Source organism: Myxine glutinosa, chromosome 10 (genome assembly GCF_964187855.1).
Source record: "Myxine glutinosa chromosome 10, kmMyxGlut1.1, whole genome shotgun sequence".
Lineage (NCBI taxonomy): Eukaryota > Metazoa > Chordata > Myxini > Myxiniformes > Myxinidae > Myxine > Myxine glutinosa.
Window position 1 is genome coordinate 44463493 of NC_136270.1, and position 144179 is coordinate 44607671.

Consider the following 144179-nt stretch of genomic DNA (forward strand, 5'->3'; position numbering starts at 1 on the left):
AATTCATGCGTGCGCATTAGGATCGCCTACATACGTGCACCAATCAATGCCTCCCTAGCTTCTTTTTTTTTACGCACGAAAAATAAAGGTCGGATACTTTTTGAACACACCTCGTATAATGTTGAATTTCATTGACATGTAATTACGTTATAGGTATGGACATATACGAGGGGTAGCTCACATGTTTTACAGATGGATACAAGTGGGACAAAGGGAAAGATCTTATCAAGACAAGCCGAGCAATCAGGAGAAACCGGAGGCTTCTACTTCGGATACTCCGTGAAAATGGTGATATTTATCCTGGGAATAAGCTCTCTAGTAGTGGGGGCTTTGTGTTGTATGGATTATTTTGGGATAATGAGAGAACAAAATGCAACACTAGTGGCCGACACAAAGACATATGATTATTTGACAGGACATAAGCAAAAAAGAAGTTTGATGGAACATAGGGAGACACGTTTGGAACCCGATGGATTACACGTGATTAACACTTTTTTACATTTAGCCCACACGAGAGCTGATATAGCAAATGAAAGTAATTGTTGGATATGTACACAAATGCCACATTCTAGTGAGAACGGAGTACCATTGGAGGTAGTTCCTTTTGGGTGGGAGGAATTATGTAGCCGTTTCCCAGACACCCTGATAGCAGCAGATTTTGAAGGCTCAATGTCAGGGAGAATAGGATGGCAAAGAGGAGGATATAATTGTTACCAATTTGAGGACAGTTATAGGCCTACATATGATAAGGAGAAAATGCCCTCTTACATGACTATTCAACAACAAATGAAAGGATTAATGTGTATCACCAGACCCCAAACGCCTACGAATAACAGGTCTATGGGAACCTCCGAATGTCACAATTATGGTCGCGAAGAAGGCTGGATGAGATTGCCTGTCCCATTATGAATAAATGGTTCGGAGGGTTTAACTCTGTATTGGGAAGGTACTTGGGGAATGACAACACATGGACGTATAATAATACTGTTATGAATTTGGTAATGCAACATCTAGAGCTAGGTAGATCTGAATAGGTAGGTATTCGGCTGTCGTGACAGGGACTCTACATGTAATAAGTTCTTGATGTTTAGGCGTTTGTCGGGGTAAGATGTATGATTGTGGATCTACCTGGAGGTCCGAGTGTTAAATAGTGAGGGATTAAAGGTAACGCCCCTGTGAGTATCACCTAGTAATCAAACCTTTGTCCTTTATGGCACTGCAAACCACATAAACATTAGTTAGGTCCTTAGCGCAACATTAAATAATCCCCTTTCCCTGACAAGGACTTCGTATTAAATTGACAGGAAACCAGGTCAAAAACACCGCCACGATTGGCCGCCACCGTGTACACCTCCAAAGGCCTACAAACCTGGCCGGCACGTGTTATGCCAGGACCGCAGGGTCGCGTAACGGGGGAGATGTCAGGAGTCGCGGGAGGCTATGATTGGCTGAGGAGTGCGCGAATGTGACGTCATCGGCCACCAATATAGGCGACGGTCGGACGCCATTTCAGGAGTTCACCAGTTCACCAGTTCGCGAGTTGAGTCGCAAGTCACACGAAGTGAGTTCGCGGAGTTGAGTTGAGTCGCAAGTCACACGAAGTGAGTTCGCGGAGTTGAGTTGAGTCGCAAGTCACACAGAGTTGAGTTGAGTTGAGTTCGTGGCAGGCACTGCAGACGCAGGCAGGCACCAGAGAGTTGAGCGGTGGTGGAGAGTTGGAGAGGACACGCCATTCCAGTCGCAGTTCGAGTGCAGTTCGGGTTGTAGGGAGTCGCAGGAGACACACGAGAGCACACCCAGTTGGCACTGAGCAGTTCGTTGGCACTTGGCTGCCAGCACTCCCACGTCGAGTCGAGTGGAGTTGAAAGGAGTCCTTCCTGTCCCTGGTCAAGTGGAGCCGCTGGCCTGCGTCGGACGCGTGGTGCTTGGAGCGAGGGGCCTCGTGGTGTGCGATCGGGCCGGAAGGAGCGGTGCTGGACACCAACAATACAAGACGACAAAGACAGATAAGCCCGATCTCCGCGTATATTTTGAACGACGGGACGTGTTATTTTCGTGATTAATCTCCCTCGTTTGTGTTTGCTGTCAGTCGTGTGGGGACGTCCCGATTTAGGTTTATTAGAATTATTAGATTTACCGGCGGGCTTTTTCACTGGCTTTACTTTTCCTAATAAACCCTTATATTACTTTTTGTACATAATATCTGAACGCAGTTTTCCTGGGTGTTTGATTTCAATCGATAAGGTTGCGGAGCCTTCGCTGCGTCTGGCCTTCCGCGCGTTGGTGTTGAACTTGAGTCCGCCATTGAGTTTTCGCCTCGGGAGTGTAAAGTCTCGCAATCGGTCATCCGTGTTACCCTACGGTGTTCACCAAGGGTAGTCACGCGACAAGTGGTGTCAGGAGTGGGATTTGAACCCGTCGGACAAATTTTTTGTCCGCGGCGAGACATCGACACGGTCGGACAAATTTTTTTGTCCGCGGGGAGACATCGACACGGTCGGGCGTACATTGCGTCCGACGTTCGAACGCAAAATTTGTATAGGCGAGGCGGAGAAATTTAATAATCAATTGGGCATACGGAGCGCGATATCGCGTCTCCGTCAAATTTAAATTGTGTTTTTGGTATTAAAATAAATACGCGCGCGGGAAACAACCTTCCGAAAGGCGGATGTCGGAGGTCGACGAAATGGAGGTGCGCAGCGAGGCCTCCGTCAGCGTCGGGAGTGAGCCGGAAATAGGGGAATTAGATGCAGAGGTGAGCCTTGGAACCTCCCTCGTCCCGAGCACCAACTTATCCCCCTCCCCCACCGGGGAGTCGGGAGTAGTAGGAACGGCCCCGACAACCGACCAGATGTTGGGTCAATTGCTTCGAAAAATGGAAGGGATGGAAAAGAACAGTGAGCGATTGGGAAAGCAGATGGGAGACATGAACGCACAGAGTGAGCGAGCCAGTCGGGAATTGAATGAACAAATGAAGTCACAGGGGAAGGAATGGAGGGAAGGAATGAAGGAAATGAGTGATCGATTGAGTATTAAAATTGATGGGCTGGCAAACAAAATGGCAAAATTTGGAATTGCACAGGTGGATGGGGAATGTCCACAGGTGGATGGGGAATGTGTACAGGTAGATGGGGAATGCCTGCAGGTAAACGTGGAGTGTCCACAGGTGAGCGGGGAAGGAAATTTGGAATGTGAGAGTTGTAATGGGGAATGTTTCCCACATTCTGGCCTGGTTGTTTATCGGGACCGTGTGGATGTCACAACACCCCAACCGGGGGATGAATTTGGAATTGTGCAGCACCAGGGCGGTGGTGCGGAGCAAGAGGGGGTAGAGTTTTTGGGGGTCCATGCGATAGAGCCGGACCGGGTATTTATTGAGGATGATTTGATCCAGCGGCTGGAGACCTGTGACAGTCCCATGGAGGTAGAGCTTGTTCAGGCCCAAAGGAGCCTGGGTGATGAGGTGAGTTGGTCAGAGGAGGTGGTTGGAATGACCGAGGGGACGCTCACTGTACACTGCTATTTGGAAACAGAGGCTCCAAAATTGGACAACCAGTTGGGGGAGTGTGTTGGCTCCGGGCTGGATTTGGATCTTGGAGGATCGGGAGATAGAGCTTCTGGAGATTTGGTCCCTGTAGGGAATTTGGATCAACTGCAGGGAGGGGCAGAACAACCGGTGGTAGAGGTTGTTCCCTGCAGCTGCGGTTTGGCAGTGGGAATGAAAATTTGTAAAAGAAAATTTAAAATAAAATTACAATGGGAAATTGATTTGGAGCAGCCATGGTGGGGATTGGTCCCCGGGCTGCGGGATCTGGACATGGCGAGGTCATGGGTGATGGCCTCGGGCCAAAGTTGCCCCTTTCAAAATTTGGGTATGCCAGCCAGCTGGGGGGCTGTGATGGCGAGATTTGGACGTGGGGTCCAGCCTTGGGTGTCGAGGTACGACCTGGGTCCCACGGGGGGTCTGGTGGAGTGTGGCGTCCCTTGTCCGTCGGGGCGCCGTCCGAGCTGGTGGCTCGGGCCGGCAGGGTCACCGGACCCTGGTGGGGGTTAAGACCTCCAGGGAGGTCCGAGGTGGTTTCTCAAGCCTGGGATGGCAAATATTGAGGACCACTGGGGGGAGGTGTTGTGGGTCGCGCTTTGGTGGTGGCACCGCAGATGGCCAGCTTGGGACTGATGTGGTGACCACCCGGGCATGCGGCCTGGCACTCTCCTCCAGGGACTCTGGGACAACCAGCATGTGGTGACCTGGCATGGTGGTTGGTCTATGGACGCGGGTCAAACCGAATGGACAGGGATGGAGATAGCCTGCCGGACAACCATTGGGGCATCTGTGGAACGTGATGGTGTGAGTGACCTTCCACAGATGCTCCGTTATGATTTATGGACTCTCGGGTTGGGAAGAGAGCCATGGGGATGTGAATCGGGAGATGTGTAACGCGCCGAGCATATGGGCCATGCTCGGCTGGCATGTGTATGGCAAAGCATCCTTCTTTGGTGAGGTGAGTGAAATGTGACAAATGGTTGGCATGGGTAATCTGTGGGTTAGATGGAAATTTAAGGGTGGATTTTGAAATGCCATGGTGGACACTGTACAGTGACGCCATTATTGATCCAGGTGTGTAGACCAAAGTGTTGGAGGCTGTGATGAAATTAATAGGGTAGCAAGACACAGCTTTCAACTGGTTGCGGGGGCAACTGTGCTGATATTTGGGACGCGGGATGATGGGGATGTAGTTGTGTAGCCTGAGGGTCAACGTGGTGCTGTGCGTGTCCGAGGTGTGTGGACCATGTCTTCTGGGTGGGTCTCCTGGTGGAGCATGGCTGTTGACTGGACCTTGGTGTGGTCAAGTGTGGGTGAGCACTGGGGGGCTGCAGTTTTGTAGTCGGACTGGGGGATGATGGGGAGGTGCAGGGGACGTGGCTGTAGGGATGCCACGCACTGCGACCGTGCCCCCCAGGGCCGAGGTTGTGTGTGCGGTAGTGTGTGTTGTGGCAGCAAGTGCTCACCACATTGGCCAGCTGGGGCTGCTGCAGCTGTGTTCCTCGCAGGGGGGCCGAAGGATGGATGGTGGGTCGCGCCCTTATGGACACTCATGGGCCATGTTGGCGTTTTGACTGCTCACCTTGTCCCGGTGACCCTTGCACGGTAGAGGTGCAGAGCTGTCGTGGCCACAGGTAGTTGTGTAGTGATGATCACCGTTGGATGCGGATCCACATACCTGCCAGTGTAGTGGGGACAAAAGAGAAATTTGGAAGGATTTGGTAGGCCCAATGTGAAATTTGGGGAATTGTATGGGTGGATTGCACTTTGAACCTGACCAACCTGCAACTACCTGCACTTAAGGTGAGTGCTTTGAGGAGTACTGTCCCAGGCTTCAGGATTTGTTTGGGAAATTGGGGACATGTAATTTGGAGTTGGGAGGTGAGAGCGAGTGATGACATGGCCGGTGAGGGGATGGAATGGGAGCCACAGTGTCTTGTGGGTGGCGTATGTTTTTGTGTTGTGGTTAGGTGTTTTGATGTGGTCGTGAGAGTGGAACCTGGAGAGTGAGTGATGATTATTGGAGATAATGAGGGGTGATAATTGTGCTTGTGGAAATGTGCTTTTGGGAAGATGTAATGATTCGAACTGTGAAGGGGGAATTTCACATGTAGCAGGCCATGGCAAGCCTTGTAACACCTTTTACACCATCTATGGAATATTACTGAATTGTGCTGAGTTGTGTGGAGAATTGAATGGCAGTGGGGGAGGAAGTGTGTTTTGGGGTCTTGTGGGTGGGGAAGGTGTGTGTGTCCGCAGGTACAGAGCAAGCTCTGAGGAGCGATGCCTGCGGGCCCCCCTCTGCGGCAATTACCCCTGGCAGCCGGTGGTAACTGGAAATTGGAGCTCGTCGGTGGAGGGTCTGGTTGGGCGCCGCGGGGTGAGGAAGTCCCCCGGTGACCCGTGTTGCTGCGTGAAAGCAGGAGGCAAAGGAGCCTGGTGTGTGTGGAGACCCTCACCGGCGAGGTAACGGCGGAAAGGGGCTGTTGGGCTGTCATGGGGCCAAGAGGTAAAGGGGGGGGGGGGGCAATGAACTTGTAAGTCGGTTGACTTGTTTTTGGGACTGCGGGCACCACAGCCTGATGCGCCCCCACCATCTTTTTGTGCGGTACCTCCCCGCTGCCTAGTTGAGGAATGCACACACACGTGAATGACATCAATGCCATGGTCCTGCAGGGGGGTGTATTGAAGAAGAACCTTATTGATTTTTGAAATGCCTTGAAGACCTATGGAATGAGAATGAGTGGTTAAGGGGTCTGTGTAGCATGAATGTGGGCGAAATCCACCGAGCCGTGTCACTCACCTGTAACATCTGGACAGGGCCCGAGGAAATTTAGGGGGATGCATTGGGGATGGCCCCGCAGGTAAGGTTGAGTCTTGTGGCATCCACCGGGGGACGCGGTCTGTAGACCGGGGTATGTACAAAGGTTAGAGTTTTGAGTTTTGGAAAGATGGTTAAGTTTTGTGGTTAAGTTAGTGTTGTGTGTTGTTGTTTCCTCCCTCCACAGGAACAACGAAGAAGATGTACATACTTGCATGATGGTTAAGGGGTTCAGCATGTTAAGGAAGTGTAGGTAGGTAGTCCGACTCACTTCCCACAGCCCTTCCTGATTTATTTCATAGGTTAATTAAGTGTGTGACAGTAAGTGTTAAGGCTGGAATGGTAGCCCTGCGGTGAACCTTGCAGGAGCTACGGTTCCAGGGGGGGGGCTGTGTTATGAATTTGGTAATGCAACATCTAGAGCTAGGTAGATCTGAATAGGTAGGTATTCGGCTGTCGTGACAGGGACTCTACATGTAATAAGTTCTTGATGTTTAGGCGTTTGTCGGGGTAAGATGTATGATTGTGGATCTACCTGGAGGTCCGAGTGTTAAATAGTGAGGGATTAAAGGTAACGCCCCTGTGAGTATCACCTAGTAATCAAACCTTTGTCCTTTATGGCACTGCAAACCACATAAACATTAGTTAGGTCCTTAGCGCAACATTAAATAATCCCCTTTCCCTGACAAGGACTTCGTATTAAATTGACAGGAAACCAGGTCAAAAACACCGCCACGATTGGCCGCCACCGTGTACACCTCCAAAGGCCTACAAACCTGGCCGGCACGTGTTATGCCAGGACCGCAGGGTCGCGTAACGGGGGAGATGTCAGGAGTCGCGGGAGGCTATGATTGGCTGAGGAGTGCGCGAATGTGACGTCATCGGCCACCAATATAGGCGACGGTCGGACGCCATTTCAGGAGTTCACCAGTTCACCAGTTCGCGAGTTGAGTCGCAAGTCACACGAAGTGAGTTCGCGGAGTTGAGTTGAGTCGCAAGTCACACGAAGTGAGTTCGCGGAGTTGAGTTGAGTCGCAAGTCACACAGAGTTGAGTTGAGTTGAGTTCGTGGCAGGCACTGCAGACGCAGGCAGGCACCAGAGAGTTGAGCGGTGGTGGAGAGTTGGAGAGGACACGCCATTCCAGTCGCAGTTCGAGTGCAGTTCGGGTTGTAGGGAGTCGCAGGAGACACACGAGAGCACACCCAGTTGGCACTGAGCAGTTCGTTGGCACTTGGCTGCCAGCACTCCCGCGTCGAGTCGAGTGGAGTTGAAAGGAGTCCTTCCTGTCCCTGGTCAAGTGGAGCCGCTGGCCTGCGTCGGACGCGTGGTGCTTGGAGCGAGGGGCCTCGTGGTGTGCGATCGGGCCGGAAGGAGCGGTGCTGGACACCAACAATACAAGACGACAAAGACAGATAAGCCCGATCTCCGCGTATATTTTGAACGACGGGACGTGTTATTTTCGTGATTAATCTCCCTCGTTTGTGTTTGCTGTCAGTCGTGTGGGGACGTCCCGATTTAGGTTTATTAGAATTATTAGATTTACCGGCGGGCTTTTTCACTGGCTTTACTTTTCCTAATAAACCCTTATATTACTTTTTGTACATAATATCTGAACGCAGTTTTCCTGGGTGTTTGATTTCAATCGATAAGGTTGCGGAGCCTTCGCTGCGTCTGGCCTTCCGCGCGTTGGTGTTGAACTTGAGTCCGCCATTGAGTTTTCGCCTCGGGAGTGTAAAGTCTCGCAATCGGTCATCCGTGTTACCCTACGGTGTTCACCAAGGGTAGTCACGCGACAATACATATTTTATATGTGGACACAAGGCATATCCATATCTTCCACCGAGATGGTTCGGAACATGCTTTCTTGGGTTTGTACTTCCACACATGCGTTTGTTAACAGAATCACCAATGCATTTCCTGCATTATAGGCAGAAAAGGACTATTAATATGGGAGAATGGGTTGGAATGGTAGTATTTCCATTTTATGGAACCTGGAAGGCAGGAAGAGAACTTCGGCAAATGGCATTGGCTATGGAAACATTGGCAAATAGAATGGCTAGTGGATTGACAAAACTTACGAGAGAGCTGGCAGTAACAAGAACCATGGCATTACAAAATCGGATGGCATTAGATATGCTGTTAGCATAAAAAGGCGGTACATGTGCAGTGATTGGTACAGATTGTTGTACATACATACCTGATAAGTCGGAGGAAGTGTACAGTATAGCTGATAAAATAAGACAAGAAGGCGCAAGATACCATGATTATATAAAAGGGGGTGCCTTTGTATGGTTGGGAAATATATTTGGAGGAGTAGCAGCTAAGATACTCCAATACTTGTTTGTTGGATTGGTAGTTATAGTAACAATAGTTTTAGTGGTGGCTTGCTTGAAAGCCTTTGTGATGGTATGTTTGAATAAATTAGCAAACAATACCATGATAGTAAATGAAGAAACACATGAAGAAACACATGAGGAAACAAATGAAGAAACACATGAAGAAACACATGAAGAAACAAATGAGGAAATGAATGCGGAATCAAAACAGGAAGACCTTTATGATGATATGAATACAGAGATTAAAAGATTGAATCAAGTAATGTTGCAAATGAGTACAGTCGAGTTAAGATAATGGCATAATGAAAATGTTATGAATTGTGTCAGTTTCACAAGATCAATGAACTCATATCACCACAAGTTACACTGTTAAATGCAAAAAAAAAAAAAAAAAAAAAAAAAAAAGTGGTGGGAAGGACTATGATAATGATACATTATGCATAGTTTGTTTGTTAAGTATAATTTGTTTGGAATTAGACATTCCTGTTTGTGATTTTAATCATATACACTTATTATAATTCATTTAATTTCTTTGATAGTGTTAAAATAACTGCATGAGTTTAATTTTCAAACTATATTGATTTGAAAGCAATTTTAAATTCTATTCTTAGTTTAGTAGTAAAATATATACCTGATTTGAATATTATTTGTGTGACACATATAAATGAATATAACTTTTTAAAATGTTTTAAGGAAAACAACAAATTGGTGAATGTGAAACTGTTATAAGAAATATATGATTAGTTAAAATATGGTGATTTTATGATAAGATGTACCCTAACTGATTCAGTGTGTGTGGAAAGCAGCTTCAGATGGGGCTGAGTAAAAGGATAAGACCAGATCACATCTTGAAGGGAGTGCTAACGGAATTGGGAAGAAGTTCGAGAAAGAAAATTTGTGGTTAAAAATGAAGTTAATCTTGGCATACACCCTCCTTCTCAAAGAATGATGAAGATATTCTCCTTTGTAAAATTGAAAACGGATGCTTACCTTCATGAAAGAAAATTTATGTGACCATTTGCCTGGATCACACTGCAACATGTGGAAGAAAGGCAATCACTTATTTTTGTTCAAAGGCCTCAAACATTCATCGTCAGCAATTTCGGGCGGCGACATCTTGCCTGCGATTTCTACTGGATGTGGTGACATGTGTCATTACTCCACCAACATCTGGAGAGCCAGTGTGGAGCTGTAAGTGGATGGCTGTGCTTTTCTTTCACAACAGCTGTGCACGATTCTGTTGGAGGCTCCTGGTATGAACCATGTTCCTAACATCATTGTGGATGCATCTGGCATCTCTGTTCCACATCTTGCTGGTCAACCAACATCACATCAACACTTGCTCCATGCTCATGATGAGTGAGGAGGCAAGTCGACTACAACTGGACGAAGGCCTTGTTCAAATCTACTATGGCTCACAGCAAGAGTGGCAAGGATGCTACATGCAGAGCAGGGTCAGTTAATGACTCCACCCAGCTATCACAACAGCGGAAAATCCTACGCGAAATAGTGTAGGTGCTATGAAGACACCAGAAGAAAATGTTTCATACTTGAATTTCAAACACGAGTGATCGGCCTCTTCTCTTCTTTTCAAACACAAAGCCAATATTTGTTTGAAGCAAACTGTATTACCAAATCTTGCAGATGCCTTATTATTTTAAATGGTGAATTGAAATTATTGTGTTTTGGTAAAGGTAAAGTGTTGTATGCTTTATGCAAATGAAATGAATTGCATTATCAATATGGAAAGAGTCAATGAACAAAGAAATGTTTTGTGATCAGATTCTTCCAGGATGACGGTGTATGCCTTATGTAAAAAATTGGATTACCAAATTTAGGGTTAGAATGTTTAATAGGAAGTTGATTAAATTGTTAATTTAACCAAAAGAAAAAAAAAAAACCAGGGATTGTGGAATAATAAATATTCATATATATTTACAGTTGTTAATATTGCTAAATTACATCTCAATGTGATCTTGTGTAAAATATGCTTTACTGTGCAGTCTGGTAAAACTTTGGAGCCGAGATGATAAGGCAGCATCTGTTAAATAAACTTTGCCCCATAAATGGAGAACACCAGGCTCGAGTGTTTTACTTAAGCCAAAAGGTGGAGGCATTAGTCAGAGAGTGTAATTGTGTAGGACAGAGAAGGTTGACATAGGCGGAGATAAGTGACCTATGGTATGCCTTGAGTAACGGATAATGTAGAACAGATGCGTTCTGGTGCCAAAGTTCTGAGTTCGGTGTTGATCCCTGGATTCCACTGATATCACATCAAAGGAGCTTCTTGCTACTTAAGCACCAATGCTCCGAGAGAAGAGAGGAATTCATCTGAAGACGCAGGACGAGAAGGGAGAAGATATCAAGCAACGTGTTATATCTTAGTTCGATTTTGTGTAACACGTTTCCCTCCTAATTCGGAATAAACCTTGGTTCGAAGAGACGTACCAAGTTCTTTTGAATCTGAGTTTCGTCTCATATTGATAACCTTCAGGGTTCAGTAAAAAGTTCCCCGACAGGGTTCTCTAAAAATTCCCGAACAATACCCAGGAGCCCACGTCCATGGATGACTTCGACACAAAGGACGTCTCTCGCTTTTCCTTTGATTTATCATGCCATGTACTCTAAGCAAGAACATATGATACAGGAGATTGATGATCTCATGCATTCCCCAGAACAACAACATGTGCAGGCTCTGATAAAAATGGAACTCGATTAACCTCTAAGATCCGCAAGGATTGCGTCTGTGCGAGGTGAAGGGAGCCGGTTCTGCAGGGGAGTTGACACGCCCTCTAGCAGAGCACATCTTCATCGGACCAGACGTCTTCGTTGCAGATCTGAAATGTTAATAGAATTCCATAAAGGATGTTCTGTGATATTAAAGATTTTTTATTATTAAATATCTGAACAGGAGAAAGGAATTGTCGAAGTAATTTCATTTTACTTCCATTTTAAAATGGCCTTGTAGCCTTTGAGAACAGTCTGCAGGTCTGTGTTCTCTCAAATTTGTTATTGTTTCTCCTCTGCAAAGCCAGCTTGCTTTTTATCACCCTCCTCATTATTAACTGAACACAGGAATGCTTGTCTTTCCCTCCCCTTTTGAAGTAATGACCTCCACACACTGATAAGGAGTAAGCCTTGAGGGAATTGGTGTGGTGCTATGGGCATGTGACCAAACCCTCTGGGCAAGCTCTCAGCGGAGATGGGTATCTTTTATGCATGAACGTGTATATAAACGGAACGCGCTGATGATTTTTGAGAAAGAACCGGCCAGTTTTGTGCCCTCATGTTTTTCCGCATGTGTAACGGCTCCGTAATAAAACAGCTTATATTCTCAAGGTGTTTGTCCCAAGTGCTTCTTGGACAAGTGGACATTGAGCCACGATAGTAGCCATAGTAGCTTGAAAGCTGATAGTTTAAAAAAATCCCTTCTCTGAAATATCTTCACCAATCAACGTGAAACCTGTCCTGTCTGGTAAAAATGGGATACTTGAAAACAGCTGGAAGGATTTAAACACACTAATTTATTTTTAGGACGTTGAATGAGAACATCGACACATTGTCATGCTCAGGGACTACGAGGAGGCATATTGGCGACACAGTCGCATTGCTCTAGCTTTTGCATGATCCCCACATTACCCCCCTTGTATATAATTATAATAAATCTGTTGTTGACATTGCTTTCAATCTGTCTGTGTTCGTCTTTTCCTCCATTGATCCAGCAATGTTCGTAGATTAGGTTCGTCTGCAAAGTTACAATTACCCAACGGATTGGCTCGTTAGTCCGATATGCACCCTGCGGTTTAATGCTCGGCTGCATTACCATCGAGTTAAGATAAGGTTTGTGCATACCAAGGGTGTTTGCCCTGGCTAGAAGCCCGCATGACCTCAAGTTAAATGGTAATAGACGGCGCACACTGGAACACGTGGTTAACTGATTGGTGCTCGTGGTTGGTGCTAGCAACTGATTTTTAACTGATTGGTACCAGTAAGTCAGAGGTGTACCGAGGATAACCCCCTCTTCGTAGACCCGAAACCCAGGGCCGTAACAATATTATACTACACATTGTAAACATTACATTATTACCTTACCAGATATAATTGTGCACTGAAGAAAATCATTTCTGAGATATTTTGTTTCATTGCAAGGGGAAAGGCTATTTTGGAGGGGGGCAGGAGGTATATCTTTGGAGTGCCTTTTTTTTTTAGGGGAAGGGGGTAATGTGAAGCATGTGTCTGTGTCATGTGTCGAATATTTTTTGAATCCACATGTACAGGCAGACACACACCAACAGGCACACTGACATTGTTCTACTCAGTAAGGTTGTTACAAAGGAGAAATGTATTTTAATTGGATAATTTAGTGATTGATTTATAATTGGAGACTATTTTGTTCATGAATCCTGCTCTGAGAGTGTTGTGCCACAGCCGTGCTGTTGGTGAAATGGCAGGGTGGGGAGAAGGCCAGCCAACTCCCCACTTGGAGTGTTTGCAGGATATGTCTGGAGCTCAGGTTTGAATATGAACAGGTTTGAATTTATTTAAATGATTCCCAACCGATCCATAACTTACGTCTCCAACATATTCCCCACAACTGAAGTTAAACTAACAAGTCAATAGTTCCCCAATTACTCTTCAAGTCCTTTATTAAATAACGATGTTATGTTTGCTACTCACTAATCCTCTGGTACTTGTCCCGACTCCAATGATTTACGAAAGATATCCGCTAACATCTCGCTGATCTGCTCGTCCACTTACGTCAATACATTGGGATGCATATTGTTACGGTTTTTAGAACCTTCACATGTAAATTTAGTAGTAAATTCCCTTATAAATGACCCCTGTGGACATTTCCCCTTAATTGGCTGTTAATTAAAGATTGCACCTTAGTTAGTCCACGAGCAACATGTAGTGAACCATAGGACCTCTCAATAGTTATGTCATTAGTATGTGTTCCAGGTAAGGCTGTGTTTCCAATAGTCGACTCTACGTTGCGTCAACCAAATAAGATAGTTCCCCTTTCAATTTTCCCCAATCGTCTCCCGCTCTTCAAGTGCAGTAGCGGTAAGGCAGCGTTCGCTGCCAGTAACAGTTGGGCTGTTTCGTTGGCATTACACCGCCAAAACTCCATTGCCCATGTGTTTCATCTCGGAGAAGAAGGGGGCGGAGCCGCCAGATCACGGGCGGGACACGTTGACTCGTCATCAAAGGTGGAGCCAGAGAGCCCTTAACGACCAACCAAGGCTCGGTGGGCATGGCTTGATAGGGCGTGGCAAGAAACATCTGGAGGGTTACAAGGGCATGGCAAGAAACGTCTGGTAGGTTCGAGAGGGTTCCAAGGCATGGATATAAAACCCTTGGCGCAAGGCCCCCACCAGAGAGACGCGGGGGGAGGTTCATGAGAGTCGGTGAGGAGGCACGAGAAGCAGTTGAGTGATCCAGCCGAACCAGAGAAGAGAGAGAGAGATGAGACGGGGTGCTCGTATTGCGGCAATAGACCGAGACCCTCTAGGGCCCTATTGTCGCCGGCTGTTGAGACACGGAGCTGTGCAGGAAGCCCTGCTGGTGTAAAGCCGAATACGTGGAGCTGCCGGGTCCTCGCTTCCAGCCCGGAGCGGACCTGCTTGCTGTGCCCTGCCAAACCTTCCAGCCCTGTTGTCCTACCTGAACCATCTCCTCCAGCCATTCCTGCCTGCAATTCCCTATTCTTGTGAGTCTGTCTGTATTGTCCTGTGGGTATAAGTAAGAGTGTATAAGGATTTGCGCTGTGTCTTCTTCTTCTTCTTCTTCTGTACATTGCTTTCGTTTCTCCTTTGGTTTCTTTGGTTTTGTAAATAGTTAATAAATACCTGTTCCTCCTTATTCTTTGGTTGTCATTCTTGTCCGATCGTCTTCGTTTTTTCCCTATTGAATATCTGTGGCACGATTTTGGCAGAACCGCTTACAATCGGGTTTAGTCTTTTGTTAACGGCCCGTATCGCAGCTCGCTTTGCTCGGCGCAATCCATCAATTACGCTGCGGGAGTATTTCCTTGCGTACCGGAAGGCGCTGGTACTTAGGTCATAGGACGAATCGGCCTACTACCCTATTCAGCGCTGACCGGGCATGACGTCATACCCCCAGGACCGGTCGGACGGCCAGCTTAACAAGACAAGGGGATTAAACCCCCCTTGCTAACGGGAGTGCCGTCCCCCAGATCCATAACAATATTATCTGGGCCCGGAGATAGATCTTCTTTTTCTTCTGTGTGCATCATTGCTTGTATGATAACATTTCCACGAGGCAGCATTCATTTGAAAAACCCAATTTTTATTGAAATCATGTATGCCACAGTATTAAAATATACAGCTTCATAAATTATATTAAATCCCAAAACTGTTATTTCTTTCTTTTAAAAATAAAACTCCAACATTTTATATTGGATGTTCTTCTACCATGTATTTATTTGTAATCACATCCCTGGCACAGTTACACAACAGTTTGTAAACACATTTATGAAAAGCACAATGTCGCATCATTTTAACCTCCAACACATTCTGTACCAAGTTTGTTCCCTTCACCACGTGAACTTAACATTTTCCACTTCACCATATGCACTTGAAATTTACTTTAAAGGAGAAATGTATTTTAATTGTATAATTATAAATGTGATTGATTATTGGAGACTATTTTGTTAATGAATCATGCTCTGAGAGTGTTGGGTCACAGCCTTGCCACACTCGTGCTGTTGGTGAAATGGCAGGGTGGGGTGAAGGCCAGCCAATCCGCCACTTGGAGTGTTTGCAAGAGATGTCTGGAGCTCATCGTCAGTCAAGGTCAGTCCTTGATATCGATGTATTTGTTCTTTGTTATGTTTAAAATAGTCTTACAAGCATTTTCAATAAAGATAAATTGGAGTACCTCATTTAATATCTTATTAATATATCAAAGCAGCTTACACAGTGTAAAAGTTACACTTTGACCGGGTTATAAATTGAGGAAAAAAACCAGGTTGAAACCCCCCCAAAAACCCCCCAGCTCTATTTTGTGTTATGAAACCAATGAGGAATGTTTGCTGCTATCAGGACACATTGTTGTATAATTATATATATATATAATTTTGCAGCTAATGTACATTCTGATATATGTTCAGCTTCAGTAAACTTTTCTCAAATCCAAATGAGGAAAGTATGTCCCGTAGTCAGATCGCTGAGTCTTGAAGTTGGCCGTGCGGTGGCGGAAATATTTCATAGCGCACTGTGAAGAGAAAGAAAAGGACACGATTAGTCTGTTGTATCATTTGTTGCACGTCACGAGCCGGATGTGGTTTAAGAACATGGCGGATGGGTTGAAACTCACCACTACAGCAAGGAGAGCAAGCAGAGCTGCAAAAATTAAGCAGCAGAGGCCGATTACGAAAATCACCCAGAAGGGTAAAGGCTTTTCCCTTTTTACGATTTCTGTAAAAACATCAAAAAACGTCTCTGTTTGCATTTATTGGAAAGTTAGGTTGGACCAAAAACACCTGAAACCTACATCCTGAGTACCAGCACTGCAGGTGCTATTTGTATGTAATATTAATAGCAGCAATTGTTTTTGTTTTACATTGATCTCAGGCTAATGGAGGATTGTGGACATAAATCACAAGCACAACAAAGATGTTCGTACATATCAGTGTGCTTTTGATGTGAATTACAAGGACACTATAGACAATGGACAGATACATACAATTAGTTCATAAAGTCCTTGTGCAACTTTGAACCTTTAACGTTTGATGTACACATGATATAAACACATTATAAATGGCATAAGAAAGCATAATTCATTCAGTTTTGTTCATTTTACTATAATTCACCAAATGTCCGTCTGTCCATTCAAAGGTACCGCAAAATGGCTCAACCGATCGCAATGATATTTTGGGTGGGTATTCCTGGGACCCCTGGGAGTAAAATAGGCTATATTGTTTTTCCAATTTTTCCCCAAGTTTTCCAAATTTCCAGTTTTTCCAAACACGATGGAATAATATTTGCCGATATGAACAGTGATGTGGCTGTTTTTGAAATTCTACAAATACTGTTTAGATTTTGATGACAATTATGAACCTGCCGCGAATGCGGAAGTGGACAGACGACGGCAATGCGCAGGTTTGATAATATCCAAATGAAACCGTCATTCAATCGTAATGTTAAATCGTTAAACGTTAATCATGTTAATCGTTTTGTTAAAGTATCAATTGATGATTGGAATTGAGTGAATACAATTACGATTTTGAATTCGTAATTGTATTCACCCAACCGTATGGAACTTCACATCAGGATTTAAATATTTGTTTATGTCATGAATGTTGTTAAAAGTTTATTTTTTATATTAATGTTATTTCATTTGTGATTGGAGTTATGCTGTTTGGAATGAAAAAAGAGATATTGAGTTCAAGTGAATGACGAAATGCCGTGACGGTTTCTACTTTCAAAACGTAAATTCGCGGATCTCCATATGCAGATTCGCCATTGACTGGGTATGGAACAAGCGTTCCCGTTTGTTTCCGTCTGGATACGTTTTTCATGGAAGTCATTCACGAACTTGCTGTCCATGTCTGACGTGTGAGTGAAGGTGCTACAGGAATGTGGAATTTATTGGTTTCATGCTTTAGCATTCGCCGTTTCTGCATTGTCTGTTTGCTTCTGGCCTCCCACCCGTGCGTAGCAAAGGTACCTCACTAGTGTTATTAATGTCGTTTTGCTGTTGTTAAGTCTATTATTCCCCTGGGTTTATTGACGAGTTGACATTTTCTGATGAGGCAACTTCCACATGATCAGTGGTAAAGTCAACCACCCCATTTACCACATCTGGTTCCCAAACTAAGATAAAATCTTTCACATATCACCTTGTACAAGTACCAGCAAGACGAGACTCGCTGCGATTATGCTTCGAATGTGCGATGGTTCTGCAATGATGTCTTACCAGACAAGTGGATTGGTAGACTATGATCACAAATGCAATTCATGAAATTACTCAACAGCAACTGGAGAATGTTTTCAACAAGTTTGAAAACCTGATTGAAGGAAGTGTTACAAAATACTGTATTGCGGTTATGTTGAAGTTTAAAAATATGAGTATTTGAACTTTATCGAGTAAAGTCGTCATAAATGATACTTTCATGCACCATTTACAGTTTGTTTCTATCAAGTGTACAGTGAAAGTTATAAAAGTTCAAAGGTGCACAAGGACTTCATGGACACCCTGTATAATACCGTATGAGACTTTAACTTGGATCGTGAGTCATGGAGTCAGATGGGAATGCTAAACAGTTCAGTGAGATTGCAATAACACATTCAGGGTGTGGTTATGGAATGCATTTTTTGTGCTGCGAATAATATGTATTCAGAATAACATACAAGGACCGAAAGACAGGAAAAGCCCGCTTGCATTGTGCAGAATTATATTTCAAATGGAGTTCACCTGTTTAGCATTCCCATTTGAACCTGTTGTTCTGATATTGGGGACCCAGGTTCAACTTTCTATTCACTGTGAGTTAGATTGGTTTAACTGTCTATTGAGGTTCTTGTAATTCATGTAAAGGTATGCACCATTAGTTGTTGGCTTAACTGTTAAGGTGGCCAGCTTAAGATCTTAGGATCTACAGTTTCAGCCTGATCGTGCCGCTAAATAACACCAGGTGGGTTGACTCATCCTGACATCATTCTGAGGTGGCAAAATGAGTACCAGTTTGCTGGAAACAGGGGCACTGCATCAGCGGCACAGCTGTGCTTCCATAAATGATGCAACCAGTAGCCCAATCTGCAACAACCACCACTACTACTACTGCTACTACTACTACTACTACTGCTACTGCTACTGCTACTACTGCTACTACTACTACTGCTACTACTACCACTGCTACTACTACTACTGCTACTACTACTAATGCTACTACTACTACTACTGCTACTACTACTACTGCTACTACTTTGACTACTGTGATGGTGCTCTGACTGAAGGTAATTTTAGTGGCGTCTTTCGTGCTCCATGGCAAGGATAACACTGGGTGGATTGTATTTGCCTTACCAGCTTTAGCAAGATTTTTTCGTTTGTAATTTTTTCAAGGTGTCGGCAATAATTCGTTTCCTCTGTCCAGAAGACACCGTGGGATCTTTAGCCTCAACCCACTAATACAACAGGTGGATATCTGGTTTACCTTTGCGTGATGCAACACCCCACCTGCGAAGCACCAATCTGACGGTTTAGAGTCAAGTTGAGAATGGTAACCAGACTAGACTGCCCAGATGCATTGTAACACTTTTTAAAGTCAATGTAATGCTTTGGGAAAAACTAAACTAAATAAAACTAAATAAATGATTATAATTGATGTGATGCAATTTGCGCAATTTCACCTCTTTGGACGTTATATTACTGAGCCACTGATGTTGCAAATATTTTGTACCTTTACCTTATAGACCCTTATGAGTTAGGAAACAAATCGTTTTCACAATGTAACTATTTATGATTCGGCTCAGTGAACAAAAATTAGTCAATTTATAAGAAAAAGTTATTTTGAGATGCGTCATCATAAACTCGTAAACTGAGACTCTCCAAAGTGGAAACTGTAAAATATGATATAGTAAAGTAGATCAATAAACTAAGACTAAAAAAACTGAGCATTTAACAATGCAGATCGCCTCGCCCATGATATAAAGATTACAGTAGATCTGATATACAAGTCTATTAAGGTACACCTGCGTGCGGACTCACACACTGACACACTCACTCACACACAGACCAATTGCAACAGAAGAAACAATAAATAATTAATTACCTTTCACAGAGAGTGAAGTTGGCTCCAGCTGAAACTCATTCAGCCAAGATGTGGAATTCGTTTTGTTGGAAAATGTTGTGACCAAATCTGCTTCTACCGCACTGTCTTTTTCAAAGTAACAATAGCAGTCCGTTTTTACCGAACCAATTCTGAAAGGAAAGCACATCATCCCATTTAGGCCTCATTGTTACTTTTGCATGAAAGGGGACGGGGGGCATGGAGGGTTGATTCTCAATTAAAAAAAAAAAAATGAACATCAACTAACAAAATTTCCCCAGGTTTCTAAAGATACACAGTAGGAAACTAACCCTTTTATGCCATTTATTTCTTCCATTAATGTTGAATCCCTGTCTGTGAAAATAACCTTCCGACAACTTGCGTCTCAAACACACATGCATTGAAATGTCGTGAGCGATTCAGAATGCCCAATGGTGAACTAGGCTCATCAAATGCAAATGCATCATAATACATCAAATGTATTATGCAGACAACAATATTGCAGAAAAATATAACATCACCACATGTTTTTTCACATGATAATAAGGTGAACATGTGGTATCAAAAGTAATTTGTGATGTACCATAAACTGCATTGGCAGCACCAATGCTCTATGACTGATCATTCTTAGCAAGGGTTATACTGGGTGGTTTGCCATTGCCTTCCCAGCTTTAGTTAGGGTAAGAATTTGTCATTTGTTCAAGGTGCTGGTGATAGCTCGCTTCCTCTTCCCAAAGGACATTGTGGGATCTTTAACGTCCATCAACTAATGCCGACAGACGGGATGCCAAGTTTCACGTCTTGATAAACCAACCGCCCCCATGAAACATCAGATTGACAGTTTATCGTTGGGCCGAAATTTGAACCTCGGCTAGTGGCTTGTGTGTGTACCTCTAGTCTAGGCCGTCCTGCCAGTTCTAGAGTAAATACCGAGTCTACATATGGAACATGTATAATTCTGAGAATCTCCAGATGTGGTAATCTATGGTTACACCAAGTATGTAAAGATTAGTTGTTTCTCGCAGTTTGGGATTTGGTATCCAATTAAAGTTTTGTATCAGATGTAGGAAGAAACAAACACAAACTATAGTGTTTTATTTGAAAAGTACAAATTGTGTAATTTTACGCTTTTGTCCTTTTCAACTGTCACACTGAGGGGAACCATAGGTCAGACCGTTGATCAACACTATCACCAAAATGTCCTCCTAAGGTCATAGGATCCTTTGAATACTGTGGTCACTAATCAGAGACTGGTTTATTTTGCATTATAACTATTTACAACAAGCACACGCTGTTTCACAATTCTCTTTTGTGGGTGCATAATCAATCCATCATCATCTTTCATCTGCAGTGGAAGTGAGCACACCAATGAGGTACATCAGTCGTCGGTAAGACGTTCCAGTTGTGATGTAAGCAACAGACCCGAAGCTTCCAGGGAGCTGCTGCACATATCCTCCATCTCTCCATGCACAGGTTTTCAAGAGCTCTGCATGGTTGTTGTTGTTGTTGTGGTTCTTGTTGGGAGTCTATTTTTGAAATGTGCACCCAATGGTCGGACAGCTGCCGGATCCCACCCACAATTGTCGTTTGACTCTACGCACCATGGCACCCAGAAAAAATAATATGGCCACCATCTTGGTTTTCTGGTGGGTCTAAGACATTCAGGCCTGTAGGCCTCTGCTGATTATCCACTGCTCGGGTTTGTTGCGTCAGATTTCCATTGGCTTTGTTTGGGTCGATTGTTACTTACAATGAGAGACCCTGAAAAATCTCATCAATGTCGAACATAAATTACTCGTAAGGTTTAATCAAGCCCTTCAACATGCACAGTGCGTTCCTCCCTAAAAAAAATAGCATAAGGTAATATTTAAACGGCCCCATGTTGGGTTAAACAATCCGTGACCGTGTGATGAATCGGCTCGTTCTGGTGTAGCTGTGTTGGAGGGTGATATGGACAAGACGTGTGAAGTTATTCTTTTCAGAGTGCATTAAATGTGTGTTTCTCAATTGGCCTGTTACTGGATTTTGTTGCAGGTTGTGACCACAGTGCGGTCATTCTTGTTTCTTTCTTTGTCCTTGTCTAGGGATGGTTGAATCTTGCAAAACGTGTAATGTTCTACTCGGTGCGCCTGGATGGGTTTGTGGGTCGAGGGGTCAGAGCCGAAACCCGACACCTATCCAGGTTCCTCCTGATGATTCCATCGTTGTCTATTTGAGTTCCTTCTGATACACCAACGCTGTGTCGAGTCCATGGGTTCCCAATCAGTGGGCCACAGCACGTTTTCCAGGTGGGCCACAGAGATTGCCCAATATTTGCCCAAATAATATAATCTTTTCACGCACAAGGCCTAAAACAAGAGTTCAATTCTGTGTGTGTTGGTGGTGGCCAGTGGTAGCCACCCACTATTCCCTGTATATATTTTTAGTCTTGTTTTTATATATATATTTTTCCTTTTTTTTCTTTTCCAGAAACCCTTCTGAAATGACAAAACGAGAATATGATGAGCAATACCAACCTCATCTCCATCTCATCTGCTCCATCATTTGAACACCTGGCTTTTAAACTCTCTGGTCACACACAGTCAGTCATGGCTGTTGTCTACCGCCCTCCCAAACCACACCCATCATTCCTGTCTGACTTCTCCTACTTTCTGACCCAGCTATGTTCCATCTCCCCCTCAATCCTCCTCCTTGGTGATTTCAATATCCACATGGACTCCACTGACTCCACGCTAACCACTGACTTCACTGATTTACTCACCTGCTTTAACCTCACTCAACATGTCAACGTTCCTACCCATAACCGTGGTCACATTTTGGACCTTGTCTGCTCTACTGGACTAATTTTGCACCATCTCTCTGGCTCCGACCTCACTCTCTCTGACCACCTAGCCATCACTCTGACCATCAACATCCCCACCCCAGCACCAAGGCATTATCGCACTATCAACTTCCGTAAGCTAAACGCTCTTTCACCTACCTCATTCTCATCGACCCTCTCTGAAAAAATGTCCACTTCTCCCTTCGTTGACCTCCACACCCCTTCTGACCTCACTGACTACTACAACCACACTCTCTCCTCCTGCCTTGACCAACTTGCGCCTATAAAAACCAAAACAGTTTCTTTCACCCATTCTGCTCCCTGGTTTACCCCTGAACTCCGCCTGATGAAAACTCGTGCTCGCCAACTTGAAAGACTCCGCAATAAAACAGGTCTCACAGTTCACTCCCAGGCCTACAAGGACCACATACAACACTATAAAGATGCCCTCTCCCGTGCCCGCTCCGCCTACTACTCTCAAATTATCCACTCTGGCTCCGGAAACCCAAAAGCACTCTTCTCTACAATAAACAAACTCCTCAGCCCCCTGAACACCACCACCCAGTCATTCACAATAGACAACTGCATCTCCTTCCTTTCATTCTTCCAACGCAAAATTGAAAACATCTACAACAGCTTGACCACCGCCGCACCCGCTCCCCCTCAAACCACCTGCCCCCCCTTATCCTGCCATCCCCTGTCTCAATTCTCCCCAGTCTCCCCTACTGACCTCTCTGAACTCCTCATCGGAATGAAAACTGCAACCTGCACTCTTGACCCCATCCCCTCCAGCTTTGTCAAGGCCTCCCTTCCTGCTCTCTCTCCACTTATCATTGCAACAATAAACTCCTCCCTGTCTACAGGCATCGTCCCACCATCCCTCAAAATTGCTGCTGTTACCCCCATTCTGAAAAAACCTGGACTAAACCCTGACACCCTAAATAACTTCAGACCCATCTCCAACCTACCCTTTCTGTCAAAGGTTTTGGAACGCGCTGTAGCCACTCAACTCAAACATCACCTCTCTGCCAATAACCTGTATGAAACATTCCAATCCGGATTCCGCTCCAACCACAGTACTGAAACTGCTCTCCTCAAAATCACCAACGACCTTCTCCTCTCCTCTGACGCTGGCAACCTCAACATTCTCATCCTCCTCGACCTCAGCGCCGCCTTTGACACCATCGATCACACCATCCTCCTCACCCGACTTGAAACCACCTTTAACATTACCGGCACTGCCCTCTCTTGGATTAAATCATACCTCTCTGACAGACGTCAGTTCATCTCCATCAATAACTGCAAATCCCCTACTGCTCCCCTCCCCCAAGGTGTCCCCCAAGGTTCAGTTCTTGGCCCCCTCCTCTTCATCCTTTACCTGTCCCCCCTCGGTCACTTAATCCGCCGTCATGGTCTCCAATTCCACTGCTTCGCCGATGACATCCAGCTTTTCATCTCCACCAAGTCCATCTCCACCGCCACCCACTCTATCCTGACAAACTGCATCACTGAAATAAAATCCTGGCTTCAAATCAACTTCCTCAAACTTAACTGTGATAAATCTGAAATAATCATCATTGGCCCAAAAACGCTCACCAAGTCCACCCATAACTTTGCCCTCAACATCGACGGTTTCCCAGTATCCACCTCCCCTCACATCCGGAATCTTGGCATCATCTTTGACCAAACCCTCTCCTTCGACAAATACACTAAACAGATCACAAAGACAGCCTTCTTTCACCTGAAAAACATCACCCGTCTCCGTCCATCCCTCTCCTCCGTGGCTGCAGAAACCCTCATCCACGCCTTCATCACTTCCCGTCTGGACTACTGCAATAGCCTCCTTTATGGTTCACCCTCAACAATCACCAATAAACTCCAATACATTCAGAACTCCGCTGCCCGTCTACTCACCCATTCCCGGACCCGTGACCACATCACCCCCGTCCTTTACAAGCTTCACTGGCTCCCCATCTCCCAGAGAATCCAGTACAAAATCCTCCTCTTGACCTACAAAGCCCTCCATAACCTGGCCCCATCCTACCTGGCTGACCTCCTCTCCAGACACACTCCCACCCGCAACCTCCGCTCTGCTGGTACCAACCTCCTGACCCCCCCCATCCGGACCAAATTTAGATCCTGGGGGGACAGGGCCTTCTCCATCGCTGCTCCCACCCTCTGGAACTCGCTACCTCACACCATCAGAGACTCCTCCTCACTCACCACATTCAAAACATCACTCAAGACCCACCTGTTCAACACTGCATTCAACATTTAATCCACAGCATCTAACCCCTGACTATCTCCTCTCCTTCTCCCTCCTTTGTGCTTTGAATATTTCCCTATTGATTCTTCTTTTTTTGCAATTGTTTTTATGTTTTGCTATGCATTATGTTTTGCACTCTGTCAAAGCGTCTTTGGGCTTCCTGAAAAGCGCTATATAAAATAAATGCATTATTATTATTATTATTAATACATAAAGTTTGGATTCACATCCTAACATGATCGTGGAGAATTAAAGGGACAATGCGTCCTGTGCCAGAAAGTTCTCGGAAATCAATCTTTGCGGCAATCGAAGTTGAAGCTCCATTTGGAGAAGCTTCATCCACATCATCAACATCAGGATGTGGACTTCTTCAAGCGAATGGAAGAGAATGTGAAGCGCCAGCGCTTGGATCAAAGTGGAACATTATTTCAGCAAAACAAGCGTCTTACGGAGGCTTCTTATGCCGTCAGCCTCTTCATCGCACAATAGAAGAAACCTCACACAGTCGGAGAGACTCTGATCAAGCCACGTTCTCTGAAGATGGCTCGGATTCTGCTTGGAGAAGAAGATGAAAAAAAGTTCAACAAAACCTCTTTGTCAAATAATACGGTTCAAAGGAGGATTGCTGACTTGTCTAGCGACATAAAAGAACAGGTGGTTGCTGAAATCAAAGACGCTGCATTTGGATTGTTCTCAATTCAGTTGGATGAATCCACAGATGCTTCATCCTGTTTCCAGCTTCTTGCCTTCGTTCGGTATGTGAAGGGTGATTCGATCAAGGAAGAATTCTTATTCTGCCGTTCTCTCGAAAGAAATACCAGAGCTGTGGATGTGATGGAAAAAGTAACAGAGTTCTTTGACCATGAGGAACTGAACTGGAACAATCTCTGTGGAGTGTGCACCGATGGCGCCCCAGCTATGCTCGGAGCAAAAAGTGGCTTCCAAGCCCTTGTTCGAAATCTATCTCCAGGCATCATTTCTGTTCATTGTCTGATTCATCGGCAAGCCCTTGCTTCAAAAACCCTTCCATCTCATCTTCAGGATGTTCTTGAACAAGTCATCAAAATTGTGAACTACGTGAAAAGCAGTGCTTTGAATTCCCGACTGTTCAAGAAATTGTGCACAGAAATGGATTCAGAGCATAAGAACCTGCTTTACTACACCAAGGTGCGTTGGCTATCAAAAGGAAATGTTGTGGCACGAGTGTTTGAACTCCGAGAAGAGATGCAAGTAAAGCACAAACTTGAAGCTTCCTCCCATGAAAAGCTGTGGGTCTTTCGCCTCGCATACCTTGTGGATATTTTTGATCAACTGAGCAGACTGAATCTAAAGCAGCAAGGAAAGGGAACAACTATCATTCGGTTCATTGACACTCTCAGTGCATTTACACAGAAGCTTGAAAACTGGAAATGAAAGGCTGAGGAAGGGAACTTTACCATGTTCGAATCTCTTTCAGAAGTCACTATTAATGAGCTGTTGGATCCTGGCGTTGCAAAGGATGTTGTGGCACACCTCAGCTGTCTCAGAGAAGAATTTCTGCAGTACTTTCCAGAAATTGGGAGAGAAGGACTGGCGCTCATGAGGAATCCTTTTCTTGTTAAAGTCAGTGACATCCAGGATGACCTGCAAGATGAACTGATTTAATTTCAAAATGATTCTGGATGCAGAGATGTCTTTGAAGCTTCCTCTATCTCTGAGTTTTGGCCAAAAATGATGGGAAGCTACCCCAACATTGCAAAGGAATGCTTTCGGAAACTCCTGCCCTTTGCAACAACTTATCTTTGTGAATCAGGCTTCTCAATGTTGGTGCAGCTGAAGCCAAAGGCTCGGAACTGCCTTGAATGTGAGGCAGTTCTTAGATGTGTGCTTTCTACAACAGAACCTCGGATTTGGAAACTGGTGCAGAAAATTCAGGAGAACATCTCTCATTAAAGTAGCTTTAGGTTAAACTGGTTTGAGTTTTTTTTTTCAATTGGAAGATATTGCAATGTTTTGTGTTACAGCCCACAAGCAAAGCACCCTGGAGATGAGATTTCAAATATTTTTTATTTTCCTGGTTATTATTGCAATGTGTTAATAGAGTTTCATTTCTTAATTTAGAATAAATATTTGTTTTTTATGGAAAAGCCTTGAAGTCTGAAGTGTTCATTTGCCTTTTCAATTGATTTTCTTGATGTTCTGTTCTAAAAATTTCTCGCAAGACCCTTCGTCACAAATAAATTTGCTTTACTTCACTCGCATTAATTTATTTCACAAAGAAATTGTTCAAATGAGAAATATTGTTCCATTAAATACTCTAAAAAGTCTAAATTGAATTAAGTTGTGGTTTTTATTGACATTTCTTTGGTTTCAAAAAATTGCTATGATCCCCACTGAGCCATGACATGTCAGGTCAAAAGCCAGTTGGGCCACATAGCGAAAACAGTTGGGAAACACTGGTCTAGTCTGTTATTTGATATTGTTGGTAGTTTAGAAAGTGATGACCTCGGCACTCATTTTGTGCAGGAAAGTGTGGATGGCAGGAAATATATATTGGGCTCAGTCTGTGCCATGTGGAGAATGTGGCCATGAAAGGTGAGATGATGTCATTCGACTGTGGATATAAGAGGGCTTGCACTGGATCTGTCATAGACAGTTTTCTTTGTACTTGTTCAGAGAAAAATCACATGGTGCTGCTGAGGATAATTGATGATAGTCAAAATAAGCTGTAATTTGTTCTCGGCCTTGCATCACTTGAAATGTTTCAGGATAAGCTCACTGTTTCACAAGAGCTTACTTTAATTAGAAGAAGCATTATATTTTTTTGCACAAAATCTCGGCTTGTGGAAGAGTGTGGAGATAGAGGGTCAAAAGGCAATGTACTGATAATGGGGCAGCAGGTGGAAGAAACAAGTATAGGAATGAGGACATTTGATGGAATAAAATGTGGAAGAGGGTTCGGTTAATGTGGGTCAAAAAGGACTCTTTTTCCTCTGTGCGGCGGATCAATAATTACCTCTGCCACCGAAGCTGGACGGAGGTTATGTTTTCAAGTGTGTTTGTCTGCAAGCGGGGTATCTCAAAAAGTTGTGGACAGATTCGGACAAAGTTTGCGAACAGGTTGAGTGTGTGACAACGATAAAATGATTCGTTTTTGGCGAAGATCTGGATCCGGCTACTTTAATTTTAAGTGATTCTTAACCATTGAGAGATCGGGCCAAAAACGATCTAAAGCACAATATATCAAAAAGTTGAGGACGGATTTCGGACGAAACTTGGTGGACAGGTTGGGTGTGTGACAAGGACGAATTGATTAGATTTCAGTGAAGATCCGAATCCGGATCTGGCCTATCAGAGGGATAGAAAATGTACACTGTTCAGCTTGGCAGAGGTATGCGCTCTAACGAGTGTCGTTCTAGTTAGTTGTGTGATTGGCATGAACAATGAATGAAACACACCTCCACATTTTCAGGTACTACAAAGACTTACCTCAATCCAGTCACTTTGCAGTATTTGAACAACTTGGGATAGGTTCCTCTATACAGATTATTCAGCTGAAATGAGAGGGATGTACAACTGTGAGTGAAAATATGTTATTTCTACATTAAAACATTATTAGTATGTGATACGATTTGGTGAAAGAAAGCAAAACCTGAAACTCACCCTCGCTTCAATGTTCTTAACCAGTTTCTTGTAATATGCTGAGTTGGGATTGTTGAGGTCATCCGTAAAGTTGCGGTTGATAATAGTGAATTTAATTTCATACTTGTCTAGTTTGTCAGGAGAAAGTGTTGTTGTTGTTGTTGTTGTTGTTGTTGTTGTTGGTGGTGGTGGTGGTGGTTGAACAGTGGTTGGAGGCTGAGGTTCATAAGCTGCAAGGCATTAAATGAGTGAGACTTGTTGATAACAATAAAAAAACATTTAAAGCTGTTATGGGAACATTAAAGATGCTTAAAGAAATCGTGATGTCAGCACTATCTCTCCACCTGTGACTTGCGTGTCAGTCGGGTCACTTTTCAGTAGGTAAGGCCCAAGCGTGTGGTGGTCATTTGTGCCAACATCAAATGCCTTTTTCACTTTGGTTTCACTCAGCGAGCTCGTATTGAGAAAGTCACAACGTGCCACAACGACCAAGGGACCAGACCTGCAAAAACAGTGAGATATCATGATGACCATGATGGAATGAGCACCTGAGTCTCAATGCAAACCCAAACATCATTCTACTCAAACCGTGGTGTATGTATGACTTGTAATGTGCACTTTCTCAGAGAATGGCCAACTTTGTGTGACTATGTGGCACTGCAGCTGAAATGGCCAATTCCCAATGACAAGATGCTGCACCCAGCATACACTACATCAGTTAAAGCGGTAACTAAAGGTGAGTCACGTGATCATTAGTCAGTTGATGAAATAATAATCACATTTTCGAGCCTCAATTGTGACTGTTGGTTTAATTTAGCAAAATCATTACGATCCAAATTTAAAATATCTAAGTTAAGAGTGGAAAATGCTGACTTCCTGCTTTTCAAGAAATGAAATGAACAACTTCCTGCAATGGAAACAAATTCATTATCGTTCATCAGCAAGGTAAATGAATACATTCTGTGTTATTGCGGTCACGGATTCATCCTTTCTTTGGTTTCTAGCAATTTGTTTTGGGGAAAGCAACATGTTAATAGGGTCAGCAAGTAAAAAAAATAATCCGAATGAGAGCATATTTAAAAACAATTGATGAAACGAAAGAAACATTTGACATGAGGATCCTGATGAAGATGTGCAGAAATGTTAGTGCCACACAGGAGCATTTTCCGAAGGTGCTATATGATTCGCACCTTTTTCAGCTGACTCGTGGGACCTTGCATGTTGTCTTTAGAAAATGGTCGGGAACTTTTTATACAATCACAGATACATCTAAAAATGAATAATCTAATAAATGCAAAATGTGCATTTATTGAACAAAATATGCAAAATGGTTATGCAAAATGACATGCGGAAGTAGAACAAAATAGTGAGACATGTTTTTTCACATGAGACGTCTCTTAGCAGTAAAACATCATGTGACACCAATACCAGCTGCTTTATTTCACCACCTGAGAGTGAACAGCTCACATTGAAGACAAGTCTGAAGAAATTACCTGATCTTTGAGCGACTGAATGAACTTGGCATTTGATAAATTAATGCCCTTATATATTCATTGGACAGTGTGAGAGTTTTCCAGAGTTTCCTTTTGTAAAACATCACTATATTTTCAAACTCTATGCCTTTAAAAAGCTTTCACGTTCCCTTAAAAAGTCTTTTACAAACTCAAACAATACTTATTTAAAAGATTACATTCTTCATATTGGTAACAAAATGATATCACCAAAAGAGGAGATTGTTCATAGGTATTACCAAGTCGTGCTTACCAGTATCGTGCCACTGTGCAGTTTTGAGTTTCGTTTCCAAGCTCTTTCTTGAAAAGGTCCTCCAGCTGAAAATGATATTTGACGACAAATGAACGTTATTTGTGAATCGTTATAAATTATGAGATAAAAAGTATTGTCATTGTTCCGTTCTTACCTCTTTGGAGATGCTGGAGGTGTATTTCTTGTAGAGTGGAGAGCTTTTGTTGTCCAGGTCAGGAGAGAACGTGTGGTTGACCACAGTAAACTTGATAAATAAGGTCTGGATGGTTTGGACTGCTGTAGGGGTCGTACTCGGTACCATTGTTGGAGGTTGTGGTTCTGGAACTAAATGCAAGTTTGTTCCAAGTTAATATTATTCAAATACTTTTGGCCGAATCCGAATTGGTCTGACGAATCATAAAAATACAAGAATGTCCAATAAATCAATAAATGTTGTATTTACACAAATTACATACTTGAAACGGTGAGCGAGGTTTTGTCAAGGTCGCAGTAATCCAGTGTTCTGTATCGTCCTCCAAACAGTGATGACTCCATTTACATTTCGCTGTCTGACAACATGGACCAACTTCGATCAACTCATCCCAACTCTCTATTCCTCATATGTGGCGACTTCAACTGTCATCGTGCCAGCTGGCTGGGTGTGGGTGCCTCTCTCACCAGCCATGGCAACTCAGCAAAGGACTTCTGCGACTCATTGGGACTGAAACAATCTGTCAATTTCCCGACCCGGATCTCAGTCAATGGAGTATCTTCTCTTCCAGACTTGGTTATGACAAACTTCCCTGCAAATGTCTGCTATTCTTCTTCTGCTCCAATCGGTTCTTCTGATCATGTGCTTGTTAAAGTGGACATCTCTCTGGCCATTCTCAGAGAGCCTCCTCAGCGCCAACGAGTCTGGCATTTCACTAAGGCTGACTGGCACGGTCTGCAAGCAGCCATTAATCTTCTGGACTGGTCTCCCATCTCTACTGCCTCCGACATCAATTCTTCCTGGGAATTCTTCCAAAGCAAACTGCTCTCTCTCATGCACAGATTTATCCCATGTCATCTTGAGTTGTCTTACCCTTCCTCCCATCCATGGTACACTGAATCTTGTGGTGAGGCACTTGCCCTGAAACAACTTGCCTTTGCCTCTTGGAAGGCAAATCCAACTGAAGGCAATCTCAGTTCCTTCCACCAAGCTCGGAACAAGTGTGTGTCTTCCCTCAGGAATGCCAGGAATCACGATCTTCCCACACTCAAGAATGAACTCTCAAACCTGTCTCCTTCCTCCAAATACTGGTGGCATCTGGTCAAATCCGTTTCTGGTGTTTGTTCCCCCTCCATCCCCTCCCTTACCTCAAATGGCTACACAGTTGACACCGCACATGACAAAGCCGAATGCCTCAACTCTGTGTTTGCCTCAAAATCTTGTGTTCCAAACCCATCTCTCTCTGTTCCCACCTTACCCAGTCGAACCCAACTGCTCGTAGACTCTGTCTTTCTCTCCTGACAAGGTGGAGAAGTTTTTGTCAAACCTCGACTGATTCTGCAACTGGACCAGGCGTCATCAGCCACGGGTCCTCAAATCCTTCTCTGCCGCTCTATCTCACCCTCTCACTGTTCTTTCCACCCTCTCTTTTGCTCAAGGTCATCAGCCAGCATCTTGGAAATCAGCAAACATTACTGCTTTACACAAAAAGGTGCAAAAACAGATCCTTGCACCTACAGACCAATCAGCCTGCTCCAAATTATCAGCAAAGTCATGGAATCCATCATTGCTTCGGATATCAAATCCTTCCACTTCTCCAATGGCGTGATCTCTGATCATCAATTTGGATTCAGACCAGGTCATTCTACTCTGGACATGTTGCTTCTGCTGTCTCAACAATGGATGGAGGTCCTCAATGCCAAACAGGAAATCAGAGCTGTCTCCCTTGACATATCACGTGCCTTCGATATGGTCTGGCACCCAGCTCTGCTCACCAAACTCTCCTCCTCTGGTATCCATGGAAATCTCCATGCATGGCTTGCGGACTTCTTCTCTGGTCGTAGTCAACGTGTGGCCCTGAATGGATTTCTCTTATCTCCCCTGCCTGTTCTGGCTGGAGTTCCCCAAGGTAGTGTTCTGGTCACTGTGCTATTTCTGGTCTTCATCAATGATCTCTCCGACTCTCTGGAAAATCCTGTCTATCTCTTTTCTGATGACTCCACTCTCTGCCACTCCATTCCTCATCCATCAGATCAGCAGTCTGCAGCCTCCTCACTCTCTGCAGACCTGGTCAAAATCACAGACTGGTCAAAGAAGTGGAACATGTCTTTCAATCCTGACAAATCTCACACTCTTACTTTGTCTCTCCGAAAAGACTGACTGGAAAACGCTCCCATCTACTTTCTCAACAATCCTCTCCAAGAAGTTCTGTCGCTCAAGCTTTTGGGTCTCCCTATCTGCCATGATCTTTCTTGGGAAAACCACATTTCCAAGCTGGCCTCCAACGTCAGTGGCCGAATGGGCATCCTCCGTCGTGCGACGTCCTTCCTTGGCACACCTGAGCTCCTCACCACATACAAGGCTTTCATCCGCAGCTCAATGGAATACTGTTCCCCCCTCTGGGCCGGTGCTCCTGCCTCAAACCTAGCTCGGCTTCACGCTGTTGAAACCAAAGCTTTCAGCATCATTGGAATCTCCTGCGATGAAGCTAACTCCGAGGGCCTTTCACTCACTCACCACAGGCAGGTTGGTGGTCTTTCTGTCTTCTACTGACTCCTCTCCGGCCTTGCTCCCCCAGCTCTCTCTGTGCTCTGTCCCCCAAATATTCCTACAGGTCGCACAAGATCTGCCAGTAACCCTCTTATGGTTAAATTGCCAATATCTAGGCTCTCTGCTCACCTTCACTCTTTCATTCCCCTTTTCTCCCGCCTCTGGAACAAACTCCCCCACTCCCTCCAATCCAACTCTTCCCTCCAGGTCTTTAAAACAGCTGTTCACCACCATCTCTTATCTTTCCCCATCCAAAACCTTGATCTTTTCTACCCCCGCTAGTTCACCCCAGATACACTTTTTTGAAATTCCAATTTCTTTCCTGGAAGTCCTTGCAGTGTCCTTATGCTTTATACCTCTCCCACCTCCCCCAAGCCCTCTCCCTCCCACATTTCTTTTGATGTCCCTGCTCTCAAATGTTGTGTTTGTGTCCTTCCCCCCCTCTCCCAATCTTGTCTACCGCTCCCGTTAATTTTGTTTTATGTGTCGGTTTGACTTTTTGTGTGATTAATGTTCGCTCTTTCACGAGCCTCGATCTTGTATACAAAAAAAAAGAAAAAAAGAAAGAAGCTTTTGACCTGAACCTCATTGGTTTTACGAACAATAAACCAAAAAGAATGTTGAGTAAATCAATAAATCTTGCATTTACACAAATTACATACTTGAAACGGTGAGCGAGGTTTTGTCAAGCTCGTAGTAATCCAGGTTCTGCAGTTCATTCGTTCCCCTTTTGAAAGCTTCCTCCACCACTGATTCATTAACCTGGCTGGTGTTGTCAAAAGAGCAGCGTGCAACCACCACGAGTGGACCGGACCTGAGAAGAACACATGAGTTCAGAATCAAATATAAATGATACCAAAAAATAATCCAATAAAAGGATCACTGCAGACAAGACCAGCAATGCTCAAGGATTGTAGAATCGCAAATGGAATATATTTTTTGATGAAATGAATCAATTTAGATATAACATATTATTATCTTCTCTCCATCACCATCACTATTGTTTACTCTCATACTTCGACAATGCTGCACTAATTTTTTGGAATTGTCCACCACAAATTGTTGTTCATCAATTGTCCATCATTTTTTGAAATTGAGAAAGTCGGAGACGTCATTGAAATGAGCTCTGTCCGACCAACCGATCCTTTGTCAAAGTACTTTTGTGTACGTGATTTTTCAAACCTGTCAAACATTTTGACAAGTGTTCCTCATGACATTATCGCAACCTGATTAGATCACGGCTGTGATTGCAATGGCAACCATCTTAGAAGCTTGTCTTGTATGCACGATATTTCAAAAACCGTTCCCGGTTTACGTTCGTATTCTACAGATCAATTCCTCTTTTCACCCAAAGGCGGGGAACTTAGAGTATCAGCTCTTGATATCATCGTGCAGAAGAGGAGGGATCTGGTGCTCATGCACAGCAAAATAAAAATGAACATGGAACAAAAACTGAGCATTAAGATAGTTTACCTTCAGTGTTTGAATTTCCCGTAGACACTGGCAAACGATTATACGTGTTTATTGGAAATACAAATACATTGTTCATGTCCACTGACGTGCAGCAGGTGTACATTATGTCCGTGTTCCCAATGTTTAGTTTTACTTACCAGAAATTTGTAACTGAGCAGTTTTGTGCCGAATCCCCAAGCTGTTTCTTGAAAAGATCTTCGAGCTGAAATTAAAAGAATTTTCAACAATTATCATTGATTGAAGCATCTTCTGGTTGTGAATTTTCCTTCATTCTTGAATAAAATAAATTAAATTATTTTAAGGCGTGCATCATCGGTTCATCAATGTTTTACCGTAAAGTCTCACATGTCAACCTCAATCATTTTAATATGTTGGGTGAAAAATAATTTTAATACGATGGGTGAAATTTTTTTTTTAAACAATGGGGGAAAATAATTTTAATACGATGGATGAAAATCATTTAATATGATGGGTGAAAATAATTTTTATACGATGGATTAAAATAATTTTACAATGGGTGTAAAGTAACTTTAATACGATGGGTGAAAAATAATTTTAATACGATGGGTGAAAAAACATTTCAATACGATGGGTGAAAAATATTTTAATACAATGGGTGAAAAATAATAGGAATATGAAGGGTGAAAAATAATTTTAATATAATAGGTGAAAAATCATTGAATATGATAGGTGATATCTTTTTTATTATGACGGGCGAAAAAGAATTTCAATATGTTCACTGAATTTTTTTTGAATGCGATGTGTGAACAATCATTTCAAGATGATGGGTGAAAAATAATTTTAATATGAGAGGTGAAAAATAATTTTAGTGCGATGGGTGGAAAATAATTTTAATACGATGGGTGAAAAATAATTTTAATATGATGGGTGAAAAATAATTTTAACACCATTGGTGAAAATTAATTTTAATACGATTGGTGAAAAATAATTTTAATACGATGGTTAAAATTGTTTTTTTTTAAACGGGTGACATTTCAATACCATATGTGAAAAATAATTTCAATACCCTAGGTAAAAAATCATTTCAATATGATGGGTGAAAAATCATTCAAATACGATGGATGAAAATAATTACAAAACAATGGGTGAAAAGAATTTGAATACGATGGGTGTGAAATAATGTTAATATGATGGGTGTAAAATAATTTCAATACCATGGGTGAAAAATGATTTGAATACGATGGGTGTAAAATAATTTTAATACAATGGGTGAAAAAGAATTTTAATACGATGGGTTAAAAATAATTTTAATACGATGGGTGTAAAATAATTTTAATACAACGGGTAAAAAATAATTTTAGTACGATAGTAGATAATAAATGCTGATCCTGGAGCAGCCCCCCCCCACCCAAGAATAATTAATTAAATAAAATAAGTAATTAATTAAATAAAAAATTAATGAATTAGTTAAATAATTAAAATTTCCGATTTTCTAAAATTTTTAAAAACAAGTTCTAAAATTTCTAAAAAAAATTGCAAAAAAATTCAAAATTTTTTTTCAAAAAAATTTAAATTATTAAAATTTCAGATTTTCACGATTTTCTCGTTTTCCCGATTTTTCTATAAATTCCAAAATTTCCAAAATTTCTAAAATTTCCCAAAAAAATTATAATTTCAGAATTATGACAATAAAATATAAAAATTGAAATTTTAATTGAAAAAATGAAAAAAATTTTTTTCTCAAAACGGTAAATTTTAAACCATATGGTTGAAAAAATTTTTTAAACTAAAAGTGGTAAAAATATTTTTGTTACATAATGCTTAGATCGTAATCTTCCTGTTCTCATTAATTAGATGTTGTTGGTGTTAACCATTTGTTTATGTGTTTTTTCAAATATTTGTATTACAACAACATCATTAACTTTCAATCGAATGAATAACCCCTGCTCTCCAATTAGGATTTGAGAAACCTCGATTGCACAAATAACTTTACAGCTTACCCCCATCAAATCTTAAGGATTGATACAACAATCATCAATATTATCTCCAGAAACGTTAATCTTATAAAACGGCGTTGTAATCTCTATCGGAGAACCTTCATTTCTACCTTCTCCAGGTCTTTACTTTGGATGCATGGTGATCGAACGACTCCTGGTAGGTGCCCTCTCATCACACTTATGCCAAAATATATTTACTATCTTAAGAGAATCTTTAAATTTAGTTTATCTTCATAAATGTGACTTAACCGATGAAAGAATCGCTTCAAATATTTCAATAGTTCTCCATTCCTCGGTTGGTGTAGTTGTTTGTGAATTGAGCATAGAAATTGGAAAAGGAAAACACCTAATCATTTTATTATTAGCCGTACTAACATGCCAGTTTGTTTTAATACCCCAAGAAAATACCTCTGGTGTTTCAATATATAGTTTTGAAATGTTTTCATCCGAATATTTATATTTAATTGCGATACTGCAAGATTCAACTCCGTTGCGATTGTAATATTTAGGTGTTCCAAAAATTATATTTTTAATGTTAAAATTGACATAACTCAGTGCCATTTTATATATATCGGTTTAAAAAAAAAAAAAGTAAAAAAATATATAACAAAAAAAAATTGATTTTCTCTTAAAAAACTTTCTCCTGTATAAAATGGAGATTATGAATCCATATAAAAAGAATAATATGATCACAACATTTTGTAATGTTTGTGAACATGATTATAAAACCAATTATTAAGACACCACACCAACAAACACAAGGCCTAACTTTCACAAATGATGGCCCCACTGGAACGAGAAACAAAATATTGCGATGTTTGTGCTGAGGCCGTCTTGAAGAGGAGCTTTCCCACTCATCTTAAATCACGCAAACACACGACCAAACTTTTACAGATGATGGTCCCACTTGAACGAGAAACAATATATTGTAATGTTTGTGATAAGACCATCTTGAAAAGGAGCTTTCCTCGACACACTCGATTACAAAAACACAATAAGTTGATTGGGTACTCTATTAAGGACATTTAAGAATGGGGCATTTAAGAAGGACATAATGGGGCATTTAAGAATCATATTAAAATAAGAATTTTTAATTTTATACCCCCAGAACCAAAATCAATAGCCGAGGCGGTTGAAAAAGTCAAACCTGCCATTGAAACGTATGTAAAGAATACGTTGGTGAAGATTAATCCCACTAAATTTTATATGGGTGTAAAAATGGAATTGAAAAAAACAAATAGTGAAAGGAAATAGGAGGCTGATATGAAAGGAAATGAAACAAATAGTGAAAAAGAGGAGGCTGATATAATAACTTGCGATATGAGGACGCAAACTTACTTTATCGCATCACTCCAGGGTTTCTTATTAACGGACGTTTATGATGAACTTATAAAACAGGAACAAGATGTAGATAATGCGCTTGTAGGCAGTGGATTTGTTATTACTAAAGTACTTTTCATCGATATACACGTTCTAAAAGCAGATCCCCTCAAAGCCTCTTCTTACATTGATTTACCAAGAGAGATAAAACTTTAAAAGGCGGTTATTAACATTAAAAACCAAGATAATAAATGTTTTCTATGGTCTGTTCTTGCACACTTACACCCTCCTAAAATGGAGCGTTGAAAGGGTATCACAATATAAGAAATATGAAAATACGCTTTGTACTAATGATCTACAATTTCCAATGGCATTATCTGATATTCCTAAATTTGAGAAAATGAATAATCTATCTGTTAATGTTTATGGACTAACGGGTAAAAACAAAGTTCAGGTTTTGCAAATTTCTGAGAACTATAAAAATGATGAAACTCATATTGACCTTCTATATTATAATTCGGAAAAAAATTCACATTATGCTTCCATCAAAAATTTATCAAGATCAAGGCGTGAAAAAATACATCTGTAAGCGATGCCTTACCTTCTTTCATCGTCAAGAAAGATTAGACAAACACTTACAATAGTGTCAAACATAAACCCACCGTAATTAATATGCCGCCAGAAGGTTCAAACATATCATTCAAAGATTTCAATAAAACTATAAGACATCCATTCGTGATATATGCCGACTTTGAATGTATTCTTGAAAAGATAGATACCGCTTCTTCAAATCCAAACAAATCATCCACGAATAAATATCAAAAACATACTCCTTGTGGTTTCTGTTATTATATCAAATCATCCGTTGGCGATAAATACAACAAACTATAACTTTACAGGGGGGAAGATGCATCTTGTGAGTTTGTAAAACGATTAGAAAAGGACTGTGTTCGCTTAACAGAGATAATGAAAACAAAAAAATATACCAATGAACTTAACAAAAGAAGAGATGAGCAAGTTTAGGCGGGATAATATATGCCATATTTGTGAGGAGAAAATGGAGGGTATAAAGGTTAGAGATCATTGTCATCTCACTGGTAAATATAGAGGTCCGGCTCATGAGAGTTGTAATCTTAATTATAAATCTTCCACTTTCATTTCCATCTTTCTTCACAACAACACTCATTATGATACGCATCTATTTATTAAGGAACTTTCAAAGACACCTGGATACATTTCAGCAATTCCTACCATGGATCAGAAATACATTTCATTCACAAAAACAATTTCTTCAGATTCTATAACTCACATCAGGTTTCTTGACACATTTAAATTTATGGCAAGTCCATTATCTTGCTTGGTATCAACTATTAAAAACTTTCCATGTCTTTCAGAGCATGTATCAAATCAAAAAGAACTTGAACTCTTATCACAAAAGGGGATATATCCGTATGATTACATGGATTCATTTGAAAGGTTTAAGGAAACACAACTTCCCTCAAAATAACATTTCTATAACGAGTTAAATAAAAGTCATATAACTGATAAAGATTATGCTCAAGCACAAAATATTTGGAAAACGTTTAACATAAAGACCCTTGGAGAGTATCGTGATTTGTATCTTAAAACCGACATCCTACTACTGGTTGACGTCTTTGAAACCTCTAGAACAGTTTGCCATAATAAACAATCATATGAGTTAGATCCCGTCCACTACTACACCGCTCCTGGGTTGGCTTGGAGTGCTATGTTAAAAATGACGAAACAGAATTTGGATTTAATCACCAATGTAGATATGCTTTTGATGATAGAAAAGGCTAAAAGAGGAGGAATATCACAAGTATGTTCGAAGAGATATGCTAAAGCTAACAATAAGTATCTTTCTAATTATGATGATACGAAAGATAGTTCTTAGCTGATGTATTATGATGCTAATAATTTGTATGGATGGGCTATGTCTCATTGTCTCAAGCTCTACTTATGGTGAACTCAAATGGGTTGAAGAGAAAGATTATGAAAAGGTTTTACAAAACATTATTGCATCCTCACAAAAAGAATTGGATGATTCGAAAGTTGGATATTATTTTGAGGTTGATTTAAAATATCCTGAAGAACTCAACTCCGTAATAAACATAAAGACCTAGCATATGCCCCCATTAAGGAAACTCCAAGATATGAGTGGCTAAACGATTATCAAAAATCGTTTAATAATAAATATAACCCAACAGAAAAATTACTTACTACATTTTTTGATAAAGAAAATTATGTTTTACACCACAGGAACTTGAAACAAAGTTTATCAGCAGGATTGATACTAAAGAAGATTCATAGAGTTAAACAGTTTAACCAAAGTCATTGGTTGAAGGAATATATTGATTTTAACACGCAAAGGAGAACCGAAGCAAAAACTGATTTTGAGAAAGACTTTTATAAATTGATGAATAATTCTGTATTTGGAAAGACGATGGAAAATCTTAGAAATAGACAATACATAAAACTTACTACCTCTTGGAAACCAGCATCAAGATTAATTAATAAACCTAGTTTTCAAAGAGAAGTCGTGTTTTCAGAGAACGTTGTTGCTATTTATTTGCAAAAAGACAGTATTGAAATGGATAAACCTATTTATATAGGAACGGCAGTTCTTGATTTATCAAAGTTACTCGTGTATGATTTATTTTACGATAACTTGAAGAAGATTTATCAAGATAATGTTACTCTACTTTATATGGATACGGATAGTTTTATTTTGGAAATTAAGACGGAAGATGTTTATTCAGATATGCTTGAGGATATTGACTCGTATGACATGAGTAATTATACCCCAGACCATACATTGTTTTCTTCTAAGAATTAAAAGGTTATTGGAAAGTTTAAGAATGAATTAGGGCGAAAGGTAATGACTGAATATGTAGGATTGAGATCTAAGGCTTATGCTTATAAATATCTTGATAATAATATTGAAAGATGTGATAAGAAATTAAAAGGAATAAAGAAAAATGTTATTAATGAAGAAATAGACTTAGAAAATTATTATAATTGTTTAACTTTAAGGTAAGAGGAGTTTCAAAAAATAAATACAATAAGAAGTTGTAAACATCAATTACATACAGAGGAGGTGAACAAGAAAGCTCTTGGGGCTTTCGATGATAAAAGGTTTATTTTTGAAAATGGAATTGATTGTGTCCAATATACACCTGATAAAAAAAATAAAAAAAATAAATCTTATAATAAAATGAGCTATTGTATCAAGTGTAAAAAGAAAACTGAATCTAAAAATATCTCGTACATTAAAAATAAAAATGATAGAGTTTATGAAAAAGGAGAATGTGTTACGTGTGGCGCTAAAAAGTGCCAATTCATCTCATCTAAAAGTGGGAGCGATATACAAAAATTTCTATCAGGGAGTAAATTTACAACAATGGGGATTCCGGGGGAACTACATCTACCGGGGTATTCCTTCTGCGGACCAGGAACAAACTTGGATAAAAGATTAGATAAGGATAACAACCCTAAACCTTGGTCTAAACCTAAAAATAGGGTTGATGAAGTGTGTCTATAACATGATATTGCTTATGGTAATACCACTACATTAGCTGGAAAACACGAAGCTGATAGAGAACGTTGATAGGTTTATCGTGAAGAAGATGATAAGCACTAAATTGAAACTTGGGCTTGGGTAACAAAAAAACTACTAAACTCTAACGATGTGCCATCAACTGATATTAAGACCGGGGAGCTTTTGGCTAATGAATTACACAAACCTATAATCACAAAGTTTAAATGAAGGAAGGTTTATTCTAAAGGGGTTGATTACATCTGGTCTGCCGATTTAATTGAACTAAATAATGATAAGGGGTATAAGTATGCTTCAACCGTTATTGATTTGAGGACTAGATTTGCATGGGTTGTTCCTTTGAAAAATAAAAGGGGCAAATTAGCCTCTGATGTTAGCCTTCAAATTGATATTTAATAAAAGTAAAAGGAAACCAAAGAAGTTATGGACCGATGAAGGAACAGAGTTCTATTATAAATCATTTATGAATTTTTTTCAAGAGAATGGGATTACATTATACAGTACCTTTAATGAAGGAAAGGCAGTTGTTATTGAGCGGTTTAATCGTACTTTGAAAGGGAGACTATATAAAAAATTCACACAACTCGGTTCTCAACAGTGGGTATCTATAATTCAGGATATTGTAGATAATTACAATAATGCGGTACATTCATCGATAAAAGCAAAACCATCAGAAACATTTACAAAATTAGAATATGAAAAGGAGATTAAGTTGAGAAAACCCAAGTTCAATGTTGGTGATGTTGTAAGAATATACAGATGGAAAAGCCATTTTGAGAAAGGATATACAAAGAGATGGACTAATGAACTTTTAAAAATTGTTGATATAATGGATACAGTACCTTGGGCTTATACAGTAAGTTATATGATTTACATGGAGAAGAAATCTTGGGTTCATTTTATTCACAGGAATTACAAAAGACAAAACTCAGCGGATAAATAATTTTAATATAAAATTGACTAGTAAGTTACAAAAAAATTATAATTTTTGTATTCAGGGGTACTTACAAGAAAAGGGAGCTACATATTACATTCCTTATGAATTGGAACATAGACATGGGAATTTTGTAATTACGAAGTGGCCTTATACTGAAATTGCTAAACCTACAAATGAAGACTTGATTAAAAATATTGTTGTGGTTTTGAGAACCCTTCACTAGTAAATACTTAGACCCTGGTGTTGGGCTAGCGGCTAGGGTGCCAGCCCAGGATCCTAGGATCCTGGGTTTGAATCCCGGTCGATCGCTGAATTAACGCCACGGGGGTTAACTCAGCCTGCCATCCTTCCGAGGTCGGCTAATTGAGTACCAGTTCACTGGTAATTCCCTGCTTGTCGTAAAAGGCGACAAAAAGGGTTGGCGGCAGGAAGGGCATCCGGCCGTAAAACATTGCTTCAAAAAGGGGACAAAAAAAAACAACAACAAAAAACAAAACAACAACAACAACCACGGTCCCCGAGGCTAACCCCCGCTCTAGCAGGGAAAATGGCCTTAAAATGCATGTTGTTGTTGTGTGTTGTCACTAGTAAATACTTGTAAATAACAACTTGTAAATATTACCTTTGAAACGTTAAAAGATCGCACCCTAGTTAGGCCACGAGCAACACGTAGCAAACCATAGGCTTCTTCTTTAGTTATTTCATTAGTATGTGTTTCAGGTAAGGATCTGTTTCCAATAGTTGAATCTGCGTTGTATTAATCCAATAACCTAGGCCCCTTCTCAAATTCCCATTCCTATTCATTTTGCGGCTTTACCCTCTCCAAATTGTATAGCCGCCATTGCCAGCAGCGTTCGCTGCCTTTGAGCTAAAGCTGGCCCCAAGCCGCCATAAGCCACGTGGCAGAGTGGGAGAAAAAGGGAGGAGCGGTCAGCAACATAGGCATGGCCCCATCAATGCGTCACGAGGGGAGGTACCAATGAACCCTCGTGACCAATCCGGGCCGAGGCGTGTTCACCGGTAGGCGGAGTGAAGCGGACGCGGCTTGATATGCGAGGCTTGTGATAAAAGCGCGAGCGTGAAGCCCTTTCACGCAGATGCGGGGGAGATCGGCAGATGCAGGGGAGAGAGCAGATGATCAAGAGAGGAGAGAAGATCGGCAGATGATCGGCAAACTTGAGCGAACAGCGCAGAGGCGGGGGATGATAAGAACCTTGCGTGGAGGATCGCTTGGGACGATCGTGTGATACGAACTGCCGTGGTTTTGAGAGCGTTCGGCACGCTATACGTACGGAGATTCCAGCCCCTTGCATATGTAAGGTCCGGTCGCGCGCCAACGACACCAGCTGCCTGCCATTCTTTGCCGCGGACCCAGAGCCTGGAACCATCTGCTTGGACCCTTCTCTTCCTTCCCACCACCACCACCCCATTCGTGTAAGTGTGTTTGTATTGTCATGGGCGTGTTATATAAGAGTGTATAAGGTTGCCCTATGTCCTTTTATTTCCTTCTTCTTGTATATTCCCTTCTTTCGTTTCCTCTTGTAGTATAGTAAATAAACCATATTTGTTCTTCCTTCACCCTTCTTATTCTTTGGTTCCTCTCATCCGATCGCTTGCGTCCTGTCCCCAATTGAGTACCTGTGGCACGATTTGGCCAACCGCTTTAAATCGGGTTTAGTCCTTTTGCTAACGGCTCGGATCGTGGATTGCTAAACCGCTCGGCAATTACCATCACATCCGCGGTTCGAGCAGGGACTCATCTCCTTGCTTTGCGAAGAGATTGGTGAAGGTATTTGGGAAACCTTTGACCAATCACCCTGGCCAATCTTGCCCCGCAAAGGAGCGGGATAGTTCCAGGACCAGAGACGGCCAGCTTAACAAGACAAGGGGAATAACCTTGCTAACGGGAGTGCCGTACTTTGAGATCCGTAACAATATTAAATAAAAAACAACTTCTCAAAGTTAAGAAATACAAAATTCTTTTAGAGAATATCAATAAATCCTATTGGTATCCCATTATGAGAAAAATAATTATAGATACAAAACTAACCCAAGAGCCAGATTTATACATATATAATACTCTATGGAGCTCAAGGGAAGAGGAGGAGGAGAAAGCAGGAAAGTAAGGGTAATAAGGGAAATAGAAGCGAGGGAAGCAAGGGAAATAAGGGAAGCAAGGGAAATACAGGCAGCAACAGTAAAGGAAGCAATGGCAGAAAGATTAAGGACAGCAAGTGACAGGAGGATGTGGGAAGGAGGGGAAGCAAGGGAAGCACGAATGAATGAAATAAGGGAAGCAGCAGCAAGGAAAGTAAGGGAAGCAGCAGCAAGGGAAATAATAAAAAGAAGGAATGAGGTGTTAGCAAGGGGAGAGACGATGTGTGAATATATAGATGATTCCGTTTTATTAACTATACTAATGGATACGGATGAAGATGAGGCTGGTAGGGGTGTAGGTGTAGCAAAAGAGGGGGTAGTAGGAGTAGCGGGGGTAACAAAGGAAGGTGAGTAAAGGAAGGGGTAACAGGAGTAACAGGGGTATCAAAGGAAGGGGTAGTAGGAGTAGCAAGGGTAGCAAGGGTAGCAAGGGCAGTAAGGGTAGCAAAGGAAGGGGTAGTAGGAGTAGCAGGGGTAGCAAAGGAAGGTGCAACAGGAGTATCAGGGGTAGCAAAGGAAGGGGTAGTAGGAGTAGCAAGGCAGCAAGGGAAGGGGTAGTAGGAGTAGCAAAGGAAGAGGAGGAAGTAAGGGAAACAATAGAAGGGGTGATAAGGGCAGCAAGGGAAGAGGAGGAACGGAAACATCTTCAAGAGAACCCAGGAGTAACTACATGAAAATAAGAAACACATTATAGATGGTAATGATGATGGAATTGGTAAAAAATAATTTGAAACTAATTAATTTCAAATTAAACAAAAAATTATGTTTCTGAAATATACATGAGATTAATATGATAACAGATAATACCACCCCATCTTTCTGTTGTTAAATAGGTTTGTATTCCTTGACTTTCTATATTTATCCAATTTCCTTCCTTTATGTCATATGAACTAATGCTTTGCTATCATATATTTTTCTATTATTGATATCGTGTATTTGTTGTTTGCTAATTGCGCTTGCACATATCTCATTATCCACACCAAGAGGGTAAGATCCTTCTTTACTAGATTGATTTAATTCGTGAAGGTCTTGTAGGTTTATTGAAAAGGACCAATTATACCCGAGGTCAGGCATAGCATACTCCCATTTTTCTATTCTCATATTAACAATGCAGCCCTCTTTATAAAATTCAATTTGTAGTAGTTTCTTAAATTTAATAAGGAAAGGTGTATGATATACAGAAGTAGGCATTATATTTGTAAATTCTACTTGTTTGTAAAAAAGTGCTGTTTTCTCTATGAATATATATTGGGATGGATAAATCACCTAATCTCACCAAGTCATTGTCATCTGTGGGGCTTGGATAATATTTTTTTTTTTTTGTATACAGCATCGAGGCTCGTGAAAGAGCTAACATTTATCACACAAAAAAAAATCAAACAGACACACAAAACATATAATAAGGGTAGAGGGGAAGCAGAAGAAGGGGAAGCACACAAACACAACATTTGAGAGCAGGGACATCGGGAGATCTGTGGGAGGGCTTGGGGGGAGGAGGCATGGGAAGGGGGAGGGGTGTGAGAAGTATAAAACACAAGGACCCTGCAAGGACTTCCAGGAAGGAAGTTTGTATTTCAAAAAAGTGAATCTGGGGTGAAATTAGCAGGGGTGGAAAAGATCAAGGTTTTGGATGGGGGAAGAAAAGAGATGGTGGTGAACAATTGTTTTAAAGACCTGGATGGTGGAGTGGGATTGAAGAGAGTGAGAGAGTTTGTTCCAGAGGCGGGAGAAAAGAGGAACTAAGGAGTGAAGGTGAGCAGAGAGTCTTAATTTTGGCAGTTTAACCATAAGAGGGTTGCAGGCAGATATTGTCCGACCTGCAGGAATATTTGGGGACAGAGCCCAGACAGAGCTGGGGGAGCAAGGCCGGAGAGGAGTCGGTACAAGATAGAAAGCCCACCAACCTGCCTGCGGTGAGTAAGTGAAAGGCCCTCGGAGTTAGCCTCATCACAGGAGATTCCAATGATTCTGAAAGCTTTGGTTTCAACAGCGTGAAGCCGAGCTAGGTGTGAGGCAGGAGCACCGGCCAGAGGGGAGAACAGTATGCCATTGAGCTGTGGATGAAAGCCTTGTATGTGGTGAGGAGCTCAGGTGTGCCAAGGAAGGACTTCGTACGACGGAGGATGCCCAGTCGGCGACTGGCTTTGGTGGCAAGATTTGAAATGTGGTTTTCCCAGGAAAGATCATGGCAGATAGTGAGACCCAAAAGCTTGAGTGACAGAACTTCTTGGAGAGGATTATTCAGAAAGTGGATGGGAGGGTTGTCCAGTCAGTCTTTTTGTAGAGACAGAGTAAGAGTGTGAGATTTGTCAGGATTGAAAGACATGTTCCACTTGTTTGACCAGTCTGTGATTTTGTCCAGGTCTGCAGAGAGTGAGGAGGCTGCAGACTGCTGATATGAGGGATGAGGAATGGAGCGACAGAGAGTGGAGTCATCAGCAAAAAGATAGAGAGGATTTTCAAGAGAGTCAGAGAGATCATTGATGAAGACCAGAGAAAGCACAGGGCCCAGAACACTGCCTTGGGGAACTCCAGCCTGAACAGGAAGGGGAGATGATAGAAACCCATTCAGGGCCACACGTTGACTAAGACTGGAGAGGAAGTCCACAAGCCATGCGTGGAGATTTCCATGGATACCACAGGAGGAGAGTTTGGTGAGCAGAGCGGTGTGCCAGACCGTATCGAAGGCACGTGATATGTCAAGGGAGACAGCTCTAATTTCCTGTTTGGCATTGAGGACCTCCATCCATTGTTGAGACAGCAGAAGCAGCATGTCCAGAGTAGAGTGACCTGGTGTGAAACCAAATTGATGATCAGAGATCAACTCATTTGAGAAGAGGAAAGATTTGATATCCGAAGCAATGATGGATTCCATGACTTTGCTGATAAATTGGGAGAAGGCTGATTGGTCTGTAGTTGCAAGGATCTGTTTTTGCACCTTTTTTGTGTAAAACGGTGATGTTGGCTGATTTCCAAGGTGATGGCAGATGACCTTGAGCAAAAGAGTGGGTGAAGAGAACAGAGAGAGGGAGTGAAAGAGTGGCGGAGCAGGATTTTAGGACCGGTGGGCTGATGCCGTCAGGTCCAGTTGCAGAATCAGAGTCGAGGGTTGACAGGAACTTTTCCACCTTGTCAAGAGGAAAGGACACAGTGTCCAGGAACTGCTGGGTATGAGTGGGTATGGTGGGTACAGAGAGGGATGGGTTTGGGACACAAGATTTAGAGGCAAACACAGAGTTGAGGCATTCAGCTTTTTCACGTGCGGAGTCAGCTGTGTAGCCGTTTGAGGTAAGCGAGGGGACGGAGGGGGAACAAACATCAGAAATGGATTTGAACAGGCGCCACCAGCATTTGGAAGAGGGAGACAGGTTTGAGAGTTAGGTCTTGAGAGTGGAGAGATATTGTTTCCTGGCTCTCCTGAGGGTGGACACACACTTGTTTCGGGCTTTGTGAAAGGAAATGAGATTTCCTTCCGTTGGATTTGCTTTCAAGGAGGCGAAGGCAAGTTGTTTCTGGGCAACTGCCTCACCACAAGATTCCGTGTACCATGGACGGGAGGAAGGGTATGACAACTGAAGGCAAGATGGGATAAATCTGTGCATGAGAGAGAGCAATTTACTTTGGAAGAATTCCCATGATGAGTTGATGTCAGAGGTGGTAGAGATGGGAGACCAGTCCAGATGATTGATGCTGCTTGAAGACCGTGCCAGTTGGCCTGAGTGAAATGCCAGACTCCTCGGTGCTGAGGAGGCCAGAGAGATGAGAATGGCCAGAGAGATGTCCACTTTAACAAGCACATGATCAGAAGAACCGATTGGAGCAGAAGAAGAGCAGCAGACATTTGCAGGGAAGTTAGTCATAACCAAGTCTAGAAGAGAAGATGCTCCGTTACCTGAGATCCGGGCCGGAAAATTGTCAGATTGTGTCAGTCCCAATGAGTCGCAGAAGTCCTTTGCTGAGGAGCCATGGCTGGTGACAGAGGTACCCACACCCAGCCAACTGGCATGGTGACAATTGAAATCACAACATATGAGGAAGAGAGAGTTTGGATGAGTAGATAGAAGTTGGTCCATATTATCAGACAGCGAGATGTAGATAATGTCATCACTGTTTGATAGATGGTACAACACACATATGAACAAAAGGTGGGAGCGAAGGGGAAGCCGTAGGAAGCCGTAGAGGTACTCCTGGGGGTGAGGTGGAGAGAGGGCAGTGCAGGGCGAGTGAGGAAGAGAGTTTTTGATAAAGATAGCAACCCCGCCTCCAGGACGAGGCTCAGGTCTATCATACTGGAGGAGGGAGTAACCCGGGAGAGATATTAAGGAATCAGAGACATCATGAAGGAGGAAAGTTTCTGTTAAGCAGATCAAGTCTGGTTTGTCAGAAGCAACCTGTATGGAGAGATTAGTCAAATTTGAGCGAAGGTCCCGGATGTTTGAGGTCAATACCGTTAATGAAGGGGAAGGGGGAGCATCGGATACAGAACAGGGGGGGGTGGGGTGGGGGAGGGGTAAGGTAAGATGTGGAAGAGGAAGAAGAGGTAGGGAGAGCTGTTGAAAGTGTCAGAGATTTCAGAATAGCTCGGAGAAAGGGAAGGATGGGGTGGACAAAAGGTTTGATGGTGATTGGGTGAGGCACAGTGAGGTGTTATTTGAGGCGGGGGCAGAGCGAGGCAGAAGGTTGGGGGAGATGGAGGTGTGAGTTGGAATGGGGAAGAAGCTGGGAGGATGCTTTGAGGAGGAGGGGTGAGAGGGGGGAAATGGAGAAAAAATGAGTGTGGGGAGATTTGAAGAGGTGGGGTGAGGGGGGAGTTCATGAGGGTAGGGGTTAGGGGGTAGTTTAGGAGGGAAGGGGAAAGGGGGGGATTTGAAAGGGATTGGTAATGGGGGAGATTTGGAGGGGAGGGGTGAGGGGGGAGCTAGGGAGGGTGGGGGTGAGGGGGGAGCTTCAGAGGGTAGGGGTAAGGGGGGAGCTTAGGAGGGGAGGGGTGAAGGGGGAGATTTGAAAGGGATGGGTGATGGGGAAGATTTGGAGGGGAGGGGCAAGGGGGGAGATTTGAAAGGCCTGGGTAATGGGGAAGATTTGGAGGGAAGGGGAAAGGGGGGAGATTTGAAAAGGATGGGTGATGGGGAAGATTTGGAGGGGAGGGGCAAGGTGGGAGATTTGAAAGGGATGGGTGATGGGGAAGATTTGGAGGGGAGGGGTGAGATTGGATTTTAGAAAGTGTACGATTAATGGGAAACGAACATTTATTGAAAATTAGTTTATTGTGACCTTAGACTGAAAAATAAGTTTAAGGACGCTGGAGGAGGGATGGAGTGCAGGAGAATTTAGGGAATGTAGAAAAGAGGAACTGTAAGAGATGGAATTTTTTTTTGGAATGAATAGATTTGGTGAGCAAGTCGAAAGCACCCTTTTAAAGAAGAAGAAGAAAAATGTGTTATAATATACGACAGAATACAATACTTCAGGGGCAAGTTTAAACATTTTAAAATTGAGCAGTGTTGCAATTGAGCAATTGATTAATTTATAAGTATTTTTCATGTTAATATTTTTTGTTGTATCATGTTTTTGTCGTTCGGCTTGTGCCTTTGTATAATAATTTGATAAATCAATACCTGACTCTTGGGGTGCTTCAAAGATAGAGCCATCTTTTCCAACATAAGTCATTTTAAATAAGATTTAAAATAATATCAGAAAAATTTTCATTATTGTTGAGATGAAATAATATGTATAAACATAATTGCCCACAACATTTGGAATTTACTTCTTGGACATGAAATGTTTGATAAACACCATTCTGTAAGAAGTTAATTACTTCAAGAGGCGGTGGAAGTCCATAACTATCAAAATAATATTTATCCCGACGATTATGAATACAAGTCCAATGAGACCCATTCCCACTATTATCATCTAAATTCATAATAATATTATTTGTATTTTTAGGCAACTTTGGTAATTCATCTCTCATACAAATAATTACGTTATCGAGTTTTAGTTTTTTTACAACATTTATCGAGTTCTCTATTTGACGTTGTATTCTTTCCAAAATATTTAAACCACTCCTCCATTTTATTTATGAGAAAGATATAATCCATTACCCCTTTTAGTTAGTTTTACACCCGCCCGTGCGATAGAAGAAAGCATATCTCCAACTAACGATCTCGCTTTCGCAGGTAGGCTTTCAAGTTTTTCAGCAAAATCTACAATTACACCGTTTCCACTAATTTGTTTCTCCACCTCCTTATTATGTCTTTCCAATTCTTTTTGAGTTTTTTTTTTTTTTCTTTTCGTTAGCAGCTTTTACCACTGCTGAAATATCACCCGTAAAAGCTCCCGCTGCACTCCAATCTATCTCGCGGGTAAAATGTTCCATCTAGAGAAACTCGAAGTTGTTTTACCTTAGCATTATCACTCAAAGCATTATTCTTATTAGTACCTTCATCTCCATCTGGTTTCTTAAAAACGAGCCATAGGTACCGAGGCTTTCCTTCAAGAACACCCAAATTCCACGTGTAAGTGGTTTGGTTCAGTTTAACCTGTTGACATCTTCTTTCAAGGTATGATACATTTAGAGGGTTCTTTGAGTTACGTCTTCTATTCAACATCTCTTCCGTTTTAAGATTAGGAGTATATTCGCTGATATACCAACACAGATCATTAATAACAAATTTATTGTTATCACCGAAAGCATTCTCAGCCCCAAAAAGCAATCTATTTTCATTATCATTCCTTTGTAGTTGAAATCTAATTTTAAGCCCATACAAAACTTTATCATAATCACAAAATCCAAATATACCTTTAAGAGGTACTGCTACGGTAAAACTATTCTCTGCTTTTGTTTCATCATTATACATTGCCTTCCTTTGACTTCATTTGACTATAACCAGGGTCAGCATTTGTTCCCGTTGACATATCAGGGATAAAACCTTCAACAGCTCCCTTACCCATTCTATCACTAAACGAATATAGTGTAAATTTCATCATTTCAGCTGTAGCAGAGACATAATCAACCGCTTCCACTTCTTGCGTTCCAATATACAAACGAATACTGTCAAACATTTTCCAGAAGAAATCATTTACGAGTGTAGCGTTTGTGTTATTCACAGCCTTACTGAATTTAAATTTACACAACAAGAAACTATCGGCCAGATTCAAGTAAGCTTGTTGATTATTTATCTCAAAACTTTTTGTTCCATTCGTGTTCCAATCTGTTCCCGTTATAGCAGTTACCTGAAAATAACCTTCTTTTCTAGTAGAGTTTGAGATGATAATCGTATCATCCAAATCATAAATACTGTCAATTGCTTCCATACCTTTTTATATAGCAATATAAAATATTTAAAACTTTTGAAAACCCGACCCAAATGATTTAATCAATTTTTATTTTTCTTGCAGAGTTAGTGAAGTTTTATCTTTCTTAATTTCTTTGATTGCTTGTAACTTATGAGACTCCTTTTGAGCGTCTTTTATACTCTTTACAGCACCCGCTACATTTCCCATGGCAGAAGCGGTTGAACCAATTAGGTCTTTATGTTTAAGAATAGTTGAACCAATACCCATTAGAGTATCAATTATGCCATCTCCTTTATTTCTAAATTGATGTCCTATACCCATTTGTCTCTTAGGTTTATAGTATCCTCTCACAAGAAACATACCTTCACCCTGATAGTATGGTGAAAGGTACATACCTTCCCCAATCCCATTCCCATCCCCGTCTTTCGTAATTATTTTATATTTTCTCAACTCGTGTTTTCGCACAACAACCATCATGTTTTTATTCTAAATAGAATAAAAACTTTTTAATATTTTAACTTTTTAACATTTTAGTTTAAATTTTTTCAATTTTGTCGTTTTGATTTTTTGTTCTAATCGAGAATAATTAGTATCCGGCCAAAACAATTTTTCAAAATATAATTTATCCTCCATTGAAAATTTTAATGGAATAAAAAATTCTCCGCTCGACATTAACATAACCTCTTTTTTTCCCCGATTAAATATAAAACCTATTTTTCCAAACGTGAAATTCTGGAAAATTTTCTTTTTATGTTGATCACTCGTGTTAAAACTACATTCCAAAAAAAAACGGTTGGATGTTCATTTCATTAATAGTTTTATATTCTTTATCTAATTAACCGGTTTTTATTTATTGAAAAACTTCACTTAGGTGAATTCTGATGGATATATTTTCATCATTGAAAGAAATCATCCAATTATCTTGATCGGTTATCCTAAAATTTACTTTATAAATGGTTTTTCCTGACACGGGTAAATAGACAAGATTCTTTGGTTCCATATTGAATTTATAACCTATTGGGGTTGAGTAAGCGCTGAATGAAAATATTGTATTTGTTTTTACCCCGTCGTTGTAACGCCATCAATCAAATCACAGTTAATCAATACCGAATTTATACCTGCGATATTCGAATGACATTATCGCTGTAAAACATCTCATTAGCTTCAATCTTTTTTGCAGAGAAACCTCATAGCTCTCGGAATGAATTATTAATCGTGAAATCGATTTTATAATTATTTTTATGTCGAATAGTTGAATTTGATGTGTGTTTCTGAATATCTATAACAATCTTTTTTGGTTCATCTCCCTGTTCTTTCACAAGACGATAAATTTCAGAAGATATTTGAGAAATCTCGTAAGCTCCAGGTGTAACTTCTATAGTTTTATATCCACTCCCTGGATTATAACTAAACTTGTTATTTTTTCTGTGATATTAAACAAGGTATTATAGGTTTCCATAGACAATAACGCCGCTTCATATTCTTTTGTGGGATCAATTGTAGCGGGTATTGGAATGATTCTGTCGAATTACTCTTTCTAAAATTGAAAATAAGTACTGTGATTCTCATTTTATACAGTCACGTGAAAAAGTAAGTACACCCCACGTAAAGTTTTGACTTTTTCAACATATTTCAACATACAGCTATTTGATCTTCATTTCAACAATATTGATAGATAAAGGTGATATAATGCAACAAATATCATCAAACATTTACATTTTGTAGTCCATTGTATAATTTAAACAAACATAAATGCAAATTTCGCATGTGGAAAAAGTAAGTACACCCTTGACTCTAATAGGTGGTATTGCCCCCTTTGGCAAAACCAACCTCAAGTAGGCGTTTCTCATAACTGTCTACCAGTCTCTGACATCGACTGGGAGAAATTTTTGCCCACACCTCCATGCAGAATTCTTTCAGCTGTGCGATGTTTGAGGGGTTTCTTGCATGCACAGCTCATTTCAAATCCCCCCACAACATCTCGATGGGATTTAGATCCGGGCTTTGACTTGGCCATTCCAGAACCCTCCATTTCTTTCTTTTCAGCCATTCCTTGGTGGATTTACTGGTAAACATACCAGTACTGGTAAACAAGGTCCACCTTCGGTTGAGCTTCAACTTTCAGACAGATGGCTTCACATTATCCTCAAGCACCCTCTGGTACAATGAAGAATTCATAGAGGATTCTATGATGGTGAGCTGCCCAGGTCCTGATGCAGCAAAGCTGCCCCAAACCATAATATTTCCACCACCATGCTTTACAGTTGGTATCAGGTTCTTGTGGTCAAATGCTGTCTTTGGTTTTTGCCAAACATGTCTTCTGGTACTGTGGCCAAATAGCTCTACCTTTGACTCATATGTCCAGAGCACATTGTTCCAGAAGTGCTGGTCTTTGCCTCGGTGTTCATTGGCAAACTTTAGTCTTGCCCTGATGTTCTTTCTGGACAGCAAAGGTTTCCTCCTGGCACACCTACCATGCAGATCAAATTTGTGCAGCCTCTTTCTAATGGTAGACTCGTGCACTTTGTCACCAACAGTGGCAAGAGCTACGTGTAGGTCCCGTGATGACATTCTGGGGGCTCTTAGAGACTTCTTTCAGCATCTTGCGGTCTGCTCTCGGGCTGAACTTGCTGGGGCAGCCTGGCCTGAACAAGTTGGCAGTTGTTTGGAATCTTCTCCACTTGTAGATGATCTTCCGGACAGTCGAATGATTGATTTCAAATTGTTTGGAGATCTTTTTAAATCCCTTCCCAGACTCGTAGGCATCTATAACCTTCTTTCTGAAAGCCTCAGAGAGCTCTTTTGATCAAGGCATTGTGATGCCACACACTTCAACAACAAAGAGCAAACCAAACGAAATGTCTGAGGTTTAAATAAGACAGGTTCCTCCAAGATCCTCTCTAATGGTGTTCTAATCATTTGCACCTAAGATGGTGCACCTGATTCTAATTTTAGGTATTTGAAGTAGTGATAAATGTCGGGGTGTACTTACTTTTTCCACATGTGAAATTTGCATTTATGTTTATTTAAATTATACAATGGACAACAAAATGTAAATGTTTCATGATATTTGTTGCATTATATCACCTTTATCTATCAATATTGTTGAAATGAAGATGAAATAGCTGTATGTTGAAATATGTTGGAAAAGTCAAAACTTTTCGTGGGGTGTACTTACTTTTTCACGTGACTGTATATGTGATAAAATATCTTTGTATTGACATTTATTAATTATTTTCATATTCATCAACTGATCTAAAATGGCTGATGCTTCATTAAAACAATTGTTGTTTCCCACCTCCTTACTACCCAACAACAGTAACAGTCTATTAACTAATTGTGATGAGTCATTTGGAAGTCATTTGGAAGAAAACTAACACCCAAACCAAAGCTTATTTAAAGCATAAATAATATCTTTTTCCTTCTCATTCTTCTTACTTTTACCAGCAACAGAAACTCTATAATCAAGCGAGTTTAGTGCATCAATATATACCTTATCTTCCTCATTTTCCATATCAAGCGGTTCATCAAAATATTTTGAATTAGTATACCCATCTTTTGTGAGAAGAAACATTAATCTGAGGGTTAATTTAATGGGTGGTAGGTCAGAACTTAAGAATGCCAATTTATCATTAAATATAAATACCTTTTCATTAACAAGATAAAACTGTGCGGGTTCTTCTGTTGGAATGAGACCCGCTTTGGTTTTTGTCTCCGTTGAATATTCATTGTTTTGAAGAGCTTTCACAACATAATCAGGAGGTTGATTTATCTCCTTCAGGTGATGATTCTTCATCATCAGATTTTGATGCTCCTATATCTCCAAGCTTTTGCTCTGTCATTTGACTAAAATCTTTTATCATTTGAAGTTTTTTTGGAGTATATTCCATCGTAGGACTTTGAAATGAAACCGCTTTTTGTTCGGAAGATTTTAAAAGAGGTTTAAAAAACTTCTCTTGTTTTCTTTCAAATATTTCTTCACCCGATAGTTTCTGTCTCCGTTTCTTCTTTATCTCTTCCTGTTGTTTAACAACTTTTGAAACTAATTGATTATATTCCTTAAATTTTCTTGCTCGTTCTTCAGCGTCTATTTTATTTATACCAAAAAAAATATTATTGGTTATTATATCATCTTCTTTCAAGGAAATCATTGGGTGGAAATCATTCCATTTATGACGACAAAACGTCTGATGCCCGACGTGGAGATCGGTTTCTGAGGTTTGGGACATGGAATGTAGGGACAATGACAGGAAGATCAGGAGAAGTGGTGGAAGTATTGGTCAGAAGAAGAGTGGACATATGTTGTGTGCAGGAGACGAGATGGAAGGGAAGTGGTGTGAGAATGGTGAAAGGAAGGCAGGGACAAAAATACAAGTTTGTGTGGCAAGGGTGCCCGGAGGGCGTGAATGGTGTTGGTGTCCTGTTTTCTGAGGAGTTTGTAGACAGTGTGTGGTGTGGTGAGTGTGACTAGAGTGAGTGAAAGGTTGATGATGGTGAAAATGATGATTGGAAAGCTCTTGGTGAACGTCATCTCGGGATATGCTCCGCAGGTTGGTCGGAGCGATGAAGAGAAGGACAAGTTCTGGTGTGCGATAGAGAAGCTGATGGAAAACGTGAAAGATGAGGAAGTTGTTGTGGTAGGAGGAGACCTAAATGGACATGTGAGAAGGAGTATGGATGGTTTTGAAGGAGTTCATGGGGGTTACGGATATGGTGTGAGAAATGGAGAAGGTGAAAGGATTTTGGAGTTTGCTGATGGAGCTGATTTGTTGATTTGTAATACTCAGTTCCAGAAAGAAGATAATAAGCTTGTTACATACACGTCAGGTGGGTCGACGACAACCGTTGACTACCTGCTAGTGCGTAGGCGAGATAGGAGGCACCTCCGGGACACAAAGGTGATCCCGGGGGAGGAGGCTGTTTCACAGCACCACTTGGTTGTCTGCGACATAAGGGTGAAAGGTGCGAGGAGAGCTCGGCGGGTGAAGTACCATCCGAGAATGAAGGTGTGGAGGTTGAAAGAGGTGACAGTGAGGGTGGCATTAAAAGAGAGGCTGAGTATGGTGGAGGATGATGTGGTTGAGCTTGAAAGTGGTTGGATGTCAATGAAAGATAGTCTGTTGGGAGCCGTTGGTGAGGTATGTGGATGGACAAAAGGACCACCGAGGCACTCGGAAACATGGTGGTGGGATGATGAAGTTGGAAAGAAGATTCACGAGAAGAGGAAGAAGTTCAAGGAGTGGCAGAAGGCGATGGGTATGGGGGCAGAAAAGGCAGAGCATGAAAGTTATAAGGCAGCCAAGAAGGCTGCAAAGAAAGAGGTAGCAAAGGCACAGGAGGCATGTAGGAAAATGTTTGGAGAACGCTTGGATTCGGAAGAGGGTCAGAGAGCGGTATTCAGGATTGCAAAGCAGATAGCGAAAGAGAGGTGTGATGTGATGGGGGTGAGTTGCTTGAAGGATGAAGTGGGACAAATCGTTGTGGACCCAGATGGAATTAAAAGAAGATGGAAGAGATATATGGAAATACTGTTGAATGCAGAGAATGAATGGGATGGCAACATAGAGAGTAACCCAGTTTTAGGACCGGCAGAGAAGATAACCGAGAAGGAAGTTGAGGAAGCGATAAAAGCAATGAAGAGTAGAAAAGCGGGAGGGCCGACAGGAGTTGTGGGAGATATGTTGAAGACAGCGGGAAATTGGGGTGTGAAGAGAATGACAGAGATCTGCAATCTGGTGGTGAAAGAAGGCCGCATTCCAGTGGTTTGGGAACTGAGTACCCTCGTCCCTCTATACAAGGGGAAAGGTGACCCTCTGGACTGTGGCTCGTATCGAGCGATAAAGTTATTGGAGCACGGAATGAAGGTATTGGAAAGGGTGTTGGAGTGGAGGATAAGGAAGAAAGTGAAGATTGACGAAATGCAGTTTGGATTTATGCCAAGAAGAGGAACGACAGACGCACTTTTTATTGTGAGGCAGTTGCAGGAGAAGTATATGGAGAAGAGGAAGAAGTTGTCTCTTGGGTTTGTTGATCTGGAGAAAGCATTTGATAGGGTTCCACGTGAAGTAGTGACATGGGCATTGAGGAAGTTAGGAGTGGAGGAATGGTTGATCAGAGTAGTGATGGCAATGTACAAAAGAGCGTGCACAGCTGTAAGGATGAAGGACGGGAACAGTGGTGAGTTTGAGGTGAAGGTGGGAGTGCATCAGGGGTCGCTACTAAGTCCACTACTATTTGTAGCTGTGATGGAGGTGCTGGCTCAGAACGTAAAGGAGGGTTTACCGTGGGAGTTGTTGTATGTAGATGATCTGGTGTTGATTGCAGAAAGTATGGATGGACTGAAGGAGAAGATGAACAAGTAGAAGGAATGTATGGAGACAAAAGGTCTGAAGGTGAATATCGGAAAAAGGAAGGTGATGGCAAGTGGTAAAGCATGTGGTGAGGTGGAAAGAACAGGGAAGTGGCCGTGTGCTGTGTGCAGGAAGGGTGTCGGAGTGAATTCCATTCAATGTACAATGTGTGCTGAGTGGGTTCATCAAAAATGTAGTGGTTTGAGAGGGTCATTAACCAGTGTGGCAGCTACATTCAAGTGTAAGGTGTGCACAGAGGGAGCTGCAGATGGAGGAAATGTTGAGTTTGATCTTGGAGATGGCATGAAGCTGGAAGGTGTGAAAACATTTTGTTACCTTGGAGACATGCTGAATGGAGAAGGTGGATCAGACTCGGCAACGGTTGCTCGAGTGAGATGTGCATGGAAGAAGTTTCGGGAACTGAGTGGTGTGCTGACGAGGAGGGGAGTGTCATTGAAGCTGAAGGGAAAGGTGTATGCTGCATGTGTGAGAAGTGTTATGATTTATGGGAGTGAGACATGGGTAATGAACGTAGAGCAGCAACGAAGGTTGGAATGGGTGGAAATGCAAATGGTTCGGTGGATGTGTGGAGTATCGTTGAGAGAGAGGAAGACAAATGATGAATTGCGAAAGATGATGGGAATAGAGCCTGTGATGGATGCTGTAAAGAGAAACAGGGTGAGATGGTTTGGTCATGTGTTGAGGAAGGATGAAAGTGACTGGTTGAAAAGAGTGATGGAAATTAATGTAGAAGGAAGTAGAGGACGGGGAAGACCGAGAAAGACTTGGCTAAAGATGGTCGAAGAAGAAATGCGGGCAAGGGGGTTAACAAGGGGAAATGCAGAAAATAGGGCAAAATGGAGAACATTGTCATGGGGACCGCAAAGCTAACCCCCGCTCTTGCAGGGAAAATGGCCTTAAAATGCCTGTTGTTGTTGTTGTATATCATCTTTTTCACAACAATATAGTTATATTTTTCAACCGTATGTTTCATATACCCCTCAAATTCCTTTTTACTACATAATGTAGAACAATGATCTCTCCAAAAATGATTTATATCTATTGAATTTAGTTTGAATAAAATAAAAGTATTAGCATTATTTCTTATTGAGCGGCGATGGAGTTGAAAGTATTGTTATGAATTTGGTAATGCAACATCTAGAGCTAGGTAGATCTGAATAGGTAGGTATTCGGCTGTCGTGACAGGGACTCTACATGTAATAAGTTATTGATGTTCAGGCGGTTGTCGGGGTAAGATGTATGAGTGTGGATCTACCTGGAGATTCGAGTGTTAAATAGTGAGGGATTAAAGGTAACGCCCCTGTGAGTATCACCTAGTAATCAAACCTTTGTCCTTTATGGCACTGCAAACCACATAAACATTAGTTAGGTCCTTAGTGCAACATTAAATAATTCCCTTTCCCTGACATTGACTTCGTAATAAATGGGCACCACCAGGCCAAGAACACCGCCACAATACACCGCCACCGTTTACACCTCCAAGGCCTACAAACCTCGCCTGCGCACCTCAAAGGCCTACCAACCTCGCTGGCACGTGTTACACCAGGACCGCGGGGTCACGGACGGGAGATGTCAGGAGTCGCATGCCGCAGAGGGCGTGACCTGGGCGAGTTGGGAGGCTATGATTGGCTGAGGAGCGCGCCAATGTGACGTCATCGGCCACCAATATAGGCGACGGTCGGACGCCATTTCGGCAGTTCGAGTGGAGTCCAGAGTTGAGAGAGTTGAGTCGCAGAGTTCGTTGTTACAGTTCCGTACCAGAGTTCGTGGCAGTTGGCACAGGACACGGTTCGTTGCACAGTTCGTCGGAGTTGGCACAGGACACGGTTCGTTGAACATTCGTGACCACAGCTCGTTGCAGTTGGCAGTTGGCACTTGGTTTTGGTTGCTTCGTGCAGCCCTGCGGTGGACCGTTGGAGCAAAGGAGCTCGTGGTGTGTGTGGGCCGTTGGACCGACGAGGCCTGGTGGCGCTTGGAGGCGGACGCAGAGGGCCGTGGAACTTGGAGCGAGGTGTGCGATCGGGCCGAAAGGAGCGGTGTTGGACGGCAGCCACAAAGACGACGAAAGACCAGATAAGCCCGAATCCGCGTACATTTTGAACGACGTGACGTGTTCTTTTCGTAATTAATCTCCCTCGTTTTGTGTTTGATATCAGTCGTGTGGGGACGTCCCGATTTAGTTATTAGTATTACCGGCGCGTGTTTTTTTCACTGTTATTACTTTTCAATAATAAATCCTTATATTATTTTCTGTACATATTTGAACGCAGTTTCCTGGGTGTTTCATTTTAATAGATAAGGCTGTGGAGCTCGTTGCGTCTGGCCTCCCGCGCGTTTAACTTTGTGTTGAGCTTGAATCCGCCATTGAGTTTTCGCCTCGGGAGTGTAAAGTCTCGCAATCGGTCATCCGTGTTACCCTACGGTGTTCACCAAGGGTAGTCACGCGACAGTATGATTGACTGAGATAAATACAATTACAAGAAGAATGTCGCCCCCTTGTATAGTAGCTATCAATAACCGTTTGGTTTCTCTCATTAACACAATCGTCAAAGATAACGAGGTTCTTTTCTGTTTCATCTATATCTTGGGGTAAAGGTATATCATCCGTATTATCACTGAGAATGCAAGTTATAGCTGTAGGTGATGTAAGTTATGATTTCTTTTTTACTTTTTGTGAAGTATCACAAAATAGTTGTATTATATCTTTAATCTTGTACTCATTTAGTTTGTGTTGAAGTTTAAATAAACCGATTAAATTGTTGCGGTTTTTAGAACCCTCCATTTTGTAAATATTTGTAATAATCCCTTATAAATAATCCCCTGTAAATATTCCCATTTTTGTGTAAAGGTCAAAGGTCGCACCCTAGTTAGGTCATATTGCAACACGTAGAACACCATAGGATCTTCTTTAGTTATTTCATTAGTATGTGTTTCAGTTAAGGATCTGTTTCCAATAGTTGAATCTGCGTTGTATTAATTAAATAAGAGTAGGCCCCAAAGTTCCTTTCAACATCAGTGTGAGTGGTCTTCTATCCCGCAAGCCGCCATAAGCCACGTGGCAGAGTTGGAGAAGAAGGGAGGAGTGCCAGGAATGAGGCGTGGCCCACCAACGCACCATCAAGGGTCCTACCGGTGAGCCCTCACGACCAATCAGGGCCGAGGCAGCTCACCGATGGGCGTATCCAAAAAGGCAAGCGGCTTAATACGCGATCGGCCAATATAAGCGGCCGCGTGGGACTACTTAGGGAGATGAGTGATACGGGAGAGGACGGCAGACGCGGAAGACCCGAGAGTGGTGAAGGAGTCCCTGCTTGCCGTTGCCATGGACCATTGGAGGCGCACAAACTGGCCGAAGGCTAAGGGTCAATTTATTACGTACGCCGCATCCCAGTCTTCCCCCCCGCGATATAATTGTCCTCTCACGTTAAACGCCACGCGAAGCTGCCGGCCGCTCGTTGCCGCGGTACGAGTGAACACCCGGAGCGTGGACCGGAGCGCGAGGTCGGATCCGGACCTCACCGCCTACCATCGACGCCTACCTACACCACCTGCCCGGACCCTTCTCTTCCTTCCCACCAGCCCTGCCATTCCATCCTTTTGTGTAAGTCTGTTTGTACTGTCCTGGGAGTGATAATTAAGAGTGTATAAGGTTTGCCCTGTGTATCTGCTTCTTCTTCTTCTTCACTGTACATTCCCTTTCGTTTCTTCTTTGGTTTTGGTTTTGTATATGATTAAAAAATTACACCTGTTCCTTCTTATTCTTTGGGTTTTCCTCTCACCCGGTCGCTTTAGTCTTTTCCCTGATTGAATACTTGTGGCACGATTAGGAACCGCTATAATCGGGTCTAGTCTTTGTTAACGGCCTGAGTCGTGGCTCGCTTCGCTCTGCGTGTCCATTACAGCCGCGGCTCGGGCGGGGCTCATTTCCTCGCTTGCCAGAAGGCGCTGGTAATTAGGTAATAGGAGCAATTGGCCTACCACCCTATTCAGCGCTGACCGGAAGTGACGTCATAGCTCCAGGACTCGGACGGCCAGCTTAATAGACGAGGGGATTGACCCCCCTTGGTAAGGGGAGCGCCGTAACCCAAGATCCGCAACAATATCTTCTTTTTGAAGGCCCGCATTAAAACCCTGTGATAGTAGTTGATACTCTGGCTGAAAACTTGACTTTGTGAAAATTATTAAATTTTCATAATCTAAAAAGTTTGGTGTAAGGAGCATCTTTAAAAGCAAACATGTTTTCCTACATCTGCTTGAACCAACTATTAGACATCTTAATGAATTTGGGAGATTCCTATGATTATTATATTTTATCTTACTTTCCCAAACGGGTAAAAAATCATTCATTTTACATAGGTTTTGAAAAGATTTAGCATTTAATAATTCAGTCTGTGTGTTATCCCTATTATAATTATGTATACATATTAGAATTTTCTCAACCAAACATTTAATTGCGTTCAATATATATTGAAATATCCTGTCTTGTTGTTCATTCATTTTATATACTCCAACGAATATTTTTTTACCCATTTGAGAAAATTAGTTTTTTTATTTTTTCAATTAAAATTTCAATATTTTTATTTTATTGTCATAATTCTGAAATTATATATATTTTTGGAAATTTTACAAATTTGGGAATTTATAGAAAAATCGGGAAAACGAGAAAATCGGGAAAATCAGAAATTTTAATTATTAAATATTTTTTGAAAAAAACAAATTTTTTTTGAATTCTTTTTGAATTTTTTTTTTTACAAATTTTAGAAATTTTGTGAGAAATTTTCGAAAATCAGCCATTTTAATAATTTAATAATTTAATTAATTTTTTTTAAATTAATTAATTATTTTATTTAATTAATTATTTGGGGGCTCCAGGATCAGCAATGTCCTGCTCCAGGATCAGCATTTCTTATCTACTTACGATGGGTGAAAAATAATTTTAATACGATGGGTGACAAATCATTTTAATATGATGGGTGAGAAAATCATTTTCTAGGGAAAGAGTGTCATTGACGGAATGTTTCACCTTGCTGCTGATATCTGAATTGTAATTCTGGGACAAAGTAGAGCTGGCATTGTCCAAGTCATCTGAGAATGTCCGATTCAACACGGTGAACTCCAGGTAAAATGATTGCTTCTCCATTGGTTGTGCTGTTGTTGGCTGCAGTGTTGGTGGTTGTGGTGTTGGTGGCTGCGGTTCATAAGCTGCAATATGTATAAATTTATATCAAGAAAAGAGTTTCCTTTTTGTTGAACATTTCATGATGTTTCATGAAATGAAATCATTCATTCACATTCACACCAGGGTATTGACATTATTTTTATAATAATGAAATTATATTATAATTATATATTATATTATATTATATTATAATATATTATATATTATAATATCATTATATTATAATAATGAAATGAAATCATTCACACCGAGAAATAAAATCTTATTGATATAGAACTGTCTGCACCTGTGACTTGAGTGTCAGCAGAGTCATTTTTCAGAAGGTAAGGCCCAAGCCTGTGGTGGTTGTGTGTGCCGACATCAAATGCCTTTTTCACTTCAGACTCGGTCAGGGAAGATGTGTTGAGAAAATCACAACGTCCCACAACAACCAAGGGACCAGACCTGCAAAGGTATTTGTTTAATGCAATATTTGTGACCTGAAACGAAAATGCTACATGTGCCATGACACCACATTGCCTTTTTGCTTACTGCCGTGACACATTTTGTTCATTATACATGTTTCCTTTTCTGAATAAATGATTGATATTAATCACCGATCACAATCACCAAGTCGTGCTTACCAGTATCGTGTCACGGTGCAGTTTCGAGTTTCATTTCCAAGCTCTCTCTTGAAAAGGTCCTCCAGCTGAAAATGATATTTGATGAGAAATGCAGGTTATTTGTGCCTCGTTATAAATTATGAGATAAAAAGTATTGTCATTGTTTCATTCTTACCTCTTTGGCGATGCTGGAGGTGTATTCCTTGTGGAGTGGAGATCTTTTGTTGTCCAGGTCAGGAGAGAACGTGAGGTTGACCAGAGTGAACTTAATAAATAATGTGAAGATTTGGACTGCTGCAGGTGTCGTACTCGGTACCATTGTTGGAGGTTGTGGTTCTGGAACTAAATGCACGTTTTTTCTTCGTTAATGTTATTTAAATGCTTTTGACTTGAACCTCATTGGTTTTACGAAACATAAAAATACAAGAATGTTGGGTAAATCAATAAATCTTGCATTTACACAAATTACATACTTGAAACGGTGAGCGAGCTTTTGTCAAGCTCGTAGTAATCCAGGTTCTGCAGTTCATTCGTTCCCCTTTTGAAAGCTTCCTCCACCACTGATTCATTAACCTGGCTGGTGTTGTCAAAAGAGCAGCGTGCAACCACCACGAGTGGACCGGACCTGAGAAGAACACATGAGTTCAGAATTATATATAAATTATACCAAAAAATAATCCAATAAAAGGATCAGTGCAGACAAGACCAGCAATGCTCAAGGATTGTAGAATAGCAAACGGAATATATTCTCTGATTAAATGCATCAATTTTGAAAGCACATTGTGTTATCTTCTCTCCATCACCATCGCTATTGTTTACTCTCAAAATTCGACAATGCCGCACTCATTTTTTGTAATTGTCCACCACCAATTGTTGTCCATCATTAATTGTCAATCATTTTTCGAAATTGAGAAAGTCGGAGACGGCATTGAAATGAGCTCTGTTCAACCAACCGATCATCTGTCGATGTACTTTTGTGTGCGTGATTTTTCAAACCTGTTAAACATTTTGACATGTATTCCTCATGACATTATCGCAACCTGATTAGATCACGGCTGTGATTGCAATGGCAACCATCTTAGAAGCTTGACTTGTATGCATGATATTTCAAAAACCGTTCACGGTTTACGTTCGTATGCTACAGATCTATTCCTCTTATCACCCAAAGGCGGGGAACTTAGAGTATCAGCTCTTGATATCATCGTGCAGAAGAGGAGGGATCTGGTGCTCATCCACAGCAAAATAAAAATGAACATGGAACAAAAACTGAGCGTTAAGATAGTTCACTTACAGGGTTTGAATTTCCCGTAGACACTGACAAACGATTATCTGTGTTTATTGGAAATACAAATACATTGTTTTCATGTCCACTGACATGCAGCAGGTGTAGATTTTGCACGTGTTCCTCATGTTTAGTTTAACTTACCAGAAGTTTGTAACTGAGCAGTTTTGTGCCAAATCCCCAAGCTGTTTCTTGAAAAGATCTTCGAGCTGAAATTAAAAGAATTTTCAACAATCATCATTGATTGAAACATTTTCTTTTTTGTGGGTTTTCGTTCATTCTGGAATAAAAGAAATGAAGTTGTTTATTTAAGACGTGCATAATCCGTTCATCAAAGTTTTACCATAGAGTCTCACATGACAACCTCAATAATTTTAATATGATGGGTGAAAAATCATTTTAATACGATGGATGAAAATCATTTTCAAACAATGTGTGAAAATAACTTTCATATGATGGGTATAAAATAATTTTAATACGATGGGTGAAAAATAATTTTAATACAATGGGTGAAAAATAATTTTAATATGATGGGTGAAATTTTTTTTTAATACGATGGGTGAAAAGTAATTTTCATACGATGGGTGAAAAATAATTTTGATATCCTGGGTGAAAAATAATTTTCATACGATGGGTGAAAAACAATTTTAATACGATGGGTAAATTTTTTTTTTTAAACGGGTGACAAATCATTTCAATACCATATGTGAAAAATAATGTCAATACCCTGGGTGATAAGTCATTCTAATATGATGGGTGAAATATCATTTTAATACGATGGATGAAAATAATTGTAAAACAATGGGTGAAAATAATTTTAATACGATGGGTGTAAAATAATGTTAATACGATGGATGAAAAAAACATTTCAATACGATGGGTGAAAAATAATTTTAACACGATGGGTGTAAAATAATGCGAATACGATGGGTGAAAAAACATTTCAATACGATGGGTGAAAAATAATTTTAATACGATGGATGAAAAATAATTTTAATACAATGGGTGTAAAAGATTGTTAATATTATGGGTGAAAAAACATTTCAATACGATGGGTGAAAATAATTTTAATACGATGGGTGAAAAATAATTTGAATACAATGGGTGAAAAATAATTTTAATACGATGGGTGAAAAATAATTTTAATACGATGGGTGAAAAATAATTTTCCTATGATGGGTGAAAAATTATTTTAATATGATGGGTGAAAAATCCTTTTTGTACGATGGGTGAAAAATAATTTTAATATGATGGGTGAAAAATAATTTTAATATGATGGGTGAAAATCATTTTCAAACAATGGGTGAAAATAACTTTATTAAGTTGAGTCAAAAATAATTTTTATACAATGGGTGAAAAAGAATTTCAATATGACGGGTGAAAAATAATTTTAATACGATGGGTAAAAAATAATTTTAATATGATGGGTGAAAAATTTTTTTAATACATCGGTGAAAAATAATTTTAATACGATGGGTGAAAAAGAATTTTAATACGACAGGTGAAAAATAATTTTAATACGATGTGTGAAAAATAATTTTAATACGATGGGTAAAAAACAATTTTAATATGGGTAAAAATAATTTTAATACGATGGGTGAAAAAACATTTTAATACGATGGGTGAAAAATAATTTTAATATGATGGATGAAAATCATTTTCAAACAAGGGGTGAAAATAACTTTAATACGATGGGTGGAAAATAATTTTAATACGATGGGTGAAAAATCATTTTAATACGATGGGTGAAAAATAATTTTAATACGATGGGTGAAAAATAATTTTAATACAATGGGTGAAAAATAATTTTAATACGATGGGTGAAAAATCATTTTAATACGATGGGTGAAAAATAATTTTAATACGATGGGTGAAAATAATTTTAATACGATGCGTGAATTTTTTTTTTGAATACAATGGGTGAAAAATCATTTTAATATGATGGGCGAGGAAATCATTTTCAAGGAAAAGAGTGTCATTGATGGAATGTTTCACCTTGCTGCTGATATCTGAATTGTAATTCTGGTACAAAGTCGAGCTGGCATTGTCCAAGTCCTCTGAGAATGTCCGATTCAACACGGTGAACTCCAGGTAAAATGATGGCTTCTCCATTGGTTGTGCTGTTGTTGGCTGCAGTGTTGGTGGTTGTGGCGTTGGTGGTTGCGGTACGTAAACTGCAAATATATTTAAATTTATATCAAGAAAAGAGTTTCCTTTTTGTTGAACATTTCATGAAACACACACCGAGAAATAAAATCTTATTGATGTAGAACTGTCTGCACCTGTGACTTGAGTGTCAGCAGAGTCATTTTTCAGAAGGTAAGGCCCAAGTGTGTCGTGGTTGTGTGTGCCGACATCAAATGCCTTTTTCACTTCAGACTCGGTCAGGGAAGATGTGTTGAGAAAATCACAACGTCCCACAACAACCAAGGGACCAGACCTGCAAAGGTATTTGTTTAATGCAATATTTGTGACCTGAAATGAAAATGCTACGTGTGCCATGACACCACATTGGCTTTTTGCTTTCTGCCGTGACACATTTTGTTATTTTCACGTTTCCTTTTCTGAATAAATGATTGATATTAATCACCGATCACAATTACCAAGTCGTGCTTACCAGTATCGTGCAACGGTGCAGTTTTGAGTTTCGTTTCCAAGCTCTTTCTTGAAAAGGTCCTCCAGCTGAAAATGATATTTAACGACAAATGAACGTTATTTGTGTGTCGTTATAAATTATGAGATAAAAAGTATTGTCATTGTTCCGTTCTTACCTCTTTGGAGATGCTGGAGGTGTATTCCTTGTAGAGTGGAGAGCTTTTGTTGTCCAGGTCAGGAGAGAACGTGTGGTTGACCACAGTGAACTTGATAAATAATGTCTGGATGATATGGACTGCTGGAGGTGTCGTACTCGGTACCATTGTTGGAGGTTGTGGTTCTGGAACTAAATGCACGTTTTTTTCTTCGTTAATGTTATTTAAATGCTTTTGACCTGAACCTCATTGGTTTTACGAACCATAAAAATACAAGAATGTTGGGTAAATCAATCAATCTTGCATTTACACAAATTACATACTTGAAACGGTGAGCGAGGTTTTGTCAAGCTCGTAGTAATCCAGGTTCTGCAGTTCATTTGTTCCCCTTTTGAAAGCTTCCTCCACCACTGATTCATTAACCTGGCTGGTGTTGTCAAAAGAGCAGCGTGCTACCACTACGAGTGGACCAGACCTGAGAAGAACACATGAGTTCAGAATCAAATATAAATTATACCAAAAAATAATCCAATAAAAGGATCACTGCAGACAAGACCAGCAATGCTCAAGGATTGTAGAATAGCAAATGGAATATATATCTTTTGATTAAATGCATCAATTTTGAAAGCACATTGTGTTATCTTCTCTCCATCACCATCACTATTGTTTACTCCCATAATTCGACAATGCGGTCATTTTTTGTAATTGTCCACCACCAATTGTTGTCCATCATGAATTGTCCATCATTTTTTGAAATTGAGAAAGTCGGAGACGGCATTGAAATGAGCTCCGTCCGACCAACCGATCACGTGTCAATGTACTTTTGTGTACGTGATTTTTCAAACCTGTAAAACATTTTGACAAGTGTTCCTCATGACATTATCGCAACCTGATTAGATCACGGCTGTGATTGCAATGGCAACCATCTTAGAAGCTTGACTTGTATGCATGATATTTCAAAAACCGTTCACGGTTTACGTTCATATTCTACAGATCTATTGCTCTTATCACCCAAAGGCGGGGAACTTAGAGTATCAGCTCTTGATATCATCGTGCAGAAGAGGAGGGATCTGGTGCTCATGCACAGCAAAATAAAAATAAACATGGAACAAAAACTGAGCGTTAAGATCGTTCCCTTGCAGGGTTTGAATTTCCCGCAGACACTGACAAACGATTATCCGTGTTTATTGGAAATACAAATACATTGTTTAAATGTCCACTGACGAGCAGCAGGTGTAGATTTTGTCTGTGTTCCTCGTGTTTAGTTTCACTTACCAGAAATTTGTAACTGAGCAGTTTTGTGCCGAATCCCCAAGCTGTTTCTTGAAAAGATCTTCGAGCTGAAATTAAAAGAATTTTCAACAATCATCATTGATTGAAACATCTTCTGGTTGTGAGTTTTCCTTGATTCTTGAATAAAATAAATGAAGTTGTTAATTTAAGACGTGTATAATCCGTTCATCAATGTTTTTCCGGAAAGTCTCACGTGACAACCTCAATAATTTTAATATGATGGTGAAAAATATTTTTAATACGATGGGTGAAAATCATTTTCAAACAATGGGTGAATAATCATTTTAATACGATGGGTGAAAAATAATTTTAATATGATGGGTGAAAAATATTTTTAATACGATGGGTGAAAATCATTTTCTAACAATGGGTGAATAATCATTTTAATACGATGGGTGAAAAATCATTTTTATACAATGGGTGAAAAATAATTTTAATACGATGGGTGAAAAATCATTTCAATACGATGGGTGAAAAATAATTTTAATACGATGGGTGAAAAATAATTTTAATACGATGGGTGAAAAATCATTTTAATACGATGGGTGAAAAATCATTTTAATACGATGGGTGAAAAATCATTTTCATGGGAAAGAGTGTCATTGACGGAATGTTTCACCTTGCTGCTGATATCTGAATTGTAATTCTGGTACAAAGTAGAGCTGGCATTGTCCAAGTCCTCTGAGAATGTCCGATTCAACACGGTGAACTCCAGGTAAAATGATTGCTTCTCCATTGGTTGTGCTGTTGTTGGCTGCAGTGTTGGTGGTTGTGGCGTTGGTGGCTGCGGTTCGTAAACTGCAATATATATAAATTTATTTCAAGAAAAGAGTTTCCTTTTTGTTGAACATTTCATGAAACACACACCGAGAAATAAAATATTATTGATATAGAACTGTCTGCACCTGTGACTTGAGTGTCAGCAGAGTCATTTTTCAGAAGGTAAGGCCCAAGCGTGTCGTGGTTGTGTGTGCCGACATCAAATGCCTTTTTCACTTCAGACTCGGTCAGGGAAGATGTGTTGAGAAAATCACAACGTCCCACAACAACCAAGGGACCAGACCTGCAATGGTATTTGTTTAATGCAATATTTGTGACCTGAAATGAAAATGCTACGTGTGCCATGACACCACATTGGCTTTTTGCTTTCTGCCGTGACACATTTTGTTATTTTCACGTTTCCTTTTCTGAATAAATGATTGATATTAATCACCGATCACAATTACCAAGTCGTGCTTACCAGTATCGTGCAACGGTGCAGTTTTGAGTTTCGTTTCCAAGCTCTTTCTTGAAAAGGTCCTCCAGCTGAAAATGATATTTAACGACAAATGAACGTTATTTGTGTGTCGTTATAAATTATGAGATAAAAAGTATTGTCGTTGTTCCGTTCTTACCTCTTTGGAGATGCTGGAGGTGTATTCCTTGTAGAGTGGAGAGCTTTTGTTGTCCAGGTCAGGAGAGAACGTGTGGTTGACCACAGTGAACTTGATAAATAATGTCTGGATGATATGGACTGCTGGAGGTGTCGTACTCGGTACCATTGTTGGAGGTTGTGGTTCTGGAACTAAATGCACGTTTTTTCTTGGTTAATGTTATTTAAATGCTTTTGACCTGAATCTCATTGGTTTTACGAACCATAAAAATACAAGAATGTTGGGTAAATCAATAAATCTTGCATTTACACAAATTACATACTTGAAACGGTGAGCGAGGTTTTGTCAAGCTCGTAGTAATCCAGGTTCTGCAGTTCATTCGTTCCCCTTTTGAAAGCTTCCTCCACCACTGATTCATTAACCTGGCTGGTGTTGTCAAAAGAGCAGCGTGCTACCACTACGAGTGGACCAGACCTGAGAAGAACACATGAGTTCAGAATCAAATATAAATTATACCAAAAAATAATCCAATAAAAGGATCACTGCAGACAAGACCAGCAATGCTCAAGGATTGTAGAATAGCAAACGGAATATATTCTTTGATTAAATGCATCAGTTTTGAAAGCACATTGTGTTATCTTCTCTCCATCACCATCACTTTTGTTTACTCCCCCATAATTCGACAATGTGCAGTCATTTTTTGTAATTGTCCACCACCAATTGTTGTCCATCATCAATTGTCCATCATTTTTTGAAATTGAGAAAGTCGGAGACGTCATTGAAATGAGTTCTGTCCGACCAACCGATCACGTGTCAATGTACTTTTGTGTACGTGATTTTTCAAACCTGTCAAACATTTTGACAAGTGTTCCTCATGGCATTATCGCAACCTGATTAGATCACGGCTGTGATTGCAATGGCAACCATCTTAGAAGCTTGACTTGTATGCATGATATTTCAAAAACCGTTCACGGTTTACGTTCATATTCTACAGATCTATTCCTCTTATCACCCAAAGGCGGGGAACTTAGAGTATCAGCTCTTGATATCATCGTGCAGAAGAGGAGGGATCTGGTGCTCATGCACAGCAAAATAAAAATGAACATGGAACAAAAACTGAGCGTTAAGATCGTTCCCTTGCAGGGTTTGAATTTCCCGCAGACACTGACAAACGATTATCCGTGTTTATTGGAAATACAAATACATTGTTTAAATGTCCACTGACGAGCAGCAGGTGTAGATTTTGTCTGTGTTCCTCGTGTTTAGTTTCACTTACCAGAAATTTGTAACTGAGCAGTTTTGTGCCGAATCCCCAAGCTGTTTCTTGAAAAGATCTTCGAGCTGAAATTAAAAGAATTTTCAACAATCATCATTGATTGAAACATCTTCTGGTTGTGAGTTTTCCTTGATTCTTGAATAAAATAAATGAAGTTGTTAATTTAAGACGTGTATAATCCGTTCATCAATGTTTTTCCGGAAAGTCTCACGTGACAACCTCAATAATTTTAATATGATGGTGAAAAATATTTTTAATACGATGGGTGAAAATCATTTTCAAACAATGGGTGAATAATCATTTTAATACGATGGGTGAAAAATAATTTTAATATGATGGGTGAAAAATATTTTTAATACGATGGGTGAAAATCATTTTCAAACAATGGGTGAATAATCATTTTAATACGATGGGTGAAAAATCATTTTTATACAATGGGTGAAAAATAATTTTAATACGATGGGTGAAAAATCATTTCAATACGATGGGTGAAAAATAATTTTAATACGATGGGTGAAAAATCATTTTCATGGGAAAGAGTCATTGACGGAATGTTTCACCTTGCTGCTGATATCTGAATTGTAATTCTGGTACAAAGTAGAGCTGGCATTGTCCAAGTCCTCTGAGAATGTCCGATTCAACACGGTGAACTCCAGGTAAAATGATTGCTTCTCCATTGGTTGTGCTGTTGTTGGCTGCAGTGTTGGTGGTTGTGGCGTTGGTGGCTGCGGTTCGTAAACTGCAATATATATAAATTTATATCAAGAAAAGAGTTTCCTTTTTGTTGAACATTTCATGAAACACACACCGAGAAATAAAATATTGATATAGAACTGTCTGCACCTGTGACTTGAGTGTCAGCAGAGTCATTTTTCAGAAGGTAAGGCCCAAGTGTGTAGTGGTTGTGTGTGCCGACATCAAATGCCTTTTTCACTTCAGACTCGGTCAGGGAAGATGTGTTGAGAAAATCACAACGTCCCACAACAACCAAGGGACCAGACCTGCAATGGTATTTGTTTAATGCAATATTTGTGACCTGAAATGAAAATGCTACGTGTGCCATGACACCACATTGGTTTTTTGCTTTCTGCCGTGACACATTTTGTTATTTTCACGTTTCCTTTTCTGAATAAATGATTGATATTAATCACCGATCACAATCACCAAGTCGTGCTTACCAGTATCGTGCAACGGTGCAGTTTTGAGTTTCGTTTCCAAGCTCTTTCTTGAGAAGGTCCTCCAGCTGAAAATGATATTTAACGACAAATGAACGTTATTTGTGTGTCGTTATAAATTATGAGATAAAAAGTATTGTCATTGTTCCGTTCTTACCTCTTTGGAGATGCTGGAGGTGTATTCCTTGTAGAGTGGAGAGCTTTTGTTGTCCAGGTCAGGAGAGAACGTGTGGTTGACCACAGTGAACTTGATAAATAATGTCTGGATGATATTGACTGCTGCAGGTGTCGTACTCGGTACCATTGTTGGAGGTTGTGGTTCTGGAACTAAATGCACGTTTTTTTCTTCGTTAATGTTATTTAAATGCTTTTGACCTGAACCTCATTGGTTTTACGAACCATAAAAATACAAGAATGTTGGGTAAATCAATCAATCTTGCATTTACACAAATTACATACTTGAAACGGTGAGCGAGGTTTTGTCAAGCTCGTAGTAATCCAGGTTCTGCAGTTCATTTGTTCCCCTTTTGAAAGCTTCCTCCACCACTGATTCATTAACCTGGCTGGTGTTGTCAAAAGAGCAGCGTGCTACCACTACGAGTGGACCAGACCTGAGAAGAACACATGAGTTCAGAATCAAATATAAATTATACCAAAAAATAATCCAATAAAAGGATCACTGCAGACAAGACCAGCAATGCTCAAGGATTGTAGAATAGCAAATGGAATATATATCTTTTGATTAAATGCATCAATTTTGAAAGCACATTGTGTTATCTTCTCTCCATCACCATCACTATTGTTTACTCCCATAGTTCGACAATGCGGTCATTTTTTGTAATTGTCCACCACCAATTGTTGTCCATCATGAATTGTCCATCATTTTTTGAAATTGAGAAAGTCGGAGACGGCATTGAAATGAGCTCCGTCCGACCAACCGATCACGTGTCAATGTACTTTTGTGTACGTGATTTTTCAAACCTGTCAAACATTTTGACAAGTGTTCCTCATGACATTATCGCAACCTGATTAGATCACGGCTGTGATTGCAATGGCAACCATCTTAGAAGCTTGACTTGTATGCATGATATTTCAAAAACCATTCACGGTTTACGTTCATATTCTACAGATCTATTCCTCTTATCACCCAAAGGCGGGGAACTTAGAGTATCAGCTCTTGATATCATCGTGCAGAAGAGGAGGGATCTGGTGCTCATGCAGAGCAAAATAAAAATGAACATGGAACAAAAACTGAGCATTAAGATCGTTCCCTTGCAGGGTTTGAATTTCCCGCAGACACTGACAAACGATTATCCGTGTTTATTGGAAATACAAATACATTGTTTAAATGTCCACTGACGAGCAGCAGGTGTAGATTTTGTCTGTGTTCCTCGTGTTTAGTTTCACTTACCAGAAATTTGTAACTGAGCAGTTTTGTGCCGAATCCCCAAGCTGTTTCTTGAAAAGATCTTCGAGCTGAAATTAAAACAATTTTCAACAATCATCATTGATTGAAACATTTTCTGGTTGTGAGTTTTCCTTGATTCTTGAATAAAATAAATGAAGTTGTTAATTTAAGACGTGTATAATCCGTTCATCAATGTTTTTCCGGAAAGTCTCACGTGACAACCTCAATAATTTTAATATGATGGTGAAAAATATTTTTAATACGATGGGTGAAAAATCATTTTAATATGATGGGTGAAAATCATTTTCAAACAATGGGTGAATAATCATTTTAATACGATGGGTGAAAAATCATTTTTATACAATGGGTGAAAAATAATTTTAATACGATGGATGAAAAATAATTTCAATACGATGGGTGAAAAATAATTTTAATACGATGGGTGAAAAATCATTTTAATACGATGGGTGAAAAATCATTTTAATACGATGGGTGAAAAATCATTTTAATAGGATGGGTGAAAAATCATTTTCATGGGAAAGAGTGTCATTGACGGAATGTTTCACCTTGCTGCTGATATCTGAATTGTAATTCTGGTACAAAGTAGAGCTGGCATTGTCCAAGTCCTCTGAGAATGTCCGATTCAACACGGTGAACTCCAGGTAAAATGATTGCTTCTCCATTGGTTGTGCTGTTGTTGGCTGCAGTGTTGGTGGTTGTGGCGTTGGTGGCTGCGGTTCGTAAACTGCAATATATATAAATTTATATCAAGAAAAGAGTTTCCTTTTTGTTGAACATTTCATGAAACACACACCGAGAAATAAAATATTATTGATATAGAACTGTCTGCACCTGTGACTTGAGTGTCAGCAGAGTCATTTTTCAGAAGGTAAGGTCCAAGCGTGTCGTGGTTGTGTGTGCCGACATCAAATGCCTTTTGCACTTCAGACTCGGTCAGGGAAGATGTGTTGAGAAAATCACAACGTCCCACAACAACCAAGGGACCAGACCTGCAATGGTATTTGTTTAATGCAATATTTGTGACCTGAAATGAAAATGCTACGTGTGCCATGACACCACATTGGCTTTTTGCTTTCTGCCGTGACACATTTTGTTATTTTCACGTTTCCTTTTCTGAATAAATGATTGATATTAATCACCGATCACAATTACCAAGTCGTGCTTACCAGTATCGTGCAACGGTGCAGTTTTGAGTTTCGTTTCCAAGCTCTTTCTTGAAAAGGTCCTCCAGCTGAAAATGATATTTAACGACAAATGAACGTTATTTGTGTGTCGTTATAAATTATGAGATAAAAAGTATTGTCGTTGTTCCGTTCTTACCTCTTTGGAGATGCTGGAGGTGTATTCCTTGTAGAGTGGAGAGCTTTTGTTGTCCAGGTCAGGAGAGAACGTGTGGTTGACCACAGTGAACTTGATAAATAATGTCTGGATGATATGGACTGCTGGAGGTGTCGTACTCGGTACCATTGTTGGAGGTTGTGGTTCTGGAACTAAATGCACGTTTTTTCTTGGTTAATGTTATTTAAATGCTTTTGACCTGAATCTCATTGGTTTTACGAACCATAAAAATACAAGAATGTTGGGTAAATCAATAAATCTTGCATTTACACAAATTACATACTTGAAACGGTGAGCGAGGTTTTGTCAAGCTCGTAGTAATCCAGGTTCTGCAGTTCATTCGTTCCCCTTTTGAAAGCTTCCTCCACCACTGATTCATTAACCTGGCTGGTGTTGTCAAAAGAGCAGCGTGCTACCACTACGAGTGGACCAGACCTGAGAAGAACACATGAGTTCAGAATCAAATATAAATTATACCAAAAAATAATCCAATAAAAGGATCACTGCAGACAAGACCAGCAATGCTCAAGGATTGTAGAATAGCAAACGGAATATATTCTTTGATTAAATGCATCAATTTTGAAAGCACATTGTGTTATCTTCTCTCCATCACCATCACTTTTGTTTACTCCCCCCATAATTCGACAATGCACAGTCATTTTTTGTAATTGTCCACCACCAATTGTTGTCCATCATCAATTGTCCATCATTTTTTGAAATTGAGAAAGTCGGAGACGTCATTGAAATGAGTTCTGTCCGACCAACCGATCACGTGTCAATGTACTTTTGTGTACGTGATTTTTCAAACCTGTCAAACATTTTGACAAGTGTTCCTCATGACATTATCGCAACCTGATTAGATCACGGCTGTGATTGCAATGGCAACCATCTTAGAAGCTTGACTTGTATGCATGATATTTCAAAAACCGTTCACGGTTTACGTTCATATTCTACAGATCTATTCCTCTTATCACCCAAAGGCGGGGAACTTAGAGTATCAGCTCTTGATATCATCGTGCAGAAGAGGAGGGATCTGGTGCTCATGCACAGCAAAATAAAAATGAACATGGAACAAAAACTGAGCGTTAAGATCGTTCCCTTGCAGGGTTTGAATTTCCCGCAGACACTGACAAACGATTATCCGTGTTTATTGGAAATACAAATACATTGTTTAAATGTCCACTGACGAGCAGCAGGTGTAGATTTTGTCTGTGTTCCTCGTGTTTAGTTTCACTTACCAGAAATTTGTAACTGAGCAGTTTTGTGCCGAATCCCCAAGCTGTTTCTTGAAAAGATCTTCGAGCTGAAATTAAAAGAATTTTCAACAATCATCATTGATTGAAACATCTTCTGGTTGTGAGTTTTCCTGGATTCTTGAATAAAATAAATGAAGTTGTTAATTTAAGACGTGTATAATCCGTTCATCAATGTTTTTCCGGAAAGTCTCACGTGACAACCTCAATAATTTTAATATGATGGTGAAAAATATTTTTAATACGATGGGTGAAAATCATTTTCAAACAATGGGTGAATAATCATTTTAATACGATGGGTGAAAAATAATTTTAATATGATGGGTGAAAAATATTTTTAATACGATGGGTGAAAATCATTTTCAAACAATGGGTGAATAATCATTTTAATACGATGGGTGAAAAATCATTTTTATACAATGGGTGAAAAATAATTTTAATACGATGGGTGAAAAATAATTTTAATACGATGGGTGAAAAATCATTTTCATGGGAAAGAGTCATTGACGGATTTGTTTCACCTTGCTGCTGATATCTGAATTGTAATTCTGGTACAAAGTAGAGCTGGCATTGTCCAAGTCCTCTGAGAATGTCCGATTCAACACGGTGAACTCCAGGTAAAATGATTGCTTCTCCATTGGTTGTGCTGTTGTTGGCTGCAGTGTTGGTGGTTGTGGCGTTGGTGGCTGCGGTTCGTAAACTGCAATATATATAAATTTATATCAAGAAAAGAGTTTCCTTTTTGTTGAACATTTCATGAAACACACACCGAGAAATAAAATATTATTGATATAGAACTGTCTGCACCTGTGACTTGAGTGTCAGCAGAGTCATTTTTCAGAAGGTAAGGCCCAAGTGTGTAGTGGTTGTGTGTGCCGACATCAAATGCCTTTTTCACTTCAGACTCGGTCAGGGAAGATGTGTTGAGAAAATCACAACGTCCCACAACAACCAAGGGACCAGACCTGCAATGGTATTTGTTTAATGCAATATTTGTGACCTGAAATGAAAATGCTACGTGTGCCATGACACCACATTGGTTTTTTGCTTTCTGCCGTGACACATTTTGTTATTTTCACGTTTCCTTTTCTGAATAAATGATTGATATTAATCACCGATCACAATCACCAAGTCGTGCTTACCAGTATCGTGCAACGGTGCAGTTTTGAGTTTCGTTTCCAAGCTCTTTCTTGAGAAGGTCCTCCAGCTGAAAATGATATTTAACGACAAATGAACGTTATTTGTGTGTCGTTATAAATTATGAGATAAAAAGTATTGTCATTGTTCCGTTCTTACCTCTTTGGAGATGCTGGAGGTGTATTCCTTGTAGAGTGGAGAGCTTTTGTTGTCCAGGTCAGGAGAGAACGTGTGGTTGACCACAGTGAACTTGATAAATAATGTCTGGATGATATTGACTGCTGCAGGTGTCGTACTCGGTACCATTGTTGGAGGTTGTGGTTCTGGAACTAAATGCACGTTTTTCTCTTCGTTAATGTTATTTGAATGCTTTTGACCTGAACCTCATTGGTTTTACGAACCATAAAAATACAAGAATGTTGGGTAAATCAATCAATCTTGCATTTACACAAATTACATACTTGAAACGACGGTGAGCGAGGTTTTGTCAAGCTCGTAGTAATCCAGGTTCTGCAGTTCATTTGTTCCCCTTTTGAAAGCTTCCTCCACCACTGATTCATTAACCTGGCTGGTGTTGTCAAAAGAGCAGCGTGCTACCACGACGAGTGGACCAGACCTGAGAAGAACACATGAGTTCAGAATCAAATATAAATTATACCAAAAAATAATCCAATAAAAGGATCACTGCAGACAAGACCAGCAATGCTCAAGGATTGTAGAATAGCAAATGGAATATATATCTTTTGATTAAATGCATCAATTTTGAAAGCACATTGTGTTATCTTCTCTCATCACCATCACTATTGTTTACTCCCATAGTTCGACAATGCGGTCATTTTTTGTAATTGTCCACCACCAATTGTTGTCCATCATGAATTGTCCATCATTTTTTGAAATTGAGAAAGTCGGAGACGGCATTGAAATGAGCTCCGTCCGACCAACCGATCACGTGTCAATGTACTTTTGTGTACGTGATTTTTCAAACCTGTCAAACATTTTGACAAGTGTTCCTCATGACATTATCGCAACCTGATTAGATCACGGCTGTGATTGCAATGGCAACCATCTTAGAAGCTTGACTTGTATGCATGATATTTCAAAAACCATTCACGGTTTACGTTCATATTCTACAGATCTATTCCTCTTATCACCCAAAGGCGGGGAACTTAGAGTATCAGCTCTTGATATCATCGTGCAGAAGAGGAGGGATCTGGTGCTCATGCACAGCAAAATAAAAATGAACATGGAACAAAAACTGAGCGTTAAGATCGTTCCCTTGCAGGGTTTGAAATTCCCGCAGACACTGACAAACGATTATCCGTGTTTATTGGAAATACAAATACATTGTTTAAATGTCCACTGACGAGCAGCAGGTGTAGATTTTGTCTGTGTTCCTCGTGTTTAGTTTCACTTACCAGAAATTTGTAACTGAGCAGTTTTGTGCCGAATCCCCAAGCTGTTTCTTGAAAAGATCTTCGAGCTGAAATTAAAACAATTTTCAACAATCATCATTGATTGAAACATCTTCTGGTTGTGAGTTTTCCTTGATTCTTGAATAAAATAAATGAAGTTGTTAATTTAAGACGTGTATAATCCGTTCATCAATGTTTTTCCGGAAAGTCTCACGTGACAACCTCAATAATTTTAATATGATGGTGAAAAATATTTTTAATACGATGGGTGAAAATCATTTTCAAACAATGGGTGAATAATCATTTTAATACGATGGGAGAAAAATAATTTTAATACGATGGGTGAAAAATCATTTTAATACGATGGGTGAAAAATCATTTTAATACGATGGGTGAAAAATCATTTTAATACGATGGGTGAAAAATAATTTTAATATGATGGGTGAAAAATATTTTTAATACGATGGGTGAAAATCATTTTCTAACAATGGGTGAATAATCATTTTAATACGATGGGTGAAAAATCATTTTTATACAATGGGTGAAAAATCATTTCAATACGATGGGTGAAAAATAATTTTAATACGATGGGTGAAAAATCATTTTAATACGATGGGTGAAAAATCATTTTAATACGATGGGTGAAAAATCATTTTAATACGATGGGTGAAAAATCATTTTCATGGGAAAGAGTGTCATTGACGGAATGTTTCACCTTGCTGCTGATATCTGAATTGTAATTCTGGTACAAAGTAGAGCTGGCATTGTCCAAGTCCTCTGAGAATGTCCGATTCAACACGGTGAACTCCAGGTAAAATGATTGCTTCTCCATTGGTTGTGCTGTTGTTGGCTGCAGTGTTGGTGGTTGTGGCGTTGGTGGCTGCGGTTCGTAAACTGCAATATATATAAATTTATTTCAAGAAAAGAGTTTCCTTTTTGTTGAACATTTCATGAAACACACACCGAGAAATAAAATATTATTGATATAGAACTGTCTGCACCTGTGACTTGAGTGTCAGCAGAGTCATTTTTCAGAAGGTAAGGCCCAAGCGTGTCGTGGTTGTGTGTGCCGACATCAAATGCCTTTTTCACTTCAGACTCGGTCAGGGAAGATGTGTTGAGAAAATCACAACGTCCCACAACAACCAAGGGACCAGACCTGCAATGGTATTTGTTTAATGCAATATTTGTGACCTGAAATGAAAATGCTACGTGTGCCTTGACACCACATTGGCTTTTTGCTTTCTGCCGTGACACATTTTGTTATTTTCACGTTTCCTTTTCTGAATAAATGATTGATATTAATCACCGATCACAATTACCAAGTCGTGCTTACCAGTATCGTGCAACGGTGCAGTTTTGAGTTTCGTTTCCAAGCTCTTTCTTGAAAAGGTCCTCCAGCTGAAAATGATATTTAACGACAAATGAACGTTATTTGTGTGTCGTTATAAATTATGAGATAAAAAGTATTGTCGTTGTTCCGTTCTTACCTCTTTGGAGATGCTGGAGGTGTATTCCTTGTAGAGTGGAGAGCTTTTGTTGTCCAGGTCAGGAGAGAACGTGTGGTTGACCACAGTGAACTTGATAAATAATGTCTGGATGATATGGACTGCTGGAGGTGTCGTACTCGGTACCATTGTTGGAGGTTGTGGTTCTGGAACTAAATGCACGTTTTTTCTTGGTTAATGTTATTTAAATGCTTTTGACCTGAATCTCATTGGTTTTACGAACCATAAAAATACAAGAATGTTGGGTAAATCAATAAATCTTGCATTTACACAAATTACATACTTGAAACGGTGAGCGAGGTTTTGTCAAGCTCGTAGTAATCCAGGTTCTGCAGTTCATTCGTTCCCCTTTTGAAAGCTTCCTCCACCACTGATTCATTAACCTGGCTGGTGTTGTCAAAAGAGCAGCGTGCTACCACTACGAGTGGACCAGACCTGAGAAGAACACATGAGTTCAGAATCAAATATAAATTATACCAAAAAATAATCCAATAAAAGGATCACTGCAGACAAGACCAGCAATGCTCAAGGATTGTAGAATAGCAAACGGATTATATTCTTTGATTAAATGCATCAATTTTGAAAGCACATTGTGTTATCTTCTCTCCATCACCATCACTTTTGTTTACTCCCCCATAATTCGACAATGCGCAGTCATTTTTTGTAATTGTCCACCACCAATTGTTGTCCATCATCAATTGTCCATCATTTTTTGAAATTGAGAAAGTCGGAGACGTCATTGAAATGAGTTCTGTCCGACCAACCGATCACGTGTCAATGTACTTTTGTGTACGTGATTTTTCAAACCTGTCAAACATTTTGACAAGTGTTCCTCATGGCATTATCGCAACCTGATTAGATCACGGCTGTGATTGCAATGGCAACCATCTTAGAAGCTTGACTTGTATGCATAATATTTCAAAAACCGTTCACGGTTTACGTTCATATTCTACAGATCTATTCCTCTTTTCACCCAAAGGCGGGGAACTTAGAGTATCAGCTCTTGATATCATCGTGCAGAAGAGGAGGGATCTGGTGCTCATGCACAGCAAAATAAAAATGAACATGGAACAAAAACTGAGCGTTAAGATCGTTCCCTTGCAGGGTTTGAATTTCCCGCAGACACTGACAAACGATTATCCGTGTTTATTGGAAATACAAATACATTGTTTAAATGTCCACTGACGAGCAGCAGGTGTAGATTTTGTCTGTGTTCCTCGTGTTTAGTTTCACTTACCAGAAATTTGTAACTGAGCAGTTTTGTGCCGAATCCCCAAGCTGTTTCTTGAAAAGATCTTCGAGCTGAAATTAAAAGAATTTTCAACAATCATCATTGATTGAAACATCTTCTGGTTGTGAGTTTTCCTTGATTCTTGAATAAAATAAATGAAGTTGTTAATTTAAGACGTGTATAATCCGTTCATCAATGTTTTTCCGGAAAGTCTCACGTGACAACCTCAATAATTTTAATATGATGGTGAAAAATATTTTTAATACGATGGGTGAAAATCATTTTCAAACAATGGGTGAATAATCATTTTAATACGATGGGTGAAAAATCATTTTTATACAATGGGTGAAAAATAATTTTAATACGATGGGTGAAAAATCATTTCAATACGATGGGTGAAAAATAATTTTAATACGATGGGTGAAAAATCATTTTCATGGGAAAGAGTCATTGACGGAATGTTTCACCTTGCTGCTGATATCTGAATTGTAATTCTGGTACAAAGTAGAGCTGGCATTGTCCAAGTCCTCTGAGAATGTCCGATTCAACACGGTGAACTCCAGGTAAAATGATTGCTTCTCCATTGGTTGTGCTGTTGTTGGCTGCAGTGTTGGTGGTTGTGGCGTTGGTGGCTGCGGTTCGTAAACTGCAATATATAAAAATTTATATCAAGAAAAGAGTTTCCTTTTTGTTGAACATTTCATGAAACACACACCGAGAAATAAAATATTGATATAGAACTGTCTGCACCTGTGACTTGAGTGTCAGCAGAGTCATTTTTCAGAAGGTAAGGCCCAAGTGTGTAGTGGTTGTGTGTGCCGACATCAAATGCCTTTTTCACTTCAGACTCGGTCAGGGAAGATGTGTTGAGAAAATCACAACGTCCCACAACAACCAAGGGACCAGACCTGCAATGGTATTTGTTTAATGCAATATTTGTGACCTGAAATGAAAATGCTACGTGTGCCATGACACCACATTGGCTTTTTGCTTTCTGCCGTGACACATTTTGTTATTTTCACGTTTCCTTTTCTGAATAAATGATTGATATTAATCACCGATCACAATCACCAAGTCGTGCTTACCAGTATCGTGCAACGGTGCAGTTTTGAGTTTCGTTTCCAAGCTCTTTCTTGAGAAGGTCCTCCAGCTGAAAATGATATTTAACGACAAATGAACGTTATTTGTGTGTCGTTATAAATTATGAGATAAAAAGTATTGTCATTGTTCCGTTCTTACCTCTTTGGAGATGCTGGAGGTGTATTCCTTGTAGAGTGGAGAGCTTTTGTTGTCCAGGTCAGGAGAGAACGTGTGGTTGACCACAGTGAACTTGATAAATAATGTCTGGATGATATTGACTGCTGCAGGTGTCGTACTCGGTACCATTGTTGGAGGTTGTGGTTCTGGAACTAAATGCACGTTTTTTTCTTCGTTAATGTTATTTAAATGCTTTTGACCTGAACCTCATTGGTTTTACGAACCATAAAAATACAAGAATGTTGGGTAAATCAATCAATCTTGCATTTACACAAATTACATACTTGAAACGGTGAGCGAGGTTTTGTCAAGCTCGTAGTAATCCAGGTTCTGCAGTTCATTTGTTCCCCTTTTGAAAGCTTCCTCCACCACTGATTCATTAACCTGGCTGGTGTTGTCAAAAGAGCAGCGTGCTACCACTACGAGTGGACCAGACCTGAGAAGAACACATGAGTTCAGAATCAAATATAAATTATACCAAAAAATAATCCAATAAAAGGATCACTGCAGACAAGACCAGCAATGCTCAAGGATTGTAGAATAGCAAATGGAATATATATCTTTTGATTAAATGCATCAATTTTGAAAGCACATTGTGTTATCTTCTCTCCATCACCATCACTATTGTTTACTCCCATAGTTCGACAATGCGGTCATTTTTTGTAATTGTCCACCACCAATTGTTGTCCATCATGAATTGTCCATCATTTTTTGAAATTGAGAAAGTCGGAGACGGCATTGAAATGAGCTCCGTCCGACCAACCGATCACGTGTCAATGTACTTTTGTGTACGTGATTTTTCAAACCTGTCAAACATTTTGACAAGTGTTCCTCATGACATTATCGCAACCTGATTAGATCACGGCTGTGATTGCAATGGCAACCATCTTAGAAGCTTGACTTGTATGCATGATATTTCAAAAACCATTCACGGTTTACGTTCATATTCTACAGATCTATTCCTCTTATCACCCAAAGGCGGGGAACTTAGAGTATCAGCTCTTGATATCATCGTGCAGAAGAGGAGGGATCTGGTGCTCATGCAGAGCAAAATAAAAATGAACATGGAACAAAAACTGAGCATTAAGATCGTTCCCTTGCAGGGTTTGAATTTCCCGCAGACACTGACAAACGATTATCCGTGTTTATTGGAAATACAAATACATTGTTTAAATGTCCACTGACGAGCAGCAGGTGTAGATTTTGTCTGTGTTCCTCGTGTTTAGTTTCACTTACCAGAAATTTGTAACTGAGCAGTTTTGTGCCGAATCCCCAAGCTGTTTCTTGAAAAGATCTTCGAGCTGAAATTAAAAGAATTTTCAACAATCATCATTGATTGAAACATTTTCTGGTTGTGAGTTTTCCTTGATTCTTGAATAAAATAAATGAAGTTGTTAATTTAAGACGTGTATAATCCGTTCATCAATGTTTTTCCGGAAAGTCTCACGTGACAACCTCAATAATTTTAATATGATGGTGAAAAATATTTTTAATACGATGGGTGAAAAATCATTTTAATATGATGGGTGAATAATCATTTTAATACGATGGGTGAAAAATCATTTTAATACGATGGGTGAAAAATATTTTTAATACGATGGGTGAAAAATCATTTTAATATGATGGGTGAAAATCATTTTCAAACAATGGGTGAATAATCATTTTAATACGATGGGTGAAAAATCATTTTTATACAATGGGTGAAAAATAATTTTAATACGATGGATGAAAAATAATTTCAATACGATGGGTGAAAAATAATTTTAATACGATGGGTGAAAAATAATTTTAATACGATGGGTGAAAAATCATTTTAATACGATGGGTGAAAAATCATTTTAATACGATGGGTGAAAAATCATTTTCATGGGAAAGAGTGTCATTGACGGAATGTTTCACCTTGCTGCTGATATCTGAATTGTAATTCTGGTACAAAGTAGAGCTGGCATTGTCCAAGTCTTCTGAGAATGTCCGATTCAACACGGTGAACTCCAGGTAAAATGATTGCTTCTCCATTGGTTGTGCTGTTGTTGGCTGCAGTGTTGGTGGTTGTGGCGTTGGTGGCTGCGGTTCGTAAACTGCAATATATATAAATTTATATCAAGAAAAGAGTTTCCTTTTTGTTGAACATTTCATGAAACACACACCGAGAAATAAAATATTATTGATATAGAACTGTCTGCACCTGTGACTTGAGTGTCAGCAGAGTCATTTTTCAGAAGGTAAGGTCCAAGCGTGTCGTGGTTGTGTGTGCCGACATCAAATGCCTTTTGCACTTCAGACTCGGTCAGGGAAGATGTGTTGAGAAAATCACAACGTCCCACAACAACCAAGGGACCAGACCTGCAATGGTATTTGTTTAATGCAATATTTGTGACCTGAAATGAAAATGCTACGTGTGCCATGACACCACATTGGCTTTTTGCTTTCTGCCGTGACACATTTTGTTATTTTCACGTTTCCTTTTCTGAATAAATGATTGATATTAATCACCGATCACAATTACCAAGTCGTGCTTACCAGTATCGTGCAACGGTGCAGTTTTGAGTTTCGTTTCCAAGCTCTTTCTTGAAAAGGTCCTCCAGCTGAAAATGATATTTAACGACAAATGAACGTTATTTGTGTGTCGTTATAAATTATGAGATAAACAGTATTGTCGTTGTTCCGTTCTTACCTCTTTGGAGATGCTGGAGGTGTATTCCTTGTAGAGTGGAGAGCTTTTGTTGTCCAGGTCAGGAGAGAACGTGTGGTTGACCACAGTGAACTTGATAAATAATGTCTGGATGATATGGACTGCTGGAGGTGTCGTACTCGGTACCATTGTTGGAGGTTGTGGTTCTGGAACTAAATGCACGTTTTTTCTTGGTTAATGTTATTTAAATGCTTTTGACCTGAATCTCATTGGTTTTACGAACCATAAAAATACAAGAATGTTGGGTAAATCAATAAATCTTGCATTTACACAAATTACATACTTGAAACGGTGAGCGAGGTTTTGTCAAGCTCGTAGTAATCCAGGTTCTGCAGTTCATTCGTTCCCCTTTTGAAAGCTTCCTCCACCACTGATTCATTAACCTGGCTGGTGTTGTCAAAAGAGCAGCGTGCTACCACTACGAGTGGACCAGACCTGAGAAGAACACATGAGTTCAGAATCAAATATAAATTATACAAAAAAATAATCCAATAAAAGGATCACTGCAGACAAGACCAGCAATGCTCAAGGATTGTAGAATAGCAAACGGAATATATTCTTTGATTAAATGCATCAATTTTGAAAGCACATTGTGTTATCTTCTCTCCATCACCATCACTTTTGTTTACTCCCCCATAATTCGACAATGCGCAGTCATTTTTTGTAATTGTCCACCACCAATTGTTGTCCATCATCAATTGTCCATCATTTTTTGAAATTGAGAAAGTCGGAGACGTCATTGAAATGAGTTCTGTCCGACCAACCGATCACGTGTCAATGTACTTTTGTGTACGTGATTTTTCAAACCTGTCAAACATTTTGACAAGTGTTCCTCATGGCATTATCGCAACCTGATTAGATCACGGCTGTGATTGCAATGGCAACCGTCTTGGAAGCTTGACTTGTATGCATAATATTTCAAAAACCGTTCACAGTTTCCGTTCATATTCTGCAGATCAATTCCTCTTATCACCCAAAGGCGGGGAACTTAGAGTATCAGCTCTTGATATAATCATGCAGAAGAGGAGGGATATGGTGCTCATGCACAGAAAAATAAAAATGAACATGAAACAAAAACTGAGCGTTGGGATCATTCACTTACAGTGTTTGAATTTCCCGCAGACACTGACAAACGATTATCCGTGTTTATTGGAAATACAAATACATTGTTTAAATGTCCACTGACATGCAGGAGGTGTAGATTTTGTCTGTGTTCCCCGTGTTAGGGTTTCACTTACCAGAAATTTGTAACTGAGCAGTTTTGTGCCGAATCCCCAAGCTGTTTCTTGAAAAGATCTTCGAGCTGAAATTAAAAGAATTTTCAACAATCATCATTGATTGACACATCTTCTGGTTGTGAGTTTTCCTTGATTCTTGAATAAAATTAATGAAGTTGTTAATTTAAGACGTGCATAATCCGTTCATCAATGTTTTTCCGGAAAGTCTCACGTGACAACCTCAATAATTTTAATATGATGGTGAAAAATATTTTTAATACGATGGGTGAAAAATCATTTTAATATGATGGGTGAATAATCATTTTAATACGATGGGTGAAAAATCATTTTAATACGATGGGTGAAAAATCATTTTAATACGTTGGGTGAAAAATAATTTTAATACGATGGGTGAAAAATAATTTTAATACGATGGGAGAAAAATCATTTTCAAACAATGGGTGAATAATCATTTTAATACGATGGGAGAAAAAGAATTTTAATACGATGGGTGAAAAATAATTTTAATACGATGGGTGAAAAATCATTTTAATACGATGGGTGAAAAATAATTTTCATGGGAAAGAGTGTCATTGACGGAATGTTTCACCTTGCTGCTGATATCTGAATTGTAATTCTGGTACAAAGTAGAGCTGGCATTGTCCAAGTCCTCTGAGAATGTCCGATTCAACACGGTGAACTCCAGGTAAAATGATTGCTTCTCCATTGGTTGTGCTGTTGTTGGCTGCAGTGTTGGTGGTTGTGGCGTTGGTGGCTGCGGTTCGTAAACTGCAATATATATAAATTTATATCAAGAAAAGAGTTTCCTATTTGTTGAACATTTCATGAAACACACACCGAGAAATAAAATATTATTGATATAGAACTGTCTGCACCTGTGACTTGAGTGTCAGCAGAGTCATTTTTCAGAAGGTAAGGCCCAAGTGTGTAGTGGTTGTGTGTGCCGACATCAAATGCCTTTTTCACTTCAGACTCGGTCAGGGAAGATGTGTTGAGAAAATCACAACGTCCCACAACAACCAACGGACCAGACCTGCAATGGTATTTGTTTAATGCAATATTTGTGACCTGAAATGAAAATGCTACGTGTGCCATGACACCACATTGGCTTTTTGCTTTCTGCCGTGACACATTTTGTTATTTTCATGTTTCCTTTTCTGAATAAATGATTGATATTAATCACCGATCACAATCACCAAGTCGTGCTTACCAGTATCGTGCAACGGTGCAGTTTTGAGTTTCGTTTCCAAGCTCTTTCTTGAAAAGGTCCTCCAGCTGAAAATGATATTTAACGACAAATGAACGTTATTTGTGTGTCGTTATAAATTATGAGATAAAAAGTATTGTCATTGTTCCGTTCTTACCTCTTTGGAGATGCTGGAGGTGTATTCCTTGCAGAGTGGAGAGCTTTTGTTGTCCAGGTCAGGAGAGAACGTGTGGTTGACCACAGTGAACTTGATAAATAATGTCTGGATGATATGGACTGCTGGAGGTGTCGTACTCGGTACCATTGTTGGAGGTTGTGGTTCTGGAACTAAATGCACGTTTTTTCTTGGTTAATGTTATTTAAATGCTTTTGACCTGAATCTCATTGGTTTTCCGAACCATAAAAATACAAGAATGTTGCGTAAATCAATAAATCTTGCATTTACACAAATTACATACTTGAAACGGTGAGCGAGGTTTTGTCAAGCTCGTAGTAATCCAGGTTCTGCAGTTCATTCGTTCCCCTTTTGAAAGCTTCCTCCACCACTGATTCATTAACCTGGCTGGTGTTGTCAAAAGAGCAGCGTGCTACCACTACGAGTGGACCAGACCTGAGAAGAACACATGAGTTCAGAATCAAATATAAATTATACCAAAAAATAATCCAATAAAAGGATCACTGCAGACAAGACCAGCAATGCTCAAGGATTGTAGAATAGCAAACGGAATATATTCTCTGATTAAATGCATCAATTTTGAAAGCACATTGTGTTATCTTCTCTCCATCACCATCACTTTTGTTTACTCCCCCATAATTCGACAATGCGCAGTCATTTTTTGTAATTGTCCACCACCAATTTTTGTCCATCATCAATTGTCCATCATTTTTTGAAATTGAGAAAGTCGGAGACGTCATTGAAATGAGTTCTGTCCGACCAACCGATCACGTGTCAATGTACTTTTGTGTACGTGATTTTTCAAACCTGTCAAACATTTTGACAAGTGTTCCTCATGGCATTATCGCAACCTGATTAGATCACGGCTGTGATTGCAATGGCAACCGTCTTGGAAGCTTGACTTGTATGCATAATATTTCAAAAACCGTTTACGGTTTACGTTCATATTCTACAGATCTATTCCTCTTATCACCCAAAGGCGGGGAACTTAGAGTATCAGCTCTTGATATCATCGTGCAGAAGAGGAGGGATATGGTGCTCATGCACAGAAAAATAAAAATGAACATGAAACAAAAACTGAGCGTTGGGATCATTCACTTACAGGGTTTGAATTTCCCGCAGACACTGACAAACGATTATCCGTGTTTATTGGAAATACAAATACATTGTTTAAATGTCCACTGACATGCAGCAGGTGTAGATTTTGTCTGTGTTCCCCGTGTTAGGGTTTCACTTACCAGAAATTTGTAACTGAGCAGTTTTGTGCCGAATCCCCAAGCTGTTTCTTGAAAAGATCTTCGAGCTGAAATTAAAAGAATTTTCAACAATCATCATTGATTGAAACATCTTCTGGTTGTGAGTTTTCCTTGATTCTTGAATAAAATTAATGAAGTTGTTAATTTAAGACGTGCATAATCAGTTCATCAATGTTTTACCATAAAGTCTCACGTGACAACCTCAATAATTTTAATATGATGGTGAAAAATAATTTTAATACAACAACAACAACATGCATTTTAAGGCCATTTTCCCTGCAAGAGCGGGGGTTAGCCTTGCGGTCCCCATGACAATCTTCTCCATTTTGCCCTATTTTCTGCATCTCTCCTTGTTAACCCCCTTGCCCACATTTCTTCTTCCACCATCTTTAGCCAAGTCTTTCTCGGTCTTCCCCGTCCTCTACTTCCTTCTACATTAACTTCCATCACTCTTCTCAACCAGTCACTTTCATCCTTCCTCAATACATGACCAAACCATCTCAACCTGTTCCTCTTCACAGCATCAATCACAGGCAATATTCCCATCATCTTTCGCAATTCATCATTTGTCTTCCTCTCTCTCAACGATACTCCGCACATCCATCGAACCATTCGCATTTCCACCCTTTCCAGCCTTCGTTGCTGCTCTACGTTCATTACCCATGTCTCACTCCCATAAATCATAACACTTCTCACACATGCAGCATACACCTTTCCCTTCAGCTTCAGCGACACTCTCCTCCTCATCAGCACGCCACTCAGTTCCCGAAACTTCTTCCATGCACATCTCACTCGAGCAACCGTTGCCGAGTCTGATCCACCTTCTCCATTCAGCATGTCTCCGAGGTAGCAAAATGTTTTCACACCTTCCAGCTTCACGCCGCCTCCAAGATCCAACTCAACATTTCCTCCATCTGCAGCTCCCTCTGCGCACACCTTACATTTGAATGTAGCTGCCACACTGGTAAATGACCCTCTCAGACCACTACATTTTTGATGAACCCACTCAGCACACATTGTACATTGAATGGAGTTCACTCCGACACCCTTCCTGCACACAGCACACGGCCACTTCCCAGTTCTTTCCACCTCACCACATGCTTTACCACTTGCCATCACCTTTGTCTTTCCGATATTCACCTTCAGACCTTTTGTCTCCATACATTCCTTCCACTTGTTCATCTTTTCCTTCAGTCCATCCATACTTTCCGCAATCAACACCAGATCATCTGCATACAACAACTCCCACGGTAAACCCTCCTTTACGTTCTGAGCCAGCACCTCCATCACAGCTACAAATAGTAGTGGACTTAGTACCGACCCCTAATGCACTCCCACCTTCACCTCAAACTCACCACTGTTCCCGTCCTTCGTCCTTACAGCTGTGCGTGCTCTTTTGTACATTGCCATCACTACTCTGATCAACCATTCCTCCACTCCTAACTTCCTCAATGCCCATGTCAATACTTTGCGTGGAACCCTATCGAATGCTTTCTCCAGATCAACAAACCCAAAAAACAACTTCTTCCTCTTATCCATGTACTTCTCCTGCAACTGCCTCACAATGAAAAGCGCATCTGTCGTTCCTCTTCCTGGCATAAATCCAAACTGCATTTCATCGATCTGCACTTTCTTCCTTATCCTCCTTTCCAACACCCTTTCCAATACCTTCATTCCATGCTCCAATAACTTTATCGCTCGGTACGAGCCACACTCCAGAGGGTCACCTTTCCCCTTGTATAGAGGGACGAGGGTACTCAGTTCCCAATCCACTGGAATGTGGCCTTCTTTCACCACCAGATTACAGATCTCTGTCATTCTCTTCACACCCCAACTTCCTGCTGCCTTCAACATATCTCCCACAACTCCCGTCGGCCCTCCCGCTTTTCCACTCTTCATTGCTTTTATCGCTTCCTCAACTTCCTTCTCAGTTATCTTCTCTGCCGGTCCTAAAACTGGGTTACTCTCTATGTTGCCATCCCATTCATTCTCTGTATTCAACAGCATTTCCATATATCTTTTCCATCTTCCTTTAATTCCATCTGGGTCGACAACGATTTGTCCCACTTCATCCTTCAAGCAACTCACCCCCATCACATCACACCTCTCTTTCGCTATGTGCTTTGCAATCCTGAATACTGCTTTCTGACCCTCTTCCGAATCCAAGCGTTCTCCGAACATTTTCCTACATGCCTCCTGCGCCTTTGCTACCTCTTTCTTTGCAGCCTTCCTGGCTGCCTTATAACTTTCATGCTCTGCTGTTTCTGCTCCCGTACCCTTCGCCTTCTGCCACTCTTTGAACTTCTTCCTCTTCTCGTCAATCCTCTTTCCAACTTCAACATCCCACCACCATGTTTCCGAGTGCCTCGGTGGTCCTTTTGTCCATCCACATACCTCACCAACGGCTCCCAACAGACTAGCTTTCATTGACATCCAACCACTTTCAAGCTCAACCACATCATCCTCTACCCTACTCAGCCTCTCTTTTAATGCCTCCCTCACTGTCACCTCTTTCAACCTCCACACCTTCATTCTCGGTTGGTACTTCACCCGCCGAGCTCTCCTCGCACCTTTCACCCTTATGTCGCAGACAACCAAGTGGTGCTGTGAAACAGCCTCCTCCCCCGGGATCACCTTTGTGTCCCGGAGGTGCCCCCTATCTCGCCTACGCACCATCAGGTAGTCAACGGTTGTCGTCGACCCACCTGACGTGTATGTAACAAGCTTATTGTCCTCTTTCTGGAACTGAGTATTACAAATCAACAAATCAGCTCCATCAGCAAACTCCAAAATCCTTTCACCTTCTCCATTTCTCACACCATATCCGTAACCCCCATGAACTCCCTCAAAACCGTCCATACTCCTTCCCACATGTCCATTTAGGTCTCCTCCCACCACAACAACTTCCTCATCTTTCACGTTTTCCATCAGCTTCTCTATCGCACACCAGAACTTGTCCTTCTCTTCATCGCTTCGACCAACCTGCGGAGCATATCCCGAGATGACGTTCACCAAGAGCTTTCCAATCATCATTTTCACCATCATCAACCTATCACTCACTCTAGTCACACTCACCACACTGTCTACAAACTCCTCAGAAAACAGGACACCAACACCATTCATGCCCTCCGGGCACCCTTGCCACACAAACTTGTATTTCTGTCCCTGCCTACTCTTCACCATTCTCACACCACTTCCCTTCCATCTCGTCTCTTGCACACAACATATGTCCACTCTTCTTCTGACCAATACTTCCACCACTTCTCCTGATCTCCCTGTCATTGTCCCTACATTCCATGTCCCAAACCTCAGAAACCGATCTCCACTTCGGGCTGCACCCTGCCCATATGTACTTGTGATTGTCATGGTTCTCTTTTTGAGGCAATGTTTTTATGGCCGGATGCCCTTCCTGACGCCAACCCTCTTAGTCGTCTCTTACGACACGCAGGGATACGGTGTACCTATTCTGACCAGGGTACACACTGGGAAACGTTTAAAACATGTAAATTCTGGGGGGTGGGGCGTCAGCATCACGGCTGCGGTTTAAACATATTCCAACAATATCCAAACAGAACCATGAAAAAAAACAATCCGGGAAAAGTCTCCAAGCAAGAACGTGGATTTGAGAAGGAAGGAGCAGAGGCGGAAGAAAACGAGATACAGGGGGCGGGGCACAAGTCGAGACGAGGAGGAGAGCGAACAAGCACGTGTCCGGGAGGAGAGAAAGAATCAATATAGAATTCTTTGTCTCGGGAGGTGAGGTGAGGGGGAGAAAACAAAATAAAAGAAACAAGCAATACAGCGAAGGAAATAACCCAAACCGACAAAACACCGAAGGGGGGAGGGAAGCCCCAAGTTACCAGGCCGCGCACGAGGTACGACTCAGAAAACGATTTAATACGATGGGTGAAAATCATTTTCATGGGAAAGAGTGTCATTGACAGAATGTTTCACCTTGCTGCTGATATCTGAATTGTAATTCTGGTACAAAGTAGAGCTGGCATTGTCCAAGTCCTCTGAGAATGTCCGATTCAACACGGTGAACTCCAGGTAAAATGATTGCTTCTCCATTGGTTGTGCTGTTGTTGGCTGCAGTGTTGGTGGTTGTGGCGTTGGTGGCTGCGGTTCGTAAACTGCAATGTATATAAATTTATATCAAGAAAAGAGTTTCCTTTTTGTTGAACATTTCATGAAACACACACCGAGAAATAAAATATTATTGATATAGAACTGTCTGCACCTGTGACTTGAGTGTCAGCAGAGTCATTTTTCAGAAGGTAAGGCCCAAGTGTGTGGTGGTTGTGTGTGCCGACATCAAATGCCTTTTTCACTTCAGACTCGGTCAGGGAAGATGTGATGAGAAAATCACAACGTCCCACAACAACCAAGGGACCAGACCTGCAATGGTATTTGTTTAATGCAATATTTGTGACCTGAAATGAAAATGCTACGTGTGCCATGACACCACATTGGCTTTTTGCTTTCTGCCGTGACACATTTTGTTATTTTCACGTTTCCTTTTCTGAATAAATGATTGATATTAATCACCGATCACAATTACCAAGTCGTGCTTACCAGTATCGTGCAACGGTGCAGTTTTGAGTTTCGTTTCCAAGCTCTTTCTTGAAAAGGTCCTCCAGCTGAAAATGATATTTAACGACAAATGAACGATATTTGTGTGTCGTTATAAATTATGAGATAAAAAGTATTGTCATTGTTCCGTTCTTACCTCTTTGGAGATGCTGGAGGTGTATTCCTTGTAGAGTGGAGAGCTTTTGTTGTCCAGGTCAGGAGAGAACGTGTGGTTGACCACAGTGAACTTGATAAATAATGTCCGGATGATTTGAATTGATGTTGTCAATGGAGAGGTTGGTGAAGTGGTTGGTGAGCTTATTGATGATTCTTCAGGCTGTCTTAATAAGTAATCACCAAGGTTATTGCGCTGGTTCGTGCCATTGACAAAAGCTGCTTCCACAGCAGAAGCATTGATCACGATCGTGTCCGTCAGATAGCAAAGGCTCTGCACTCTTAACGGTCCGGTGCTGTGGTTTACCCAAAAACAGCTGTATTAGAATCCTTGTAATGATGTATAACAAAATTAATTCTAAAATACTATAAAAAATGAAATGATCCCAAACAGAGATATATATTTCCACCTGTGTTTGATATATATTTTTGAGGACAACATCATACTCGTTGAACATTCCCAACAAAGTGCAATATCACAAAATGCCAAATGTTTGTCATGAATCAAACACATTGTATCTCTTATGCTTGTTATTAATCAATTGTCAAAGCTCTGCCTGGGGTTATTTGGCATGACCCCCACATTGATCAATGCAATCATGCCAAGCTGAATGATCTGCAGATGTGCTTATTTTACCTGAAATTGAAGATTTCGCATTGTGTTTCTGTAATGTTTAGCTGATCATCGAAAAGGTTCTCCAACTGTTTGGCACAAAACAATTAAGATATTTATTTCCCACAGTAAATCTGCTGTGACGATGCAATATCCAGCGATGCCTTTTGAAGAACTCACCAGATTTGTTATGTTTTCCTGGTATTCTTGATAAAGTGATGAATTGCTATTTGCCAGATCAGCAGAGAAGTTGTGATTGTAGATTATGAAATCGATAGTAAAACCCTTGGTTCCAGGAAGCTCACCCGTGTCAGGGGGTGGTGTGTCCACCACTATCTGATCTTCTGTTATTGTGGGATATTGTGTCTCAGACCCTGTCGAACCAATGGGAGAAAAGTAACAAAGTGGCTGTCAATGAAAAAGGTAAGACCACACCACATGCAGTTGTTTCCAAGTGTTGTCAATATTAATATACATATTTTCACTTTATGCTGATGAAGGCAAAATTGACCAATGAGCAGATTTTTTGTTTCCACTGCAAATGATGTGAAAAGTAAGTAACAGAATGTCCTGTTGAAGTCCAGGGGAATAAGATGACATGTTGGTCAAGCATATTATACAGTGCCCTCCATAAGTATTGGAACAGTGAAGTCAAATTTGTTATGATTGCTTTGTACTTAAGAAATTTGGATCTGAGTTCAAAAGGTGAACATATCGAGCATACTTTTGCTGAACATGAAAAGTGCTATTGTTACACGATGGTAGAACATATTCATTATTGGAGAAAATGCCAGGGGCATAGAAAAGGCCCCTTTATATGAGGGTATGTGCCATGTGGCAAAATATAGAAAAGAAGGGACATTTCACAGCTTATAGAAAATGTCCAACAATAGAAAAGAAGGGACATTCAAAAATATCGTGTGCAAGGCTCGACTACCCTTGTGTTCTTCGGAGAACAAAGTAATGTTCTACAAAGCTCATATAAAGGCGCGCCCTACATTTGCCAAATAAAATACATTTACTTCTTCATGCAGCTGTATGAATCAAATTGGCACCCCTTTATATGAACTTTTCTAGGGCATTACTTGGTTCCTCCGAAGAACACAAGGGTAGTCCAGCATGCACACAAGACCTTTTGAATGTCCCTTATTTTCTATCGTATGGCATTTTCTTCAAACTATGGAATGTCCCTTCTTTTCTATGCTTTGCCAGATGGCACAGACCATATAAAGGGGCATTTTCCATTCCCCTGGAATTTTATCCCAAGAATGCCCCTTCTTTTCTATGCTTTGGCAGATGGCACATACCATATAAAGGGGCATTTTCCATTCCCCTGGAATTTTATCCCAAGAATGCCCCTTCTTTTCTATACTTTGCCAGATGGCATATACCATATAAAGGGGCATTTTCCATGCCCCTGGCATTTTTGACAAGATACATTTTAAGTACGAACAAAATACATTTCTTCATCGATACAAGACTTTATTCAAGACGACATAAAAGACTTGAAAAAGTAAGGGGAAAATATCCAACCCAGATGGGCTTGGGAGTCTGATGCTTAATCCATGAGGCCATTGGGCCAGCACGTTAGATTTTTTTTGTAATAAGAGGTATATTTATATCTATATTATATATATGTATGTATATATATATATATATATATATATATATATATATATACATATTTAATTTCAAAGCAAAAACTATAGCACTTACGTGGAATTTGTTTTGAAAGTAATTAACTAGACCGATTGGCCGATGTATATTCCAGGATTCAGCTAGTTTCAATGTATAGCCTTTGAGAAATGAGCGCCAACACATTTTGGACAGACGGTCGGATGGACTGACAGACACCAACGTGAATTTGAGGGTTTTCTAAATAAAACTCAAGAATGCGGAGACGGACGTTGCTGAAATTTGGAACTTATCACCTTGACGTGCAAAGCATTTACTACTAAAATTTACAGCTGATTCCGTCCCGAGGCCGAGAAATTAATTTTCAGTCCCCATGTAAAAGGTGCATTCAGAGAAACGATCCCTTATATAAAGGGAGGGGTGCTTACGCCTCCTTTGATAGAAATACCAAGAAATAAAAACTGAGCTTCTGTACTCTTTCCTCATATTCATATTTTAATTTCAAATCCAATTTTCTTGAGTATATGGCAATATTTACAAAGTTAACTTCATTGTTCCAATACTTATGGAGGGCACTGAAGTGTGGTTTTTCATTTGTAATTGTCTGGCGTCAAATTATTCTTTGGAGATAAGGGCAAACACTGGAGAAGTGTACAAAGAAGCCAAGTAGAGACACTTCACCGACAACACACTTTATAACATTCAAACAAAATAGTTAATTCCTCAGGAAAGTCGCAAAAGAAGATGAATAGAAAAAACATATTAATATGATGAAGTGAAAAAAGGCATTTTTATTATATATATTGTCCTGCTTTTGGTGAGGATATTTCATTTGTTTTGATAAAGTAAATATTTATGTACCTGTTGTGGAAAATGTTGTCTTCGGAGTCAATGGTGATGTTACTCCTGCTGAAATCAGTGCGGTCGACCCAGTGGACCTGGATTTTGCTGCAAGACATTCGTAAGATGCATTGATTTTAAAGCAAATACCACGTCATGTATTTGATGCTGATCACCAAGATGCTTATTCATCAGTTATACTGGTTGCATCATTGCTGGGAGCGCGTCTGTGCCGCTGATGCAGTGCCCACTTCTCCCAACAAGCAGGTACTCATTTTGCTGATCTTGAAAGAATGACAGCCTGAGTAAGCTCACCTGGTGTTATTTAACGGCACAGCAGGGGCTCGAACTCGAGACCCGAAGATTTAAAGGAAGCAACCTCAACCGTAAAGCCAACACCAGGCTTAGTCGTAGATGTAGGAAAAGTAGGTCATTAATCAGCTTTCTCAATTTATTTACGAACAACAATAATCCATTGCAAAACCTTGTTTCGTTTATGGGTTCAAGTTCAGTAAATAGAATTCAAGGCTTTCACATGACTGTTTGGGTTTCATCTTACTATAATTCACCAAATGTCCGTCTGTCTGTTCGAAGGTACCGTAAAAACTGCTGAACCGATTGCAAAGATATTTTGGGTGGGTAATCCTGGGATCCCTGGAAGTAAAATCGGCTATTTAGTTTTGCCAATTTCAGCTTTGGTCTCCAGCATTCTCAGGTTTGGACTCCCGCATAACATTCGCGTTCGCATAACGTTCATTGTGACGATGTTTTCATTGTGACGATGTTTGTGTTCACGGTAGTGTTTCACGTGACGGTGTGAACGTAATTTTTCATTTCGTAATTCTTTAATGAACGTTTAATGTTTAATGAACATTTAATGTTTAATGAACGTTTAATGCCCTTCGATGTCCGGGGCCGCACGCGCGCTACACTGGACGAGCCAGCGTGTACCTTGCCCTTCGCCGTCAGGCTCGGGTAAACCGCTGAGCCCCATCCCTGATGTGGAATGGGGCTTGAGACAGTGTCCCACGAACGAGGAACTCCCAGTAAGCGCGAGTCATCAGCCCGTCGCCGCACAAACATCACAATGAAACACAATCACAATTCACATATTCGTGCAATTCTAGAAAAGGAACTTTTATCAGCAATGTCGTCTATCCTGAAGTTCTACGCTGAAGAAGAGGGGCAAAATCATTCAATTCCTTTCCCTAAAGAAAAGCGTGCAGTTGATATCACGATTTGAAACACGATGGAATAATATTTACCGATATGAACAGTGATGTGGTTTTTATTGAAATTCGAAAGATACTGTTTTGATTTTGATGATTTACGTGTGATATGATTTGACGGATGTTTATATGAATCGTTTAAAATAAAAAATTTCTGCCTTCAATTTCTGATATTTTGCCTTTTCATTTCGGCTTCCCAATTGAAGTCCCGCCCGTAGGGTGGGTACCGTTGCAAGTGTACTTAATAGGACTTTTCAACATGTTATAAGAACACATGGATGAAACATCGCCAGAGACTGGGCCTCTTCTCGCTTGTGTTACGTGGTCCTCCCGGTAACTACCTGGTCTTGGTGACCCCCGGACCGTGGGAGGACCCCGCCAGAAAGATATCTGATTTATACGCTTTCGTAGCGCAATCAATATGAAAGACACAATAATTCAAGTCAAGAAGAAACCCCACACCAAGGATCCAGATTACTTAATAATATGTTCTCCATCCATCATCAGCAATCAACAATCCATCAACAATCTTACTAAGATGGCCATCTCATAAATTTCCCCCCTTTCCCCACTCATGACCCCTCAATGGTCACTGTCCCTCACAATGTCTCTGGGCCCCTCCAGACCAAGGTGAAGGTCGACTTCTCCGCCCACGGGCGGTTGAACGAACCCCTGGCTGACGTGTTCCAAACGTGCACGTCGCGTACCGGGAACAGCTGCTGCAGCGCACACCTCCTTGCAAAGCAAAGCGGGCAAAGCAAAGCGCGGCTTGCAAAGCGCGCGAGGCCCAAGGTGCGACCCGTACGCGTCCTTGTAGACGTTGAGGCGAACTGTGCCGGACGCTTGGTTCCGTGCATGAACCCACGGCAACTTGACGTGGAATCGGTAATTACCCCGGGCAGGTAACTCCTTTCGCCAGACGGGCTTTCAAACGCAGCGTCCCCCACGCTGCTCAATATCGACACCGCTCGCGTCGGAGCTGGGCGAGGAAGAGGAAGATCGCCGCTTCTCCCGGACCTCGTGTCTTTTTCTTCTTCCGGTTCACTATCCCGTTTCCGGTCTCCTGTTATCCGGAGCCTCTCTAACCCTTTAACCACAACAACCTTTAATAGAATAAACATTAATAAGCAACGACATGAATAGTAACTCCTCTAAATCCGGGATCCGTAACACTCCCCCCCTTCAAGAAAGAAAGTTTGAACCCCGCGAAAACTTTCTGTGCCGGCCAACTTTGATAAACAAACCCGATACCCCAAATCATCAGTTCCCCCCGGGCACAATTATCGCATCTCAAAAATAAAGCAACAAACTTTCACCAAAACCCCCCAGAGATTCCAAGGTAATTCCCTCTAGACCAAGCGTCAACAACTTCTAGTTGCTCTTGGATGGAGGCCCAGCTGAGTACTCACTACATGGACGCCTTAAGGAATGTGGGGTTCACGGTTAGTCCGGGGAGGAAAGTTCATTACATGGTTGCCTTTAAGAACGTGGAGTTCACGGTTAGTCCGTGCAGGAACGTTCCCTACCGGGATGCCTTTTAAGAACGTGGCGTTCACGGTGAGCCCGTGTAGGAGCCCAGGCTCGGCGGCTCCGCCGTATATAGAGTGCTTCAACTTCTCCGGACTCCTAACAGTTACGGTGGGACCCCTTGTCCCAGCAGTCACCTGACTGGCGGTCTCCTTCTCGGCCAGTCCTCTGCCAATCATTCTTTCGGGAGATGCCGTAACTCTGGGAGCCTCCATAGTAATATCGGCTGCTGCCAACACCAAAACTACCGCCAAGTGGTCCTCTTCTGTAGACCTCTCGATGCCTACGAAATGCCTTCCCTACTGTTATGGTCCCACCCTCCAAATCCTTATCATTCCAATTCTTCTCTGCCTCCCTGGCGTCTTTTGTGCTTGCAAACGTGACAAAGCCGAACCCTCTTGACCGTTGCGTTTCCCTGTCTTTTACCACCCGCACTTCCACCAGCGGCCCATATCTGTTGAAGACAGAGGTCAGAACTTCTTCCTCTGTGTTGAAGTTCAGTCCCCCTACAAATAACTTGGCACTTTTGTCGCCATCCCGAGCTGGGGTGGTGTTATTTCCCCTGCGGTGCTCTTTACCCACCCTCGGGTTACCATAAATTTGCCCCCCGGCCAAATCATTCCCGATAATCACAGATACTCCCTCTACAGGAAGCGTGGCTTGTAAACCGACGGTGACCGGTCCTGACACCAAATCGGATTCCAAATGGATAACATGAAGTGGGGCACTAACACACTAACACAGCCACCGATCCCTTGTAACCGAACCCTATCACCAGTTGCGGTACTCTTTGACAATGGCAAAATGCCTTCAAGCATTAAGGATTGATGGGCTCCTGTGTCCCTCAATACCCTAACAGGTCTTGGGCTAGTCAAGTCTCCCTCAAGTGAGACCAACCCCTCATAAATAAATGGTTGGTAACTCTTCTGTGGGCAATTTCTTACGCTTGCCATCACATTCGGAGTCGTAATAGTCGGACTCCACTCTGGGTTTTCCCTTTTCATGAGGTAACAACTGGACATCAAGTGTCCAGGTTTCTTGCAAAAAGCGCAAGTAGGTCCGGAGGAAAAACTCGTGGTCTGCCTCGGGCCCCCCGAATAATAAGTTTGTCCTGGGCCCGTCGCCCTCTGATTTCGAACAGTTCGGGTATCAGCGTTGTCCCCATAATCATCTCGAGGCCGCCGCCATGTATTGTCGTTCTCCGCACCTGCTGTTCCACAACTCCCCTGCGGAAATCTAGGTGAGGAGTTAGGTTCGTGGACCCCTATCCGGTGTGTTAAGGCATAATCATCTGCCATGGTGGCTGCGTCCCACAACTTCGGCACTTTCTTTTCCTGCAGGTACACTTTGATGTCCTTGTGGACACACTGTTGAAATTCCTCCACCAGGATCAAGTCACGCAATGCTTCGAAGTCGTTCCCGACTCCTTTTGACTCACACCACCGATCAAACATGTTTTCTTTCACTCTGGCAAACTCCACATGGGTCTCACTCTCCCTCTTCCTGGCATTCCTGAATTTTTGCCGGTAAGCTTCAGGAACCAACTCATAGGCTTTGAGGATGTGCTTCTTCAATACCTCATTATCTGCACATTGGTCCATTGGTAGCAAATCTCTTGAGCTTTACCCACCAGCACACTTTGCACTAGTATGGTCCAGGCCTCCTCCGGCCAGTTTAACTGTCGAGCCACTTTCTCAAAGTGTGGAAAAAATTGAGTGACTTCCTTTTCACTGAAGGGTGGAACCAGCCTCACATGTCTGCCCACCTCCCAGGTGTTCTGGCTAGGTGTCGACCCCGTCAGCAGGGTGGTACCTCTCCCCGTTCTCTCATTAAATCCAGCTCCTTGAATTTAATTTCTTGCTGAAGTGCCAGATCACGTTCCTTCAACTCCCTTTCGGCTTTTCTCTCCTCTGCTTCGAGTTCCCTGGCAGCTCTCCTCTCCTCTGCTTTTCTCCCTTCTAACCGTTTCTGGAGTTCTCGTTCCACTCTCCTTTCCTCTGCTTGTTTCTCTTCTCTCCTCTCTTCTGCTTTCCTTTCTTCTTCTGCTCTTTCCTTTTCTGCTTTCCTTTCTTCTTCTGCTAACCTTTCCTGGAGTTCTCGTTCCACTCTCCTTTCCTCTGCTTGTTTATCTTCTCTCCTCTCTTCTGCTTTCCTTTCCTCTTCTGCTCTTTCCTTTTCTGCTTTCCTTTCTTCTTCTTTTAACCTTTCCTGGAGTTCTCGTTCCACTCTCCTTTCCTCTGCTTGTTTCTCTTCTCTCCTCTCTTCTGCTTTCCTTTCCTCTTCTTTGATCCGTTCCTGGCTCCGTAATTGCAACTCCAGTTTCCGGAGCTCAACGTCTTCTGGTTCTTCGGGTAGCCACTGCCAGGCTAACTCGACCCATGTTCCTAATCCCACCATAGATTGTATCACCGTGGTCTGCAACTCTGCCTTCCTCAAATTAGTTCGGACCTCCAAGTTAAAATGTTTGGCCAATTTCAAGTGGTCCGCTTTTATTAACGCTCAGAACTGTGCCTCACGAGGTGTTACCGCAAAGTTCTGTGCAACAAACGCCATGGTGACTATCGTTAACCTTCACCCAAGACTTTACCACAATTTCTCAAAAATTTACCAATTAATAATTAATGAATAAATTTTAATTAATACAAATTATTATTTTATTATGTTATACAATTTTAGATCCCGGAATTCAATTGGACGAGCCCCCAATTCTGTTATGTGGTCCTCCCGGTAACTACCTGGTCTTGGTGACCCCCGGACCGTGGGAGGACCCCGCCAGAAAGATATCTGATTTATACGCTTTCGTAGCGCAATCAATATGAAAGACACAATAATTCAAGTCAATAAGAAACCCCACACCAAGGATCCGGATTACTTAATAATATATTCTCCATCCATCATCAGCAATCAATAATCCATCAACAATCTTACTAAGATGGCCATCTCATAAATTTCCCCCCTTACCCCACTCACGACCCCTCAATGGTCACTGTCCCTCACAATGTCTCTGGGCCCCTCCAGACCAAGGTGAAGGTCGACTTCTCCACCCACGGGCGATTGAACGAACCCCTGGCTGACGTGTTCCAAACGTGCACGTCGCGTACCGGGAACAGCTGCTGCAGCGCACACCTCCTTGCAAAGCAAAGTGGGCAAAGCAAAGCGCGGCTTGCAAAGCGCGCGAGGCCCAAGGTGTGACCCGTACGCGTCCTTGTAGACGTTGAGGCGAACTGTGCCGGACGCTTGGTTCCATGCACGAACCCACGGCAACTTGACGTGGAATCGGTAATTACCCCGCGCAGGTAACTCCTTTCGCCAGACGGGCTTTCAAACGCAGCGTCCCCCACGCTGCTCAATATCGACACCGCTCGCGTCGGAGCTGGGCGAGGAAGAGGAAGATCGCCGCTTCTCCCGGAGCCGGACCTCGTGTCTTTTTCTTCTTCCGGTTCACTATCCCGTTTCCGGTCTGCTGTTATCCGGAACCTCTCTAACCCTTTAACCACAACAACCTTTAATAGAATAAACATTAATAAGCAATGACATGAATAGTAACTCCTCTAAATCCGGGATCCGTAACACTTGTTTCTTACGAAATTGCCAAATTATGTCTCAATACATTTTGGTTGGATGCACCTTTATTCTTTACAGTACATGTATGTATGTATGTATGTATGTGCGTATGTATGAGGTTTCTGAGGGAGATGGGGATGATTCAGTGTTTGTTGTTATTCTTGTTTGAGTTGTTTCCACTATTGCAGGTGTTGTGGAAGTGATGGAAATTGTGCTGTGTTTAGTTGATGCCATAGTAGGGGAAATTGTGGTTGCAAAACCTTCTGTTGTTGTTTCAGTTGTAATTGCAGGGTTATACAGTGTGGATCCTGGAGGTGAGCTGAAAGCTGATGGTGGTGATTCAGTGGAGGTACTGCTGCTTGTTGGAGCTACAGATACAGGAAATGTTGTTTCTACTCTGGGATGAGTGTTTGTTGTGGATCTGATGGACGTGATGATGGGTTCTGTTATTGAATGTTCAGTTTCCATTTCTGTTGATAGTTGAGTTGCATTTTCATATTTTATTGTTTCGACTATTATCTGAGGTTGTGTTGTAGAAATCGTCAAGGTAGAGGCACTGGTTGCAGGTAATGCTTGTGTTGTTGTTTCAGTTGTAATTGCACGGTTAGACACGGTGCTTGCTTCCTGTGACTTGTAAGTAGAAGGAAAGGCAAGTGGTGTTCTCTCACTTGTGAATTGAAGATTCACGTCTGTGTTGATGATTCTTAAGTTGGAGTAGTTGCATTCCACTCTCTCTCCATAGTTTCCAGGGTTCGTCTCCAATGACTTTCAATGACCCGAAGACCTGAAATACTCCACCAGTGACTGGTACACTTTGTATAGATTGTGCTCAATTTTGAGTCGTAGTTCGCAAGATTAGGAAACAAACCCGAGAATCCCAGATGAAAAGTTCAGTGGAATTTTCCAACCACAAATAACTGAGGATCCATCATGAAAATGTTAACGTTGTTTCAACAGTTGAATGGAAGTTCTTTTTTTCGATGAACTTGAATTATCTACATTTCAAAAATGAAAATATCGTTTGAGATATAAACAAATCCAAATTGTGTTTCTTGTTGCCATTTGATGCAAGGTTCCAATGTAAGTGATGACAAGTACCTGTTGTTGAGAGGATATTTGGCACAGCAGATGAAGAAGGTGGTGCACTCGTTGAAGGCAGTGTTGTTGAGCCCTTTGTATTTGCTGAAATAAGAATACGAGACACAACAACAATCTTACAGCACGAAAAGCTAGCTTTTGAATAAAACAAAACAAATGATTCAGTGTGAGCATTCATGAAGTCAACAATGGAAGCACAAATAGATGTGGAGGTGTCAGCAAAATGAGGATGAAATTCGAAACTTGTTTGGCCTTGCTGATGTTGTCTCACCTTCCAACGTGAAAATAGAGGAAGTTGTGCTTAATTCGCCAACGACAGCGACAGGTGTAGGTGATATTGTTGTTGCAATCAATGTGGTGCTTGATTCTGTTGCTGTTGACAATATTGGTGATGGAGTAAATTCTGTGTCTGGTGGTTTCGTGTCCTCCTCAATTAAATCTTCAGTTAGCACTGGAGGACTTGTCATGGTGGTGAATGTTGTAGAAGAGGGCAGTGATTTGGTGGTGCCCCTTGATATGAGGGTGGAACGTTCAACTGTTGATACTGTTTGAGATGTTGTTGATGTCAAAGTGGTGCTTCGTGTCAAAGTGGTGCTTGATTCTGTCGTTGTGGGAGTAGTTGTTGATGTCAAAGTGGTGCTTGGTTCTGTTGTTGTGGGAGTAGTTGTTGATGTCAAAGTGGTGCTTGGTTCTGTTGTTGTGGGAGTAGTTGTTGATGTCAAAGTGGTGCTTGGTTCTGTTGTTGTGGGAGTAGTTGTTGATGTCAAAGTGGTGCTTGGTTCTGTCATTGTGGGAGTAGTGGTTGATGTCAAAGTGGTGCTTGGTTCTGTCATTGTAGGAGTAGTTGTTGATGTCAAAGTGGTGCTTGGTTCTGTCGTTGTGGGAGTAGTTGTTGATGTCAAAGTGGTGCTTGGTTCTGTCGTTGTGCGAGTAGTAGTTGATGTAAAAGTGGTGCTTGGTTCTGTCGTTGTGGGAGTAATTGTTGATGTCAAAGTGGTGCTAAGTTCTGTCGTTGTAGGAGTTGTCGTTGTCAAAGTGGTGCTTGTTTCTGTCGTTGTAGGAGTCGTTGTTGTCAAAGTGGTGCTTGGTTCTGTCGTTGTGGGAGTAGTTGTTGATGTCAAAGTGGTGCTTGGTTCTGTCGTTGTGGGAGTAGTTGTTGATGTCAAAGTGGTGCTTGGTTCTGTCATCGGAGTAGTTGTTGATGTCAAAGTGGTGCTTGGTTCTGTTGTTGTGGGAGTATTTGTTGATGTCAAAGTGGTGCTTGGTTCTGTCGTTGTGGGAGTAGTTGTTGATGTCAAAGTGGTGCTTGGTTCTGTCGTTGTGGGAGTAGTTGTTGATGTCAAAGTGGTGCTTGGTTCTGTCGTGGGAGTAGTTGTTGATGTCAAAGTGGTGCTTGGTTCTGTTGTTGTGGGAGTAGTTGTTGATGTCAAAGTGGTGCTTGGTTCTGTCGTTGTGGGAGTAGTTGTTGATGTCAAAGTGGTGCTTGGTTCTGTCGTTGTGGGAGTAGTTGTTGATGTCAAAGTGGTGCTTGGTTCTGTCGTTGTGGGAGTAGTTGTTGATGTCAAAGTGGTGCTTGGTTCTGTCGTTGTCAGAGTAGTTGTTGATGTCAAAGTGGTGCTTGATTCTGTCGTTGTGGGAGTAGTTGTTGATGTCAAAGAGGTGCTTGGTTCTGTCGTTGTCGGAGTAGTTGTTGATGTCAAAGTGGTGCTTGGTTCTGTCGTTGTGGGAGTAGTTGTTGATGTCAAAGTGGTGCTTGGTTCTGTCGTTGTTGGAGTAGTTGTTGATGTCAAAGTGGTGCTTGGTTCTGTCGTTGTGGGAGTAGTTGTTGATGCCAAAGTGGTGCTTGGTTCTGTCGTTGTGGGAGTAGTTGTTGATGTCAAAGTGGTGCTTGGTTCTGTCGTTGTGGGAGTAGTTGTCGATGTTAAAGTGGTGCTTGGTTCTGTCGTTGTGGGAGTAGTTGTCGATGTTAAAGTGGTGCTTGGTTCTATCGTTGTAGGAGTAGTTGTTGATGTTAAAGTGGTGCTTGGTGCTGTCGTTGTAGGAGTAGTTGTTGATGTCAAAGTGGTGCTTGGTTCTGTTGAAGGAGTAGTTGTGGATGTCAAAGTAGTGCTCGGTTCTGTTGTAGGAGTTGTTGTTGATGTCAAAGTGGTGCTTGGTTCTGTCGTTGTGGGAGTAGTTGTTGATGTCAAAGTGGTGCTTGGTTCTGTCGTTGTGGGAGTAGTCGTTGATGTCAAAGTGGTGCTTGGTTCTGTCGTTGTGGGAGTAGTTGTTGATGTCAAAGTGGTGCTTGGTTCTGTCATTGTGGGAGTAGTTGTTGATGTCAAAGTGGTGCTTGGTTCTGTCGTTGTGGGAGTAGTTGTTGATGTCAAAGTGGTGCTTGGTTCTGTCGTTGTAGGAGTAGTTGTTGATGTCAAAGTGGTGCTTGGTTCTGTCGTTGTGGGAGTAGTTGTTGATGTCAAAGTGGTGCTTGGTTCTATCGTTGTGGGAGTAGTTGTTGATGTCAAAGTGGTGCTTGGTTCTGTCGTTGTGGGAGTAGTTGTTGATGTCAAAGTGGTGCTTGGTTCTGTCATTGTGGGAGTAGTTGTTGATGTCAAAGTGGTGCTTGGTTCTGTCGTTGTAGGAGTAGTTGTTGATGTCAAAGTGGTGCTCGGTTCTGTCGTTGTGGGAGTAGTTGTTGATGTCAAAGTGGTGCTTGGTTCTGTCATTGTGGGAGTAGTTGTTGATGTCAAAGTGGTGCTTGGTTCTGTCGTTGCAGGAGTAGTTGTTGATGTCAAAGTGGTGCTTCGTTCTGTCGTGGGAGTAGTTGTTGATGTCAAAGTGGTGCTTGGTTCTGTCGTTGTACGAGTCGTTGTTGTCAAAGTCGTGCGTGGTGCTGTCGTGGGAGTAGTTGTTGATGTCAAAATGGTGCTTGTTTCTGTCGTTGTAGGAGTCGTTGTTGTCAAAGTGGTGCTTGGTGCTGTCGTGGGAGTAGTTGTTGATGTCAAAGTGGTGCTTAGTTTTGTCGTTGTGGGAGTCGTTGTTGATGTCAAAGTGGTGCTTGGTTCTGTCGTTGTAGGAGTAGTTGTTGACGTCAAAGTGGTGCTTGGTGCTGTCGTTGTAGTAGTTGTTGATGTCAAAGTGGTGCTTGGTTCTGTTGTAGGAGTAGTTGTTGATGTCAAAGTGGCGCTTAGTTTTGTCGTTGTGGGAGTCGTTGTTGATGTCAAAGTGGTGCTTGGTTCTGTCGTTGTAGGAGTAGTTGTTGACGTCAAAGTGGTGCTTGGTGCTAGCGTTGTAGGAGTAGTTGTTGATGTCAAAGTGGTGCTTGGTTCTGTTGTAGGAGTTGTTGTTGATGTCAAAGTGGTGCTTGGTTCTGTCGTTGTGGGAGTAGTTGTTGATGTCAAAGTGGTGCTTGGTTCTGTCATTGCGGGAGTAGATGTTGATAAAGTGGTGCTTGGTTCTGTCGTTGTAGGAGTAGTTGTTGATGTCAAAGTGGTGCTTGGTTCTGTCGTTGTGGGAGTAGTTGTTGATGTCAAGGTGGTGCTTGGTTCTGTCGTTGTGGGAGTAGTTGTTGATGTCAAGGTGGTGCTTGGTTCTGTCGTTGTGGGAGTAGTTGTTGATGTCAAGGTGGTGCTTGGTTCTGTCGTTGTCGGAATAGATGTTGATGTCAAAGTGGTGCTTGGTTCTGTCGTTGTCGGACTCGATGTTGATCTCAAAGTGGTGCTTGGTTCTGTCGTTGTGGGAGTAGTTGTTGATGTCAAAGTGGTGCTTGGTTCTGTCGTTGTCGGAGTAGTTGTAGATGTCAAAGTGGTGCTTGGTGCTGTCGTTGTCAGAGTAGTTGTTGATGTTAAAGTGGTGCTTGGTTCTGTCGTTGTTGGAGTAGTTGTTGATGTTAAAGTGGTGCTTGGTTCTGTCGTTGTGGGAGTAGTTGTTGATGTCAAAGTGGTGCTTGGTTCTGTCGTTGTGGGAGTAGTTGTTGATGTCAAAGTGGTGCTTGGTTCTGTCGTTGTGGGAGTAGTTGTTGATGTCAAAGTGCTGCTTGGTCCTGTCGTTGTGGGAGTCGTTGTTGACGTCAAAGTTGTGCTTGGTTCTGTCGTTGTGGGAGTAGTTGTTGATGTCAAAGTGGTGCTTGGTTCTGTCGTTGTGGGAGTAGTTGTTGATGTCAAAGTGGTGCTTGGTTCTGTCGTTGTGGGAGTAGTTGTTGATGTCAAAGTGGTGCTTGGTTCTGTCGTTGTAGGAGCAGTTGTTGATGTCAAAGGGGTGCTTGGTTCTGTCGTTGTAGGAGTAGTCGTTGATGTGAAAGTGGGGCTTGGTGCTGTCGTTGTAGGAGTAGTTGTTGATGTCAAAGTGGTGCTTGGTTCTGTCGTTGTCGGAGTAGTTGTAGATGTCAAAGTGGTGCTTGGTGCTGTCGTTGTCGGAGTAGTTGTTGATGTCAAAGTGGTGCTTGATTCTGTCGTTGTTGGACTCGATGTTGATGTCAAAGTGGTGCTTGGTTCTGTCGTTGTGGGAGTAGTTGTTGATGTTAAAGTGGTGCTTGTTTCTGTCGTTGTGGGAGTAGTTGTTGATGTCAAAGTGCTGCTTGGTTCTGTCGTTGTGGGAGTAGTTGTTGATGTCAAAGTGGTGCTTGGTTCTGTCGTTGTGGGAGTAGTTGTTGATGTCAAAGTGGTGCTTGGTTCTGTCGTTGTGGGAGTAGTTGTTGATGTCAAAGTGGTGCTTGGTTCTGTCGTTGTAGGAGTAGTTGTTGATGTCAAAGTGGTGCTTGGTTCTGTCGTTGTGGGAGTAGTTGTTGATGTCAAGGTGGTGCTTGGTTCTGTCGTTGTAGGAGTAGTTGTTGATGTCAAAGTGGTGCTTGGTTCTGTCGTTGTAGGAGTAGTTGTTAATGTCAAGATGGTGCTTGGTTCTGTCATTGTAGGAGTAGTTGTTGATGTCAAAGTGGTGCTTGGTTCTGTCGTTGTAGGAGTAGTTGTTGATGTCAAGGTGGTGCTTGGTTCTGTCGTTGTAGGAGTAGTTGTTGATGTCAAGGTGGTGCTTGGTTCTGTCGTTGTAGGAGTAGTTGTTGATGTCAAGGTGGTGCTTGGTTCTGTCGTTGTAGGAGTAGTTGTTGATGTCAAAGTGGTGCTTGGTGCTGTTGAAGGAGTAGTTGTTGATGTCAAAGTGGTGCTTGGTTCTGTCGTTGTAGGAGTCGTTGTTGATTTCAAGGTGGTGCTTGGTACTGTCGTTGTGGGAGTAGTTGTTGATGTCAAGGTGGTGCTTGGTTCTGTCGTTGTAGGAGTAGTTGTTGATGTCAAGGTGGTGCTTGGTTCTGTCGTTGTAGGAGTAGTTGTTGATGTCAAAGTGGTGCTTGGTTCTGTCGTTGTAGGAGTAGTTGTTAATGTCAGGGTGGTGCTTGTTTCTGTCGTTGTAGGAGTAGTTGTTGATGTCAAAGTGGTGATTGGTTCTGTCGTTGTAGGAGTAGTTGTTGATGTCAAGGTGGTGCTTGGTTCTCTCGTTGTAGGAGTAGTTGTTGATGTCAAAGTGGTGCTTGGTTCTGTCGTTGTAGGAGTTGTTGTTGATGTCAAGGTGGTGCTTGGTTCTCTCGTTGTAGGAGTAGTTGTTGATGTCAAAGTGGTGCTTGGTTCTGTCGTTGTAGGAGTAGTTGTTGATGTCAAGGTGGTGCTTGGTTCTGTCGTTGTAGGAGTTGTTGTTGATGTCAAGGTGGTGCTTGGTTCTGTCGTTGTAGGAGTAGTTGTTGATGTCAAGGTGGTGCTTGGTTCTGTCGTTGTAGGAGTAGTTGTTGATGTCAAAGTGGTGCTTGGTTCTGTCGTTGTTGGAGTAGTTGTTGATGTCAAGGTGGTGCTTGGTTCTGTCGTTGTAGGAGTAGTTGTTGATGTCAAGGTGGTGCTTGGTTCTGTCGTTGTGGGAGTAGTTGTTGATGTCAAGGTGGTGCTTGGTTCTGTTGAAGGAGTAGTTGTTGATGTCAAAGTGGTGCTTGGTTCTGTCGTTGTAGGAGTAGTTGTTGATGTCAAGGTGGTGCTTGGTTCTGTCGTTGTGGGAGTAGTTGTTGATGTCAAAGTGGTGCTTGGTTCTGTCGTTGTGGGAGTAGTTGTTGATGTCAAAGTGGTGCTTGGTTCTGTCGTTGTAGGAGTAGTTGTTGATGTCAAAGTGGTGCTTGGTTCTGTCGTTGTGGGAGTAGTTGTTGATGTCAAAGTGGTGCTTGGTTCTGTCGTTGTAGGAGTAGTTGTTGATGTCAAAGTGGTGCTTGGTCCTGTCGTTGTGGGAGTAGTAGTTGATGTCAAAGTGGTGCTTGGTCCTGTCGTTGTAGGAGTAGTTGTTGATGTCAAAGTGGTGCTTGGTTCTGTCGTTGTAGGAGTAGTTGTTGATGTCAAAGTGGTGCTTGGTCCTGTCGTTGTGGGAGTAGTAGTTGATGTCAAAGTGGTGCTTGGTCCTGTCGTTGTGGGAGTAGTCGTTGATGTCAAAGTGGTGCTTGGTTCTGTCATTGGAGGAGTAGTTGTTGATGTCAAAGTGGTGCTTGGTTCTGTCGTTGTGGGAGTAGTTGTTGATGTCAAAGTGGTGCTTGGTTCTGTCGTTGTGGGAGTAGTTGTTGATGTCAAAGTGGTGCTTGGTTCTGTCGTTGTGGGAGTAGTTGTTGATGTCAAAGTGGTGCTCGGTTCTGTCGTTGTAGGAGTAGTTGTTGATGTCAAAGTGGTGCTTGGTTCTGTCGTTGTAGGAGTCGTTGTTGATGTCAAGGTGGTGCTTGGTACTGTCGTTGTGGGAGTTGTTGTTGATGTCAAGGTGGTGCTTGGTTCTGTCGTTGTAGGAGTAGTTGTTGATGTCAAAATGGTGCTTGGTTCTGTCGTTGTAGGAGTAGTTGTTGATGTCAAGGTGGTGCTTGGTTCTGTCGATGTAGGAGTAGTTGTTGATGTCAAGGTGGTGCTTGGTTCTGTCGTTGTGGGAGTAGTTGTTGATGTCAAGGTGGTGCTTGGTTCTGTAGTTGTGGGAGTAGTTGTTGATGTCAAAGTGGTGCTTGGTTCTGTCGTTGTAGGAGTCGTTGTTGATGTCAAGGTGGTGCTTGGTTCTGTCGATGTAGGAGTAGTTGTTGATGTCAAGGTGGTGCTTGGTTCTGTCGTTGTGGGAGTAGTTGTTGATGTCAAAGTGGTGCTTGGTTCTGTCGTTGTAGGAGTAGTTGTTGATGTCAAGGTGGTGCTTGGTTCTGTCGTTGTAGGAGTAGTTGTTGATGTCAAGGTGGTGCTTGGTTCTGTCGTTGTAGGAGTAGTTGTTGATGTCAAAGTGGTGCTTGGTGCTGTTGAAGGAGTAGTTGTTGATGTCAAAGTGGTGCTTGGTTCTGTCGTTGTAGGAGTCGTTGTTGATTTCAAGGTGGTGCTTGGTACTGTCGTTGTGGGAGTAGTTGTTGATGTCAAGGTGGTGCTTGGTTCTGTCGTTGTAGGAGTAGTTGTTGATGTCAAGGTGGTGCTTGGTTCTGTCGTTGTAGGAGTAGTTGTTGATGTCAAAGTGGTGCTTGGTTCTGTCGTTGTAGGAGTAGTTGTTAATGTCAAGGTGGTGCTTGGTTCTGTCGTTGTAGGAGTAGTTGTTGATGTCAAGGTGGTGCTTGGTTCTGTCGTTGTTGGAGTAGTTGTTGATGTCAAGGTGGTGCTTGGTTCTGTCGTTGTAGGAGTAGTTGTTGATGTCAAGGTGGTGCTTGGTTCTGTCGTTGTGGGAGTAGTTGTTGATGTCAAGGTGGTGCTTGGTTCTGTTGAAGGAGTAGTTGTTGATGTCAAAGTGGTGCTTGGTTCTGTCGTTGTAGGAGTAGTTGTTGATGTCAAGGTGGTGCTTGGTTCTGTCGTTGTGGGAGTAGTTGTTGATGTCAAAGTGGTGCTTGGTTCTGTTGAAGGAGTAGTTGTTGATGTCAAAGTGGTGCTTGGTTCTGTCGTTGTAGGAGTAGTTGTTGATGTCAAGGTGGTGCTTGGTTCTGTCGTTGTGGGAGTAGTTGTTGATGTCAAAGTGGTGCTTAGTTCTGTCGTTGTAGGAGTAGTTGTTGATGTCAAGGTGGTGCTTGGTTCTGTCGTTGTAGGAGTAGTTGTTGATGTCAAAGTGGTGCTTGGTTCTGTCGTTGTAGGAGTAGTTGTTGATGTCAAAGTGGTGCTTGGTTCTGTCGTTGTGGGAGTAGTTTTTGATGTAGTTTCGGTTGTCACCGGAGTTGATGTTGCTTCCCTTGTGGTTTGTGTCAGTGATGTTCTCACAGATGGTGTAGTGGTTGACACAGTTGTAGTGTCTGCTTGTGTTGTTGAAATCGTCATGGTAGAGGCACTGGTTGCAGGTAATGCTTGTGTTGTTGTTTCAGTTGTAACTGCACGGTTAGACACGGTGCTTGCTTCCTGTGACTTGTATGTAGAAGGAAAGGTAAGTGGTGTTCTCTCACTTGTGAATGCACTTGATGGTGTTGTTGCAGATTCACTTGTAATCCTGGTAGTTGTTGTTGTTGTTGTTGTTGTGGATGGCAGAAAGGAGCTTTTGGATGATGTTTGAAGTTCAGGTTCAGATGTAGTTGTTAATGCTTGAAGGGGAGTTTGTGCTGTTGAGGATGATGATGATGATGATGACGTCAGAAGGCTGGTTGTTGTCTCGATTTTCTTCTCTGTGACCACAACACACCACAAAAGAAAGCATGTATGTAATTATGTTGGTATGTGTGGGAAATTATGCCATTAAATGATGGCAATTTGTTTTCGTAGTTAGTTTCTCCTTGTATTGAAAACGAAATACTTATTTCGTTCAGCTGAGAACAGCTCTTCTGTAATGAAGTTTAGAGCCAGGAATCTTCATGAACAATTCAAGCCGACAGGAAAGGGGATAAGATTTGAGTCTGGTTTTCATGAACAATTCAAGCCGACAGGAAAGGGGATAAGATTTGAGTCTGGTTTTCATGAACAATTCAAGCCGATAGGAAAGGGGATAAGATTTGAGTCTGGTTTTCATGAACAATTCAAGCCGATAGGAAAGGGGATAAGATTTGAGTCTGGTTTTCATGAACAATTCAAGCCGATAGGAAAGGGGATAAGATTTGAGTCTGGTTTTCATGAACAATTCAAGACGATAGGAAAGGGGATAAGATTTGAGTCTGGTTTTCATGAACAATTCAAGCCGATAGGAAAGGGGATAAGATTTGAGTCTGGTTTTCATGAACAATTCAAGACGATAGGAAAGGGGATAAGATTTGAGTCTGGTTTTCATGAACAATTCAAGCCGACAGGAAAGGGGATAAGATTTGAGTCTGGTTTTCATGAACAATTCAAGCCGACAGGAAAGGGGATAAGATTTGAGTCTGGTTTTCATGAACAATTCAAGCCGATAGGAAAGGGGATAAGATTTGAGTCTGGTTTTCATGAACAATTCAAGCCGATAGGAAAGGGGATAAGATTTGAGTCTGGTTTTCATGAACAATTCAAGACGATAGGAAAGGGGATAAGATTTGAGTCTGGTTTTCATGAACAATTCAAGCCGATAGGAAAGGGGATAAGATTTGAGTCTGGTTTTCATGAACAATTCAAGACGATAGGAAAGGGGATAAGATTTGAGTCTGGTTTTCATGAACAATTCAAGCCGATAGGAAAGGGGATAAGATTTGAGTCTGGTTTTCATGAACAATTCAAGCCGACAGGAAAGGGGATAAGATTTGAGTCTGGTTTTCATTAACAATTCAAGCCGACAGGAAAGGGGATAAGATTTGAGTCTGGTTTTCATGAACAATTCAAGCCGACAGGAAAGGGGATAAGATTTGAGTCTGGTTTTCATTAACAATTCAAGCCGACAGGAAAGGGAATAAGATTTGAGTCTGGTTTTCATGAACAATTCAAGCCGACAGGAAAGGGGATAAGATTTGAGTCTGGTTTTCATGAACAATTCAAGCCGACAGGAAAGGGGATAAGATTTGAGTCTGGTTTTCATGAACAATTCAAGCCGACAGGAAAGGGGATAAGATTTGAGTCTGGTTTTCATTAACAATTCAAGCCGACAGGAAAGGGGATAAGATTTGAGTCTGGTTTTCATGAACAATTCAAGCCGACAGGAAAGGGGATAAGATTTGAGTCTGGTTTTCATTAACAATTCAAGCCGACAGGAAAGGGAATAAGATTTGAGTCTGGTTTTCATGAACAATTCAAGCCGACAGGAAAGGGGATAAGATTTGAGTCTGGTTTTCATGAACAATTCAAGTCAGGAAAGGGGATAAGATTTGAGTCTGGTTTTCATGAACAATTCAAGCCGACAGGAAAGGGGATAAGATTTGAGTCTGGTTTTCATGAACAATTCAAGCCGACAGGAAAGGGGATAAGATTTGAGTCTGGTTTTCATGAACAATTCAAGCCGACAGGAAAGGGGATAAGATTTGAGTCTGGTTTTCATGAACAATTCAAGCTGATAGGAAAGGGGATAAGATTTGAGTCTGGTTTTCATGAACAATTCAAGCCGACAGGAAAGGGGATAAGATTTGAGTCTGGTTTTCATGAACAATTCAAGCCGATAGGAAAGGGGATAAGGTTTGAGTCTGGTTTTCATGAACAATTCAAGCCGACATGAAAGGGGATAAGATTTGAGTCTGGTTTTCATTAACAATTCAAGCCGATAGGAAAGGGGATAAGATTTGAGTCTGGTTTTCATGAACAATTCAAGCCGACATGAAAGGGGATAAGATTTGAGTCTGGTTTTCATTAACAATTCAAGCCGACAGGAAAGGGGATAAGATTTGAGTCTGGTTTTCATTAACAATTCAAGCCGATAGGAAAGGGGATAAGATTTGAGTCTGGTTTTCATGAACAATTCAAGCCGATAGGAAAGGGGATAAGATTTGAGTCTGGTTTTCATGAACAATTCAAGCCGACAGGAAAGGGGATAAGGTTTGAGTCTGGTTTTCATGAACAATTCAAGCCGACATGAAAGGGGATAAGATTTGAGTCTGGTTTTCATTAACAATTCAAGCCGACAGGAAAGGGGATAAGATTTGAGTCTGGTTTTCATGAACAATTCAAGCCGACAGGAAAGGGGATAAGATTTGAGTCTGGTTTTCATGAACAATTCAAGCCGATAGGAAAGGGGATAAGATTTGAGTCTGGTTTTCATGAACAATTCAAGCCGACATGAAAGGGGATAAGATTTGAGTCTGGTTTTCATGAACAATTCAAGCCGATAGGAAAGGGGATAAGATTTGAGTCTGGTTTTCATGAACAATTCAAGCCGATAGGAAAGGGGATAAGATTTGAGTCTGGTTTTCATGAACAATTCGAGCCGACAGGAAAGGGGATAAGATTTGAGTCTGGTTTTCATGAACAATTCAAGCCGACAGGAAAGGGGATAAGATTTGAGTCTGGTTTTCATGAACAATTCAAGCCGACATGAAAGGGGATAAGATTTGAGTCTGGTTTTCATGAACAATTCAAGCCGACAGGAAAGGGGATAAGATTTGAGTCTGGTTTTCATGAACAATTCAAGCCGATAGGAAAGGGGATAAGATTTGAGTCTGGTTTTCATTAACAATTCAAGCCGATAGGGAAGGGGATAAGATTTGAGTCTGGTTTTCATGAACAATTCAAGCCGATAGGAAAGGGGATAAGATTTGAGTCTGGTTTTCATTAACAATTCAAGCCGATAGGAAAGGGGATAAGATTTGAGTCTGGTTTTCATGAACAATTCAAGCCGACAGGAAAGGGGATAAGATTTGAGTCTGGTTTTCATGAACAATTCAAGCCGACAGGAAAGGGGATAAGATTTGAGTCTGGTTTTCATGAACAATTCAAGCCGACATGAAAGGGGATAAGATTGTGGTTTTCATTAACAATTCAAGCCGACAGGAAAGGGGATAAGATTTGAGTCTGGTTTTCATGAACAATTCAAGCCGACAGGAAAGGGGATAAGATTTGAGTCTGGTTTTCATGAACAATTCAAGCCGACAGGAAAGGGGATAAGATTTGAGTCTGGTTTTCATGAACAATTCAAGCCGACAGGAAAGGGGATAAGATTTGAGTCTGGTTTTCATGAACAATTCAAGCCGACAGGAAAGGGGATAAGATTTGAGTCTGGTTTTCATGAACAATTCAAGCTGATAGGAAAGGGGATAAGATTTGAGTCTGGTTTTCATGAACAATTCAATCCGACAGGAAAGGGGATAAGATTTGAGTCTGGTTTTCATTAACAATTCAAGCCGACAGGAAAGGGGATAAGATTTGAGTCTGGTTTTCATGAACAATTCAAGCCGACAGGAAAGGGGATAAGATTTGAGTCTGGTTTTCATGAACAATTCAATCCGACAGGAAAGGGGATAAGATTTGAGTCTGGTTTTCATTAACAATTCAAGCCGACAGGAAAGGGGATAAGATTTGAGTCTGGTTTTCATGAACAATTCAAGCCGACATGAAAGGGGATAAGATTTGAGTCTGGTTTTCATGAACAATTCAAGCCGACATGAAAGGGGATAAGATTTGAGTCTGGTTTTCATGAACAATTCAAGCCGACATGAAAGGGGATAAGATTTGAGTCTGGTTTTCATGAACAATTCAAGCCGATAGGAAAGGGGATAAGATTTGAGTCTGGTTTTCATTAACAATTCAAGCCGACAGGAAAGGGGATAAGATTTGAGTCTGGTTTTCATGAACAATTCAAGCCGATAGGAAAGGGGATAAGATTTGAGTCTGGTTTTCATGAACAATTCAAGCCGATAGGAAAGGGGATAAGATTTGAGTCTGGTTTTCATGAACAATTCAAGCCGATAGGAAAGGGGATAAGATTTGAGTCTGGTTTTCATGAACAATTCAAGCCGACAGGAAAGGGGATAAGATTTGAGTCTGGTTTTCATGAACAATTCAAGCCGATAGGAAAGGGGATAAGATTTGAGTCTGGTTATCATGAACAATTCAAGCCGACAGGAAAGGGGATAAGATTTGAGTCTGGTTTTCATGAACAATTCAAGCCGACAGGAAAGGGGATAAGATTTGAGTCTGGTTTTCATGAACAATTCAAGCCGACAGGAAAGGGGATAAGATTTGAGTCTGGTTTTCATGAACAATTCAAGCCGATAGGAAAGGGGATAAGATTTGAGTCTGGTTTTCATGAACAATTCAAGCCGATAGGAAAGGGGATAAGATTTGAGTCTGGTTTTCATTAACAATTCAAGCCGACAGGAAAGGGGATAAGATTTGAGTCTGGTTTTCATGAACAATTCAAGCCGATAGGAAAGGGGATAAGATTTGAGTCTGGTTTTCATTAACAATTCAAGCCGACAGGAAAGGGGATAAGATTTGAGTCTGGTTTTCATGAACAATTCAAGCCGACAGGAAAGGGGATAAGATTTGAGTCTGGTTTTCATGAACAATTCAAGCCGACAGGAAAGGGGATAAGATTTGAGTCTGGTTTTCATGAACAATTCAAGCCGATAGGAAAGGGGATAAGATTTGAGTCTGGTTTTCATGAACAATTCAAGCCGACAGGAAAGGGGATAAGATTTGAGTCTGGTTTTCATTAACAATTCAAGCCGATAAAGACAGGATTGGGCGATTCAAATCCTTTATCCCTTTGAAACTGCCTTTTGTTTCGCGGAGGAATAATTTGATTAGGTTTTGTATTTAAACTCAACTCTTGGTATGGTAGAGTCGGATACCTGGGGATTTTGAAGGCTGCGTTAGACCTTCTCTTTCCTGAGCATCTCCACGTCGTGTACTTGGTATATTAATAAATTTTGTTACCCTTCTTCCTCATCTTGGTGGAACTTCGATTCATTCCCCAACATATGTATGTATGTATATATGTATGTATGTATGCATGTTTATATGTGTGTTTGTTTTTCAGTTAAAAAAAACTTTTCATCTTTAAATTGCAGACCTTTGGCATTGATTGGTATTTTTTTAAAATTATATATTTCACATCATAGCTTTATATTATCGGGTACGGGAGATGGAAAAAATGGGGTTGAACAGACATTTAGCATAGGTTGTTGAGCTCCATTTTTGGTTTGAATTTGGTCTAAACGAGACGGTATAGACTAAAAAATACCTTCTTTTTATGAAATGCATCAATGACGATGCCCTTGCATACGGTGCAACTGCCTTCTCAACGTTTTGGCAAGAACCTCATGCGCGGTGGAAATGGAAAGCAATGTTCAATAATAATAATAAAACACTGGATTTATCACTGGAAAGCCAAAACGAGTATGGAAACCGCCATGGGAAGTGGGATGTGTCTATTGCTCCATGTTGGGCTAACTTTCAAAATGTCAGCTGCACCTTGATTCCCACAGCGGTTGACATGCTCTGATCGGCCTTCAGTTACAGGGATGTAAAAGGAACCTGGATGCAGGAGGAGGAAATTTGGCCAATCCTGTCTGCACTCCATTAACACCACTGTTCTCATTCCCACTCCTCCATCCGCACTCCCAGGGAATACCAGTCGATAAACTGATAGATTGGATCAATCAATGTGGCGTTGATGTAACACGGGCATGATGGACCAAATTACATCCTTCTGCATCAAAGTTGTTTGTGAATTGAAGATTCACGTCTGTGTTGATGATTCTTAAGTTGGAGTAGTTGCATTCCACTCTCTCTCCATAGTTTCCAGGGTTCGTCTCCAAAGACTTTTAATGACCCGAAGACCTGCAATACTCCACCAGTGACTGGTACACTTTGTATAGATTGTGCTCAATTTTGAGTCGTAGTTCGCAAGAATAGGAAACAAACCCGAGAATCCCAGATGAAAACTTCAGTGGAATTTTCCAACCACAAATAACTGAGGATCCATCATGAAAATGTTAACGTTGTTTCAACAGTTGAATGGAAGTTCTTTTTTTCGATGAACTTGAATTATCTACATTTCAAAAATGAAAATATTGTTTGAGATATAAATAAATCCAAATTGTGTTTCTTGTCGCCATTTTTTTTTTTTTTTTTTTGTATCCTGAATCGAAGTTCATGAAAGAGCTAACATTTATTTCACAAACAAATCAACCAGACAAACAAAATATATAAAAAGAGGGATCGGAAGACAAGATGGGGAGAGAAGGGGAAGCACACAAACATAACATTTGAGAGCAGGGAGATGTGTGGGAGGGAGAGGGCTTGGGGGGAGAGGCGTGGGAAGGGGGGGGGGGGGGTGGGAGAAGTATAAAACACAAGGCCACCAAGGACTTCTAGGACAGAAGTTGGAATTTCAAAAAAGTGGATTTGGGGTGAAATTAACGGGGGTAGAAAAGATCAAGGTTTTGGATGGGGGAAGATAAGAGATGGTGGTGAACAGCTGTTTTAAAGACCTGGAGGGTAGAGTGGGATTGAAGAGAGTGAGGGAGTTTGTTCCAGAGGCAGGAGAAAAGAGGAATGAAGGAGTGAAGGTGAGCAGAGAGTCTTGATTCTGACAGTTTAACCATAAGAGGGTTGCAGGCAGATCTTGTGCGACCTGTAGGAATATTTGGGGAACAGAGCCCAGAGAGAGCAGGGAGGGCAAGGCTAGAGAGGAGTCGGTAGAAGACGGAAAGACCACCAACCTGCCTGTGGTGAATGAGTGAAAGACCATTGGAGTTAGCTTCATCGCGGGAGATTCCAATGATTCTGAACGCTTTGGTTTCAACAGCGTGAAGACGAGCTACGTGTGAGGCAGGAGCACCAGCCCAGAGGGGAGAGCAGTATTCAATTGAGCTGCGGATGAAAGCCTTGTATGTGGTGAGGAGCTCAGGTGTGCCAAGGAAGGACTTCGCACGACGGAGGATGACCAGTCGGCGACTGGCTTTGGAGGCCAGATTTGAAATGTGGTTTTCCCAGGAAAGATCATGGCAGAAAGTGAGACCCAAAAGCTTGATTGACAGAACTTCTTGGAGAGGATTATTCAGAAAGTGGATCGGAGGGTTGTCCAGTCGGTCTTTTCGGAGAGACATCGTAAGAGTGTGAGATTTGTCAGGATTGAAAGACATGTTCCACTTGTTTGCCCAGTCTGTGATTTTGTCCAGGTCTGCAGAGAGTGAGGAGGCTGCAGACGGCCGATCTGAGGGATGAGGAATGGAGCGACAGAGAGTAGAGTCATCAGCAAAGAGATAGAGAGGATTTTCAAGAGAGTCAGAGAGATCATTGATAAAGACCAGAAAAAGCACAGGGCCCAGAACACTGCCTTGGGGAACTCCAGCCTGAACAGGAGGAGGAGTGAGAGAAACCCATTCAGGGCCACACGTTGACTACGACTAGAGAGGAAGTCTGCCAGCCATGCATGGAGATTTCCACGGATACCAAAAGAGGAGAGTTTGGTGAGCAGAGCTGGGTGCCAGACCGTATCGAAGGCACGTGATACGTCAAGGGAGACAGCTCTAATTTCCTGTTTGGCATTGCGGACCTCCATCCATTGTTGAGAAAGCAGAAGCAGCATGTCCAGAGTGGAGTGGCCAGGTCTGAAACCAAATTGATGATCAGAGATCAAGCCATTGGAGAAGAGGAAGGATTTGATATCCGAAGCAATGATGGATTCCATGACTTTGCTGATAATTGGGAGTAGGCTCATTGGTCTGTAGTTGCAAGGATCTGTTTTTGCACCTTTTTTGTGTAAAGCAGTAATGTTTGCTGATTTCCAAGATGCTGGCAGTTGATCTTGAGCAAAAGAGAGGGTGAAGAGAACAGAGAGAGGGAGTGAAAGAGCAGAAGAACAGGATTTTAGGACCCGTGGGCTGATGCCGTCAGGTCCAGTTGCACAATCAGAGTCGAGGGTTGACAGAAACGTTTCCACCTTGTCAGGAGGAAAGAACACAGAGTCCAGGAGCAGCTGGATACGACTGGGTACGGTGGGTACAGAGAGGGATGGGTTTGGGACACAAGATTTAGAGGCAAACACAGAGTTGAGGCATTCAGCTTTTCACGTGCGGAGTCAGCTGTGTAGCCGTTTTAGGTGAGGGAGGGGATGGAGGGGGAACAAACACCAGAAACAGATTTGACCAGACGCCACCAGGATTTGGAAGAGGGAGACAGATAAGAGAGTTCGGTCTTGAGAACGGAGAGATATTGTTTCCTGGCTCTCCTGAGGGTGGACACACACTTGTTTCGGGCTTTGTGAAAGGAAATGAGATTTCCTTCCGCTGGATTTGCTTTCCATGAGACGAAAGCAAGTTGTTCTTGGTCAACAGCCTCACCACAAGATTCCGTATACCATGGATGGGAGGAAGGGTATGACAACTGAAGACGAGATGGGATAAATCTGTGCATGAGAGAGAACAATTTACTTTGGAAGAATTCCCAGGATGAGTTGATGTCAGGGGCAGTGGAGATGGGAGACCAGTCCAGATGATTGATGGCTGCTTGCAGACCGTGCCAGTTGGCCTGAGTGAAATGCCAGACTCGTCGACGCTGAGGATGCTCTCTGAGAATGGTCAGAGAGATGTCCACTTTAACAAGCACATGATCAGATGAGCCGATTGGAGCAGAAGAAGAGCAGCAGACATTTTCAGGGAAGTTAGTCATAACCAAATCCAGAAGAGAAGATTCTCCGTTGACTGAGATCTGGGTCGGGAAATTGACAGATTTGTCAGTCCCAGTGAGTCGCAGAAGTCCTTTGCTGAAGAGCCATGGCTGGTGAGAGAGGTACCCACACCCAGCCAACTGGCATGGTGACAATTGAAATCACCACATATGAAAAAGAGAGAGTTGGGATGGGTAGATAGAAGTTGGTCCATATTATCAGACAGCGAGATGTAGATGGAGTCATCACTGTTTGGTGGACGGTACAACACATTTGAACAAAAGGTGGGAGCGAAGGGGAAGCCGTAGCCAAAGGTATTCCTGGGGGTGAGGTGGAGAGAGGGCAGTGCATGGCGAGTGAGGAAGAGAGTTTTTTTTTTATAAAGATAGCAACCCCACCTCCAGGACAAGGCTCAGGTCTATCATACCGGAGGAGGGAGTAACCTGGGAGAGATACCAAGGAATCAGAGACATCATGAAGGAGGAAAGTTTCTGTAAAGCAGATCACGTCTGGTTTGTCAGAAGCAACCTGTATGGAGAGATCAGTCAAGTTTGAGCAAAGGCCCGGATGTTTGAGGTCCATACCGTTAATTAAGAGGAAGGGGGAGCATCGGATATAGAACAGGGGGGGCGAGGGGTAGGGTAAGATGTGGAAGAGGAGGAAGAGGTAGGGAGAGCTGTTGAAGGTGTGTCAGAGATTTCAGAATAGCTTGGAGAAAGGGAAGAATGGGGCGGACAAAAGGTTTGATGGTGATTGGGTGAGGAACAGTGAGGTGTTATTTGAGGAGGGGGAAGAGCGAGGAAGAAGGTTGGGGGAGATGAAGGTGAAAGTTGGAAGGGGGAAGAAGCGGGGAGGATGCTTTGAGGAGGAGGGGTGAGAGGGGAGTCGAGGAGGGGAGGAGCGAGGGAGAGTCTCGGAGGGGAGGAGTGTGGGGGGATTTTAGGAGGGAAGGGGCAAGGGGAGAGATTTGAAAGGGATGGGTGATGGGGAAGATTTGGAGGGGAGGGACAAGGGGGAAGATTTGAAAGAGATGGGTGATGGGGAAGATTTGGAGGGGAGGGGCAAGGGGGTAGATTTGGAGGGGAGGTGTGATGGGGAAGTTTTGGAGGGGAGGGGTGATGGGGAAGTTTTGGAGGGAAGGGGTGATGGGGAAGATTTGGAGGGGAGGGGCAAGGGGGATGATTTGAAAGGGATGGGTGATGGGGAAGATTTGGAGGTGAGGGGTGATGGGGAAGTTTTGGAGGGAAGGGGTGATGGGAAGATTTGGAGGGGCGGGGTGAGATTGGATTTTGAAAAGTGTACGATTTATGGGAAACGAACATTTATTGCAAAATGAGTTTCTTGAGACCTTCGTTTCAAAAATACGTTTGAGGACGCTGAAGGATGGGTGGAGTGCAGGAGTTTCGGGAATGTAGAAAAAAGGAACTTTAAGAGAGGGAATTTTTTTTTGGAATGAATAGATTTGGTGAGCAAGTTGAAAGCATCCTTTTATAGAAGAAGAAGAAAAAGGTGTTATAATATACGACAGAATACAGTTCTTCAGGGGAAAGTTTAAACATTTTTAACAACGTGATCCCGTGATCACGAACAACGTGGTCGAAGAACGAACGAACAAATAAGAACAACGAATAAACGAATAAGAGCAGAGAAGGAAATATATATATATATTTTTTTTTGAGTTGAGATTTTAAACAAGGAAGTATGGGGTGAAAGACTGGGACAAAAACAGAGAACGAAAGTAATTGCTGCGCAATCGACGGATCGCTGAGAGAAAAACAAAGCCTCAAGGTCGGACACGGAAGCCTACTAGGCCTCAGAATATGCGACACGAATTAACCAATGATTTTGTATACAGGGATGAAACATTTAACACCGAGAATCTTACTAAAGACACACTGTAAGTACACACACCGAAAGATAGATACAGTTTCGACAAAAACACAATTGTGAAAAAATTTCTTCACTTCGAAAGCGTGAGCGCATGGACAGCTTCGAAAAAACGTGACCTCCAATCTTGAAGCAATTTGATGCAAGGTTCCAATGTAAGTGATGACAAGTACCTGTTGTTGAGCGGATATTTGGCACAGCAGATGAAGAAGGTGGTGCACTCGTTGAAGGCAGTGTTGTTGAGCCCTTTGTATTTGCTGAAATATGAATACAAGACACAACAACAATCATACAGCACGAAAAGCTAGCTTTTGAATAAAACAAAACAAATGATTCAGTGTGAGCATTCATGAAATCAACAATGGAAGCACAAATAGATGTGGAGGTGTCAGCAAAATGAGGATGAAATTCGAAACTTGTTTGGCCTTGCTGATGTTGTCTCACCTTCCAACGTGAAAATAGAGGAAGTTGTGCTTAATTCGCCAACTACAGCGACAGGTGTAGGTGATATTGTTGTTGCAATCAATGTGGTGCTTGATTCTGTTGCTGTTGACAATATTGGTGATGGAGTAAATTCTGTGTCTGGTGGTTTCGTGTCCTCCTCAATTAAATCTTCAGTTAGCACTGGAGGACTTGTCATGGTGGTGAATGTTGTAGAAGAGGGCAGTAATTTGGTGGTGCCCCTTGATATGAGGGTGGAACGTTCAACTGTTGCCACCGTTTGAGATGTTGTTGATGTCAAAGTGGTGCTTGGTTCTGTCGTTGTCGGAGTAGTTGTTGATGTCAAAATGGTGCTTGTTTCTGTCATTGTGGGAGTAGTTGTTGATGTCAAAGTGGTGCTTGGTTCTGTCGTTGAAGGAGTAGTTGTTGATGTCAAGGTGGTGCTTGGTTCTGTCGTTGTAGGCGTAGTTGTTGATGTCAAAGTGGTGCTTGGTTCTGTCGTTGTAGGAGTCGTTGTTGATGTCAAAGTGGTGAGTGGCTCTGTAGTTGTGGGAGTAGTTGTTGATGTCAAAGTGGTGCTTGGTTCTGTCGTTGAAGGAGTTGTTGTTGATGTCAAGGTGGTGCTTGGTTCTGTCGTTGTAGGAGTAGTTGTTGATGTCAAAGTGGTGCTTGGCTCTGTAGTTGTGGGAGTAGTTGTTGATGTCAAAGTGGTGCTTGGTTCTGTCGTTGTAGGAGTAGTTTTTGATGTCAAGGTGGTGCTTGGTTCTGTCGTTGTAGGAGTCGTTGTTGATGTCAAAGTGGTGCTTGGCTCTGTAGTTGTGGGAGTAGTTGTTGATGTCAAAGTGGTGCTTGGTTCTGTCGTTGTAGGAGTAGTTGTTGATGTCAAGGTGGTGCTTGGTTCTGTCGTTGTAGGAGTAGTTGTTGATGTCAAAGTGGTGCTTGGCTCTGTAGTTGTGGGAGTAGTTGTTGATGTCAAAGTGGTGCTTGGTTCTGTCGATGTGGGAGTAGTTGTTGATGTCAAAGTGGTGCTTGGTTCTGTCGTTGAAGGAGTTGTTGTTGATGTCAAGGTGGTGCTTGGTTCTGTCGTTGTAGGAGTAGTTGTTGATGTCAAGGTGGTGCTTGTTTCTGTCGTTGTGGGAGTAGTTGTTGATGTCAAAGTGGTGCTTGGTTCTGTCGATATGGGAGTAGTTGTTGATGTCAAAGTGGTGCTTGGTTCTGTCGATGTGGGAGTAGTTGTTGATGTCAAAGTGGTGCTTGGTTCTGTCGTTGTAGGAGTAGTTGTTGATGTCAAGGTGGTGCTTGGTTCTGTCATTGTAGGAATCGTTGTTGATGTCAAAGTGGTGCTTGGCTTTGTAGTTGTGGGAGTAGTTGTTGATGTCAAAGTGGTGCTTGGTTCTGTCGTTGTAGGAGTAGTTGTTGATGTCAAGGTGGTGCTTGGTTCTGTCGTTGTAGGAGTAGTTGTTGATGTCAAAGTGGTGCTTGGCTCTGTAGTTGTGGGAGTAGTTGTTGATGTCAAAGTGGTGCTTGGTTCTGTCGATGTGGGAGTAGTTGTTGATGTCAAAGTGGTGCTTGGTTCTGTCGTTGAAGGAGTTGTTGTTGATGTCAAGGTGGTGCTTGGTTCTGTCGTTGTAGGAGTAGTTGTTGATGTCAAGGTGGTGCTTGTTTCTGTCGTTGTGGGAGTAGTTGTTGATGTCAAAGTGGTGCTTGGTTCTGTCGTTGTGGGAGTAGTTGTTGATGTCAAGGTGGTGCTTGGTTCTGTCGTTGAAGGAGTTGTTGTTGATGTCAAGGTGGTGCTTGGTTCTGTCGTTGTAGGAGTTGTTGTTGATGTCAAGGTGGTGCTTGGTTCTGTCGTTGTAGGAGTAGTTGTTGATGTCAAGGTGGTGCTTGTTTCTGTCGTTGTGGGAGTAGTTGTTGATGTCAAGGTGGTGCTTGTTTCTGTCGTTGTGGGAGTAGTTGTTGATGTCAAAGTGGTGCTTGGTTCTGTCGTTGTGGGAGTAGTTGTTGATGTCAAAGTGGTGCTTGGTTCTGTCGTTGAAGGAGTAGATGTTGATGTCAAGGTGGTGCTTGGTTCTGTCGTTGTAGGAGTAGTTGTTGATGTCAAGGTGGTGCTTGGCTCTGTAGTTGAAGGAGTAGTTGTTGATGTCAAGGTGGTGCTTGGTTCTGTCGTTGTAGGAGTAGTTGTTGATGTCAAAGTGGTGCTTGGCTCTGTAGTTGTGGGAGTAGTTGTTGATGTCAAAGTGGTGCTTGGCTCTGTAGTTGTGGGAGTAGTTGTTGATGTCAAAGTGGTGCTTGGTTCTGTCGTTGTGGGAGTAATTGTTGATGTCAAAGTGGTGCTTGGTTCTGTCGTTGTAGGAGTAGTTGTTGTCAAGGTGGTGCTTGGTTCTGTCGTTGCAGGAGTAGTTGTTGATATCAAGGTGGTGCTTGGTTCTGTCGTTGAAGGAGTAGTTGTTGATGTCAAGGTGGTGCTTGGTTCTGTCGTTGTAGGAGTAGTTGTTGATATCAAGGTGGTGCTTGGTTCTGTCATTGAAGGAGTAGTTGTTGATGTCAAAGTGGTGCTTGGTTCTGTCGTTGTAGGAGTAGTTGTTGATATCAAGGTGGTGCCTGGTTCTGTCGTTGTAGGAGTAGTTGTTGATGTCAAAGTGGTGCTTGGCTCTGTAGTTGTGGGAGTAGTTGTTGATGTCAAAGTGGTGCTTGGTTCTGTCGTTGTAGGAGTTGTTGTTGATGTCAAGGTGGTGCTTGGTTCTGTCGTTGTAGGAGTTGTTGTTGATGTCAAGGTGGTGCTTGGTTCTGTCGTTGTAGGAGTAGTTGTTGATGTCAAAGTGGTGCTTGGTTCTTTCGTTGTTGGAGTAGTTGTTGATGTCAAAGTGGTGCTTGGTTCTGTCGTTGTCGGAGTTGTTGTTGATGTCAAGGTGGTGCTTGGTTCTGTCGTTGTAGGAGTAGTTGTTGATGTCAAAGTGGTGCTTGGTTCTGTCATTGTAGGAGTAGTTGTTGATGTCAAGGTGGTGCTTGGTTCTGTCGTTGTAGGAGTAGTTGTTGATGTCAAAGTGGTGCTTGGTTCTGTCGATGTGGGAGTAGTTGTTGATGTCAAAGTGGTGCTTGGTTCTGTCGTTGTGGGAGTAGTTGTTGATGTCAAAGTGGTGCTTGGTTCTGTCGTTGTGGGAGTAGTTGTTGATGTCAAAGTGGTGCTTGGTTCTGTCGTTGTGGGAGTAGTTGTTGATGTCAAGGTGGTGCTTGGTTCTGTCGTTGTAGGAGTTGTTGTTGATGTCAAGGTGGTGCTTGGTTCTGTCGTTGTGGGAGTAGTTGTTGATGTCAAAGTGGTGCTTGGTTCTGTCGTTGTGTGAGTAGTTGTTGATGTCAAAGTGGTCCTTGGTTCTGTCGTTGTGGGAGTAGTTGTTGATGTCAAGGTGGTGCTTGGTTCTGTCGTTGTAGGAGTAGTTGTTGATGTCAAAGTGGTGCTTGGTTCTGTCGTTGTGGGAGTCGTTGTTAACGTCAAAGTGGTGCTTGGTTCTGTCGTTGTGGGAGTCGTTGTTGACGTCAAAGTGGTGCTTGGTTCTGTCGTTGTAGGAGTAGTTGTTGATGTCAAGGTGGTGCTTTGTTCTGTTGTTTTGGGAGTAGTTGTTGATGTCAAAGTGGTGCTTGGTTCTGTCGTTGTCGGACTCGATGTCGATGTCAAAGTGGTGCTTGGTTCTGTCGTCGTGGGAGTAGTTGTTGATGTCACAGTGGTGCTTGGTTCTGTCGTTGTGGGAGTAGTTGTTGATGTCAAAGTGGTGCTTGGTTCTGTCGTTGTGGGAGTAGTTGTTGATGTCAAAGTGGTGCTTGGTTCTGTCGTTGTGGGAGTAGTTGTTGATGTCAAAGTGGTGCTTGGTTCTGTCGTTGTGGGAGTAGTTGTTGATGTCAAAGTGGTGCTTGGTTCTGTCGTTGTGGGAGTAGTTGTTGATGTCAAAGTGGTGCTTGGTTCTGTCGTTGTGGGAGTAGTTGTTGATGTCAAAGTGGTGCTTGGCCCTGTCGTTGTGGGGGTAGTTGTTGATGTCACAGTGGTGCTTGGTTCTGTCGTTGTGGGAGTAGTTGTTGATGTCAAAGTGGTGCTTGGTTCTGTCGTTGTGGGACTAGTTGTTGATGTCAAAGTGGTGCTTGGTTCTGTCGTTGTGGGAGTAGTTGTTGATGTCAAAGTGGTGCTTGGTTCTGTCGTTGTGGGAGTAGCTGTTGAGGTCAAAGTGGTGCTTGGTTCTGTCGTTGTGGGAGGAGTTGTTGATGCCAAAGTAGTGCTTGGTTCTGTCGTTGTAGGAGTCGTTGTTGATGTCAAAGTGGTGCTTGGTTCTGTCGTTGTGGGAGTAGTTGTTGATGTCAAAGTGGTGCTTGGTTCTGTCGTTGTGGGAGTAGTTGTTGATGTCAAAGTGGTGCTTGGTTCTGTCGTTGTGGGAGTAGTTGTTGATGTCACAGTGGTGCTTGGTTCTGTCGTTGTGGGAGTAGTTGTTGATGTCAAAGTGGTGCTTGGTACTGTCGTTGTGGGAGTAGTTGTTGATGTCACAGTGGTGCTTGGTTCTGTCGTTGTGGGAGTAGTTGTTGATGTCAAAGTGGTGCTTGGTTCTGTCGTTGTGGGAGTAGTTGTTGATGTCAAAGTGGTGCTTGGTTCTGTCGTTGTGGGAGTAGTTGTTGTTGATGTCAAGGTGGTGCTTGGTTCTGTCGTTGTGGGAGTTGTTGTTGTTGATGTCAAGGTGGTACTTGGTTCTGTCGTTGTGGGAGTAGTTGTTGATGTCAAAGTGGTGCTTGGTTCTGTCGTTGTGGGAGTTGTTGTTGATGTCAAAGTGGTGCTTTGTTCTGTCGTTGTGGGAGTAGTTGTTGAAGTCAAAGTGGTGCTTGGTTCTGTAGTTGTGGGAGTAGTTGTTGATGACAAAGTGGTGCTTGGTTCTGTCGTTGTGAGAGTAGTTGTTGATGTCAAAGTGGTGCTTTGTTCTGTCGTTGTGGGAGTAGTTGTTGATGTCAAAGTGGTGCTTGGTACTGGCGTTGTGGGAGTAGTTGTTGATGTCAAAGTGGTGCTTTGTTCTGTCGTTGTGGGAGTAGTTGTTGATGTCAAAGTGGTGCTTGGTTCTGTCGTTGTGGGAGTAGTTGTTGATGTCAAAGTGGTGCTTGGTTCTGTCGTTGTGGGAGTAGTTGTTGATGTCACAGTGGTGCTTGGTTCTGTCGTTGTCGGAGTAGTTCTTGATGTCAAAGTGGTGCTTGGTTCTGTCGTTGTCGGAGTAGTTGTCGATGTCAAAGTCGTGCTTGGTTCTGTCGTTGTGGGAGTAGTTGTCGATGTCAAAGTGGTGCTTGGTTCTGTCGTTGTGGGAGTAGTTGTCGATGTCAAAGTGGTGCTTGGTTCTGTCGTTGTGGGAGTAGTTGTTGATGTCAAAGTTGTGCTTGGTTCTGTCGTTGTGGGAGTAGTTGTTGATGTCAAAGTTGTGCTTGGTTCTGTCGTTGTGGGAGTAGTTGTCGATGTCAAAGTGGTGCTTGGTTCTGTCGTTGTGGGAGTAGTTGTTGCTGTCAAAGTGGTACTTGGTTCTGTCGTTGTGGGAGTAGTTGTCGATGTCAAAGTGGTGCTTGGTTCTGTCGTTGTAGGAGTAGTTGTTGATGTCAAAGTGGTGCTTGGTTCTGTCGTTGTGGGGGTAGTTGTTGATGTCACAGTGGTGCTTGGTTCTGTCGTTGTGGGAGTAGTTGTTGATGTCAAAGTGGTGCTTGGTTCTGTCGTTGTGGGAGTAGTTGTTGATGTCAAAGTGGTGCTTGGTTCTGTCGTTGTGGGAGTAGTTGTTGATGTCACAGTGGTGCTTGGTTCTGTCGTTGTGGGAGTAGTTGTTGATGTCAAAGTGGTGCTTGGTTCTGTCGTTGTGGGAGTAGTTGTTGATGTCACAGTGGTGCTTGGTTCTGTCGTTGTGGGAGTAGTTGTTGATGTCAAAGTGGTGCTTGGTTCTGTCGTTGTGGGAGTAGTTGTTGATGTCAAAGTGGTGCTTGGTTCTGTCGTTGTGGGAGTAGTTGTTGTTGATGTCAAGGTGGTGCTTGGTTCTGTCGTTGTGGGAGTTGTTGTTGTTGATGTCAAGGTGGTGCTTGGTTCTGTCGTTGTGGGAGTAGTTGTTGATGTCAAAGTGGTGCTTGGTTCTGTCGTTGTGGGAGTTGTTGTTGATGTCAAAGTGGTGCTTGGTTCTGTCGTTGTCGGACTCGATGTCAAAGTGGTGCTTGGTTCTGTCGTTGTGGGAGTAGTTGTCGATGTCAAAGTGGTGCTTGGTTCTGTCGTTGTGGGAGTAGTTGTCGATGTCAAAGTTGTGCTTGGTTCTGTCGTTGTGGGAGTAGTTGTTGATGTCAAAGTGGTGCTTGGTTCTGTCGTTGTGGGAGTAGTTGTTGCTGTCAAAGTGGTGCTTGGTTCTGTCGTTGTGGGAGTAGTTGTCGATGTCAAAGTGGTGCTTGGTTCTGTCGTTGTGGGAGTAGTTGTCGATGTCAAAGTGGTGCTTGGTTCTGTCGTTGTAGGAGTAGTTGTTGATGTCAAGGTGGTGCTTGGTTCTGTCGTTGTGGGAGTAGTTGTTGTTGTCAAAGTGGTGCTTGGTTCTGTCGTTGTGGGAGTAGTTGTTGATGTCAAAGTGGTGCTTGGTTCTGTCGTTGTGGGAGTTGTTGTTGATGTCAAGGTGGTGCTTGGTTCTGTCGTTGTAGGAGTTGTTGTTGATGTCAAAGTGGTGCTTGGTTCTTTCGTTGTAGGAGTAGTTGTTGATGTCAAAGTGGTGCTTGGTTCTGTCGTTGTCGGAGTTGTTGTTGATGTCAAGGTGGTGCTTGGTTCTGTCGTTGTAGGAGTAGTTGTTGATGTCAAAGTGGTGCTTGGTTCTGTCGTTGTAGGAGTAGTTGTTGATGTCAAGGTGGTGCTTGGTTCTGTCGTTGTAGGAGTAGTTGTTGATGTCAAAGTGGTGCTTGGTTCTGTCGATGTGGGAGTAGTTGTTGATGTCAAAGTGGTGCTTGGTTCTGTCGTTGTGGGAGTAGTTGTTGATGTCAAGGTGGTGCTTGGTTCTGTCGTTGTGGGAGTAGTTGTTGATGTCAAAGTGGTGCTTGGTTCTGTCGTTGTGGGAGTCGTTGTTGACGTCAAAGTGGTGCTTGGTTCTGTCGTTGTGGGAGTCGTTGTTGACGTCAAAGTGGTGCTTGGTTCTGTCGTTGTAGGAGTAGTTGTTGATGTCAAGGTGGTGCTTTGTTCTGTTGTTTTGGGAGTAGTTGTTGATGTCAAAGTGGTGCTTGGTTCTGTCGTTGTCGGACTCGATGTCGATGTCAAAGTGGTGCTTGGTTCTGTCGTCGTGGGAGTAGTTGTTGATGTCACAGTGGTGCTTGGTTCTGTCGTTGTGGGAGTAGTTGTTGATGTCAAAGTGGTGCTTGGTTCTGTCGTTGTGGGAGTAGTTGTCGATGTCAAAGTGGTGCTTGGTTCTGTCGTTGTGGGAGTAGTTGTCGATGTCAAAGTGGTGCTTGGTGCTGTCGTTGTGGGAGTAGTTGTTGATGTCAAAGTGGTGCTTGGTTCTGTCGTTGTGGGAGTAGTTGTTGATGTCAAAGTGGTGCTTGGTTCTGTCGTTGTGGGAGTAGTTGTCGATGTCAAAGTGGTGCTTGGTTCTGTCGTTGTGGGAGTAGTTGTTGATGTCAAAGTGGTGCTTGGTTCTGTCGTTGTGGGAGTAGTTGTTGATGTCAAAGTGGTGCTTGGTTCTGTCGTTGTGGGAGTAGTTGTTGATGTCAAGGTGGTGCTTGTTTCTGTCGTTGTGGGAGTAGTTGTTGATGTCAAAGTGGTGCTTGGTTCTGTCGTTGTAGGAGTTGTTGTTGATGTCAAGGTGGTGCTTGGTTCTGTCGTTGTAGGAGTTGTTGTTGATGTCAAGGTGGTGCTTGGTTCTGTCGTTGTAGGAGTAGTTGTTGATGTCAAAGTGGTGCTTGGTTCTTTCGTTGTAGGAGTAGTTGTTGATGTCAAAGTGGTGCTTGGTTCTGTCGTTGTCGGAGTTGTTGTTGATGTCAAGGTGGTGCTTGGTTCTGTCGTTGTAGGAGTAGTTGTTGATGTCAAAGTGGTGCTTGGTTCTGTCGTTGTAGGAGTAGTTGTTGATGTCAAGGTGGTGCTTGGTTCTGTCGTTGTAGGAGTAGTTGTTGATGTCAAAATGGTGCTTGGTTCTGTCGATGTGGGAGTAGTTGTTGATGTCAAAGTGGTGCTTGGTTCTGTCGTTGTGGGAGTAGTTGTTGATGTCAAGGTGGTGCTTGGTTCTGTCGTTGTAGGAGTAGTTGTTGATGTCAAAGTGGTGCTTGGTTCTGTCGTTGTGGGAGTCGTTGTTGACGTCAAAGTGGTGCTTGGTTCTGTCGTTGTGGGAGTCGTTGTTGACGTCAAAGTGGTGCTTGGTTCTGTCGTTGTAGGAGTAGTTGTTGATGTCAAGGTGGTGCTTTGTTCTGTTGTTTTGGGAGTAGTTGTTGATGTCAAAGTGGTGCTTGGTTCTGTCGTTGTCGGACTCGATGTCGATGTCAAAGTGGTGCTTGGTTCTGTCGTCGTGGGAGTAGTTGTTGATGTCACAGTGGTGCTTGGTTCTGTCGTTGTGGGAGTAGTTGTTGATGTCAAAGTGGTGCTTGGTTCTGTCGTTGTGGGAGTAGTTGTTGATGTCAAAGTGGTGCTTGGTTCTGTCGTTGTGGGAGTAGTTGTTGATGTCAAAGTGGTGCTTGGTTCTGTCGTTGTGGGAGTAGTTGTTGATGTCAAAGTGGTGCTTGGTTCTGTCGTTGTGGGAGTAGTTGTTGATGTCAAAGTGGTGCTTGGTTCTGTCGTTGTGGGAGTAGTTGTTGATGTCAAAGTGGTGCTTGGTTCTGTCGTTGTGGGGGTAGTTGTTGATGTCACAGTGGTGCTTGGTTCTGTCGTTGTGGGAGTAGTTGTTGATGTCAAAGTGGTGCTTGGTTCTGTCGTTGTGGGACTAGTTGTTGATGTCACAGTGGTGCTTGTTTCTGTCGTTGTGGGAGTAGTTGTTGATGTCAAAGTGGTGCTTGGTTCTGTCGTTGTGGGAGTAGTTGTTGATGTCAAAGTGGTGCTTGGTTCTGTCGTTGTGGGAGTAGTTGTTGATGTCAAAGTGGTGCTTGGTTCTGTCGTTGTGGGAGTAGTTGTTGTTGCTGTCAAGGTGGTGCTTGGTTCTGTCGTTGTGGGAGTTGTTGTTGTTGATGTCAAGGTGGTACTTGGTTCTGTCGTTGTGGGAGTAGTTGTTGATGTCAAAGTGGTGCTTGGTTCTGTCGTTGTGGGAGTTGTTGTTGATGTCAAAGTGGTGCTTTGTTCTGTCGTTGTGGGAGTAGTTGTTGATGTCAAAGTGGTGCTTGGTTCTGTAGTTGTGGGAGTAGTTGTTGATGTCAAAGTGGTGCTTGGTTCTGTCGTTGTGAGAGTAGTTGTTGATGTCAAAGTGGTGCTTTGTTCTGTCGTTGTGGGAGTAGTTGTTGATGTCAAAGTGGTGCTTGGTACTGGCGTTGTGGGAGTAGTTGTTGATGTCAAAGTGGTGCTTTGTTCTGTCGTTGTGGGAGTAGTTGTTGATGTCAAAGTGGTGCTTGGTTCTGTCGTTGTGGGAGTAGTTGTTGATGTCAAAGTGGTGCTTGGTTCTGTCGTTGTGGGAGTAGTTGTTGATGTCACAGTGGTGCTTGGTTCTGTCGTTGTCGGAGTAGTTCTTGATGTCAAAGTGGAGCTTGGTTCTGTCGTTGTCGGAGTCGTCGTTGATGTCAAGATGGTGCTTGGTTCTGGCGTTGTGGGAGTAGTTGTCGATGTCAAAGTCGTGCTTGGTTCTGTCGTTGTGGGAGTAGTTGTCGATGTCAAAGTGGTGCTTGGTTCTGTCGTTGTGGGAGTTGTTGTTGATGTCAAAGTTGTGCTTGGTTCTGTCGTTGTGGGAGTAGTTGTTGATGTCAAAGTTGTGCTTGGTTCTGTCGTTGTGGGAGTAGTTGTCGATGTCAAAGCGGTGCTTGGTTCTGTCGTTGTGGGAGTAGTTGTCGATGTCAAAGTGGTGCTTGGTTCTGTCGTTGTGGGAGTAGTTGTTGCTGTCAAAGTGGTACTTGGTTCTGTCGTTGTGGGAGTAGTTGTCGATGTCAAAGTGGTGCTTGGTTCTGTCGTTGTAGGAGTAGTTGTTGATGTCAAGGTGGTACTTGGTTCTGTCGTTATGGGAGTAGTTGTCGATGTCAAAGTGGTGCTTGGTGCTGTCGTTGTGGGAGTAGTTGTTGATGTCAAAGTGGTGCTTGGTTCTGTCGTTGTGGGAGTAGTTGTTGATGTCAAAGTGGTGCTTGGTTCTGTCGTTGTGGGAGTAGTTGTCGATGTCAAAGTGGTGCTTGGTTCTGTCGTTGTGGGAGTAGTTGTTGATGTCAAAGTGGTGCTTGGTTCTGTCGTTGTGGGAGTAGTTGTTGATGTCAAGGTGGTGCTTGGTTCTGTCGTTGTGGGAGTAGTTGTTGCTGTCAAAGTGGTGCTTGGTTCTGTCGTTGTGGGAGTAGTTGTCGATGTCAAAGTGGTGCTTGGTTCTGTCGTTGTGGGAGTAGTAGTCGATGTCAAAGTGGTGCTTGGTTCTGTCGTTGTGGGAGTAGTTGTTGATGTCAAAGTGGTGCTTGGTTCTGTCGTTGTGGGAGTAGTTGTTGATGTCAAAGTGGTGCTTGGTTCTGTCGTTGTGGGAGTAGTTGTTGATGTCAAAGTGGTGCTTGGTTCTGTCGTTGTGGGAGTAGTTGTTGCTGTCAAAGTGGTGCTTGGTTCTGTCGTTGTGGGAGTAGTTGTTGATGTCACAGTGGTGCTTGGTTCTGTCGTTGTGGGAGTAGTTGTTGATGTCAAAGTGGTGCTTGGTTCTGTCGTTGTGGGAGTAGTTGTTGATGTCAAAGTGGTGCTTGGTTCTGTCGTTGTGGGAGTAGTTGTTGATGTCAAAGTGGTGCTTGGTTCTGTCGTTGTGGGAGTAGTTGTTGATGTCAAAGTGGTGCTTGGTTCTGTCGTTGTGGGAGTAGTTGTTGATGTCAAAGTGGTGCTTGGTTCTGTCGTTGTGGGAGTAGTTGTTGATGTCAAAGTGGTGCTTGGTTCTGTCGTTGTGGGGGTAGTTGTTGATGTCACAGTGGTGCTTGGTTCTGTCGTTGTGGGAGTAGTTGTTGATGTCAAAGTGGTGCTTGGTTCTGTCGTTGTGGGACTAGTTGTTGATGTCAAAGTGGTGCTTGGTTCTGTCGTTGTGGGAGTAGTTGTTGATGTCAAAGTGGTGCTTGGTTCTGTCGTTGTGGGAGTAGTTGTTGATGTCAAAGTGGTGCTTGGTTCTGTCGTTGTGGGAGTAGTTGTTGATGTCACAGTGGTGCTTGGTTCTGTCGTTGTGGGAGTAGTTGTTGATGTCAAAGTGGTGCTTGGTTCTGTCGTTGTGGGAGTAGTTGTTGATGTCACAGTGGTGCTTGGTTCTGTCGTTGTGGGAGTAGTTGTTGATGTCAAAGTGGTGCTTGGTTCTGTCGTTGTGGGAGTAGTTGTTGATGTCACAGTGGTGCTTGGTTCTGTCGTTGTGGGAGTAGTTGTTGATGTCAAAGTGGTGCTTGGTTCTGTCATTGTGGGAGTAGTTGTTGATGTCAAAGTGGTGCTTGGTTCTGTCGTTGTGGGAGTAGTTGTTGTTGATGTCAAGGTGGTGCTTGGTTCTGTCGTTGTGGGAGTAGTTGTTGATGTCAAAGTGGTGCTTGGTTCTGTCGTTGTGGGAGTTGTTGTTGTTGATGTCAAGGTGGTACTTGGTTCTGTCGTTGTGGGAGTCGTTGTTGATGTCAAAGTGGTGCTTGGTTCTGTCGTTGTGGGAGTCGTTGTTGATGTCAAAGTGGTGCTTGGTTCTGTCGTTGTGGGAGTTGTTGTTGATGTCAAAGTGGTGCTTTCTTCTGTCGTTGTGGGAGTAGTTGTTGATGTCAAAGTGGTGCTTGGTTCTGTAGTTGTGGGAGTAGTTGTTGATGTCAAAGTGGTGCTTGGTTCTGTCGTTGTGAGAGTAGTTGTTGATGTCAAAGTGGTGCTTTGTGCTGTCGTTGTGGGAGTAGTTGTTGATGTCAAAGTGGTGCTTGGTACTGGCGTTGTGGGAGTAGTTGTTGATGTCAAAGTGGTGCTTTGTTCTGTCGTTGTGGGAGTAGTTGTTGATGTCAAAGTGGTGCTTGGTTCTGTCGTTGTGGGAGTAGTTGTTGATGTCAAAGTGGTGCTTGGTTCTGTCGTTGTGGGAGTAGTTGTTGATGTCACAGTGGTGCTTGGTTCTGTCGTTGTGGGAGTAGTTGTCGATGTCAAAGTCGTGCTTGGTTCTGTCGTTGTGGGAGTAGTTGTCGATGTCAAAGTGGTGCTTGGTTCTGTCGTTGTGGGAGTAGTTGTTGATGTCAAAGTTGTGCTTGGTTCTGTCGTTGTGGGAGTAGTTGTTGATGTCAAAGTTGTGCTTGGTTCTGTCGTTGTGGGAGTAGTTGTCGATGTCAAAGTGGTGCTTGGTTCTGTCGTTGTGGGAGTAGTTGTTGCTGTCAAAGTGGTACTTGGTTCTGTCGTTGTGGGAGTAGTTGTCGATGTCAAAGTGGTGCTTGGTTCTGTCGTTGTAGGAGTAGTTGTTGATGTCAAGGTGGTACTTGGTTCTGTCGTTGTGGGAGTAGTTGTCGATGTCAAAGTGGTGCTTGGTGCTGTCGTTGTGGGAGTAGTTGTTGATGTCAAAGTGGTGCTTGGTTCTGTCGTTGTGGGAGTAGTTGTCGATGTCAAAGTGGTGCTTGGTTCTGTCGTTGTGGGAGTAGTTGTTGATGTCAAAGTGGTGCTTGGTTCTGTCGTTGTGGGAGTAGTTGTTGATGTCAAGGTGGTGCTTGGTTCTGTCGTTGTGGGAGTAGTTGTTGATGTCAAAGTGGTGCTTGGTTCTGTCGTTGTGGGAGTAGTTGTTGATGTCAAAGTGGTGCTTGGTTCTGTCGTTGTGGGAGTAGTTGTTGATGTCAAAGTGGTGCTTGGTTCTGTCGTTGTGGGGGTAGTTGTTGATGTCACAGTGGTGCTTGGTTCTGTCGTTGTGGGACTAGTTGTTGATGTCAAAGTGGTGCTTGGTTCTGTCGTTGTGGGAGTAGTTGTTGATGTCAAAGTGGTGCTTGGTTCTGTCGTTGTGGGAGTAGCTGTTGAGGTCAAAGTGGTGCTTGGTTCTGTCGTTGTGGGAGGAGTTGTTGATGCCAAAGTAGTGCTTGGTTCTGTCGTTGTAGGAGTCGTTGTTGATGTCAAAGTGGTGCTTGGTTCTGTCGTTGTGGGAGTAGTTGTTGATGTCAAAGTGGTGCTTGGTTCTGTCGTTGTGGGAGTAGTTGTTGATGTCAAAGTGGTGCTTGGTTCTGTCGTTGTGGGAGTAGTTGTTGATGTCAAAGTGGTGCTTGGTTCTGTCGTTGTGGGAGTAGTTGTTGATGTCACAGTGGTGCTTGGTTCTGTCGTTGTCGGAGTAGTTCTTGATGTCAAAGTGGTGCTTGGTTCTGTCGTTGTCGGAGTCGTTGTTGATGTCAAGATGGTGCTTGGTTCTGGCGTTGTGGGAGTAGTTGTCGATGTCAAAGTCGTGCTTGGTTCTGTCGTTGTGGGAGTAGTTGTCGATGTCAAAGTGGTGCTTGGTTCTGTCGTTGTGGGAGTAGTTGTTGATGTCAAAGTGGTGCTTGGTTCTGTCGTTGTGGGAGTAGTTGTTGATGTCACAGTGGTGCTTGGTTCTGTCGTTGTCGGAGTAGTTCTTGATGTCAAAGTGGTGCTTTGTTCTGTCGTTGTGGGAGTAGTTGTTGATGTCAAAGTGGTGCTTGGTACTGGCGTTGTGGGAGTAGTTGTTGATGTCAAAGTCGTGCTTTGTTCTGTCGTTGTGGGAGTAGTTGTTGATGTCAAAGTGGTGCTTGGTTCTGTCGTTGTGGGAGTAGTTGTTGATGTCAAAGTGGTGCTTGGTTCTGTCGTTGTGGGAGTAGTTGTTGATGTCACAGTGGTGCTTGGTTCTGTCGTTGTCGGAGTAGTTCTTGATGTCAAAGTGGTGCTTGGTTCTGTCATTGTCGGAGTCGTTGTTGATGTCAAGATGGTGCTTGGTTCTGGCGTTGTGGGAGTAGTTGTCGATGTCAAAGTCGTGCTTGGTTCTGTCGTTGTGGGAGTAGTTGTCGATGTCAAAGTGGTGCTTGGTTCTGTCGTTGTGGGAGTAGTTGTTGATGTCAAAGTTGTGCTCGGTTCTGTCGTTGTGGGAGTAGTTGTTGATGTCAAAGTTGTGCTTGGTTCTGTCGTTGTGGGAGTAGTTGTCGATGTCAAAGTGGTGCTTGGTTCTGTCGTTGTGGGAGTAGTTGTCGATGTCAAAGTGGTGCTTGGTTCTGTCGTTGTGGGAGTAGTTGTTGCTGTCAAAGTGGTACTTGGTTCTGTCGTTGTGGGAGTAGTTGTCGATGTCAAAGTGGTGCTTGGTTCTGTCGTTGTAGGAGTAGTTGTTGATGTCAAGGTGGTACTTGGTTCTGTCGTTGTGGGAGTAGTTGTCGATGTCAAAGTGGTGCTTGGTGCTGTCGTTGTGGGAGTAGTTGTTGATGTCAAAGTGGTGCTTGGTTCTGTCGTTGTGGGAGTAGTTGTTGATGTCAAAGTGGTGCTTGGTTCTGTCGTTGTGGGAGTAGTTGTCGATGTCAAAGTGGTGCTTGGTTCTGTCGTTGTGGGAGTAGTTGTTGATGTCAAAGTGGTGCTTGGTTCTGTCGTTGTGGGAGTAGTTGTTGATGTCAAGGTGGTGCTTGGTTCTGTCGTTGTGGGAGTAGTTGTTGCTGTCAAAGTGGTGCTTGGTTCTGTCGTTGTGGGAGTAGTTGTCGATGTCAAAGTGGTGCTTGGTTCTGTCGATGTGGGAGTAGTAGTCGATGTCAAAGTGGTGCTTGGTTCTGTCGTTGTGGGAGTAGTTGTTGATGTCAAAGTGGTGCTTGGTTCTGTCGTTGTGGGAGTAGTTGTTGATGTCAAAGTGGTGCTTGGTTCTGTCGTTGTGGGAGTAGTTGTTGATGTCAAAGTGGTGCTTGGTTCTGTCGTTGTGGGAGTAGTTGTTGCTGTCAAAGTGGTGCTTGGTTCTGTCGTTGTGGGAGTAGTTGTTGATGTCACAGTGGTGCTTGGTTCTGTCGTTGTGGGAGTAGTTGTTGATGTCAAAGTGGTGCTTGGTTCTGTCGTTGTGGGAGTAGTTGTTGATGTCAAAGTGGTGCTTGGTTCTGTCGTTGTGGGAGTAGTTGTTGATGTCAAAGTGGTGCTTGGTTCTGTCGTTGTGGGAGTAGTTGTTGATGTCAAAGTGGTGCTTGGTTCTGTCGTTGTGGGAGTAGTTGTTGATGTCAAAGTGGTGCTTGGTTCTGTCGTTGTGGGAGTAGTTGTTGATGTCAAAGTGGTGCTTTGTTCTGTCGTTGTGGGAGTAGTTGTTGCTGTCAAAGTGGTGCTTGGTTCTGTCGTTGTGGGAGTAGTTGTTGATGTCAAAGTGGTGCTTGGTTCTGTCGTTGTGGGAGTAGTTGTTGATGTCAAAGTGGTGCTTGGTTCTGTCGTTGTGGGAGTAGTTGTTGATGTCAAAGTGGTGCTTGGTTCTGTCGTTGTGGGAGTAGTTGTTGATGTCAAAGTGGTGCTTGGTTCTGTCGTTGTGGGGGTAGTTGTTGATGTCACAGTGGTGCTTGGTTCTGTCATTGTGGGAGTAGTTGTTGATGTCAAAGTGGTGCTTGGTTCTGTCGTTGTGGGACTAGTTGTTGATGTCAAAGTGGTGCTTGGTTCTGTCGTTGTGGGAGTAGTTGTTGATGTCAAAGTGGTGCTTGGTTCTGTCGTTGTGGGAGTAGTTGTTGATGTCAAAGTGGTGCTTGGTTCTGTCGTTGTGGGAGTAGTTGTTGATGTCACAGTGGTGCTTGGTTCTGTCGTTGTGGGAGTAGTTGTTGATGTCAAAGTGGTGGTTGGTTCTGTCGTTGTGGGAGTAGTTGTTGATGTCACAGTGGTGCTTGGTTCTGTCGTTGTGGGAGTAGTTGTTGATGTCAAAGTGGTGCTTGGTTCTGTCGTAGTGGGAGTAGTTGTTGATGTCACAGTGGTGCTTGGTTCTGTCGTTGTGGGAGTAGTTGTTGATGTCAAAGTGGTGCTTGGTTCTGTCGTTGTGGGAGTAGTTGTTGATGTCAAAGTGGTGCTTGGTTCTGTCGTTGTGGGAGTAGTTGTTGTTGATGTCAAGGTGGTGCTTGGTTCTGTCGTTGTGGGAGTAGTTGTTGATGTCAAAGTGGTGCTTGGTTCTGTCGTTGTGGGAGTTGTTGTTGTTGATGTCAAGGTGGTACTTGGTTCTGTCGTTGTGGGAGTCGTTGTTGATGTCAAAGTGGTGCTTGGTTCTGTCGTTGTGGGAGTTGTTGTTGATGTCAAAGTGGTGCTTTCTTCTGTCGTTGTGGGAGTAGTTGTTGATGTCAAAGTGGTGCTTGGTTCTGTAGTTGTGGGAGTAGTTGTTGATGTCAAAGTGGCGCTTGGTTCTGTCGTTGTGAGAGTAGTTGTTGATGTCAAAGTGGTGCTTTGTGCTGTCGTTGTGGGAGTAGTTGTTGATGTCAAAGTGGTGCTTGGTACTGGCGTTGTGGGAGTAGTTGTTGATGTCAAAGTGGTGCTTTGTTCTGTCGTTGTGGGAGTAGTTGTTGATGTCAAAGTGGTGCTTGGTTCTGTCGTTGTGGGAGTAGTTGTTGATGTCAAAGTGGTGCTTGGTTCTGTCGTTGTGGGAGTAGTTGTTGATGTCACAGTGGTGCTTGGTTCTGTCGTTGTGGGAGTAGTTGTCGATGTCAAAGTCGTGCTTGGTTCTGTCGTTGTGGGAGTAGTTGTCGATGTCAAAGTGGTGCTTGGTTCTGTCGTTGTGGGAGTAGTTGTTGATGTCAAAGTTGTGCTTGGTTCTGTCGTTGTGGGAGTAGTTGTTGATGTCAAAGTTGTGCTTGGTTCTGTCGTTGTGGGAGTAGTTGTTGATGTCAAAGTGGTGCTTTGTTCTGTCGTTGTGGGAGTAGTTGTTGCTGTCAAAGTGGTGCTTGGTTCTGTCGTTGTGGGAGTAGTTGTTGATGTCAAAGTGGTGCTTGGTTCTGTCGTTGTGGGAGTAGTTGTTGATGTCAAAGTGGTGCTTGGTTCTGTCGTTGTGGGAGTAGTTGTTGATGTCAAAGTGGTGCTTGGTTCTGTCGTTGTGGGAGTAGTTGTTGATGTCAAAGTGGTGCTTGGTTCTGTCGTTGTGGGGGTAGTTGTTGATGTCACAGTGGTGCTTGGTTCTGTCATTGTGGGAGTAGTTGTTGATGTCAAAGTGGTGCTTGGTTCTGTCGTTGTGGGACTAGTTGATGTCAAAGTGGTGCTTGGTTCTGTCGTTGTGGGAGTAGTTGTTGATGTCAAAGTGGTGCTTGGTTCTGTCGTTGTGGGAGTAGTTGTTGATGTCAAAGTGGTGCTTGGTTCTGTCGTTGTGGGAGTAGTTGTTGATGTCACAGTGGTGCTTGGTTCTGTCGTTGTGGGAGTAGTTGTTGATGTCAAAGTGGTGCTTGGTTCTGTCGTTGTGGGAGTAGTTGTTGATGTCACAGTGGTGCTTGGTTCTGTCGTTGTGGGAGTAGTTGTTGATGTCAAAGTGGTGCTTGGTTCTGTCGTTGTGGGAGTAGTTGTTGATGTCACAGTGGTGCTTGGTTCTGTCGTTGTGGGAGTAGTTGTTGATGTCAAAGTGGTGCTTGGTTCTGTCGTTGTGGGAGTAGTTGTTGATGTCAAAGTGGTGCTTGGTTCTGTCGTTGTGGGAGTAGTTGTTGTTGATGTCAAGGTGGTGCTTGGTTCTGTCGTTGTGGGAGTAGTTGTTGATGTCAAAGTGGTGCTTGGTTCTGTCGTTGTGGGAGTTGTTGTTGTTGATGTCAAGGTGGTACTTGGTTCTGTCGTTGTGGGAGTCGTTGTTGATGTCAAAGTGGTGCTTGGTTCTGTCGTTGTGGGAGTTGTTGTTGATGTCAAAGTGGTGCTTTCTTCTGTCGTTGTGGGAGTAGTTGTTGATGTCAAAGTGGTGCTTGGTTCTGTAGTTGTGGGAGTAGTTGTTGATGTCAAAGTGGCGCTTGGTTCTGTCGTTGTGAGAGTAGTTGTTGATGTCAAAGTGGTGCTTTGTGCTGTCGTTGTGAGAGTAGTTGTTGATGTCAAAGTGGTGCTTGGTACTGGCGTTGTGGGAGTAGTTGTTGATGTCAAAGTGGTGCTTTGTTCTGTCGTTGTGGGAGTAGTTGTTGATGTCAAAGTGGTGCTTGGTTCTGTCGTTGTGGGAGTAGTTGTTGATGTCAAAGTGGTGCTTGGTTCTGTCGTTGTGGGAGTAGTTGTTGATGTCACAGTGGTGCTTGGTTCTGTCGTTGTGGGAGTAGTTGTCGATGTCAAAGTCGTGCTTGGTTCTGTCGTTGTGGGAGTAGTTGTCGATGTCAAAGTGGTGCTTGGTTCTGTCGTTGTGGGAGTAGTTGTCGATGTCAAAGTGGTGCTTGGTGCTGTCGTTGTGGGAGTACTTGTTGCTGTCAAAGTGGTACTTGGTTCTGTCGTTGTGGGAGTAGTTGTCGATGTCAAAGTGGTGCTTGGTTCTGTCGTTGTAGGAGTAGTTGTTGATGTCAAGGTGGTACTTGGTTCTGTCGTTGTGGGAGTAGTTGTCGATGTCAAAGTGGTGCTTGGTGCTGTCGTTGTGGGAGTAGTTGTTGATGTCAAAGTGGTGCTTGGTTCTGTCGTTGTGGGAGTAGTTGTTGATGTCAAAGTGGTGCTTGGTTCTGTCGTTGTGGGAGTAGTTGTCGATGTCAAAGTGGTGCTTGGTTCTGTCGTTGTGGGAGTAGTTGTTGATGTCAAAGTGGTGCTTGGTTCTGTCGTTGTGGGAGTAGTTGTTGATGTCAAGGTGGTGCTTGGTTCTGTCGTTGTGGGAGTAGTTGTTGATGTCAAAGTGGTGCTTGGTTCTGTCGTTGTAGGAGTAGTTGTTGATGTCAAAGTGGTGCTTGGTTCTGTCGTTGTGGGAGTAGTTGTTGATGTCAAAGTGGTGCTTGGTTCTGTCGTTGTGGGGGTAGTTGTTGATGTCACAGTGGTGCTTGGTTCTGTCGTTGTGGGAGTAGTTGTTGATGTCAAAGTGGTGCTTGGTTCTGTCGTTGTGGGACTAGTTGTTGATGTCAAAGTGGTGCTTGGTTCTGTCGTTGTGGGAGTAGTTGTTGATGTCAAAGTGGTGCTTGGTTCTGTCGTTGTGGGAGTAGCTGTTGAGGTCAAAGTGGTGCTTGGTTCTGTCGTTGTGGGAGGAGTTGTTGATGCCAAAGTAGTGCTTGGTTCTGTCGTTGTAGGAGTCGTTGTTGATGTCAAAGTGGTGCTTGGTTCTGTCGTTGTGGGAGTAGTTGTTGATGTCAAAGTGGTGCTTGGTTCTGTCGTTGTGGGAGTAGTTGTTGATGTCAAAGTGGTGC

At 42.2% G+C, this 144179-nt stretch overlaps 2 protein-coding genes across 2 annotated transcripts; both read right to left on the bottom strand.

Annotated features, from left to right (window-relative positions):
* Positions 1 to 14990: 14990 nt before the first annotated feature.
* LOC137433527 (mucin-16-like) lies at positions 14991 to 70461 on the bottom strand. The gene is made up of 26 exons (XM_078785600.1): positions 70293 to 70461; positions 70139 to 70203; positions 69804 to 69961; positions 69518 to 69696; positions 68881 to 68945; positions 67929 to 68080; positions 67627 to 67796; positions 67473 to 67537; positions 67138 to 67295; positions 66851 to 67029; positions 65000 to 65064; positions 64047 to 64198; positions 63749 to 63915; positions 63595 to 63659; positions 63258 to 63415; positions 62816 to 62994; positions 34314 to 34378; positions 33366 to 33517; positions 30118 to 30287; positions 29964 to 30028; positions 28544 to 28701; positions 28221 to 28429; positions 28047 to 28111; positions 19495 to 19643; positions 16041 to 16141; positions 14991 to 15938 (listed from the first exon to the last, which is right to left on the bottom strand). Exons 1-26 carry the CDS (start codon positions 70437 to 70439, stop codon positions 15837 to 15839), a joined length of 3360 nt encoding a protein of 1119 aa, XP_078641726.1. The 5' UTR covers positions 70440 to 70461; the 3' UTR covers positions 14991 to 15836.
* Positions 70462 to 104890: 34429 nt separating this feature from the next.
* On the bottom strand, positions 104891 to 127522 carry LOC137433528 (uncharacterized). Its single transcript, XM_078785601.1, has 5 exons — positions 124860 to 127522; positions 124589 to 124672; positions 113479 to 113694; positions 105379 to 105480; positions 104891 to 105191 (listed from the first exon to the last, which is right to left on the bottom strand). The coding sequence occupies exons 1-5, from the start codon at positions 127378 to 127380 to the stop codon at positions 105001 to 105003; spliced, it is 3114 nt and encodes a 1037-aa protein (XP_078641727.1). The 5' UTR covers positions 127381 to 127522; the 3' UTR covers positions 104891 to 105000.
* Between the last annotated feature and the right edge of the window lie 16657 nt (positions 127523 to 144179).

Excerpts from the sequence above, each read along its gene's own strand:
- LOC137433527 (XM_078785600.1), bottom strand. The coding sequence starts at position 70,439 with ATGGTACCGAGTACGACACCTCCAGCAGTCCATATCATCCAGACATTA. Across the intron at positions 65,065-66,850 it reads ATTCAGATATCAGCAGCAAG|CTCGAAGATCTTTTCAAGAA; the intron begins GTGAAACATTCC and ends TTTTAATTTCAG. Across the intron at positions 63,916-64,046 it reads AAGCTCGCTCACCGTTTCAA|TTCCAGAACCACAACCTCCA; the intron begins GTATGTAATTTG and ends ACGTGCATTTAG.
- LOC137433528 (XM_078785601.1), bottom strand. The coding sequence starts at position 127,380 with ATGACAGAACCAAGCACCACCTTGATATCAACAACTACTCCTACAACG. Across the intron at positions 105,481-113,478 it reads ACCATCAAGTGCATTCACAA|CAACAGAATCAAGCACCACA; the intron begins GTGAGAGAACAC and ends TATTGTCAACAG. Across the intron at positions 105,192-105,378 it reads CTCTATTTTCACGTTGGAAG|CAAATACAAAGGGCTCAACA; the intron begins GTGAGACAACAT and ends TTCTTATTTCAG.